Below are 144,179 nucleotides of genomic sequence, written 5' to 3' on the forward strand. Positions count from 1 at the left end.
TCCCAGCCAAAAAAAATGTTTGATTCTGGTTAGTCTGCCCCTGTTTTATTCTTACTATTCTTCTTAACTATTATGACTTTCTGAAGTCAATGCAAAACAAGGGCAATTTATGCTTTAATTTATTAAATATATCATTTTCCCAATCTGTTTTCCAAGCTATCCATTATTTCTATTCATGTCAAGTAGAAACCTACCATGTTAATAACCTAATAGAGAAAGCTGCTTCAAATTTAAGTTTATATTTTATACTAGGACACACTGAGAGAAAAACTGAAATATGCAAAATATTTACATAAGTCATTTTTAGCTTTCATATAATTACTTTTTACATTTTTTTTTACTTTGGTGTTCCAATTTCTTAAGCCTCCAACTTTTAGATGGATGATTAATAAATATATAGTACACAAATAAATTTGTCAACAGAAATTTCTTGCTTATATCTTACAAGACTATTGCTCAAAATGCAATTTCTAATGAAATTAATACAGAGGAGGCACTAATTTTCAGTGTCAAAAATGAGACAAAGGCACCGAAAAGTCAAAGAAAATGAATCTTACAGGTCTGACATCTCCTCAATAATAGCAACAAAAAATGGCTGCATTCAACTTTCCCCTCCATAAACACCAATCTCCTGTGAAGAATATGTTCCTTCAACACAGGTTCCATGAATTTGAATTTTTGCATATTTGCTTGTGTATTTTCAGTTGGATTATTACCTGCCTCTTGAAGCCCTGAGTTTATACATAAAAAATCTAAACAAAACAAGTGTGAAAATTATGAAAATGAAATCCAAGACACACATTTTCAGTGAAAATTACAACTCAAATTTCCAGCCAATCCTCTCTTCCATTTCCATAGATAATTTACACTTGACTGACATCAGATGACTCATGCTAATAGTCTCATAGAAACTTCAAATGTCATTATTTTAAACCATGCTAGTGTGAGAATGAATATTTTTACATATGAAGAGATAGCCAAAACAATAAGCAAGAGTATATTTCCTTTGAATTAAACAAAAAAGTGTACAAGAAAGAGCAGATACAACAAAGAAGCATGAGTAAGCAGAGGCGAAGTCTATAGAAAGCCAGTGCTAGGAAAAGGGAGGGGTACTGCAGAATGTGAAAGCTGATAATTCATTGAAGAGTCTCTTTGTTCTTTATCTTTCTTTCCTTTTGCTTACTATTTATTTGCTTTTTTGCTTATTTGCTTACTATTTTATTTGAATTTTTGTGATAGTATCTGAGAACTATTAAGAAAAATTTGTTAGAAGGAACTATAATGTTATAGTAGGTCAGATTGTAAATAGTTTAATAATTGCTTTTAAGAGTAAAATATAAATATCAGTTAATTAGATGAATTAATTAACTGACTTTGCCATTATATATCAAATGAAAAATGTAGATGATTAAAGAAAAATATAGCTCTTCCGGTGTCATGGTGTCAATTGCAGCTGAGTTAGTTAGAAATACAGGCAACTGACTTCCGGGAGAACATGGCGGACAGATAGCAGCAGCTACTGATCCTAAGCTGAGAGACCCAGTTTAGAATACAGAAATAGTGCGGAGTGATGAATCCTAAGCAAGAGGAGATATACCCTGCTGACCCAAGAACGAACCGGGCTGAGAGAAACCAACTGGTAATGCAACCCTGGTGGTATAACAGGAACAGATAAAGCCTCAGCATGGAAGCTGGAGACCACGCCACTAGAAGATGCAGTTTGGGTTTCCTGCTGCTGCTGCTGTGTTGGGAGCCGCAGCCCCGAGCCCGGTCGCCTCACTTGGCGGACGTGAGGCCTGTAGTAAAGAGTAAAGCCTAAGGTAGATTACCCCTCCCATCGAGCACATTAGTTTCCTGCTTACCGCGTAAGCAACCCGCTCAACAATATAGTCTGCCTGGCAACTGATGATGTTAGCCAATCAGCTTGCCTTGCTTACTTTAACATGATTGGACACTGTATCCGTATATATACTGGTGCCACCCCTGGGGGGGAAGAAGAAGCCCGGAAGTAGAAGCCCAAAAGGAGCCGCGGGGAGCGGACCAAAGGAGGCTTCGGCTGGGAGCGATCCCAGGGCAGGCTGTACGGAGAAGGAAAATAAAAGAAAAGGTTGTCCACTGCCAGACTTTGTCGTGTGTCCTTCCTGCCGGCCGGGAGCGACATCGACACTGCTGCATCTGAATCAGCTCGGCAGGGAGAGAGATGCACGAAAGCTCTGAGAACGGGAATCGGTGAACGGAGTTGAGAGTGGGATGGGTGGGGAGCTATGCATCGACCTGCGGTGAGTGAGGGAAACTGGGACTCTTCCATGGTCTAGGAGGCTCCATCAGAGGACATTCTGGGACCAGGCAGACTTGCCAGAACAGGGCGCTGTAGTGACCTCAGTCACATATCCCCCTCTCAAGCAGGATTGGTGAGCATTGCCTAGCCTACGTGACGCTGCTAGTTGAGACCCAGTAGGCTAGCATAACCCAGGTCCCAGTGCCTGGAGGTGCACCCTAGCAGTGAAGCGGGGTGGGCCCTGCATAGGCTGCCCACATCTGTGTCTCCCTGGTGTGCTATGGTGGGCAGGAACATCTAGCCGGCGCAATTCAAACAGACTGTGGCTCACAGGGAAGGAAGTGGGCCTCCTATATACGCTTGTATTTAAGGAACAAAGAATTTAAGGAACAAAGAATATGGGAAGAGGGAGCAACAAGAAAGGCTCCTTGGCCCCCAAACAGGCAATAGCAGACACAGCACCAAGAGACATAAAGCGCTATCTCCAGAGCCTCATAGATGAGTTCAGGAATGAAGTTATTAATGATCTGAAGCAAGACATAAGCAGAAGAGTTAGAGAAATGCTAAGCACAACCCAAGAAAAAACAGATGGTAGAATGGATGAACAGAAAAAAAAGGGCAGAATTGTTTGATGGAGAAAATAGAGAAAACATAGAATATGTGAAGCAGGTTCAAAGAGATTACCAGGAAACTAAAAGCTCTATCGAAAACTGGCATAACAGTTGAAAGAAAATAAGGACAGATTATCTGAACTGGAGGGCAGATTTGTAATATGAGAGCATGAAGTGAAAAAATTCTTAAAAATAACAAAGAACAAATAGCAATAATACAAAGACTAAAAGATGACAAGAGGATCTATAACTTAAGAATAAAGAACATAATAGAAGAGGTAGGGACACAAACAAATGAACTACAAAAGCTACTCGCAGAAATAATCCAGGAGAATTTTCCTAATTTAGAAAAAGGTAAAGATACTCAGATGTATGAAGCATACAGGACTCCAGCCACCTACAACCCAAACAGAGCTACACCCAGGCATATAATAATCAAAATACCAGAAATCCAATATAAGAACAGAATATTAAAAGCTGTCAAAGACAAGAAACAGATCACTTACAAGGGAACACCCATCAGAATTATAGCAGACTTCTCGGCACAAACCATCAAATCACGAAAAGCGTGGGGGGAAATAATTCAAGCTTTGAAAGATAATAACCTCCAGCCAAGACTGATATAGCCTGCACAACTATCTCTGGAAATTGATGGAAAAACAAGGTACTTCTGGGATATAGAGGAACTAGGGGAATATGCAACCACCAATTCAACCCTACAGGGAATGCTGCAGGATATTCTAAAAAAGAAAAATATGAAGAATCCAGAAATAGTGGCAGAGAGGCCACAATGAATGGAGCAGAAAACAAAATGAAGAAGACAAACTGACAACTAATGACAGAAAAAGAGCTCAACAGAAATGAGGCAGAGAAGATTGGATGATAGGAACAGCTATTTTGGAGCAAACGATGTCATAATAAGTAATGCTGATTTAATATCATCTTGTTTTAAAGTCCCATCAAACTTTTGTTCATCTGTCTCTATAGGTCTTAACATGTTGTATCTTATTGGATTGTTGTATCGTGTTGTATCTTATGTGATAGTATAAACAGAAACTTTTATAGACAAGGAGATTATACAGAAACCATTGTTCATTTTCCGTTAGTTGATTCTAAATACCCTGTAATACTGTCATTCTCTTGAATGGTTTTACATTGTTTTGATATATTTGATGCTACAGTATACAAAGTTATACTCAAAGATTTCAAGGAAAGAGACAATATGGTAACTACTTTTATGTCGGGATTATCTTGGGGTGAAACACTATTTTGCTTAAATGGTTATGTTTTGATCTGCGCTGTTTTGTTGTTATGCCCTCTTTTATCTCAATCTCCATTTTATTATTTACTTTTTTATTTTTATCCTTTTAATTAAGGGAAAAATAAATTTAAAAAATAGCAGGATATATTATAGTAACCCACTTTGATTTTCTATTAACTTGATTTGAAGCCCTGTATTGCTCTCACCATCTTGATTTGACTGATGTTCCTCTATTCTGTTTTGCTTGATAGTACCAGGTTTGAGAGTTTAGGCAACAGCTGTGAAGATAGTGGGATTCATTATGACACCCATTCTGGTTGACTATTATCTACTTTGGAGACCTGTAATGTCTCCAATGTTTTTGTTCTGTTGGTTTCATTCTTTACTGTTTTGTTCAATTTTGTCATAACTGATGATATAGGCAATTCTATTGGAGATAGTGGGAGGCATTATGGTAACCACTGTTGATCACCTTGTATTATGTTTTTACATTATCTATTATGCCCACCCTTTTGATTTGACCAACTCTGTTCTGTTATATCACATTTCATTTTACTTTCTTCCAAAAAAGTAATAAGAACTGTGGGAGTAATAAAACCCAAAAAGTGTAATAGTCATTGTACAAAAGAGAGGAAAAGAAAGTGCTCTAAATGATATAACCGCATGTATATTTAAGTGTATAAGGTAGACAATGATATTACTGAGTTTTGTTGGATTATTGCACTGAACTGTTTGCAGTCTCACTGTTTGAATGTTCACTTTATATGCTTTAATTTTGTAAATTGAACAAATATTTCTAAGATGACAATATGTAATCCATTAAATAGTGATTTCCTACTGTTTATTTTTTTTTCTGAAATTCTGTATAACTTGTATCCTTTTTTGCTTTTTTTCTTTTTTACCTTAAATAAAATAAAAAAAGAAAAATATAAAATGTTTTAAATTGATTAAAAAGACATAAGAAGGGGATGGAATATATGATTCAATTATTCTGAAAATAAAGCTGACATGACAAGAAACTGATTGAGATATATTGTTGTACCTTTCAGGAAATGACACCATATATTGAGTACAGTTAATGTGGCTTTTATGCTCTTAATAAACGGAATCTGTAAGCCTCATCCCAACTCACATGGTAGAGGTAAGTACTTTGGAGACTGGTGATCTTAGGTGATGTATCACAGCATATTTGCAGTGGTGTCAGGTAGATTTCATTATTTTTTAATTTTTGTTCTTATTTATATGAAGCAGATTATATTGTATACCGGGTAAATATTCAAGAAAAATTAAGATAACATTCAAAAAATAATTAACACAATGAAAATGTATAACTTATGAATAAACCTCTAATTGTTGCAATACGGATTCTGACAGAAAACCTGATTTCATAGCCACTCACTGTATCATGTATTCTCCCAAGGCTGCATAAATCTTTTCACATGTCTCCAATATCCCAAGATAAAAAATGGAAAATGGGGGGTACAGCCTGTTACCAAAGGCAAGAATTTGCTTAGGACTTCAAATATGGTTTGGCACACAGGTAAGTTTAGGGGTGCAGCAAACTGAATTCAAAGTGGTTTTCCACGGTCTTCAGCTGCTGGTATTCATGCCTGCGTGTAATTCCTGAAGTGTGGACAATATCTCAGATTCGCTCTGGTAAAGACCATATGGTTGAAAGAATGTGACTCCCACAGTTATGTTACACCACAGTGACTATCCTGCCTTCACTCTAGAGAGTCTCCTTGCTCCCTTGAATAAGCAGGTGGCTGTGGTAAGGAAGCACATATGGCTAGGGATAGGAGGAAGGCTCCAGAAGGTCAGAGCACTATCTAGGAGTAGAAAGCAGCCTCAGTGACAAATAGCAGAGAGTAAAATCCTCTGTATTACAGATGCAAGAAAAGGAATTCTGTCAGCATCTTATGTTAGGTGAGAAGTGCATCCCATTGTTTAGAGGACAATGCAGCCCAGCTGACTGCTTCACTGCAGCTGAGGACTCCATGCTCAGTCTCCTGACAATGGGAATGTATGAAACAGTTCTAGAGTGCTAAATGTAAGACACTGTGTTACCAGCAATAAAGAAACTACTATAGAAGGAAGTTTCATGGTATGTCCTCAAGGTTAAGTTTGTCTTTTCTTTCCAAGACAAATAAAAGTTAAGAGGTCTACTAGACTTATTATGATGTAAAATTGTAGTGGCACAGAAAAGAGAAATCTCCTCATGTTGTAAAAGAGATATAGGAATCTCACATTTGTATGGACAGCTAATTTACCCTTAGCTCTTGGAGCAAGTAGCTGAAATCCTTCACACTCATATGTATGAAATATGAACTGCAAAACTAAATAAATTTGTGATATCAATGTTCACATTGTACTAGACCTGTATTTGAAATTGACCTGTTTCAATTAATTTAATTATGAAAAACAAATTTTTTTATTACAAAGTGCTTTAGGCCTCATAAAGAGTATTAACCTTAAAAGAAGGAGCATTTTGCTTTCTCTGCTTCTCTGTTACCATAATGTTGATGCCTTTAACATAAACACAAATGAAGCAAACGAGTTTAGCTGCCATCAGGAAAAATAATTCCATGCAGAGCACGGAAAGGCATGTGGAGCAGTAGAAAAAGAGCTGCCTCATGGACTGAGAAAGCTCTAAGAGAGCATACTTTGCTGTAGATTGTCTGCTTTCATAAGTCAGGGCAGTTTTACGAGTTGTTGTAAGACTGTCTTCAAGGAAGTGGAAGGAAGGAATCAGGCTAACGCGGAAATGCATTACCCAAATAAATGTCAGAAAATTGTATCAGCCAAGAGAGCACATGTTTGGTATCTTTACAGTTTGTTCATGCAGTGCTCTTGTTTTGTCCTGTGCCTTGTGGTTATGAGGTGATCATGTCTGATACTGGTGTCCGGTGACAGCTGTTATTTTTAACTGAAAAATATTATGGCTTAACTGTTAGAGCCAGGTCAACTGCAAGCTGATTGCAGCCAATGATGAATCATTTTCTTACTCAGTAACGAATGTACATAATACTTTTTCTAGCCTTTTGTGAGAGCATCTGGAATGGAGGGTGAAAGCGATTATACAAACCCAATTTCACTAAATGCTAAATGGTTACCTTCTAAAAATGGCTCAGCTCTTTTAGAATCTCCATATGCAGTAACTGTGGCTTTCTTGCTCACATTAGGTTTTATAATTTATAGTGTTTGACAGTCCTCTTAATTTTTCTGAATAATTTCTTGGAATTAACTGAATTTGTTATTATTGTCTTTATTATCATCCATATCCTTGAGTTCTGAATTTTGAGTATCTTAGTCTATTTTAACAATATCTCAAATTTCTTTTTTTTTTTATCGTTAATACAAAGGGGAGAAAAAAGCAAACATGCTTTTAACTAAAAGAGCTGAAAGTCTTGTTTTCACATATCTCAATACAAATGAAACTGTCCCTTCTACACTTGTGTTTATCGCACTTTTCTCTTCAAAACTGTTCTCTCCTTGATAGGAAGGGGGATCAAGTCTTCCTTGTCATTCAAGCTAGAGTCCCAGCACCATGGTCCACTGGTGAAGCAGAACAAATAATATAAAAGTGATACCAGGAGGCCGCTTTATCTGTCTGGTCCAGTCATTCTGGGCCAAGCCGGCACCATCATGGGGTGACCAGGAGGTCTCATCATCACAGGCCCGGGCATCATTGGCATGTGGCCTCCCATGGGTGGCCTCATCCCAGGAGCAGGTCCCACTGGCATCATGGGTGGGGGCGATTACCAGCAACATGGGAGGGCCTCCCATAAGGGGTGCTGGCATTATACCAGGGAGGGGAGGACAGGAGACGGTGGAGCGGGGATCGTGGCCGCTACTGGGGGAGGAGCGGAGAATGGGTTTCTTCCTTTGTTGTCAGTCTGCTCCGAGCCTGCTCTTGCATCCATTCCTTACATCTTTCACGTTCTCCTTACGCCTCCTACCTCTGTGTTTCTCACAGACGGGGAGTCACAACAATCACAATGAAACAGGCCGTTGGCTGCTCCCTCCAATATTACAAATTTCTAAGGAGAAAAAAATGACGTAGAGCCATATACAGTTGACTAAGGATTTTTTGTTTTGATTTGTTTTGCGAGGGAGATGGGCACCTCAAAGCCACATGGAGCGAATTTACTAGAGTGCATTCTAAGGCCAGTGTTGCTGAACCCGCTCAGACACTATGGCTCAAAAAAGCTAAAGCTAAAACAAAACAAAACAAAGCAAATTAAACAACCTCAGTGATCCCCAGCACCACCAAAACGGTAACAAAAAAAAAAAAAAAAAAAAGGAAGAAAGAAAAGAAAGAAGAAAAAGAAAAAACAATGAAAGGTATTCAAGGCCAAGATTTAGTGTCAAAACCTGAGGAAATGAACTAGGATTATTTATTCAATTAATAAGGAATACATGAAAACTAGCTTTTTCCCTCCTATATGTGACATAAAACTATAAAAATTGTATCTCTGGGACTGCCTGGTGATTGTGTTCTCTGAAAATGCATCTGCTGAAACCTTAACTGCAAATGTGGTAATGTTTGGAGATGGAGTCCTTGCGAGGTAACTATATCATAAGTAGAGATTTCATGTAAAATTAACGCCCTAAATACTCTGAGGTAGCGTGCCTCTCTGTGTGCTCGTTCTCTTCTCCCTGTCTCCTCCTCTCCCCTTTAATTCCCCTTCTCTGTTTCCCTTCCTCATCTCCCCCACTGCTATATGACACAAGACTTTCGTGAATACCAGTACAATTTTGGACTTCTTAGCTTCAAGGATTGTGAAAAATAAATTTAAACCACCATATTATGGCAATTTGTTATAGAAACTCAAACTAAGAAGGATTTTTTTTTAGGAAAACAAAAACATGAACATTTAAATATGAACACTTTAATATTTTATTTTCCAGTTTCTAATTAAATATACATAATACAAAATGATTAAAACTTCTGATATGTTACATAAATTAAATGTTTACAATATAAAATAAAAATTACAAATAATTCATAATTACATATTTCACTTAAACTAAAAATCACCTATTTTATTTATATCATAGTGATGCATAAAAATATTTAGTACCACGTTTGTAGGTTTAGTTGCTTTTTAAAACAATAGTAAACAAAGCCATTAAATGTCATTACGTTTATTTAGAAACATTGAATCCAGCTTACATTAACATAATAAAATTAACATTATTACTGATGTATATTGTGCTATAATCGTTAGACAAGTGCTGTGTAATTTAAATTTCATAGAGCACAGGAAATCAGTAAGAGGGAAACCAATAAGTGCTGAGAAACTTAAATCCAGTATTAATTTCCTCTTGAGAATTCAAGGATTATCTTCAGACCAGATGATTTCTATTGGATCATCTAAAGTCACACCACTATCTCTCAGATCAATTGACAATATCTAAAAAGAAATTAAAATTATAGTTAATATTTTAATCGTAACAATTTTTGTTTTAATAATGATGACTTCCACTTAACTTTTCTCTAAGTAAACAGATATGTCATTTTTTTATTTTCATGAATTTTTATTATTATTTAATTCCAGAGCAAGTTACACTTTTGCAATAAGTCCACCCAACCTATCTATTTTACTGATGAGGAAAACAGATTACAGAAAGAAAAAGTGATCATCAAAGGCAAGAAAATCCAAGACCATAAGCAATTATGTATCTTGATATATATATATATATATATATTATATTAGGGTTTCCAGTACCTCTAAACTTGAAACTATTTATAACTTCACTATCAGAATCTATACTCCTTTCTTTAAATGATATTCAGTCATCCACACCCAAGGCTTTGGTTTACGTATGTTTTCTTTTATCTCTATAAGAAAGGGCATTAGCAGACTCACTGTATTGCCAATGATTTCAATTTTGTGTATGTTGCATTCTTTCACTGGACATAATCTCAATGAGACTACATATGAGATAATAATTTTAGTCAAATAAAGAGCTGTAATCTAAGAATCACCTACTTAAATAATACAGTGATTTAATGAAACTTCACTATTATTGGTGGTTTTTCTAATACACTTATATGATTATCTGTATCTTAGCTCAGAAAGTTTGGAATCAATCACCAAATATATGAGACAAGAAAAAGAATATCAATATTCTCCACAACTTCCCATGCAAACAGCACTCTCTTCAAGACTATTTTAAGTATATTCTTTACAAGACACAACAAATGTGGGTCAAATTAACATACTTCATAGTAAAATGTAAGAGATAAGTTAGTTTTCTAGATATCTGTTAGCCAAGTTTAAAAGTGATTCATTAAACACTAAAATCTAAGCTAGTTCTTTAAGCAAGAGATACACCACATCATTTTAAGTGGAGTTTTTCTTTTTAACTGGGCAGAACTTCTGGGGGGAAATTTTTATGCATATTATGTATATTTTCGTCTCTGAGAAAGGGTGTCTCTATACGGCACGTCCCGGCTTCTTTTATTTGTGTGTGTTTGTAGTACACAATGATCACATTCTTGCGGGAAGCTGGTGCATGTACATAACACTAGTTAATTTATTTTTATATCCTTCCTTTTCTCTCCCTTTCCTTTGCTCTTAGGATAGCAGTTCAGCCTTCCTTTGCAAAACAATTTTACACCTGTGCAGAAGGTTAACCCAGAAAGAAAGTAACCATCCTTTCTTTTTCCTATACAGAGATTTACAAAGCTTTAGAAAAGAGTGTTTATAATTAATTACTTAATTTAAATTTACTTAAAGAAACTACCTGTACTTGTTGGTTTTAAAATGAATACTTTTTTAAGTCTTTAAGGTAATGTTACAGTTTCAAAAAAATTCTCCTTAATATTTAAAATTTTGTGTGTATATATCTTGAAGCAGTAGAATATATTTTTCCATGGTCTGTTTTCTGCCACTTAAAATGAGCTTGAACTGACACTGACATCTTAAAATATCTTATGTGATGGTATTTGTTTTATATTAAGCACTTAATTTTATGGTAAAAGTAATGCGCTTTGTTTTTATAATAATACAATTCAAAGAAATATATAAGATGAACCAATCCTTTTGATCTGATTGGAAAAAGAATAGCATGGACAAATTCCCTTCTAAAGTGGCTAAGGACCATGGACTGTTTAACCTCGAAAATCAATGTTTGTTCTCAGGATCTCAGTTTCTTGATCCACCATGGAAGATCTTGGAGAGAAATCAGTGATTCTCTGACCTTCTAATTTTATAAACCATAAACATATTGAAAAGAAGAAAAAGTATATAAGATCCCAAGTTCTCAACTTTCATTTTACGAAGAAAGAATGCTAAGTAGTAAAGTGCATTTTCCCATTATGACATAATTTAAAGAAGTAAAGGTTATCTTAATGTCAGAGTAGTATGAAAGCCTTAATTCCGTATTGAAGGGAAATTCAACTGTTCTACAGAGCAATGAAAATCGCAGCACGGTAAGTGTTAAATTTCGAGAATAAACCACTTCTCAGGTGCCCTTTAACATGCTCTGAAATCGACACGGTCTTAAGATTCCAAGATAGAGCATTATTTTAAACGTTGAGGTCTGTCAAACAAATTGCTATGCTGTAAGTTATGTCCCTCCATAAATAGCTAGTTTTTTTTTTATTCAAATTTAAACACAATGGAGTCTATCTTCACACACTCATGCAGTTTAGAAGTGCAAATATGGTCTCAAACTTGGCAAAAACATTTATAGCAGCTGTTTCTAAAATATATGTTTGAAATCCATCTTTACAAGACCTGCATTCATAAAATTTAAGAATAGCACTACATTAAGACATTGTTTAATTGCATCATTTTATTCAGTTGGAAAGAAAAAGAAGTCTTAAAAGTGCCTGTTCAAATAAAATCTAACTACTGTGAATTAATTTAAATAAAAATAAATATTATCTATAGCAAATTTTAATAGTTAAAGCCTTACTATAATACAAGAATTGTAACTCTTCAATATTTGTATCATTTCTTAACACACTTGTGTTTTTTGGTGCTTACAAGAAGTTGTATTAATTTTGAAAAAAAATATTCGAATATATTTTACCTAAGACATACAAGGTGGTGAGTCGATCCCCGGTACCACACACACACACACACACACACACACACACACTGTGTGTGTGTGTGTGTGTGTGTGTGTGCTTTTCAAAAAAAAGCATTTCAGGTACTTTATCATCTATGAATTATAGCACTTCAACAGTTTAATGTAATTTAATACTGCTTTTCTTATGTTGAGACTGACACACAAATTGCTGAGAAAAGTAATATCAAAATAACCATGGATATTTAGGGATAATGTGTACAGATGATGAGAAAAATTATAATTAACTCACAATTAGGCTTCTGAAGACCTGAGAAGTGTAAAACATTCACATAGGTATTTTGAATAGCTCCATTATTATACAACATTTCCTTGTTTCACTTACTTTGTCATTGTTGGCGAACTTCGGCGTCACTGTGTTCTCATTGTAAGTCAGGCTAACTGAGGTGGCCGGTCCTCCCATCCCCCACACATCTACGTATCCCAGTCTCGTTTCTGTTTTATTTATGTAGCCACTTTTCAATACAGTGCTTGTCAATGTGGTCTACAAAGGAAAATATAAATTTAAACTATTCAACAACAAAAGCAACTAATTGTTTATAATCTTACATATGTGGATATATATATATATATCCATTACATATGTATAAATATACATAAAATATATTTTATAGCACAGTAAATAATGTATTTATATACTTTAGTGGATCATTTCATATAATAAACATGTAATAAAGTTACAGATTTTTAATACAATGTCATATAAGTGATCTTACATACCTGGTTTAAATTAAATTGTACCAACAAATATAGGTTTCTTTCATAGGTGTCTGTAGAAAAAAAAAGTGACATATTTTCATTTTTAAAATAATAATAGAGTAGTACATTTAATTTTTTTAGGTAAAATGTTACAAATTTTATTCATGAATTTATAATTAAAATCAAATTGATAAAATATAGTTTGTCTACGTCTTTATCTAAAGACTACTGCTATAAAAATCTTACTCCTAACATATTAAATACTTATTACTTACTAATATGCATTTAATAAATACTTATTTCTCAAATATGAATATTCCATGACAATTACTCTAGAGTATTGTACTATTATTCCTGTTGTCCAGAAGAAGAAAGTCAGTTCTAAGATAATTAAACTTTCAAAAGTGAAATAACTAATGATTTTGAAAGTGTGCAATTAAGCACAATTTTTCTTCAGTTCTAAGACTGTAATTGTGTAAAAAACAAAAACAAGCATTGAATCAATGGGAAAATGAAAGTCAAATGCATGACTGAAATGAATATTAGAGCAACATGAGAAAAGCAATATGTTTTAACGCTCTCCTTCACTTATGCATGTGAGCACTGTATTCTTTAATTCACTAAAATTAATTTGTACCTTGTATCCCCCTGTACTAAAATTGAGATTCTGTCATATTTCTCTCTATATTTATGAACATATGCATAGTTAATTTAATACATACTATGAAATACATTACTGTTAACATGACTTAAGTATTTTAATTTTAACATTTAAATACACAACTTCAGCTTAAATTTTTAACACCAATTTTTAAGCATAGAATTAGGTTTAAAATGTAATGATGGCTGGTGGTAGGAGGATATCATCAGTTTTTGTTAAGCAAGAGGAAAACAAAAATCTCAAGTAACAACAGTGAGTTCTTTACCTCAGAGTCACAAAATGTTAGGAAGAGAATTACCCCATCTTTTGTTTGCTCTCTAGCATATGATACTAACCTATCAATTTCCTAATATTTTTATTAATCTTATTTCTTATGGTTGCAAATTATTAACTTGCATGAAGAGACATTCACATTTTTTGTGAATAGTTTATGTTACAGGAAACTATCACATGACAGGTTCAGTTAATTCTTATTATTAAGGTTGGCTTCATGTTTGGATTTCCCATGGGGTGCAGCTGACACTACTAGTCTTCTCTTTTTCTTTTTCTTTTTTCCTACTCCTAATGACTCTTTAATCCCAAGCAGAATCCTGGTTTTCTTCTGAAACCAAAGGAATTCATGTGGGCTCCGGAATACACATCTAAACAAACTGACCATAGTGTGTCCAGTGCCAATAGACAGCAAAACACTTACAGCTAGAGGCTAGAAGCTGTTCAGTCCAATATTAAGAAACAGTCATATGGATGGCATAAATGTAGATATAAATTTAAAAATGTCTTAACATTTTAAAAAAGTGCTGAATATTTGAAACATAAGCAAACATATAAGCAAGCAAGAACCACAAAGCCAAAATATACTTAAATTTGTTTTTCGGCCTCTCTTCTTTGGATGCATGCTTGGGCATCAGTGTGGGCACAGAATGCAGCAGTCTGGCTAGACGATTCATAGGAACCAACTGTCTTGTTTATGTGAACAGCACCCTGTTAGCTTTTACTGCAGGTAATTCTAGCTCATGTAAATTTCTTAACTATTCAGACATTTATATCAGGGTAAGAAAGGTAAGAGGGTAATCTTTAAATATTTGGGACATTGTTTATTTAAATTCGTTCATTTAAATAGTAAGCTCTGTTAGAAACTTTGAAAAATATTGATAGCTTAGTACTCAACTTCTTAAATATAATAATGTGTAAAATAAAAGTAAAGTGCAAAAATATGTCTACCATCAATTATGTTTTTCTACGAAATGAAACACTTACCTATAGTGTCTCCATCATCCCAGAACAAAGATCCCTGTGCCATCTGATTATCATCTGGAGCAACAATGAGCTTCATATAATTTGTTCGACTATAAGAAACACATATTTTTATCTGTCTTTGTAGAATATTACATTTTATGTGATATGATGCTAATATATGTATCCAAATCAACATAAATACGAATAACATTTGTAGAATATAATTCAATTTAGACAGGGAAATTAAGAATTCTTTGTTTGATAAAGTAAGGAATGATATATCATATAAATTATATAATATGTCATGTTAAGTGCAAAAATATCACTTATTTCTTTTGATCTTATGAATTTATCTACTATAACTGACAGAAATGGCCTCATAGTAATTAAAACCATATTAACGTAATTGATATTGTTCCTGGAAAGTTAGTTCCTGAGCATTAAACTTTACTCCCTTAGTAACATTTTAATCACTTTTGACTCGTCTTCATCATAATTCTATACACAAATCACTAAATTATCATTGGAAATTACAGAAAACCAAAGTATAGCTGGCAGATTCTAAGTTCTATTTATTTAATGAACAATATCTCCAAGCTGATGCCTATGTAGACTTTTATGTGAATTAAATACTTGTCCCACGCTAGTTCTATAGTAATGTGTAAGAAGTAATTTAGTTTGACAACTTCATTGTTAAAGAAGGGTTTCTCAGACAAATTATTTTTAGCTCTCTATCTCTTCCAGTCACAAATATTGAAGGACGTACTACCAAGGAAATCTCTAGATATCCAGAATCTTAAAGCTCTACCTTCTCTGAAATGTATATACATATAATATATATTATATATAATATATATATATAAAATATAATATTATATTATATATCGTTATTGTATTATATATTAGTTAATACAATATATATCAGTTAAGAGTCACAGGGTAAAAAGTAACAATTTAGCTAGACAAAAACTTTGATTTGCCTATAATTCCCTAACAATGTATTAAAATTTGAGATTAAGAAGATTCTCATGACCTGCATTCTACCGTGTGTGTACAACTGTGCCCTGTGCTCCATATACTACCCCCCAACATACACACACACACACACACACACATATATATAGGATAAAGACAGAAAGTGACTGAAAATATCTTTAATAATGAAATAAGATTCTTTATGGCACAAATTATGGTATCTTTCTGAATCTCACCAATCAGGTGCAATCATTTTTCTCCCTTTTAATTGATATCAACATAAAATTTTGATGTAAATAAAGCTTGATAATTCCAGGAGACGAGAAAACGCCACTCATGCCAAATACATACCAGATGTTGGTATGTAAGAAAATAGTTATAACATATAAAATCAAAAAGAAACAGGGACTAAGTCCTCTAGAATGAGATTCTCTAAACCAGGAATGTAGGCAATGGAAATAAAGATTCTGTTAGTAGTGTAACAGACTCAACATTCCATCAGTCACATTATAAAAACGGGCCCATAGTCCCTGGAAGAATTAGTGAAGAGAGATACAGAATACCAGGTGATACTCAGGGGAAAAAAAAGAATCCTGGCCAGATGATCAGTAATGAATGGTGACAGATTTAACAGTTTTGTGGTAAAAGTCATGAAAAGACAGTTCTGTTTCTTTTGGAGACAGCAGGAAAATTTGTTTGAAGGTAAAGTAGAGTAATCGTAAGTGGGTATCTACATTTACATCCACTATAGTAAGTAAGGAAAAGTACCGTGGGATGACAGAGAGGCAAAGAGAGGGACAGCAAAGAGATGCAAACAAAAGAGAAGTGATACAAATGACACTGCCACACAGTACTGACTTCAAGGTTATAAGGAAGCAAATAAAATAGAATACAGAAATGAGGTCTAGAATGAAGAAATGTCATGGAGAAAAGTTAAATATATTATTAGATAAAAGAATCCAATCTGAATAGCCTATACACTGCTTCCAGCAATATGACCGTGTGAAAAAACCAAAACTATAGAGACAGTTAAAATATTAGAGTCTGTGTTGGATCAGAGAAGGATAAATTTGTAAAACACAAAAGTTTTTCAGGGAAGTGATAGCAATAGTGATGGCATACTATAAAGATTTATCCAGGTGCTTACACATTTGTTTAAACCAACAGAATGTAAAGAATGAAGATTGACTCTTAGTGTAAAGTGTGGACATTGGGTAGTAATGCATGTCTCTGTAGGTCCACCAGTTATTGCAAATGTACCATTCTGGCTGAAGATGTTGACAACAGAGAAAGCAATGGACATAGGGGTTCTTAGAAAATCTCCAGATTTTCCTTTCAATTTTTTTGAAACCCAAAGCTGTTCTTTAAAAAGCTCTTATTAAAAAAACATGGTTCAAGAAGTAGACAATACTTCTTTCCACATATTAATGGTGAAAAAATGACCTAGGTAAGGCATCCATTCAAAAGACTGTCAATACTTTTGCATATTATGTACAAAGGATATTAAATTTTAGCCTTTGTTTTGGACTGAGAAGTTTTCTTACATTAAAAAAGGAATTCGCACTGGGGAACAATTTCTCATGTATCTTTTGTATCTGTATATTGACTGACAGCTTTTTGTCTGAATTATCTTTTTATGGTTTTTAAAAAGTAAACAGAATTAGCAAGGGTAAAATTTTTTCTACTCTATCATTTATCATCCTTTGTAACAAAGACAGTGTCTCTCTTCCAAGCAAATGATGGGTAGATTTGCTTTCCACCCATTATTAAATATCTAATTCTTCTAAACTAAGAGTTGTTCATCTGAGGCATAAATCTGGTAAATGGGCAGAATCCGCCTGGGCTGCTTCCCTCACTCCACAGGACTTGAGAAACAGAGAAAACTGAAGTTCATGGAGTCTCTGTTCCTCCTTATGATACAGGCATTAATAACATAGTCCTTCAGCTCTGACTCAGTATCGGTGATACCATCACAGACCAGTTTAAAAGCTTGCGAGTCAGGTAAAAAATTTCAGGTCCTTTCTAATTATTGACATACCTAGTACTATTTATTGGAAAATTTAATCAGAATCCTGAAGATAATTAACTTACCTATAAAATGTGGTTCGATTAGGCTCTTGACACGGTAGGATATAACCTCCACGGATATGTAGGTTTATGGTATCATATGGAGCTGAAAATTCATGAGTCGTTCCTCTGACACCTATGTCTTGGCCCTGGAATGAGAGAGATGGAGAGAAGAAAAAGAGGAGAAAGAGTTGTGATCTACACAATATAGCCACTTACAGGGACATATTTTGAACTCGAATGCTATATTTTTCAATCTAATAGACAACACGAACAAAATATTTATTCAAGAACTCATGTTGTTCAATCTTAGTGAAATAAAAGTCCTTACAATAGCTCTGCAAGTAATTTAGAGCTATTTGTTTTTGTGGTGCTCTCCTGCAGAATTGTGTGGATTTTGAAAGGTCACAAAAGCAGTCCTTGTGCATTATTCTTGGAAGGACTACATTACTTTTAATGATCATTTTGCTAAACCAATGAAGGGCAATAAGTTTTTTAAATATAATGTACACTTTCCATTTCTATTTACTAAAAACAAATCAATGATGAGACAGCAAACTACAAGAAAGTAAATAAACTATGTTTCACTGTGTGTTCATTTCATTTTGCTATAACAAGCAAGAGATATTTTATTCATTTTAAATGGAAAAAAAACAGATGCATCATTGATTACAACAATGAATAACCAAACTCATCACTTTTTGTCTTTAGTCAATGTCCCAGAATTCCTTAAATACTTACTGTATGGTAGTCAAACCACCGAGCATTAGGGACATAACCACGAACAGATTGCACATACTGGAATTTAAAGACACAATCATTAAAAATATGTAAACTCAAATGTTATTTTATGAAGAAAATAAGTAGCAAAACTTACAGGTTCTAGTACAGGAGTAACCAAAAAGGCTGGACCCCACAAGAACTGCTTGTATATATCCCAAGTTGCCTTTTCATTGAAAAACCTTGACAAAATAAACACAAATAATAAATCAAAGAGCTTTCTTCTTCCTAAACACTACAAAATGTTTATTCAAATCACGTTTTGAAGTGTGGACTTTTGGAGTTTCAAATAACAACCAAATATTAAAAATATTAAAAACAATTTTATCACTTAGAATTAAATATAGATTAATACAATCTGAGTAAATCAAAGCTAAGACTAAACACAGTAACACAATGTAGAAGAGAGCGGTGGAATGTAAGACCAACTGAACCACCTTGCACACTCATTCATGGAGGCAGGTGCACACATAAGCTTGGCCTAGAATATGATAAAAAAATTAAGAAGCAAAATCTATAAACCCTGTGGAAGAGAACTCTAGAACTTGATCTATAAAGGATGTTACTTTGATAACTTTAACAAAAAATTCACTTATCCTACTTAAGTTAGAGCTCTTTAGTACAGCTTTTTAAGTCTATAGATAAATAATTTATTACTAGATTTCTGAATTTGAGATACAAATGGCCATGAAAAGCAAAATCTTTTTATACTTTAAGAGTAATCAATATTAAATGCTCTATTTTTTTCCTTTACAGTGAGTGAATTTTTAAAAAAAACTATATGATGCAGTTTGTTTTATTTTATATTTATATCTGAGACTAGTACTAAAACCAACTACAAAGTTTACTGTTCCATGAAGTTTTACTGAAACCAAGACATAGGCATTCTTATAGGATAAAATCTGCATATTAGTAATAATGTTTCTGCTTGGTGACTCAGTCCAGGCTTGATAGTTCAACAATTCTGGGACATTAATAGTGATAAGGAAAATGAAGATTAATCTGAACATGAAAAAGTAAGGAAATCAGTTGAGTGTTATCAGAACAATAGAATGGATTAGGCAACTGAAATATGTTTTAAATCAAAGTAGAGATTTTAACTAGATATTTTATTACATTATGAAAATAGAAAATGCAAGATCAGTTTAACGTTTTGATAAATTTATTTGTATACTATTACTTTAATTCGAGTAAATAGTTGCTGATCTTATTGGCTTATCAATAATAAAATTTGAAAAAAATCACCTCATTTAATTACTCTTGTAATATAGGGTTCATAAGAAGCAAAATGTTTTTGATTATTTAGAAGAGATTTTATCATTGTCACTGCAATCCTGATTTTTATGAAATTTGACTAAGAATCTGCGTCAGCTTTAAAAATAGAAAAAGCAAAAATATTTGCAATTGATGCTCCTTGAAGTAGAATTTTCAAAAGTTTTTCATACCACTTTGAGATATAAGTGATGTGTTTCAAAGAAATTTCTAAAGAAAATGTTTGAACTGGTCAGAGTGTCCTATTGACATCTCCAGGAAAGGCAAGCTTGTCTTCTTCAGTAAGGCATCTATATTTGATAGATTTATTTAATGACACTAAAATCTCAGCTAAATACAAGAGACAATATCAATTCTGCATGTCTTTTTTTTTTAATTTCAATGTAAATTCAATGTAATTTCAATGTATATAGTACCTAATACCCAGTGGTTACATTAAAGACTTATTACTTTCAAATAACTAAACAATAGGCTTCATTTGTTGATGGCTGATATTAAACTATTAACTAGTAGAAACATTTATGTAAGCACTTTTTTCACCCAAATGTATATTAAAATATTTATGAACATATTGCAATATAGGACATTATTAAATTAAATGAAATTTATTTATTTGTGGTAATAAAAAAACATATGGCCACTTACTCATGCAAAAGAGGTCGGATAACAGTACCACCATAAGCATGAATTTCATGCATTTGAGTGTAGAAATAGGGTAACAATGTGTATCTAATCTCTGTAACTTTCTTTGCCATTTCAGCAAAAGTTTCATTCCAGGAAGCAGGATCTTGTCTCTAAACAAAGCATAGTGAAACAAATTGCCTCATTTGAAATCATAATATTCAAATATTTACCCAGAGTATAAAAAAGAGAAAATATTAATTCACTAGGAAAAAAATCTATTGTTTGTATTATATATGTATTACAAAGTGAGAAGGTGCAATACTGTATTGATACTTTAATAAGAAAACTACAAATGAAGCACATGAAGTTATTTGGCATAGGTGAACATATACAAAAAGTAGCTCATATCTTAATATGTAACAAATCTACGGTCAAGTAAGGTGCTATTCAATGTTGTTAAGAGATTGATGGGAGAAACGATATGATAAGCTACACAAAGGTGGGTTAAAATAATGAAGCACATCAGACTATATCATGTCAACGCACACATTTTGTGTTCTCTTGAGTAGTGTAGCAATTATAGTACTAAATTTTCTGCAGTACACAAGGTTATACCATAGTGCACCATGTTAAATGATAGAAGATACAGCGTAGTCTGCTCTGGAAAACATACTCCAGACCAAAGCCTACCTTTGATATTAGAGGATTAGAGACTATGAAAATGACAGCAAATATATTAGTTAAAAATTGTGGAGAAAGTGAGTAGTATTTTATATTTTAATTTGTACCAAAGGCTACCTCCTAACTCCAAGAAGAAATGTTTCCAATACTTTTTATTTACACGAAGAGATCATTTTATACCTGTGTCTATTTATAAAGATCATAACTATTTTAGATTTTGAGAATAAGAAATTTAGAATGATGAGCAGGGCGTGATGGCTCATGCCTGTAATCCCAGCACTTGGGAGGCTGAGACAGGAGGACCGTTGCGAGTTCGAGACAAGCCTGGGCTACAAAGTGAGCTCAAGGCCAGCCTGAACTGCACAGCAAGTCTCTGTCTCAAAAAGACCAAAAAAAAAAAAAAAAAAAAAAAAAAAGAAATTTAGAATAATGGCTGAGTACCACCATTAGTATATGTAATGTTAAGAAACAGCAAAATTTTTTGAGATAGTAAAGAAAATTTCCTGTTGTCAAGCTATGTATGACTCTACTGCTATTATTTTCAAAATCAAGTATAAAGGAAAGAAGCAAGGGTCATATTTGCTATTTATCAATACTATTAAAAGTATTTCACATATCTGTTATGTTAACATGAAAGAATTTCACTTCAAACAAAACATTCCTAGGTTCAATTATTTTTTATATTTAAACAAATTGATCTCTCTGTTTTTCTTTCTCTCTCTCTCTCCCTCTCTCCCTCTTTGTGTACCAGGAAATAAATTTTGGACTACATGCTTGCCAGGAAGGTGCTCTGCCACTGAGCTAAATCCCCTGCCTTCAGCTCTCTCTTGTATAGATTTTTATTTAAAAATGCTTTTAGGTCTTTCCATACTCCATTTTGTCCATCTTCAAAAGCTCTAACAACATAATTACCTCAGGGAATTTCCAATATTCCCAAAATATGAAAATCTCCTTCTCCACATGTTTGTATTGATGATTCTCTCCCACTTGAAACTCTATTTAAATGTCTCTCATTCAAGATCTTTTTGAACCCACACTGAAAAGCCAATAATCCATACAATTCTTTACTACTTTATTTCACACATATTTAAAAGTGTTACATATGTGTGTATACATATAATATATATAATTGTCTTTTATCTCTAAATCTCCCTACAATCCATGAATCATTGTAAGGAAAACTTCACAATTTTTGTTGATAGACTTTCAACTAATGTGAATTAATCTCTTTTCAGACTTTGTATTGGTTCATTCCTTATTATCTCAGTACTATACTTTAAAAACTGCATTGAATCAATTTCCTACTAAAATATTCCTATTTCACCAACTCATGTCTCTACTGTTTAATTTTCAGATTCTTCGTGCACGTAGTTGCATACTACTTTACGTACTTGTGCTTGCATGTTCTGCAAAATCAATCTTTCCTTTTATTTCAACTAAATTTTTCCATGCGTGCTGCTAAGTTTTGGGAGTACTTCATGAGCTCTGTTATGGCCACATTTTGTCCTTCCAATATTTGCTGTCTCCAATCCTCTCTTCACATGAATTTTGTTACTATATCTGTATGTTGCACTCTTTCACTCAAGGCCAATGTCAAAACTTCAGCACTTAGATATTTCTTCTAACCGTTCATAATTTTCTACAAATTTTAGAACAATTTCCCATATCATTCAAAAATTTCTGAAAAATTCTTTATGCTACCTACAGAAACTGGTTAAGTCCTTTCATTTTATTGTTTCTCAGTTTCTCAAATCATTGTTTTCATTTTTTCCCTCTAACGCTTACCAATTTTGCTATAAACGACCTTTGCTTCCAAGTATTTAGTTTGAAGCTAATTTCTTTATTGTTCTGTTCCAGTTTAAAAGAAGTTTCAAAGGCAGAAAATTTCTTTCCTGTCTGCTCTAGCATTACATAAAATGGCTACATAACATTTGCCAACTAATCAACTATGTGCTTCAAAATGTGATTTTATATATTTTACATTAGAAAATCCTCAAAATAATGACTAAGACATCCTTCATAATATGAAGAGACTTAAAACATTTTTCTGAAAATCAGCTAGGTCTGATGCAGAATATACAAAAACTTCTAATGTCATTGAGGTACAGGATTAGAAGCTAATTCAGTAATTACATACTCTAGTAAAGGCAATGTTGTGATTTCTTGAGTATGGATAAAATGCACCAAGTTGTGTCCAGCGAGCACAGAGGTGATACTCTGAATCATTGAAGAAACCACAGATGTCTGCTCCAGTCTAAAAGAAAATATTATTATATTTAATTAAATTTTCATAATGTGTTCCTTAATATTTATAACTTACTGAAGATGAAGAAATCTACTTACATAAGACATTCCGAAGAGACTAAATTCCATCATACCTAAAATAATTAGGGGAAAATATTACAAAACTTCATAAATTTTAGTATTTTAACTTCTATTAGCAAAGATATTCTAATATCACCTATGGTCCAACAAAACAGCTTTAAGATTATTAATATAGGCAGATTGCAGAGAGTACCCGAGCTGGACAGGCTGTTTTCTATGACCCCTACAAGCTATAGCCTGTATAGGAAAGACCCTTGGAAACCCTCAAGCTGCACAATGAGTGAAGCCTATGAAAACGAAGAAAAAGTTGATTAGAAGACTGTTGAAATTCTCCATCAAAAATATGGTGGATAGATAACAGCAGCTATAGAGGCTCTCTGAAATAGCCAGTTTAGATTCCAGGAAGGCACGGTGTGGGGAATTCTAAGCAGGGGGAAATACACCCTGGTGACCCAGGAATGAACTAAGCTGAGAGAAACCAAGTGGAAATGCAATCCTGGTGCTACGACTAGAACAGCTAAAGTCTCAGTGCCAAAGGTGGAACCCATACCTCTGGAAACCATGGCTTGAATTTCCTGTCACCGCTGTTGTATCTGAATCAGCCCAGCAGGGATAGAGACATGAAAGCTCTGAGAGCAGGAATTGGCGAACCAAATTGAGAGCAGAGCTGGCAGGGAGCCCTGCATCGACCTGCGGTGAGTGAGAGGAACAGGGGCCCTTCCCATAGACTAGGAGGCTCCAACAGAGGACATTCAGGGACCAGGCAGACTAGCTGGAACAGGACGCTGCAGTGATTTCAGTCACATATTCCACTCTCAAGCGGGATTGGTAGGGAGCGTTTAACCTGGGTGACAGTGCGAACTAAGACCCAGTAGGCTAGCTCAAACCAGGTCCCTGCACCTGGCAGTGCAACCTAATGCAGAAAAGCCTTCAGAAGTTTGACTGACCTGGAGGGACGGGCCCAGCCTAGGCTGCTTAAGTCTGTGTCTCCCTAGTACACTGCAGTGGGTGGGAACACCTAGCCAGCGTGATTCAAACAAACTGCAACCGATAAAGAAAGAAACTGGGCCTCCTATATATGCTTGTATGGAGGGAACAAAAAGTATGGGAAGAGATAGCAACAAGAAAGGGTCTTCAATTTCCCAATCCTGAGAACACTGATCCAGGAAAAAGGTAAATACAAAGGAGAATGAGGACAGAAAATATGCAATATCAGGCACAGCACCAATAGACATGAAACGATATCTCCAGGACCTCATAGACAATTTCAAAAGTGAAGTATTTAACTAAGTAAAGGAAGATATAAATAGAATAGTTAAAGAAATGCAAAGCATCTCCCAAAGCAAAAACAGATGGTGAAATGGAAGAACACACAAAGAAGGGGGAGAAGTGTTTGATGGAGAAAATAGAGAAAACATAGAATACATGAAGCAGGTTCAAAGAGATTACCAGGAAACTAAAAACTCTATTGAAAGCTAGCATAGCAGCTTGAAAGAAACTAAGGATAGATTATCTGAACTGGAGGAAAGATTTGTAATGTGGGAGCATGAAAGGAAAAACTTCCTAAAAATAACAAGGAAACAAGCAGTAACAATACAAAGGCTATAAGATGATAAGAGGATCTATAACTTAAGAATTAAGAATGTAAAGGAAGAAGCAGGGATACAAACAAATGAACTGCAAAGGCTATTTAGAGAAATAATCAAGGAGAACTTCCCTAATATGGTAAAAGGTAAAGATACTTGGATCTATGAGGCATACAGGACCCCAACCACCTACATCCCAAACTGAACTAGACCCAGACATTTAATAATCAAAATTCCAGAAATCCAATATAAGAACAGAATATTAAAAGCTGTCAAAGATAAGAAACAGATCACTTACAAGGGAACACCCATCAGAATTACAGCAGACTTCTCAGCACAAACCATCAAATCACAAACAGTGTGGGGTGAAATTATTCAAGCTTTGATAAACAATAACCTCCAGCCAAGATTGATATATCCTGCACAACAGTCCCTAAAATTTAATGGAGAAAAAGGTGCTTCCAGGATAAAGAGGAAATAGGGGAATTTGCAACCACCAATTCAACTCTACAGAGAATACTGCAGGACATTCTAAAAGAGAAAAAAGCCAAGATTCCAGAAACAATGGCAGAGAGGCCATAATGAAAGGAGCAGAAAGCAAAATGACAAAGACAAACTGACAACTAATGACAGAAAAAGAGCTCAGCAGAAATGAGGCAGAGAAGGTTGGATGGTATGAACAGCTATTTTGGAGAAAACAAGACATCATAATAGCTAGTGCTGATTTAATATCTTGTTTTGAAGTCCCATCAAGCTTTTGTTCTTCTGTCTCCTTCGGTCTTAACAGGTTGTATCTTATTGGATTTCATTATATGTAATAATATAAACAAAAACTGTTATAGACTGATAATATAGAAACTATTGTTCATTTTCTGTTAGTTGGTTCTAAATACCCTGTAATACTGTCATTCTCTTGAATGGTTTTACATTGTCGATATGTTTGATGCTACAGTATACAAAGTTATACTCAAAGATTTCAAGGAAACAGACATTATGATAACTACTTTTATGTGGGGATATCTTGTGGTAAAACACTATTTTGCTTAAATGGTTATGTTCTGACCTGTGGTGTTTTGTTGTTATGCCCTCTTTTTTATCTCAATTTTTTTTATTTTTATCTTTTTAATTAAGGGAAAACATAAATAAAAAATAGCAGGATACTCAGTTTGATTTCCTATTAACTTGATTTGAAATGCTGTATTGCTCTCACCATCTTGTTTTGACTAATTTTACTCTATTCTGTTTTGCTTGATAATGCCAAATTTGAGCGTATAGGCAACAACTTTGAAGACAATAAGATTCACTATGTTGCCCATTCTGGTTTGACTATTATCTTCTTTTGAAGTCCTGTAATGTCTCCAATGTTTTGGTTTTATTGGTTTTGTTCTTTACTGTTTTGTTCAATTTTATTATAACTGATGATACAGGCAATTCTTTTTAAGATAGCAAGAGGCATTATGGTAACCATTGTTGATCACCTTGTATTCTGTTTTTACATTACGTACTATGTCCAACCTTTTGATTTGACTGAGTCTGTTTTGTTATGTCACATTTGGTTTTATTCTCTTCAAAAAAAAAAAAAAGTAATAACAACTGTGGGAGTAATAAAACCCAAAATATGTAATTGTCACTGTAAAAAAGAGAGGGAAAGAAAGTGCTCTAAAGGATATAACTGCATGTATATTGAAACGTATAAGATAGATAACCATATTACTGAGTTTTTGTTGTATCGTTGAACAGAACTGTTTGCAGTCTCACTGTTTGAATGTCCACTTTGTATGCTTTAATTCTTTAATTTGAACAACTATTTCTAAGATGACAATATGCAATCTATTAACTAGAGATTTCCTACTGTTTATTTTTTTGAATTTGTGTATTACTTGTACCCTTTTTCTATTTTTTTCTTTTTCTTCTTAAATAAAATTTTTTAAAAAAGATTATTGATATAGTATATCAAGGAATCACCTCTCATAATATTTATACTTTTTAATTCATAGTTTATATGCTATTTATAAAAAATCCAACAGCTCTATTAACACTAACAATGTGAAATATTTATTACACATCTATTTTGAACATCTTATAGTGAGAAGATAAAATGATAGCAATTTATTAATTTCATTTTTGAAAACAGAGGCCACTTCTGTAATTATTTAGCCCTAGCTATTACTATTTAAGCAAACTGAATTATACTTCTTAAATAAAATCCTCTAGTAAATAATCAGTTCAATCAAATAGAATGAATGATATTGTCCAGTTCTTTTTTTAAAAGAATATTTATAAATATTGCTTCCTATGATTCTATTATTTGTGAAGAATTTCAAAGACTAGACAGCAAATAGAAAAGCATTTTTTTGAGTTTAAAATAATATCTTTATTATTTACTATGTACGTTGTTAGAAAATTCAAAATGTATTTGGAAATGTTTCCTCCTTAACTTCTAATGAGAATTTTTTTTTCCCTTAAGCTAGAATTTCTATCTATTTTCTTTCATCCCTTTAGTTGTTGTCTTTCCCAGCTCCTGCCTTTTTCAGTCAGAAAACTTAGGGAAGGAAGATGAAACCGTTCCCTTAAAATAACTGGTAGTTAGATTCTACACATTACTTCTGATCCTGCTTCCAATGCTACTCACTTGTTTTCACAAGGTTCAGGGTTATAAAATATCGTGTCAAAGCAAGATGTTTAAGATGCATGAAGTTTATAAATTAGCATCAGAAAATGTGAAAACTTAACAGAAAAAAAGATACAGATGATGATTCTCACATACCAATGATTGATTTTTCCATGTTATCCCAATTTGCATAGTTGTCTCCCAGCCAGTGTCCTGCCCAACGTCCAGCAGTGGGAAACGTGGAACGAGAGATGACAATTCCTCTTTTGCCAGTTGTCTTTTGCAGTGCACTAATAGAGATGAGGTAGCATTTTGAGTTTTGACATGAGGCATTTTCTTCAAGTACACACTTTTTGACAAGGGAATAATCAGCAAATAATTAATTAACAGTTTTTTCTGTTTAACATCTGTTGTTTTAGGAAAGTGATGCTGATTGATAGTTCCCCAATATTATGTTACATTAAGGATAATGAAGGGTAAACTTGAGTCATTTGTAGTAAAATGATAGATCCTGAGCCCATAACGCTGTGAAATGCATCAGACACAGAACAATAAATATTACATGATTTCTCTTATATGAGAAATAGTAAGAAACAGGCAAATAGGTTTTTGGGGATAGGAAAGGCCTCTATGAAGACAAGGAAGATGGAAATAGCTAGCTAGATAGATAGATAGACAGGCAGACAGACAGATAGAGAAGTGTAATTTATGAGTCACAAATACATACCAACAATAAAAAAAAATAAAATTAATGTTTATCCTAATAAAAAACACTATTGAAAATCTAATTGCTCACTCTTAAAAAGATTTAGGGTCTCCATTTTGGGGCCTAATTAACAAGTCTATGGCCATCAATGAAGTAATAATTTTTTATTTAATTCATTTGTTTGAAGTTGAACAAGTTAGGTGCTAGAATTAAATGAAACATATACTATTGAGGAAAATGAAATAAAATCCTGTGACCTAGGGACCTCTACTCCCTAATAAAGTGGCCACCAACCACATTTTATTTGATATTCAACTATCTCTTAAAATTAAATACATTTTAAAATTCCAACTCATGCCGGCCACCTCTCAACAACTATGTGGGATTCTTGGGCATCACAACAGAGGTACAAAGTTATAGAACATCTGTATCACTTCGGGACATTTTATTGAACAGAGCTAATAAATACTTGATTCTTAAAGAACAGTCTGTCCATTACTATTAATCTTACAAAGTAATCTGTTTAACGTGCAGATGAGGTGAAATTAAAATTGGAAGTTCAAGAGCAATCAGACTTACTCTAGTTTGCCAGTAATAGATTTAAATAGCAAAATAAGCTATGCTTTAATATCTTGATTAGTGACATCAAATGATGATATTTGTACATTTTATTTGGCTCTATTCTGTGAGAACCTACGATTTGTTAGGCACTGTACTAAGAATATGGTGGGAAACAAAGTAAATATGGTTTGAATTCTTTTTTAAATTAAGATGAAAATTAAAAACAATAAAGCCCAGATGATAGATAGATAAATATAAACATTTTGTCTAATGGAAGTGTAGGTATAGATGGCGTATACAGGATAATGGGGATCAAAAAGGTTATGAAGACACTTAGGACACTTAGGTAAGTAGTATTAGTATTAAGATCTTAAAGACTAAAACAAGTGAGAGAATAAATACAAACATATCTTACTCATAAGTAGGTTTTGCTTGTGACCATCCATATAGATTATGAACATCATAATGTAAAACTGATGATCCATCACTAAGAATCTGTTCTGCTTCCATGCACAAAGTTCTGAAATGTAATCCTTCATATCTTTTTGTAAGTTCTACAGAAAATGCAAAGAAAAATAATATATTATAAGTGCCCTGCTTTGAAGTGTGTAGTTCATAAATACCTATCCTTTTAAATTTTTTCTTAGTATGTCTTTTTTTTTTTTTTTTTTTATCAGTACCGGAGATCGAACTCACGACCGCCTGCTTGTAAGGCAGGTGCTTATACCGCTGAGCTAAATCCCCAGCCCCCTTAGTATATCTTTTAACTGACACAAATATTTAGACATATTTGTAAGGTACAGTGTGATACTTTGTTTGATTCATGTATACACTAAGTACTAATCAACTCAAGTAGTTGGCATATCCATTAAGATTTTTTAATTTGTTTTAAGTATTTTGAGACATATAATCCATTGTTATCAGTTATATTCACCCTACTGTGCAAAAGAACATCAGAAATAATCACTTCATTCAAGGATAACCATTATATCCACTGATATATTCTTTCCACCAGGAAATTAATCACTTTTAAAATTAATCACTTCTTAAAATTTAAATATTTGTACACTTGTCTAATTATAAATAAGCAAACTAATCTCAATTCTAAGTGAAAAATCTACAAAACTGTTAGTGCATTATCTTTTAGTCTACTTTTTCTTCGTTCAAGTTGTTCTTTTCAAATCTTTGCTTTCACTTGGTAGGTTAGTAACCTAGGTCAGAGATAAGCAAAGAAGTGATAAAATCTTGCATGTAAAACAGATAAACATGTATTCAGATGATCATGTGCTTTTTATCCTTGACTCTGTTATTGCGGTGTATTATATTTTTTGATTTGCATATGTAGATCCACCCCTGAAATCCTGGGATGAATCTGACATGGTCATTATATATAATCTTTTTGATGATTGGCTTTTTTGCGAGTACCTTATTGAAAAGTTTTGCATCTGTGTTCATTAAGGAGATTGATTTATAGCTCTCTTGTTTTGGTTGAGTCCTTTTCTGGTTTTGGTAGTAACGTGAAACTTTGTTCCAGGAATAAGTTTGGGAGCACAGTTTCTCTTTCAATTTCATTTAAGAGTTTCAGGAGTAATGGCATTAGATATTCGCTAAAGTTCTTGTAGAATTCAACAATAAATCCATCAGGACCATTTCTCTGTTGGTAACGTTTTAATTCTTCAACTTTATTGACTTATATTGGGTTATTTAGAATTTTTATCTTCTTGATTCAGCTTTGGTAATTCATGTGTCTAGGAGTCTATCCATTTCTGAGCTTTCCATCTTTTTAGAGTATAGGTTTCTTAAGCAAGTATTGTTGATCTTCTGGATTTCAGTAAGATCCACTGTGAGTTCAAGTCAACCTTTTCCTTTCTAGTTGTATAGATTTGAATCTTTTTTGGTTTTTTTTTTAGAAGATGTTGGTTAACAGTTTGGTTTTTTTTGTTTAATTTTTCAAAGAATCAACTATTTGATTCATGGATTCTTTGTACTGTTTTCTTAGTCTTAATTGCATTAATTTTTGATCTAGTCTTTAAAATTTCCTTCCTTGTGAGCTCTTTGGAGTTGCCTTGCTCTTCTTTTTCTAGAAGCTTGAAGTTGAACATTAGGTTATTATTTGAGATTGCTCTGAGGTAGGAATTCTTCACTATAAAATTCTCTCACGGAAGTGCTTTCATAGCAGCCCATAAACTCCAATATGTTGCATTGGTATTATCATTCAATTGTAGAAATTGATTAATTTCTTTCTTTAATTTCATCTGTGACCCATTTGTTGTTCAAAAGGGTATTATTTAATTTCCATGTGTTTATGAAGTTCTTGTGGTTCCTTTTGCCATTGTTTCCAATTTCATTGCACTATGATCTGCTAATATATGCATGGTATAAGTTCAATTCCATTGCATTTGCTTAAGTACACTCTATGAGCTAGCACTGGGTCTATTTTGGAGAAAGTCTCATGTGCTGCTGAGAAGAATACATAGTCTACTGTTGTTGAGTGGGACACTCTATAGGTACCTACTAAGTCCATTTGTTCAGAGGTTCAGATTAACCCTGATATTTGTTGAATTTTGTGTAGTTGATCTTTGTGACAGTACGGTATTGAGGTTCCCCACTGTCTTAATGTTTACCTAATTTTTCATATGCATTAATGTTTATTTTATATATTTGTGTGCATTGGTATTATATATATATATATAATTGTTACTGCTTCTCTTGGATTGTTCTCTTAACAAGTAAGGGGTGGTCTTCTTTGTCTTTTCCAATTTATCTTGGCTTTAAATCTACTTTGCCTGCAAATAGAATAGCTACACCTGCCTTTTTCTGAGTTCCTGCTACATGGAGTATTGTTTTCTATCCTTTAATTTTCATTTTACAGATTCCTTCTTGAGTTAAATGTATTTCTTGTGTGGAGCATGTTATTGAATCATGTGTCTTGATCTATTCCTCAAATCTATTTCTTTTGATTGGAGAATTGAGACCATTCACATTGATGGCCATATCTGATATGCATTGATTTAACTTTGTCATATTATTTTCTTGTTGCCGGTTCCCTTTCTTTACCTTCTGTTTCACTGTCTGCCTTGTCTGATGGATCCATTCTATTGGGTTTATTGGAACTGGTATCTTCATTTTCTCTTTCTAGAACATCCTTCAGAATTTTTTGTAGTGCTTGTATGGTGGTCATGAATTTCTTGAGTTGTTCTTTGTTAGTGACATATTTTACTTCTCTTTAAATTTCAAAAGATAATTTGTCGGTGTCCAATGATCTGGGTTGCAGGTTGTTTTCTTTTAGAGATTGAAAGAAAGTTCTCCTTGACATAATGATTTGTGTTGAAAAGTCTGATGAGTTTTCTTTTGTAGGTGATTTGTTTCTTTCTCTCTAACAGCTTTCAAAGCTCTGTTCTTGTGTTCTATTTCTTGAATCTTGACAATTATGTGATGTGTTTTGGTAATATGTGTTTGTCTGTTTCTGATCATGACTGATAAAATTATTTTCCATGATTGGACAGTTTTCTATTACTACTATGAATAGGTATTTTTGGTGTTGTCTTTTGATTTTTCACTGATTCCAGGTAACCTGGTATTCTCTGCAACATCTCCTAGGTGTTGGGTTGATTTTTTTCAAGGTCCCTTACTATCATTAAGTAGTCTTCCATTTCATGATCACCAAAAACAGCCTTGTTTTCCAGAGGTGATGTTCTGTCTTCACACTGGTTCACTGTGCAGTGCATGCTTTCAGTGTCTGTTTCATGGCATTCAGTTCTTTCCTATTTAGGACCTTCATGGTTTCCCTATGTGCCTTTATTTCTTTTTATCTACATCTACTCTAGATTTCCTGATCATTTCCTTCAATGTGGTCACCACAGCTGTAGTTTTATGTGTGGTTAGGTCTGATTTGTTTTCATCTAGGTATTTATTTATTTCATTATTTCTGCTGTTACCCTTTCTGAAAATTCAGGTGGGAAGCTTTCAGGTCCTTCCATCTTAAATCCCGCTGGGCTTGCTTTAGGCAAATTGAGTGTTTTGGATTGCATCTTGCTTCTGTTTTTTCATTTGATACTTTTATTTTTGTTCATATGTTTTCTGCCTTTTTTAGTAAATGGTCCTTGGAAAACTAGCTTCCTACACACTGAAGAATAAACCAAGACCTGTATCTCTCATCACTCACTAAAGTATAATCATAATGGATCAAAGATCTAAATATTAAAACAGAAACACAATCTGATGTAGGATAAAAGAGATAAAACAGTTGAAGACATAAGTATCAGCAAAGACTGTATGACCAGTATGCAAGTCACACAACACATACTATAGAGAACCAGCAACTGGAATCTCATCATGTTAAAAAGCTTTTTACAGTAGAGGAAGCCACTAGTGGAGTGAAAAGACACCCAAAGTGTGGTAAATAACTTTTACTAGCTGTGAAACTGCAAAAATCAGACCCGGCCAAATTTAAAGACTCAATCCAAAAATAGGCATCTAAAATGAATAGACATTTCTGAAATAAATAAATACAGAGAGAAAAAAATACATGAAAAAATGCTCAACATCACTGGTCATTCCTGAAATGCAAATTAAAATAGCTCTGAGACTTCATCTCACTCCAGAAAGAATAGCTATCATCAAAATATTGACCATCACAAATGCTGATGGGGCTGTGAAGAAAAAGAACCCTTTCTCCATTGTAGGCCAGAGTTCAGACTGTTGCTAACTATGTGGAAATCAGTAAAGAGAGTACTCAGAAAACTAAAACTAGAGGTTCCATTAGACCCAGTATTTCCTTTCTTGCCATTTTCCCAAAATGGTTGTTAAAAGTATCATAGTGCTGGTATATATGCATATCCATGTTTATAGCAGAACAGTTTATAAGAGTCAGTCTTGGAAACAGCCCATATGTACTTTAGCAGAACAATTTATAAGAGTTAGTCTTGGAAACAGCCCATAGGTACTTTAACTGCTGAATGGATAAAGAAAATGTGCATTTTATATACATCGGAGCACTACTCTGCCACAAAGAAGGATAAACTTAAGATTTTTTAGGTAAATGGATGCACTTTGAGCCATCCATTTAAGTGCAATAAGTCAGACATGTTTAAATATTTCATTGTTTCTCCTTTGTGAAAAACAGTATAAATAAGGACAAAAATAGATGATAAATATCAGGAAGTAGGGAAAATGCTCAGGTGGGGAAGGGAACAAGGAAGGAGAAGGAAAGAAAAAGAAAACTGAAAAACAAAAATATGGAAGAAAAAATGAAAAGTAAAACTTCTGTGAATGAGGAGAAAATGAGAAGTTAAAGGATGGGAAGAGGAAAGAAGAAAAATGGAATTAAGATATATTATGTAGAGGTACAAATTTCCTTTGGTAAATGTGAACTATCAGTATGACAAAAATGTAGTAGCAAAAATAGCTTAAATATATGAAAAACGTATGGAAAAAAATTTTCCAAAAGACTATTTATTTAAAAATTATGTCTTGCAGCTTGAAAGATTTTTGTGAAAACCAAAGTAAAAATTTCCACCGAAGTTAGAATTGACTTCTCATGAATAGGAAATATTTCTTGAAAGTTTTTCCTCTGAACAATGTGAAGTAGTATTGGTAATGGATCAGTGTGTGTCCCATTATGGAGGGCTGAAATAAAAGTGAAGCCTGTGAACCCCACTATGTATTTTAAGGTGTATATTAACTGATTAATAAGTAATAAAATGATCATTATACCTGGAAAATAAGGTGGATAATTTAGCTGTGGATTTCTGCAATTGGTGGTAGATCCATTTATAAAACTTGATGGTTCATTCATATCCTTAGAGAAAAAAAAAAGATTGTAGATAATTTAGAATGTGTTCTGGAAATAACTAATTCAGAAAGCAAGTAGTTTTAAATGCTTTAAAATACATTTAATTAATGTTTTAGAAAATTAAAAATTATAATGGCATTAGGGATTTAGTTTAGCTCATTGATTCTTAATTTGTATAACCTATTTCTCTTTTGAAGAAGCACAATGTCATTTTTAAATGTTATTTTTAAACTGTGATGTACTGCCCTAAATGACTAATTTTTATATTTCCAAGGTATATGGGGCATGATAGAAAAATACAGTAAATACACTTTTGGTTAATTTTCTGATTAGTGCAACAAATTCCAGACCCCCAAAGTTAAAGGAGCCAAGATTTATTTAGTTCACAGTTCACAGAAGTGTTAGCCCATAAGTGGTTTGCTCTAGGGCAGGGGGCATGTAGAAGAGAAGAGTTCATGGTGGACCAAAGTCAGCCAAGCAAGGAAGTAACAAGCCACCAGCAACAACAGCAGCGTCTTTCTGCCCATTTTATATTGTCTAGACTACCCATTTTAGTGTAGGTGTTAAACTCATCAGTGGAGTAATTGGGTAATCACACAGTTTTAATCCCAGCATCAATGAAATGTAGAACCAGTAAGCTCTGAAAACCCCACCTATGATCACATGCCACGGTGAGGGAACTTATAGCCATGACAGCTACTACTGAGCTCATCTGACAGAAAGCCAGGTATCTTTAATATGAGAAATGTGCACCAAACTTTAGATGCAGGGTGCAACAGTTTCAACCTGTTTCATGAAGGTAGTCATTTGTGAGCTATGGTTGAAAGAAAGTGTATTAAAATGTACTATAAGTCTTAAATCACAAAGAACCCATTTTATTGGAATTGTGCAATCATAACACTTTAGATTCCAGTTTTTTAGGAAGTTTGGGTTTACATTGATGATCTTGAGATCAGGATTCAGAGCTCTTGATGGAAATGACCAGTTCTCATTTAAAAATGTGCATCTATAAGGACTCAATATTAGGGCGATGTTTTTTTTTTTTTTTTTTTATCTTGATAGAACTGGGTAAGCTGAGTTTGCAGAAGCACGACAGTGCACTCTGATTATTATAAGGCCTTATTATTTAAGAGTGTGTGCAGAAAGCAGACTAAAAATGGACAAATAGCATCATCTTCCATCATGACAAAAATCCGTATCACATGTGGATTCTGTACAGCAGTTTCTGTCACAGAAATGCACTGTGGTGTCCTCATCCATCTTAATCACTGGTTCTGGCACTTTGCAACTCCTGGCTTTTCCCAAAGTTAAAAAAGACCATGTCAGGTGAATATCTTGAATTAACTCGGTCAGAGCAACTAAAGATACCAAACAGGACTTCAAGAACTGCTTCAGAAAGTGGTAAGAATAAGAGTATTTAAATTGAGGGAGAATATTTTGAGGGGAATTAGTGGCAATGTGTCTTTTACTTTATTAAAATTATTTAAATTTAAATATTCATCATATATTGTGTATATATATATATATCACACCACTTAAATTATGGTGTTATATGTTTTAATTATTTCCTCTTAAATAGCATTGTCTCAAAATTGTATTTCTAAAAATCATAGCAATAATGTTTTAAAATGGTATTCCAAATAATGAAATTAAAATTCCATTATATTTATGAGTTTACTACTTATGCAAATAATTGATCATTGTTTGTGTAAGATTGATTTCTATATTGAGTAAAACTAAATATTTACATTTATTTCTACCAAGGAAAAGAGGCTATTTTTGTCCCTTGATAAAGTTCAAAATATCCAGCAAATAGCATGCATGTGCATTTATTAAATTGCTAAAACTATATTTTAATAAATGTTGTTCTATAAAAGAAGGATGAGCAGTTAATTTTCAAAGAAGAATGTTACTTAATTAGAATTAGACGAATGAACTTAATTAGAATGAAGCAAATTTTTTCATTATAACTTAATAAATAACTTAAAAGATAAAGTGTTCAAAGCTTACTTACAATCCACAAACCATCAAATTTCATTTGATTATTGTAGAAATCCATAATTTCCCTTGCCCACCACTCTGCTGTGGAATTCTTAAAGAAATCCGGAAAAGCTGCATGAGCTCTGGATGCCTGGAAAATCAAAATTCAGATTCACATGTAGAAAGCTCTAAAAGAAGCCGTATGTATCTAGATCAGCAACTTATGCCAGATTACAAATCTGTATGAGTGGAAATAAAAGTTACCTGATCTCAGCATTTATTACATCAATATATAAATGGATTTTCCTACCATCACCACAGCAAGCTCTGGAGGTTGAAGGGAAAGAGGGACCTATATGCAAAAGGGAATGGTCTTGGGGTCCAATGTAGAAAATAAGGAAAGAGTTGCGAACATGGAGAAATCTATTGGCAGTGCTTCTCTTGCATTTTCAGGGCCCTCCAATGCATGTTTCCCTTTCCAAAGTATTTCAGACCTTTTCTCTAATTAAAAATTGTTTTCACCTACCTTTCTGACCGCCACAAGCACCTTATTGTCCAATTATGCCAATCAACTGCTTCTCTTTCTTTGCTACATAAAACCAGTCCAATTTCAACATGAAAGGGAGGTTTTATACCCTTTCTTATCAATAAAATCTTTTTAAGTTCCAAGGCCACGTTCACTGCATTAGCAAGACTGACCTTGAGCGGCTGCATCAATTAGAAATGCCCGAGACACACATCGTCGTAAAGGAATCCTTCCTTGGAACAGACTGAAACTAGTCATTGCTAGTGTCCCCAGGAAGAGAATGTGAGAAGGAAATGTGCACAGAAAAAAAATGTAGAGTAGCAACATAGAGATTTACAAAATAGTGGATATTTTTAAGTAACTTAATTTTATCATTTTGCCCACTATTTAAATTTTACTTCTGAGGACAGGAAGCTCAATAGTGCTATATGATGAATATTTCTGTGCAAGGACTTTCTCAATCACATAATTAATAAGCAATATTGAACAGATTATTTTTAAATTTCATTTTTCTGCTTTTTTAACTCATTTGTTGGTTTATTGCTTTCCATTAGGTGACTACATTTAGAGCTTTCATACAAATCATTGTACATAGAAAGTTTGGCAAATCCTGACATACCTCTTTAAATATTCTGTAATCAAAACCATTCTGGTAAAATTGAAGCGTCTCCCCAACATCTATATAAGAAGCCAGGGCTTGCTTCTCTGGTATCACTGCTACTATGCAGGAAAAATCACTTGATCTTGAATTAGAACAAAACTCCGAATTTTTTCCTCAACAACATAGTTAAATGTGTTTAGTCTTTTTTCTCTGATTTATAAATAATTTTGATATATTTCAATTTTCCCTAATTTTTTATATTTACAAGAACTTGCATGATTTAATAATTATCAGTTGATTGACTTACAAAGATTGCAGTCTTAGTTTTGTTGATTTTTTCTATTGATTTCATATTTTCTATCTCACTCTTTTTTGCTTAAACCCTTGCTGCCTTCTCTATGATAATTTGGAGCTTAGTTTCCTAATTCCTTGAGGTATAATATTAGGTTGTTTGCGATCTTCCTTATTATTCAAAGTAGGTGTTTTGTCATAAGCTTCCCTCAGAATTACTTTTAATACATCCTGCAAATTTTGGTATCTTATATTTTCATTTTTTGTCACAAGATTTTCTAATTTTTATTTTACTTTTTCTTTGACATCCTCACTCAAAAATATGTGCTAATGTCCACATGCTTTCCTTCTACCATCGATTCCTAGACTCATCTCGCTGTGATTGGAAAAGAAACTTGTTATGATTTCAATCATCTTAAATTTGTTGAGATTTGTTTTTTTCATAAAGTTGATCAAAATGTGATCTCTTTTGGAGAATATCTCACTAGAAAAAATCTATTATGTATTCTGCTGCTCTTCGGTAGAATGTTCTACATGTGTGTTAATTCCATTTTATTTAGTATTATATATTCCTCCGTTAATTTTATCTCTTTATTTTTCTATCCATTACTGAAAAGTGCTACAAATTGAATACTCTCACCTTTAATTACTTGCTGTTTTTCTCTTTAATTCTGTCAGTGTTTTATTTCTATATTTACGAGCTCTACTTCTGCATTCACCTATATACTTATAATTGTTCTATCTCCCTAATAAATTGAACTTCTTATCATTGTACAGTAGCAACCTGTTGCTTGAAACAGTTCTTGGCTTAAAATCTATCTTCAGTGCAGTGTTAGCATATTTCTGTCTTTCTTGTTATTATTTACATGAAATATTTTCCTAATTCATTTCACTTTCATGAATGAACTTTGAATATACTATTCTGAGTGCAACAAGTCAGTATCAGACAAATACTACATGAGTCCTTCTATGATTCTGCTTACACTGGGTATCTAAAGTTCTCAAATTCATAGAAGCAGATAGTGGAATGGTGGTGGCCCAAGGTCAGTGTTCAGGAAAGTAGACAATTGCTAACTAACAGACATAAAATTTCAATTGCACAAGGTGAAGAAGTTCTGGAGATCAGCTATATAATAATTTGTGTAGAAACTTTAATACTTCATTCTTCACATAAAAATGACTTGTGAGTAGATATTATGTTAAATGTATCACTCAAACAATTCTTACTTAAAAAACAATTTCCTGAATTAAGGAAATACTTAAGTGACTGACATTTTTTGTAATAGGAAAAATTAGTTATTGTCATTTAATCTGACTTAATAAAGAGAATTTTAAAATGAGATATCTATTTTAAAGAATAATATACAAGTTAAATTATTAATTAAGTAATCACTAGGCTCATGTTCTTAATTTTTGCTAAAAAGTTAATCAATAAAAAACTTACATTAACAGCTTCATCTTCAGTGATGGTCTCATCTATTGTTACATTGGGCAAGTCTGGCCAAACCTATAGTATAAGTAAAAATCCAAAATTATTAATATGATATTATTGTGATGCAAACTAGGAGAAATGTATGTAGAGACATTATATTGTCAAGATCCCAATTTTTTAAAGTTTGTTTTCTTCTATATGTATAACCTGTGCACTATCCCTGTTTTCCGTATTAGGCTATTCTTTGACCTCAAACATGAAAAAAATTTATATTCTTTCACATCAAACATGAAAAAAAATTATCAACTCTAATGCTGTCAGCAACTCTGAGGCAATACAGTAGTCAATAGGTTAATTAAAATAATATGAAAAGTATATACTGTTTAATTTAATATGATGCATAAGAAATATTTCTACAATTGTTCCATAATTAAAGGTTACAAACAATAAATAGCCTTAATTGAAAGACCTGTAGATTTGATTAATATCATGCCAAAGGATATGAGCCTATTAATTTTTCCATGTTAAATTATCTACCTTCTCCCCATCTCTCTCTTGCTTTACTGTCTAGAAATGTTTTCCTTGACTTCACTCAGAAGTACATTAAAAACTTTCATCATAATGATCTCTAGAAATTTGAATCTATGCTGAAAAACCTAGATAACTCAAATATTCCTTAACTGATTAGGGTTGAAGAGACACAAAATATTTGAAAGGAATAATGCTTACAGTAATGACAGAGAAGACAAAACTCTGAGGAATGATGTATAGAATGAAGAGAAAGTAGGAAAAGAAAACCCTTCTGTCACAAGTACGCTATGTCTTATGACAGCAGGATTCTCAAAATGTTATTGTTTCACTAATTTTGTTACTCATTTTTATCATTTTATTTTGCAATATTTTAGAGTTACATAAAAATTGTAACTAGAGTTTGTTTCTGTCACTCAGTATCTTCCTATGTTTAACACACTGTATGACATAATGTGTAGTATAATGATTGAACAATTAATATGAGTACAATACAATTATATAATTTATAGATTCTATTTTAATATGACCTCCTCTATCATTAATGTCTTAATATCCAAAAAGATTCATATAATTTCTATTTGCCATTATAGGAGTTTCTGAGGTTATTTTTTAATTCTAGATATTACTATCAGTTGTTTTATTTTTCACTGTTTTAAAAGAAAATCAAACTATGTTCTACAATATATTTATATATTTAGTTCTGAATATTATTACTTATATATATTTAGTGAATGATATTCCTTATTCATATTATTAATATAATTCAAAAAATACTGTTGATTTTATTAAGAGATACACAAAGACTTGAATGATCTTTGCAGCATCAAATGATAGTAATTTTTATTGCTTGGACCAGGAATCGAACTCACGATCGTATGCTTGCAAGGCAGGCGCTTATGCCACGGAACTAACTCCCGGGCTATACTAGTAATTTTTATAAAGAAACAGAAAAGGTACCAAGAATTCAAATACAGGTTAGGGATAAGATAAATTTCATGTGGGTTTATGATTTGTGGGAACTTCTTATCTGCTTCTAGTAAGTCACACTGAACTGGAAAAATACAGTTTTTTAATTTATCAAATGATTATTTATTAATCTTTCCCTATGAATATATTTTTAACCTTTCAATTAAGTGGAAAGTTCCAGTGAGTTACCATTTTCACCATTATACTACTTCAAGATAGCAATTTAATACCTTTGCCCAACAAATATCATTTGTGTTAGGCCATTTCACAAAGACATCTTTCTGCATCCCTCGTTCAAATGCAGGGTAAGGCTTTGTTTCATTTCCTGAAATAGCTGGATCCTAAAATTAAAAGTTAAAGAGAATGCATATGAAATAGAAGTATATCTTCCCAGGTAGCCATTTTAAATCATCACAATTTTCCTTTATCACATTATCAAAGTTTGTGCTCTAATTTGACAAACATTATTGTTACATACATTCCTTACAAAATTCCAACAAGTTGTGGAAATGTGCTAGCTATCAATGGAAGCAAGCTTATTAGAGTTTCTTTGTTTAGTTCTTTATGACTCTTATGAGACTTCTGGTGATCTAGACTGTTTCCTACAAGTCACTGATGAGATATTCTTCTAACATGAAGATAACTAGAAAGTATCGTCATATTTATGCCCAGCTATAGGTTTATATCTCTAAATATAAAACTGAGCACAAACCTCTGAAAAATAAAATGAAGTTTTGTGGGAAGAATATTTTAGGTTTTGGAGGAGAATCCAAACTTATATACTTTCTACTTTGAAAGACTTTGCCTCCCATCATGTTAAGTTAATTTTAAAAAATATAATTACATAAAAATAGATACTGACCAGGATAATAATGTATCTCATTCCTTCTGCTCTTATTTTGTCAACAAACTTAGGAAGCTCACGAAAATTTTCACCAATTGTGAAGTCTAGTTGCCTTTCCATGTAGTTAATGTCTGTGTATTGGACATCCTGTAATACATACGTAACAATGGATAAGAAATACATGAGAATAAGTATGTCAGAGTCTGTCTTATTTATGGAGGTAACAGCAAGATGCAAGCTTCATTTCCTTTTCCCTGCATCCTAAAGAGAATTAACTAATTCTGCTGTGTTCAAGGAACACAAGGAACACATTAGAACCCACTGATGATGGTTATCAAGCATAACCATACATCATTCTGTTTTGCCTAGAATCACTTAGTAATTTCTAAATCAGTACATTGTTAAGTAATTGATAAGGGAAATAGATAAAACAATTTATGATGCCATTAAACTAAGTTGAAAAAACTGGAATCTCAGAAAGTAAATACAGAAATGAATTTTGCTATATTTCTAAGAATTATAAAGTAAATCTGGGATAATTTCAAGTTGTTTTTATATTAGGAAAAAAGAAAAGAATATTAGCAAATCTACTAAATAGTGTAAGATTTATATTTTCCATCAATATCATATTCAGAGTGACAGTTTAGCTTAGATAACCAAAATATCGTTTATCACTATATCCTTGGAAACATATTTTAACCAACAAATTTTAAATTTTATCTTAAAATCTTTTTTTTTCTTTTTTTAAAAAAATCTTTAATCTGGCCTGAAATAAATGAGTTTTTAACTATTTTCTGTTCAATTTATTCTTCTCACTGTTCCAAATGCAGCTAATATAATGGAATAAAAACAAAAATCCTCCTCTTTGTACTGAAGTTCACTTCACATTTCTGTATTATCTCTTCTTGATGGCTTTCCCATAGTAACATTTTCTTCTGTTGGATTCTGCTGTAATTACTAATGTCTTAGAATGCAATTTTAAAATGTTTCTTAGAAGAGGGTCCCATATATAGACTTGTATATTTCAACGTTTGTTCCTGGAGGATGCCTGGAATTTCCCAATCTTGATAAAAAGTAAAATTACGAGGTTTGATTATTTGTGGTGCTCAGCAACATGTAACTCTATGGTCTTGAGTAGAGAAAATATGTTGAAATGCCTCTCATTGTTTTATACATTACAAATATTAATTTTTTTCAGAACTGAAATCACCAGGTGACCCCCAAATCCTTCTCTGTAATTTATATGATCAACTAATAATGTAGGTTACTATAGACTTCCTCTATCATAAAGAGAATATGCCAAATGTCCCTATATATATATCCAAAAACCTATAAAAGTAAAACATGTGCATGAATATTTGCATACCACTACTTAGGATCATAGACCTGAGAGAAGGATGAAAACCAAATAACATTATCTTTCCTTTTTAACAATCTGATAAACATATGCAAAACCCTCATATTCAGTTCATAAAGTGTTACAAAAAACAAAGCATTATTAAATGTTTAAAACATTCTAAACTATATACATGTTTAAACATTCCTTTTGTTTTTATATTGTCCATATTTCCTAGTGTTTTAAAAAAATTAATATACGTACATAAGGGATCCCCGCAGCCACCATTTCATTATAGACCTGCTCAACCTGTGATGTATTTCTGTATCCATAACGACATAATTGGAATCCTAAAGACCAGTAAGGTGGCATCATTGGATGGCCAATGACCTTAAAAAAAAATTATTCCATGTCAAATAAGAGAATTACTTTGAAATGTAAAGCAAGTTTTATAATTTTAAAAGCAAGTATACAATCATACTTCGTGGTACTGTATTGTTGCAACTTCAGGAGTTGGGCCCAAAAACATGTAAAAATCCAGTATTCCTCCAACTGTTCGGTATGTCAGAGCAGGAGTTGGCTGGAAAGTGACATCTACAATATAAAATAAGATTCTGTTTTTATCTATGTATGAGATATTAGATTACAAAAGTGCCACATTTATATTTTATATGGGAAAGTCAACAAAAAAATTCTGTTACCCATTGCATTGCTGTTGAGTAAAAGAACTCCATGAGCATTGCCTTCATCTTCCAGAGCCATGTAATAGGGATGGAATCCATAGGAATTCATTTTATACTGAAACAAAAACAGCATGGCACATATTTAGTAACATGAATTCAGTTAACAATATTTTAAAATTCATTATACGATAAAGTTTCAGAACTTGAATGTTCTTTTTTTTTTGCATACACAAACTCTGCTTAAATTATCATAAATGTATTCCAACATCAGTGCTGTAGAGCAGAAAAATGAATATATGTAACCAAAGGGATGCTATGGTGTGCTATGGTTCATGTACCAGCTCCATGCAAGGAATGTACATGATGCATTGCAAACATGAACTAATAAAGAATAATGTACTACATCAAATGACATAGAATTCAACTTAAATTGGAGTAGCTGGGTTTTTTTTCAACTAGTTTTATGTCTTACTTGCTTTATAAATTAGCAACTCTTAAGAGTCTGAGACAAAGAACACAAGTTCACGCACTACCTGGTCACTTAGTGGCCTAACAAGACCTTGTCTCAGAATAAAAATACCAAAGGGAACCTGAGAGAGAGTAGTTCAGTGGAAAGGCCTTAGGTTGAGTGCCCAGTAAATAAAAGGAAAGAAAGAAGGAAAGAAAGCAAGAAAGAAAGAGCAATTCTTTCTCGTAATAAAATATACTAGAGGCGGAAAGTGGTGGTGCAGGCCTGTAGTTCCAGCACTGGGGGGGCTGAAACAGCAGGATGGTTGCAACGTTCAGATCAGCCGGGGTTACAAAGTGAGCTCAAAGCCAGCCTGAGCTGTTTAGTGAGACCCTGCCTCAAAAAGACAAAAATAAAATAAAATAAAATGTTAGAAAAATTGTAAGTTATAAAAGTTTCGAATATGTTTATAAAACTTACAAACTTTTAGATTCACAAAACATTAAATTCATTTCCCCACATTTGAATTTCAGTAACTTTAAGCATGTGATATAAATTTATATATTGAAGTTGAAAATTAATCAGATAATATATATACTAAAACAGAACTCAGCTTAATTTTGATAAGATATTCTTACAAGCAACTGCCAATGAAAAACATTTTTTTTAAAATACCAAAGTAAAAACAGATGTTTGGTTTATTTTGCTATTTCAACAATTTACAACAAAAATACTTTCAATAATAAAAATATGTGTAGCTTTGTATTGAATCTTTTAAGTACATGTTATATATGAAAAATGAAAGATACTTTTATTAAAATATAATTTTATGTTATACATGGACAATTATAATTAATATAAGTTATTTATAAATATGCAACTTCAGGAGTTGGGCCCAAAAACATGTAAAAATCCAGTATTCCTCCAACTGTTCGGTATGTCAGAGCAGGAGTTGGCTGGAAAGTGACATCTACAAATATGCAGATATTTATAAAATGTATTCATTTAATACTGCAAAACTCTAGAAACGTCTTTAAAGTACGTAAAACACTTTAAAATATGCAGCCAGGCCAGATGTGGTGGAACATGTCTGTAATGTCAGCGTTCAAGGTGATTGAAGCAGGAAGATCACAAATTCCATTCCAGCCTGGCAACTTAACAGCTGAATGAGACTCTACCTAAAAGAGAGAGACAGAGAGAGAAAGGGAGGGACAGAGACAGAGGCAGAGACAGAGGCAGAGATGGAGCCAGGGAGAGAGAGAGAGACAGAGAAGGCCTGAAACTCTTGGTTTCAATCCCTAGCAGTGCCAAAAAAAGAAAGGTAAATAATCTTATAACAGTAGCTCCGAATTATAAAGGGAAGAGTTTGTATAAAATCATCATCTAAGAAGTAAAATGTTTTAAAAAGTGTAATAATTAAGGAGAAGCCTAAGCAGTTGTTTTTAGTAGTAAGTACATGTCTTTTTTCTGTGCAGTTGAAAAGTCCAGAAATTGGATCAAGGCTTCTCAACTTGGTCAAGCAAGGAGCTGTCCTCTACTTCCACCTGTAACTAGGTCACTTTAATTTTTATTGTTTTTCCCCAGAAAACCGTTACAGAAGCTCTGGAGGTCTCCAGCTCTTCTCCAGGCCCCAGCTCCTGGTGGCCTGCGCCCCCAGCAGGCACCTACCCCTGGGGGCTGGTCCCGGGTGAACATGCCCCACGTGTGCCAGTTGAGGTCCCGCTTGAAGGCCGTGTGCTCCAGCTCCCCGAAGCCATAGAGGTACTCGGATGGCAGGCGCGTGGATATCTGGAGGAACTGGTCATTAAACGTAAATCCAGGCAGGGCAGAGTCCCAGCTTTAAAACAAAGAGAGGCCTGTTCTTGTAACAGTACCAAAGCGTGACACAAAAAGCAGTAATTCTTTCTCTGATGCCTGAGCACAATAGTTTTCCTCTGTTTACCTAGTTACAGCCAGGTCTGACATAGACCTAGATATTTACTCAATACTTTATACTAAATAACGTTTAAAACATATCCCATGGACTCATGGGAAACAATATGAATAACATGCTTATACATATTTATATTACGTATTTCTTCAGTGTAAGTCCTCGTAATTGTACATCATTACTCTCTCCCTTGAGATCACCACTATAAATATTTGGGCACATGGAACAAAAATAATTTAATATTGCAATGAACTAGCAGATAACGATATTTTAGTTCTTCTAAATTATTACTGGGATTTTTCTCCTTTTATTCTAGATTTATAAAAATTCATGCTCATGGTGATTTGCTAAGAAAAATGCTCTGTTATCCAAATGACCCGCAAGAAGACTCTGAAGGAGGGAAAGAAGTAAAATCAGCATGAAGATGAAACCTAAATATCACAAGTAACTTGAAAACATTCAGTTTTCTGTTAATTGCTTCAAAAAATAATTTAGCAAATATAATACCTCCCCCATCCAAAAAAATGCTGTTCAGAAATTTTGATCTGAATTCTCAACTTGACTGGAAGAATAAATCTGATACTCATGAATAAAGGTTAATCATATAAATCACATAAATAAAATCTTCTACCAGTCTTTGCTAATTGCCTTGTGGATGTAGTAATAGTTTAATATTAAAATGTTAGAACTTTCAACTAATTTAACACAACTAAGTCTTCTAACATGATTTTATTCTAGCACAGTGAAAGCTATAAGAAACATTTTACTTTTCCCTTTTTCCACTAAATTTAAAATTTCCTTCAAATCAATAGTTTACTCACTTACATAATTCTTCCACTGCTTCTCCTCCGAACCTGGATGCCAAAGGGATTTTCCTTGATTTCAACATCATAAAGCCTGTCTTCCAGGGTGCTGGTTGGAGTGGTTGGAAGGTCTAATGGAACTGGAACTTCGTATCTCTTATGTTGGGGATCATAAATCTACAGCAGAATGAAAGTGAAAGTAGACATTTTGTTATTTTTCATTGATATAACATACAAATATAATTAAATATGCTAAATCTCTGTCAAAACACTGTTAGAATTGTTGTTTATATAATACCTAATTGGCCCATAAAGCCACATAGTGTTCTAAATGCAGAAACACAGGGAGTAAAATGAGCATTTCTGAATTGATCCTCTTAAAAATGTTTTACAATTTATCTTTTATGTAGAAGAAATCACCCAAAACTTTTAGAACTAAATATTCCATTCTTTGTATAGGCCAAAGTTGTCATTTTACAGTTGGACACTGAAGTTCTTTCAAAATCTCAATAATACAATAAACATCAGTGCTGATTTTTGTTTATTTATGTCATTATTTTCTCATCATGTTTTCAAGAGGTCATAGAACATTTTAGGATCTTTGATGTTACTGGCAAGTTGCTTTCCAGTATTATTGTCCTAATTATTTTTTCACCAAAATGTGTACTTGAATACCAATCTGCATTAAATTATATGCAGTTGAAGATGTTAATTCATTATGTGCTCCATACAAGTGTTTTGATCAAATATAGAACACATGTTTGATGTTTTGAGACTGAGGCCTTCATTAACATTGTAACTCTTGTCAGTGACATTCATATAAGGATAAAATTTTCCAGTAACCTATTTCTTAGAATGTGTTCAAATTACTATGTGATAGTTGATGAAAATGTGACTTTTACTACATGATATTCAAGATTTATGTTCTATTTTCTTTGAACTTGTCATTTATTCACTTGAACTTTGACAAGTATATATATTTGGCTAATATGATTTTCAGGATTTGTTTTCTCTCTTAAATATCTGTTTGTAAGGTCTTTATATTTTTCATGGTTATATAAGTTGTGCTGGCTTTCTTAATGTATTATCTGTGCCAGACATCTGTGTCTTCTAATAATTTATTTTTTGTCATGCAGACACATTTAATTTTATACAATAAAAACTATAGATTTTTGTCTATAAAATGACTTCTGTGTTTTAATCTGTAGGCTGTAACTAGCAATAAACATTTAGGCTTATGGTTGATTTAACTTTCAGATGCAACTCAATCTAAATTTTACTTTAACATATGATTTCAGGCAAACAGATTTCTACATGAATTATTAATCTATCTCTTCATTATTAATTGCTGAAACTTGCTTTCATTAAACTTTTAAACTTTTCATGCATATTCACATATATATTGCATATGTATACATATATTAATATTTTTGAAGCTTTTGAGCCACTGTCCCTCAATAATCTGTCAGGAAATTCTAGTTCTAGCACCATCTTATTTTAATTTTATAAGTTTTTAATATTACTTTTCTTCCTAACTTTTAAATATTGTTATATATTTACTTTTCCAGACTAACTTATTTTATGAAGTCTCAATAAACTTTGCACTGTATATTTATGGAAACAATTTTAAAGTATCGATCTAAAGTTGACTAACATTACAAATGACATTTAGTCTCTAAAATGTGTTAGGATTTTTAATTGTTTAACTTTATAGACAATCTACTCATTCCTCTGATGTTTGATGTTTTGATTGTTCATTTCATTTTTGCTTCATTTTAATTGAGTACTGAAATTTGCCGCTATTTTCATTTCCAAATAGTGAAACAGCATCCAATAAAATACCTTGTGGAGATGCTATTTTATATCATGCATTATTTTGATCTCTATTACTTCCAGTAACTTTTAAATGGATTCTCTGGACTTTTTAAAACAACTAACTGTAAATATTGAAATAAATTACTTTTTGTATTTTTATTGCTTTCTATACAAAATTAAAGATTGCCTTTTAAAAATAATGAAATAGTAATTATTCTGTTGTGTTTATTTTAATGAAAATATTAACATTGTTCAATTCTAAGTGACATCTGCATGAAAGTGACTTAACAAAAATCTATTCTTTTAAACTATCACTACATGTTTAATTACTCTAAAAGTTAGCAAAAATGAGAACATTCATTTATTGAGCACCTAGCTATGAACTGTGTAAAAGCAAAGTCACTTTTATAGAATCAAAATGTTCAAACCAATTACATACAGTTAATATTACAGTCAAAATATGAGCAGCTAATCAATTAAAAAACTCAATGATCTCGAGATTGGACAACAATTGAGGTGGTTTGTATTAAACGTACCTTAAACTGCACCATTTCATTTTTGTGATATTTCACCTCCACACGGAGAGTTGAGATCGGTATTGAGGGTAGCGTTACTCTAGCTTTGGCCGGGTTCAACTGGAGATCAGCCGTTATGCCGGTTGGAAAATATTGAATTGATGTAACTGAATAAGGATCAGATTGTCTAGGTATGTAGCACTCAGGTGCTTTGGAAGCAGAACTAACCTAAAACACAACGTAGTTTCATCATCAGAAAATGTAAGCTTTATAACATTTGTTGTATGATTTGTAACAAAATGTACGTGTTCTGCACTGTGAGTCAACATATTCTAAAATACTATATAAAGTATATATATTTTGAGTACAAAGATAGAACAGTGGAAGAGAAACAGTGACTGTTATTTACATAACTCAAAAAACGCAAGTAGATTTTATTGTCTTTGCAGAATGTAAGTATATTATGCACACATTTTGATCGTGTATTTGCTCTTACTCTTCATAATGAGTATTGCTTTTTGTTAAACGTGTCTCCATTACAACTCTCAAAAATATGTGCTTTGGTTTTTTTACTTCATTATAATGGCATTATTTGAGGTCTTTTATGACCAGCATTAGCTTTCTCATACTAAGTAATAAAACTACAAACCTTGAACTATTCTATTATTTATCTCCTCTAACATTCTCAAATATGACTAGTGAAAGTCATAACTGCAGTCTTTTATGATGGTGCAGTTAGATTGGGGTGAGGAATAAAAATATGACCTGTGGTCAACAATCAGAGCTGATTGGTTTACGTACAGGGGCAAGAGGTGGGAAATGAGAGAGAAACATGACAAATTGTGGCCGTGGTACTGAAGGCCAATTGCTTTACCACAGTCCATTTATGTTACCTTTCTTATTTGTTATTGTATTATTCAGAAAAACAGAAACCTGTATTTTGATTGTATTGTATAGAAGTTGTCTAAGATACTCAAAGCTCCCCCAGAATAAGCCAATTAAATTTGGATGGGTTTCGCCCTTTCATGTCCCTTATTCTCTGTGTAATGCAAATCTGGTAGAAGGCCAGCCACAACCGGGAAGGTAAAAATCAAAAGTAAAGTCAGAAGAGCGGCAAACATTCAAGAGGTTTAAATTGCAGCATGTAGGCTTTGGATTTTTTTTTTTTTTTTTTTTTGGTAAGATACAGAAAAATTCTGTTTTACTTAATCTGTACAGATTTTAGGTGTCAGATTCGATATAAACCAATAGAAGCTGATAGAAATACTGTAGTACGCATTCCTATTGCAGTATATGCAGTGAGTGCCAAAATGATTGGGAATATTACTGACAACATATCAAGTTTGTTTGTGACTCTCACATAAATGTCTTCAGCCCAGGACCACTTTTATCATTCTACACATCATTTCACTTACTTTTCTTACTAATAGGTCATATTAGCATTATGCTTAGCATGAAAAACAAACTGGTGAACTAATGTAAGACAACTGTATACAATTTTGTAACCTAAATATTCAACCTAAAATGTTTTAAATATTTGGAATTATCCCAGGACTATCTAATTTATTAAATGTAAAAATTCTTGAGTAGCTATTTTAAATGGGCAAACGTGCTTTTATCTACACATATCTATGTATTTTAAAATTAGAGAAGTTACCATATGGAATGTATTTCTCAGGGTTTGGGATCTGAAGTTTTCAGACATGAGTTTAGTTAGCACTCTAAGCGTTCATATGACCTGATGTCAGTACTAGGTATAAGTGAGAAACTTAAATGAATACAAGGGTGCTTTGTAAGAATCTCCAAGACATTAAGCAGTTTTAATGAAGATATTTTTTCTGATGTCATCAGCAATTTAAGAAACGTTAATAATTTCTTGCTATACTGTTTAATTTGTGTCCTTCACGTTTTCCTTGCCTACCAAAGTTAACAAATTATTTAGTACAAATAGTGCCAATATCAGAATAAAATACAAACCATCTTTTGTTTATCCCTCAACATTTGATGTGTATTGCTGACAGTTTAACGAGTTTTCTCCAAAACTAAAATCATTCTTTTTCACATAGATCTGTCCCTATGCCACCCATTAGCATTCTCATGCTAAGTTATAAAACTACAAACCTTGAGCTATTCTATTATTTACCTTCTCAAAGCTGGTACTGTGCAGACCAAAGTGGCTTGGGAATCACAAGCAACCCTACTGACAGTTCTCTGTTTATGTAAGTAAGTAGGAAACATTTGGCGTGTCTTACTGATGCAACAGAAAGTGACTATCCTCTTAGTCAGTTCACCATTATGCTGCCCGGCATGGCATCTTTGTTCTCTGACTACCAACAAATACTTCCTTTTTCTCAATCCTTGTTATTTAAATATGAAAAAGGAAAGCCATGGGAACCAACAGCGGGACTGAGTCACCTTACCCTCTCACCTCTTCAACTTCTGCTCCGTGATATACACTACCCGATGTCTTCTAGGAAGACTTCTCCCTCCCTCACTCTCCCCTACATCACTGGTGCTGCACTCCTATGGACTGCTTAATTGTATTTTTCAGATCTTAAAGCGGAAATCGTCACCTTGCTGAGGTTCTCATCTGTTGTCTCATTCTTCCTGCTTCTTCACATCAAAACATAGATTGCACCATATTCGTTATCTTACTATCTTGGATATGTCCTTTCACTTTTAATTGAATTTAGTGTAACAGGTTTTTACCAACATTCTATCAACAATTTCCTGGTCAATGTTATCAAGAACTTCCATGCTCCCAAATCTGTCTGTCAGTTTTAAGTCCATAGTCTCTGCCTTAAAATGTATTCTTCACTTTGCTTCCCTTTCCTGGACATGTTCCACTTTCAACTTGATGCATTGCATGTTATGTTTTTTCTGTCTCTGTTCTCTTTCCTCCTCATTTTGCTGATGAAATGTCACAGTGACTCAGAGTTTGAACTTACCTATGCTAGATCATTCTCTTGAGGATGCTGCCCTGTCACTTGGCTTTCTGGACGACTATATAAACTGTCTCTCAATTTTATATTTAAATTATGAAAATTTTCTCAATTCTGTTGGATTAAAACTATTTCACAACTGGGAAGATGCACTTGTGATTAAAATGTGATTAAAATATATGGTTATATTAAATATAAATTGTTAAAAATGTGTTTTATAAAAGACACATTGCTATTAATCTGTCTCAAAATACTTCCCTTCAGTCAGCACATACTTATGTCTCTGCTCTTTCCACTTTCTCCAACAGTTCTGGAAGTCTTTTTTCATGTGTAACTGTAGCTGAGTACTGGCTCCCTCAGTGTCCTCAGTCAATTCAGATATTTTACTTTTTACAGTCATTTCAACTTTGGGGGACCGTCCCAAGGTAGATGGTACCCAAACCAGTGAATAAGATGGATGAGAACACAAGGTAATGTTTCCAGCAGTCTGACTTTCTGTTGTACGGGACTTACTGGAAACATTCACTGTACTTGTAATTATGCCTCATAAAGACACTGGAAAGAGGGCTTCTAGAAGTGCTTCACACAGAGGAAAAAAAATACTATAGGATTTGGTGCTATCTGCTGGTAATCCCAGTAGAGACTGAGATGAGTGTAGCTACAAGACGCCCTCAGTTACATTGTGAACTGAAGGCCAGCCTGACTTACACAGTAAGAGTATGTGTCAAAACACAGAACAAAAACAACAACAAAAAAAAGTTGTGAAAATAATACAGTAAGGTGTATTCGAGGTGAAGGGAAGTAGTTTGAAGCAGATTAATCACAATGCCTCTTACTGTAATAATCTTTTCACTTTAAACATTCATCCCTTTTTGGTCACTCCTTGTATCTAACATAATGCCTACTTTTCTGAACATTTATTTGTGTTTCCACACTGCAGCATGAGCTCCAATAAGACAGTGTTCATTTTGTTTCTTTGGGGCAGTGACTTAGAACACAGTAGGTCTTATAAGTGCTTTTCAAATAAATACATCATATTGTTTAACGAAAGAAAAGTAATTATGTCAGCACCCTAAACAACTGGATACAATGTTCTTCTTGTGTCTGATATCCTAGCACTAAAGTTTCTTTTACTGGGTATGAAAATTTTCTTGAGTTCATAAAACATTAATAGTTATGAGAAAAGTAAAATTGTCACATTTTCATGTTCTAATTCATTTGCATTTAGTAAAAATAATGTTTTCCCTAACCTTCAATTTTTGATAATGCAGTGAGGATGTTATGATTGCAAAGAGGGCTGAGTATAGATTGAATCGAACTGCAATTTAAAGAGAAATTAAAGAGTGAAATGAAAATACATTTTGACTTTAATCTTAATATCTTTTTTCCTTCTTGTTTGATTCAGTTTATTTCATAAATTTTCTAACAGTAAATATTGTGCTACTTTATTGAGCAATGGAGAAGAAACATTGTAAATATTTTTGGAATCAGTTATTCCAGTTACAGCCTCATACAAATGAAGACATTCCTGGGAAATTGCTGATTCACTTTAGGGTATAGCACGTGAATTTAGTTCCTTGATATGAAATGAACTTTTTGTTCTTGTCAAATTCCCAGAACTGGGAACAAACAAGGCAAGAATGGATATTTCTCATACTATCTAAAAACCTATATCATCCATAAGCATCACTCTCCTGTTTAAAAAATATATGGCATCTGCCCACATCATTCTTCTGGAAGAATAGTAATCGTACTCTAACTAGGAATTATCACTTTGTGTAACAAAATTAATTCAGCAGTCAACTTTATACAATTTCACAATTGAAGTAATCAAGTTGTTGGGCAGATTCTTTTAAAAATTGCCCACTACTTGTAAAATGTCTTACCCAGTTGAGCTAGTCAACCACAAACAATATTTAATAAAATCTGAAAAATGCAATACTTATCCAAAGTGCCTGGAAAGCAATTTTCACATCCACGTAGCTTGGGACTTACTAAACTTTGTTTTCAAAAAATTAATTAATGAATATGAATAAATATTACTTAACAGAGTTGCTAATTTCAAATTCCAAATATTTCTTAATATGAATTTATAGCTACAGAATTAAAGTTATAACATGTACAGTTCATATGGAAATGTTTGTATGGAAACTGTGTCATGAGTCAATTAAAATTCTTATTACCGTCTGCCACAAACAACCGCGTTGTTCGCATTGTGCTTGAGTCACAAAATCTGAATCTGGGTAACAATTAAACTTCTCATTTTCAGAGAAAACTTGATTCCATTGAACGGTAAAACTTTTTCCAAGGTTAAATGTGAGACCAGAAATTAGGAGAATCTTTGAAGACAAAAAAAAGAAAAGAAAGAAACAAAGAAAGAAAACATTATACACTGTTCGTTTAATGTGACCATCAATAATTTAAAGCTAACATTTTGTAACAGTTGGCAACTGAAGCAGTTCTTTGAAATCAATCCTTGTTTCTACATAATACTTGAACCACAGAAGAGAAAGAGGGAAAATATCATCCACTGAACTCTCTAGAACCTCCAACAGAGAAGGATTTGGCAGATTGTAGAAGTTGGATGAAAACCATTATCTGCACAATGAACAATGAGTTCTTTTCAGTTTTGCCATTTACTGTTCCCTAATCTTTGAAGAAATTGTGTATTTTGTTCTAACCCCAGATTCATCCTTTGTAAAAAGAGGATGGTGGGGCTGGGGATTTAGCTCAGCAGCATAAGCACCTGCCTTGCAAGCAGGCAGTCGTGAGTTCGATCCCTGGTACCGATAAAAAAAAAAAAAAAAAAGATAAAAAAAGAGGATGGTATTCCTAATAAAAGTAGTTGCTATGCAGAGCCAGTGAAATGTGAATTGAAAGCCTTAAAACACTACCGACAACATACAAGGTGTACAATAAATGTTTATTCTTTCAAGGAATAAACAGAAATGAAAATTATAATTACTTTGACTTGGAAGCTACTTCTGTTAGAAGGAGTAAATATACCCATTTAGTTACTGCTGTAGCTACTTGTCTTCACTGTTTCTGTGTATGAAAAATGAATTGATAGAGATAATAAACTATTTTGTAAAAAATAAAAAAAAATAGCTGAAATAGGGGAAGAGAAAGAAGAAACAAAATGTGTCAGAACAAAAGTAGAAAGAACATGTCATGAAGAAAAAGAACCTAAAAGTCAAGTACTTTAATAGTTATATAATATTAAATAAGAGTGATGACAATAAAGCATATTAAAAATTTTATATTTACCTTGTTGGACGGATCATAAGTGAAATTCAAGTGAGCAGTCATTTGTTGATTAGCTTCTCCTACTGTGACTTGAGTAACAGTGTCTGTTAAACCAAGGACTTTTATAGTTTCAAATGCTAACGTGGTTCCTTCTGCATATGATGAATGTGTACATTCAGCATTTAATTTATTCTGGTGAAACAGAGAGTATGCAGCATTACATATTAAGTTAAATAGTGACCTCCAATAATAATAGAATGCCAAAAACAAAAGTTATTTAACTTCCGTACCATCAGCTCTCTGCATGCAACTTGCTATTCTTTTTTGTATATATTACATAGATCTTTGATTTAAAAAATAATCTAAATTATGTATGATGTAACTCAAATATATGATCCTATGCAACTATATTTTAGCTTGATAGATAATGATGAATAATTTCATTTTGGCAAAAAGAATATGTAGAGTGATCCAGTGTCTGTGAGCATCGTCTCTATTAATTACGTAAAATTTAACTTGCTCTAGTTTATATCTAGATCTCCCCCAAAGCCTCATGCATTTAGAGGTGGGGCTTTGAGAAGGTGACTGCAACATGGGCATGTGATACTGGATCAGTCCACTACTGGATTTACAGCTGGGTGTGATGCTGGGAGATGAAAGCTCGTAGGAGGAAGAGGATTGCTATGGACAGGGTTCTGATATAGCCCCTCGCTGTCTCTGCCTGTCAGACAAGACTGCTCTTCCTCTGCCAGGATATTCTGCTACAATGCACTGACTTGGGTCCAGCCAGCTATGAACTGAAATCATTATAGGATGTGAACTAAAGTGAACCTTTGTTTAACTTGTGAGTGCCAGGTATTATGTCTCAGCAAGAAGAAAATAACTAAAACATTTGTGTACTATTTTTCTTTCTCATCAAAATCTAATTCTCCCTCTAAGCATATTAAAACATTTGAAACATGTTGAAGTTATGTTTGAATATTTTGCTTAAAATTAGACATTGTATTTTAAGAAGTACCGAGCATCAATTGTATGATAAAAATCATCTATTATGCCTAAATACAAAATTTTAACATGACACTTTTTCGTAACTTAAAAATTAAAATTAGGGACCTTAACAATGTCTTTCATCAAGGTTCATTGAAATCTAGAGATAAATTTAAACATCTTCCTAAAATAATACACATAACCTTGTAACTTGTTAATAATATCCATTTAAATATGCAATTAACTATAAGTCTAAAGAAAATACTTACATTAGAAACTGAAAATGTATATAATATATAGGTTCCACTTGTTATGGTATCTGAAGTGAAAAAAGTTATTAAAATATGCAATTAAATTATTTGACTTCATTTTTTAGTTAGCCATACAAATAAAGAAAAAAAAAGTTAAGAAAAGAGAAAGGAAAAGAAAAGAAAGACTATTTTCATCAGGGAAAAGATAAGTGAGGAACAGAAGAGAACAGAGCTCATTTATGATAAATGACTGAATGTTATCTAAATTACAGTTTGCATTGAGAAATAACTCGTATAGACTGGAGGTATAACGGGTACAGTATTTGTCTACAGGATTCATGGCTTTTGATTCATTTACAACATCACAAAATAAAGAAATAATTAAAAAAATTTTCTAGTAAACTATTCTATACAATAATTTTGATTTAAAATCTGTTGATAAAATCTTATAAATGCTATTTAAGCATATAATCTTTATTTTGCAAATCACGTCTTTTAAAAGAATTATTATTGTTTTTAGGTTTTAAAAATCTACATTTTCATAAATAAGACTAAAAATTCAAAAAAAATTTCAGAGGTTCTGTTTTCTGATTATCAAAAGCACACTTTTATATAGTCTTCTTATTCATTGGTATTATATTACTGATATTTACTGTTCCATACACATTTAAAGGGATATAGTACGTTCTTGCCAGAATAGTGAGCTAAAATGCAGGCTAAAAATGAATCTTTGTGCACCTATATAAAACACATACTAAAGGGCCATATTTTTTTAAAAAAAAAATAGAATGGTGAATTTAAATTTATGGGGAAAGCTATAAATTATTAATTAAATATAATCATATAAATTCATGTATTAATTAGACACATATTGGCAAAATGGGTCAATTTTAAGCTCTGCCTCTGTGATGTAATAAATTCTCCAGTCTAGTGCTGAAGAAATAAAACTCTGAATAATGGAAATAAATTATGAAATACTCTTGCCTCAAACATTTTGATACTAATTAAATAAAGCTTTATTTACCTCAGTTTTATATGTTTACAGTGATATAATTTTATCTTTAAGTAGTGGTTTCATTTGAAGTAGTTCAAAACTTGATATTATCTGGAAATTTATTAAATATTTTAATAAATGTATTCATTTGTCATAAAATATATAAACCCTTACCAAATATTTCATATTAAAAATACTGAGCAAGATATAAAATTAAATATATATGTGAAACAACTTAAAATTTCATAAAGTAATCAGAAAACTAGAACAATATTATTGATGTGATTTACATCATGAAGCCAAATCACTTCACCAGAATGAACATTTCAAGGCAGATCACTTTGAGACTTACTTGTAGTTTCCCCATCATCCCAAAAAAGTTCCCCTTTTGCTGCGTTGGCTTCATCCAATGCAATTATCAGTCCCAAAGGATTCTTACGACTATAAAATAAAATTCGGCACATGAAATAATAAAAAACAAATTTGTAACAGTAAATGTGCCCATTTCAGACTCTCAGATAAGTTCTGCATCAACATAACACTGTTATTTGTGACTTTATATGTATATGAATAATCTGTCATTGTTTTCAAGGTCATACTGAGATAATTTATTTACTTAGAAAATATAGTACATAAAATATATGTAATAAGTAAAAACTGTATTTTTGAAGGCTATAACATCTGTAAAATTGACAGTGTTTAACATTTCAATTTAAGCAAAATAAAAACATGGATATACATTTCAAACTGTATCACCCTAAATTGTAAGGTATTAGGTCTATATTTTATAAAGAAAATAATGAAATTACATAAAAATTTTAAAAATGTTTAAAGGGATGCCTGGTAATTTTATAAATGAAGTTAATTATAGCAGGAAAAACTGGATGTACATGTGTTAAAAATAGTTTCTTTAGTTGTAAATAACCATACAATACTAACCAGGATGTTCTAAGGTCTAAGACATTGCTGTATACAAAATACATTTCTTCCAAAACACATTCACCAAACTTTTTTTTCTTGCAAAATATAGTTGTACAATATAAACAATTTTTTGAGAATGTAGTGGAGAAACAGTAAACGAAAAGAAAAAATATACTAGTGACTTACGTTCATTTACCCATTATTTTTTTCCCTAAATAAACATTTACTGAAAAGAGATAACCTATTATGGATTAGGCAGTTTTATAAATTTGGAAAACAAATCTCACAATTCAGTTCCCTGTCTTCATGGAGTACATAGTTTAATTGAACACAAAAGAAAAAGCATATAAGAAAAAGTAAATAACAATTTCAGATTTTTTTATGGTTATAAAGAAAGCACAGCATGATAAGAAATACAATTACCATTTCATGGACATTTGCAAAATATGGGAAAATAGGAGAAATAAAAGATGTTTTTATGATTTTATATTCACAATAAAGTGCTGTAAACAGAGCATCACAATGTTTAAATTCATTCATTTTTTCTAAATATTGCTTAGGTTTACTCTTGCTAAACAAGTTACCCTTTTTCTTTATCTAAACTGGAATATCCACTCGCTTGCCAGTTTAAAAGTAAAACATTTTAAGAGGAAAAACGTGAAAATTACATTTTGAAAATTTAAATATTTAAAGCCCAACGTATGTATCTTTCAATTGTAAAGTAAGTGCTGCTATTTAATACTTTCTGAAAAATTAGAGATCATTTTCAGTGTTTTAGATTCTTCAGAGAATATCAATAGTTTTAAAGAATACAAGTAAAGATTCCCTAATATACTAATATTCATTTGGAATTGGGGTTAAAAAATGTATCTTGTATACTTATTTATATATAAAAATATAGTATATAAAGTATATATAATATATACTTAATAACACAGAGTTCATAGATAAGAATTATATTTGCATATTGAGTACCTTGTGGTAAAAAGTTAAAGTTAAATTTCTGATTCTTAACAAAGACATGAACTATTAATACAAATTTCAGATTTAAAGTAATAGTTTTTCACTTTACCTTGCTGTTGTTGTTACATCAGGTTGTTGGATGGGGATGATGTAACCTCCTCTAAGATGTAATCCTATTTTATCTGCTGGAAGATACATGTTCACCCGTTGTTTTCTCCATGGTCTTTTTGCACCCTAATATTTGGAAGATTATTTTTATAGCTGGTATCTTTAAATGCTATTCACAAGAACTTTAATTTATACATTAAAATGTGTTTTATACTAAGTAACTTATGTCAAAATGAATATGATATTATTTCTAAGAAGTGAAATAAATTATTTCATGTAAATCATTCTTTGAGTGTAATATATAGAGCAGAAGAAAAATAAATTTGCTTTCTTTAAAATGTAAACTAAAAACAGAAATTAATTTCCTTTCTAGCATAATCATCAGTATCTTAATTAGCACGATTTTTAACCTTTGTTTTAAAGTCAATCTTCTATTAATCACTATTCTGCATTCTCATGTACATTTTCAGCTTCAATACATGAGAAGAAATGTGCTAGTTTTGTCTGGCTTATTTCATTTGATATATGTCCTCCAATTTCATTATTTCTGTGCATCGTCAATAGTTATTGTGAATAGTGTGGCAATAAACATAAGATAGCAGGTATCTCTTTAATATATTTACAAAATTTCTTTTAGATAATTCCCTGAAAGCCTACACTTGGGTTATATTGTGCACTATTTTGTTTCATAAGAACATTCATACTGTTCTATAATAGGAGGAGGAAAAGACAGAGGTTGGATAACATGTACCCAAATACAATTACATACAATTAAAAATTTAAGTCTTCTAAAATACAGTAGTGTGACTATAGTTAACCATAAGTCATTACATATTTTAAGAATGACTGAAAAAACAGAAAGGCTACAAGCTGAAAAAAAGTGATAAACTTGAAATGTTACTTGAATTTGATCTGTACACAATGTATAGAACATGTATTAAAGTATTAAATTACCAATCCCATAAATACATAGAAATAAAACAATATATAAAGGGCAAAGAAAAGAAGGTGCACAAAAGCTAAACAGAACTACAATGTCTTTAGACATTTTTTAAAAAGTCGCAGTATGAAAATAAAGGAACTGCTTAGCAAACACAGGCAATATATGAAATAATGTTTAAGTACTTCTTAAGAGACCATGTTCGACTGAGAAAAATGGATTGCGTGCATGAATGTTTATGTTTCCTTCTCAAAGTTAAATTCAAAAGATTTTCACAAATAATTCAACATGAAATATAACACCAAATATCTAACTCAATTTCTCTGGCAATACAATACATATGTAAAATGGAGAAAATATTGAAATAAGTTGTCACTCCTTAAAATACTACTTGTGCTTCATTTTAAAGTCATTAATATGACTTTATACTAAAGAATATCACTTTATGTTAAAGTCAAACTCATGTGCGACAGACAATATATTTATACCAACTTTTACAGTTCTCCCACTGGGAAATATTCTTTTGTGTAATATATACAGGAGCCTTAAAGACAGAGTTTATTTCCATGGATAGTTGTTTGAAAATATAATATTTTTATAGCCTCATAGATATATTTAGGTTACTTACAGTTTCATAATCATACCAAGTAGCATCAGGGATGTATGCACTCACTGATTCTGCTCCCTAAATTGCAGCAAGAAAATATAGATTCTTTAAAAAGTTTCAATTGTTACCAAAATAATTCTTCTCAATTATTTTGAGAGAGAAAAATTATCAAGAGAGAGAAAAAACTTTTTTCTGTATTATTACAATGCAGTATTCACAAATGATAATAAGCAAATATATAAACATATATCATACATAATATGTATGTATGTATGTATTTCAAAAACAAAGCATCCACATATTTTTATTGTTACAAACCACAAGGTCATTGAGATTATAAACATGTGGGTTTCTGTGTACTTCCACGACACAAGGATATTTTAAAAATAAGAATGATATATTTACTGTATTGTTTTTTCAACATTTTGTTACAATCGATGGATTTTAAATTTTCTTTTATTGAAAATTTAGCAAAATTTTTATTAATATTTATGTCTACCTGAGAGGTCCTTAGTATTACTAAAAAATTTAATTTTGATTAAATAGTTAAAGCTTTTTTAGGGAAATACTAATGTTTTCAATTCCTTTAACTTATATTACATATATATGGAGGGTTTACATATATTTAATATTATTGTAAATTTTAAAATATCTTCTCCATTTCCGAACTTGATCAACTATTTATCAGTTTGAAACAGTTCATTGAGCAACGTTTATTACCTCAATGCTTTATGATTAATTTGGGCACACTTTCTTTTAAAACTAAATTTATTAATTTGCAAAACCTACCTGTTTCAAAACAGGCGTAATGAGCAGTGCAGGGCCCCACAAAAACTGGGTGTCCTCAATCCAGCTGTTTGTATCTTCATAAAACCTAAGAATAATAAAAATGAGAAATAGCAATACAAAATTAATACATCCATATTCTTTGATTTACCTTTTGAGGTTTTCCCTAAGAATCATTATTAATGTTAATTTTAATTCTTTAATATGTCATTTTGAGCAAATACTTCTCACCTTTTTATGCCCTCAAAAAGAAATGTGGGAAGGAGGAAGGAAGACAGGGAGGAAAGGGGAGAAAGAAGGAGAATTTCTGTTCTTCTACAAGCACCTACTACAGGTAGTATTATTATTATTTTTAAGATGAAGCTGTGTTATTTAATTTTAAACATTGCAATTAAATTCGTTTCATATGAGTGACATAGAAAAATGATGGGGAGCTGTGATGTAAATACTTCAGTTTTGAGGTCACACACAATGCCCAAAATCCATTGGGCAGGTGACTCTCATGAAGCGGATGTCCATCCCTCTTTGTTTCATTGTGTCTTCTATCTCTTACCCTGTAATCTCACAAGGAAATTTCTTGGGCAGTCTTGTCTAACATTTTGGAAAACAAGGTGGCTTTTCTTACAGTCCACATGAGACACAAGATATTTGTTAGCTTTCCCAGAAGAAATTTGTAACAATCTTTATATTTATTTTTCTCCTGTAATCTATGTTGGTAAACCAGAGAAATTGTTCACACTTAACTTTCTTTCATTTACAAGTTCCACTATAGTTTTGCAGTTTTGATATAGTTTTGAAAGAGCTTTTAGGTAGTTTTTGGAAAGAAGTTATGCATTTTCTTGTCATGATGGACAGGAATAAGGCACAATTAACTTTTTAAAAATTACATTAAATAATATATAGATGAATTTATAATATGCACTTAACATACTTTCAAAAATTTAGGTGTAATCTTTGTCTTAATTTCTTCAACATTATTCTCATTGTTCTTGTAATTTATATTCAATTTTCACATTTCCATATTAATTTTGTCTCTCTACCTAATGAAGTGTAGTATATTCATTATATAATTCATTACATTATTTATTCAAATGTAAAAAATGTGGTATACATATCCTATTTTGATCTATCTGTATTAGTCTTTTAAATACACATCTTAATATCCTTAAAAATATTGTTCTTATATAAAGTACTCACTCAAGAAGGAATGGCCTGGCTACTGTTTCTCCAAACCTGTGAGCTCTATAGAACAAGGTGTACAGGAAAGGTAGCAGGGTGTAGCGAATAGTTAGGTAGTGCCTTGATGTCTTGACCAAAAGTGAATCCTGTCCAAAAAATGCAGGATCTTGATGCTAAGGGATACAAAGAAATATTAAAATGAGAAAACTAAATTATGAATGAAAATTAAAATAGAAACATTTTAAGTTAATTTAAAAGCCAATTGTATAAATGTGTTTGCCTATAAAGTTAAAATCATCTCTATTTCTTTATAAATGTTTGAATATATGCAGGTTTTGTGTTTCCATTTAATCATATGTTCTTATGAACTGTTACTTAAGGAAACATTTCTCATTTCAATACATAATTAGAAGAGATTTAATAAATTAACAAAATAGAGAATTTCACCTGTCAATTGTGACAAGACGAATTATTGGCTCCACTTTTTATGTTTCCTGTACTATGTAACTTTCAAATTTCCACAGCTAAAGGAAGACCAAAACTTTGTGCTCAGCCATGTGCCAATCTTTGACTAGGGAGGTTACTACATGTGACACATTCAAGAAAACGTTTAAAATGTGATTACTAGAAAATTTGCTGTCTTGTGGTTCTCCACTGCCATTAGAACTAGTTAGTTACTGGTCCCAGGTCACAGGGAGAAGAGCTGACTAAGCAATCCCCAGATTTATCCCTGAGTACATCATTCATAACAAGCCTTGTAGCTCAACTAAGTAGCTAGAAACATTGATTTCCTCAACAAACATGCACTGCCATGAGAAATAATACATAGGTCATCTGTTATTGATAGGATGGGTCATACAAGTTACTGAGGGCATCAGCCACACTTCCCTGGGTCCACCCTTAATCTTATACTGAAATTGCATTTCCTTTTGGCTGCCATTCATTAAATGAGAATAGTGGAAATATAATGCAGAGCCTTTTCCAAAAGATGTAAGACTTGCCATACTTAACTCTTGCTAGTACTGGAAAAATGTCTCCATTTTCACATTGTGAAACCAGGCTGTACGGCAGTATGTGCATGATTCTCCCTGTCAAATCACTTTCCTGTCTCAGCTTTATAATGCAGAGACCTGAACTGGTTTAAAGTCTGGCACTGTTTTCCAATGCTCCTTCCTCTTTATCCTTTCCAAGTATTTTACCAATAAATCTCTAACATACTAGATCTGTTGAGACAGATGTTTTTGAAGAACTGAAATAAACAGGAAATGTGTAATATAATTTGTATCAGGATCTCTTATGTAGGTTCTGCTCAGAAGTGTCATTTGGGTGGATCAGGAAGTGACTAACATCCTATCATTTTGCTTCTTTTAATTTTGTTCTTCCAAGTCCCCCTACAATTGGAGCTGAGAATTTGTCCCCTTCTCAAATAGAACTAAAGCTTTTGCAGCAATTTCTAACCAAAATGTGCTTCATTGGCTTACTGATTTAATTAAATTTTATCATTATCTCTGGGGGGACAAAAAAAACTATGCGGATGGTTTGAGAGATCACAAACCCAAGTTCTGCCTTAACTAATTCTGCCTTAAAATGCTGCTGCTGATGATGATGGTGATGATGTCGGTGATGCCTGAGGATGTAGGTCAGTGGTAGAGCTCCCTGGATTATTCCCTCAAACTGCCAAAATAAGCCTATGAGAGCCCACAATCTGCTGAATTCAAGGCAGGCTGCATAGCTTTGTTCCTTATTTCCTTGTACCTGTGCTCCTACTAGTTCCGATACAAGTTTTGAAAGTATTACTTTCGTTTGATACTCACGTATTTATTTTAATTTTGTTTATTATAGAAAGATTATGGTTTCAAATTTTTTCCAAGTGTTTTTTTTTTTCTTAAAAGAAACAAAAACTGGAAATATTTGATAGTATATTATATTTTGATTAAAGAAGAGTTAATAGAAATTCACATTGTTAGAATCCGAGAAACCATCCAAAAAGGGCTTTCGCTGTAACCTAAAATAGTAGTAACAAACTTGTATATGGTTTAAATGTAATGATAACTCTGCCCCTTTTTATGTTCAAAAATATATTTAGGCATCTAGAAGGGGACTTTCAACTATTATTTATTCATTCAACTTTATTATTTATGAGCTGTGCTATAATGTTCCAAATAGTATATTTTATAGATGCAAATTCAATTACATTATTAAAATGCGGTTGTGTTTTATTAACAAGGAAAACAAAGGTTGTTTACCTGATATCCATCAGCATTATGGTTTCTAGAAAATGGATAAAATGCCCCAAGCTGCATCCATCTTCTGCAAAGCTCTTCTGTGGTGTCAGCCACAAATCCACAGATATCTGCTCCAACCTAAATAATAAATATTCTATTATCTATGCTGCTTACATTCTCAGATTTGTATGGAGCACATTTTATTATCCAACTACTTAGCATTATTTTTAACCTCATTTCATTCTTATACTTTCTAATGCAATTTCTCTTTTTTCTAGTATTACTCCATCGTTGTCTCTAACCTCATTATTTTATTTACGTCTCTTTATGGTCATTTCTTAGCCTCCTTATGTGCCAAAGACCTTTCAAGCACCATTCGATCTCCTGCATCACATGGCCCAGAAGGCAGAGCTCGAACAGCAACCTGGACCTGTGGCGGAGTGTTTTCTTGCTCTGCACCCACTCAAAACTATGCAGGCCAGAAATCACAAGAGGACAGTAAACATTATGTGTCAGTGCTCAGCGGGAGCTCAGAGCAGAATGCTTTATAGCAGACCTTGACTTAGACATTCAGCATTCAAAAATGAGAGAGAAAGAAAGAAAGAAAAAGAAAGAAAGGATAAGAAAAAGAAAAAAGAAGAAAGAAAGAAAGAAGATAACAAGCATGTTTGTTGTCTATATGTATGAAATTGCCTTACCAAAGGCATTCCAAACAAACCAAACTCCAGCATTCCACTGATAGACCATTCCATCTGTTCCCACGAAGCAGTGTTATCTCCTAACCAATGTGCAGCATGCCTGCCGCTTCCAGCAAAAGTTGACCGAGTAAGAATAAAGCTTCTCTTATTACTAAATACTTTTTGAACAGCTCTAAAATAAAACCAAATATATAATAATATTTACTTTAAAATAAATTGATAATTAAATTATTAAATAAGTTAATAATTAAAAATATTTTAATTTCAAATATATACTTAACTATTCTCAAGGCTAAATCACATTTAGAATTGCTTTATCAAAGCTTTTTATGAATTTTATACTTAACTGCTGGCAATCACTTATTTAAATGTATTCTGATTGATCACAGAGAAAGGAAATTCTTCATATATTATTAAGAATTTTTTTAATCATTTCATTTATCTTTTACCAAAAGTACATGATATCTACTCAGCATTTGAACTGAAAATGTATGGCTTAAACACCCTGAAATACTTTCATAAATATAATATTATAATCGAAATTAAACTCAATATATACCTTTCCATGCAGTCACTATTCTTTAACCTATATTTTCAAATACTACAAAGCAATGATGGAAATGTTGTGGTAGTTTCTGGGAATTTTACCAGCACACACAATTACTAGCATTATTCAGTTTACCTCTCTTGGTACCCAGCATTGGTAATTTTCCATTAATGGAAAATAATGAATAAACATTACAAAAGTGTAATTTAGTATATGATGTTATTCCAAACTATCTTCTTGAAAATACATTCTCTGCCTTTGTACTACAGAGTCTATCATAATGAACTAAAGAGTGTTTTTTTTTTCTTTTTAAAATTATTGACTTAATTGTAATATGGCATATTGTACTAGTAAAAGAAAACATAGTCTGACATGAACAAAATTTTTTCTGTGTAATTTGGGACTGGAGAAGCACTGATTTGTATTAACATTTGATCACAGTTACAGAGTTAGGAGAAAATTATAAATTTTGATGAGAACAAGTTCTCAGTTTCACTAACCAGTATGTTTGGAATCTTACTCGTGAAATAACAGATAACATATGATGATCCCATACTTTTATTTTTTGTCACATTCCTTTTTGTGTACAAGTATCATATTCACTAAAACATTACTTGCCAATCTACTAATTAGAATCTACAATTTAATTACAACACTTGTTTTTAAAATACAGTCAGAGTCCTGCACTAGGAGCATCATTTTGTTAGTCCAGCTGTGAATTTCATGACCAGAACACAGTTATATTCAGTTATAGCAAACTGAATTAAAGATGTGATGAAAATTTAAATGTATGAATTAATATACTTCTTCATAATATACATACCACTTAATTTTTGATAACTTTGAAATTTAAGAATATTAGTAACAATTCCTTAAGAGTGACATAAAATTTTTGTGTGACACCTTCTCCTTTCTTACCTTTTTTACATTTGCTTTTTCAGCCTACATATGAAAATTATGTCTGAATAAAACTGAACTTACTTCTCTGTGGCTATTGCCATGCTGTAGCCATACAGGCTGTGGACATCATAATGTTTTCCCCACTTCTGCACCGCGTCCATGCAAATTGTTTTGGAATACATAAGTTTGTCCAAAATGTCTTGAAGAAAATACATAAGAAACATTTCTTAACAAATATATTGTCCTTTTAATAAGTTTATCTCTTTTCATGATGTAGTACAAAATATATTTCAAAACCTAATGAAAGGGTAATATTACTTGAGTTCCAGTTAGGTCCCTACATGTCACTTGTGTTGCTGGAAGAAAGATTAGCTTTATACTTACATTTGTAAGCACTAATATGTTTTAACTTTAATAAGAAATAAATTCATTAAAAATAACATTTAATATACATATAAAAATATACCCGTCTGTAGTATGCATCAGGTTTGTTTATATATAGTTCTGAGTTTGGTTCATGAAATTTCTGCCTATATCATGTCTCCAAATTTTCTACCTATTTCCACTTTCAGAAGATTTAGTGTTTCTGTTTTGCTATTTAGATCTTTGGTCCATTCTGACTTCAGTGCATGATGATAGACAGGTTCTAGTTTTAAACTTCGGCATGTGGAGAGCCAGTTTCTCAGTACTATTTGCTAACGAGTCCATGCTCCTTCCAGTGTCAAAGATAAGGTGACTGAGTGTATTTGTAGCTGTGTCTGCGTCAGTGGTTCTAATCTGTTCTACTGATTCTCTGTTCTTTTTTTTTTTTTTTTTTTTTTTTTTTTTTTTTTTTGACAGTACCATGCTGAATTTGTCACAGAAGATTTGTAGTAAAATTTCACATCAAGGACTGTGATCTCTTCTTTCATGCCTTTGTTGAGCAGAATTGCTTTTGCTACTATAGATCTCTTCTGGTTGCAAATGAATTTTAGGAATGTGTTTCTCTGATAATACTAGGTCTGCCAATGGTATTTTGATTGGAATTGCTTTAAATCTATATAACAATTTTGTTAGTGTGGCCATTTTCACTATTGCTTTTCTTCTACCAAGTATGTAGTGACCTTCTTTATCTCTTTTGATCATTCTGAATGTTTTGAAGTTCACATTGTCTGCAAACAGAGTAACTATTCCACATTTTAGGTGTGACGGAGCTCTTGCTGAAAATTTTTTTTCTTTCCTTTTATTTTCGAACTATGAATTTCTTTTAGAGCTTCTTATATATCGCATATTGTTGAAATTTGTTTCTTACTACATTCTGCCTGTCTGTTTCTTTTTCTTGGTGAATTGAGGCCACTTACATTAATTGTTAGAACTAATATGTATTGACTTATCATTGTCATGTTATTTTCCTGGTATTGGTTCCCCTCTTTTCCCCTGTTTAATTGCTTGCCTGTCTACTCTTTTGTTCTTGAACTTGTGATCATTTTTATTTCTGTCTACAATATTTCAACATTTAAAAATTATTTTAAGATTGTGTTTTAGAAATGCATGCTAGAATTTAGTAGTTAACAAGACAACTATTCTTCATTAATCACAATTAGATAACAGAAAAACCTTTACCAGGCATGTAAGGTGGATAATTCCAGTTGTTTTTGTTACATCCCTCCTTTGCACCTTGAATAAAACTAGAAACTTCATTCATGTCCTGGAGAAACATAACATAAAAACAACAGATTTTAAGTATTTATAAGTCAAAGGAGCAGAAGTTTTTACCTGTTTAAAAGGCGGTTCCTTTACTTTCAAAAGACAAGTAAGCTGTAACCTAAAAACAAACATTATTTATATACCAGCTAACTTGGCTTCTGAGATGGCACTGAGAGATTTTAAACACTCAACATACATTTCAGTCACTTCACTTTAACAATAGATGCAACATTCATTTAAGTTTTAAATAGATGTCTTTCTAAATAGTTGTCTCACTGTCTATCATTATAGCACATTCAATCACCATGTTATGGTTGGGCTGTATTTACCTAGCTTCTATGATGTAGTAGGAACATTGCTACTAGCAGTATTTGCCTACCCCATGGCTTCTAAACTCTCATGAGAGAATAAAAGTGAAGATAAAGAGAGAAAAAAAAGCAAAGAGCTTTTAATATTCTGTGCAAAAACAATGTAACCTCATGGAATTCCTGAAAAATGTTCAAGAAACTATGGATTACATCCTCAAAACACTGTGAAAACTAGAAACCTAAATATCATTTTAGAGATAAAGTTGGTAGAATACTGTATGCATGGATTTGATAGCCATTTAAACATAGGCCCCAATTTTGCTGTGTCACTTGTTATATCACTAGAACGATTTAAGTAAGATTCGAAAATGGAGATTGCATACAGAATTTTATGTTACAACACACGTGCTGAAGAAATATGTATTTCTTCTTTCTTTTATGCTAAGGACATTGAAAGACTTCTATACATTTCAAGACTTATTCCTGACGTCTCTGTTATAAACTTTCTCTGCTCTCAAAAGAAAATAAGCAACCACATAAATTACGTCCTTATCTCTTCATTAAATTCCCTCAAAGAATATTTGTGTTGCTATTTTCTTCTCCCATTCAAATCACAACCGTATTTTAAACAAGTTACTCTTTGCCATGGTTCATTTCACTTTCAGAGATAGAGAAGATCTCACAGATGGAAATATGACTAGTAAATGGAAATATCGTTAGTAACAACAAAATGCTGTAAGTAGAAAGATGCCTATCATTGCCAGAACAATGGATAAATAATGAGAAAATGATATAATCTCAGATTTTCATTGGCAAATTTAGAGGATGAAATTAGGACCAAAATCTGAGAGTTGCTTTGCAGTGAACACAGCTGACACAAGTGCCACTGCAGAGTGTCCCTGGGCCACAGGATGAAGACCTCAACCTACTTCCATCAACCTTCAAGTATTTCTTATCACCTTAAAAATGTCTGTGTGAACTTTGCAATGGTTGTATATATCCTTTGTGCTTTGATGTTTTGTCTTTCATATTTTCCATATCTTCAAAAATGGTATTTATCACCAAAAATGGTATTTATCACCAAATTTGAACAGAAAAGTAAAAGTGAATCACTGACAAGGAGATTTGCATAGAATTTAATTATAGTGTGAACTACACTTAGTTTGCTGAAACCTTCCTAAATACTGCGTTTTTCTAATGCCACTTACAGATAATGTCACACAAGTTCAAGGTTACAGAAGAATCTAAAGTTACCCTCATATGCTGTTAGAGGTGGTACTCAAGACAGAAAAGACAAAGAGGTAAATGTCTTTCTTCAAATGTGTTCTAATTAGTTATGGATGAGGGAAACGAATGTAGTTATTCTAAAATATAAAAATATCTAAACTTATTCCAGGAAGAGAAAAGTAAACACCTTTCAAAAACCAGCTATACTGGGATTGGGAGGAACCAACCAAGAAACCAATTAGCCAGCCTTTCTGGTGAGCCATGCAAGCTGCACAGGGTCCAGGAAAAGTCAGACAGTGCCTCCCAAGAGCCTACCAGTGAATGGTGGAGAATCAAACTCTGCACCCTCCATCCCCCTTAAGTGACCGCTGGTTCAGAGGGCAGGCTGAGTTGGTAGCAATGGAGGTAAAAAAAAAAAAAAAAAAAAAAAGGAAGTAAATGCTTGTTGTTTGGTTGATTCTGTAGGCCTGGTGCCAGCAATCTGAGCATCTATTGGCTGGATGGCAATATCCAGAATAGCAAATATAGGGAATTTCCTTCTGTCTTGCCTTAGATATTCAATGTTGTTCTCACTGTTTTGCTTTGTTCTGATGAACTGTTTTGCTTTATTTAATATTCTGTTTTGATTGCTTTTTTCTGTTTTGTTTTGGTGTGATTTTGCTATATCTGAATAGAGGAATAGGCAAAGAAATAGACAAATATTGTGAAGATAATAAGATATACTATGGTAGCCATTGTTGTTTTGCTAATATGCTGCTTTGAAGTTCTGTACCAATTTTGCTGCTTTGTTCTGATTGGCTTTGTTCTGTTTTGTTTTGTTGGATTTTATTATTTTTAAAATTAAAAAATCCAATTTTATGTGGTGGTGTTATTTAAAATTATCTGCAATATTATAGTCAATTTTGTCTATATTCCTTAAAATTAATAAACTGTTGTACTGTCCTACAGAAAATATTTGGATATAACCTAAGTTTTCGTTTTCGTGAATTTATCAGCTAAGCTGTATATAAAAATTAGTAAATCTAAGTAACTGTAGTTTTTTAAAAATGCATAAAATAATTTAATTTTTATAAAAATTTACATGAAATATGCAGTTAGTACAACCAAAGAAGCTGCCACTTATTTGTACATACAAAGGTATATGATACAACTTTCAATGAATTGTTTCAAATTTATATATTATATTTCTTCATTTAAAACTTCTGTTAATCCATGTAGCTGAACAATAAAGTGGCTTACCCTCATGTGCAAGGTGCTGGGTTTGATCCCCAGATCTTCCCCAAAATAAATAAATTACTAATAACAATAAAAAAGCCAAGAGCATGATCACAACATATGTCTTTGTGATCAAAACAATGGAAATTGCCTTGAATTTTAAAAATATTGACTAGCAATTTTATTTTGAAATCACAGCTTCAGCCTTAATTAAACCAAGAACAGTAGGCTTATTTCTCAAGTAATAAAGTATCTGAAACAATTAAGAAAAATGATTTCAAGTGTATTACGTACTTTCTAAATATCTATTTTCAATTAGTATTATGCTCACATAATTTGTCAAAGTGATTTCAATGTTTAAATTTAAAATGCAAAACCAATGAATGGTAACTAAAATACAAATATAATACACTGAAGAGTACTTTTAAATTTGACATAAAAATAAAACCTTATCAGTTAGATAATAAAGTTTCTTTAATTTAATTGTTATTCTACCAGGAAAAATCATTGAAAGGGAAAGTATAGAGAAGCAACCTAGCAGCAGGTATTGGAATTAGTCAATAGTTAGAAGCAAAAATAACCACAATTTATTTAGAGTATATATTGATTTACTGATATTTTTGAATGTTGAAGCCATACTGATCTTACTATTGTGTATTTTAATTTTTAGAGGTAAGCTGAAATGTTTATGTATTGAGACTAGTGATACAAAAGCTGTGTCTCTCCTAATGCTGTTAACCTCCTTATCCTCTTTTGTCTCTTGAGATGAGTGGGTATTTTCAGTGATGTAGGAAATGGAGTATTCTCTCTACATACAAACAGATCCTCTCACATACTGTAGTATGATAAATCAAAAAGCTTTTACAATCAATATAAGACTGCAGAAAATTAAAACTAATGAAATAAACCATCAAAAAAGCTCAAGATTAGAGGATAATTTTTAAATTATTTATTACTATAGCTATATACAAAGAGCATACTTTCACTGACCTAATGTTTGAAAAGAAACTAAAAATCTTTTTGTTCTTTTTCTGTTGATGCCATCATAAAAATCCTAAAAATCATGTTCTTTACTAAATGCCATTTTGTAAATAGAAAACATTACTTTCTCATATTTGCATCTTGTTAACATAATATATAGGTATTAGTAGTAAACATATTTAAAAAACATATTTAAAAACATATTTAAAACATATTTTAAAAATATTGATTAAATAACTAATAATTAAACTAATAACTAAATAGTTCATAAGTACTTCAAGAAAGTACAAATAGTATGGACTAAGCAGTCACAGGAGATAAAACATCTACTTGGTCTCCTGTCAGGATATACAGTTAGAATACTTTAAAAAAAATCTTTATTGTTTATTTTGTGTTCAGGTATATGAGATGTTTTTTACAAAATGCAGATCTTGTGGGTCAGTAGGTGATTTCATTCCTCAAGTGGAGTTACAGTTATCCTAATCAAAATATCTAAATTCTTGACTATCAGCAAGCCATGAATAGATGGAGATTAAAAACAAAAATTCCTCCAAAGAAACTTTGAAAAGCTCCGACTGTTTTCTTTAAACATCTTTACAAGTTATCTAGGAATTTGTTGGTTGTTATATTTTTACTGGTTTTATAAAAAAATTGAAACAAAACAGGAAGTAACCAGTAAATCTATATACCATGTATTATTCAAATATTTTCCAAAATTACAGTTTCCATTGTTTTTTCTCACAGTAAAATAAAACCTTTTAATAGTTTTGATTTGTTCTAGTTCACTAAAATAAGAATTTCTAAATAGTGGGGGGTTATTCACATCCACATGACTATTACTGTTTTATCAACTTTCATAAATGATATTGAAATGTGATTGCTATAGGCTCACCCCCACACCTCATTATCTGGTTTTTAGATAAGTTGTTCATCATAAATACATGAAACCTTAGCTACAAAATTGAAGACTGTTTTCCTTTCAAGTTCATTACTCAAAAAGTAAAGTTCCACTGCATATATGAAATTTTATTACTAACTAAATTATGAATGTGGCAATTATGACATTTACATATTCTAGAAAAATATAAGCTTTTAATTTATATTAACCACATTTCATGAATAAGTAATTCATGAAAAATAATAAATGGCCATTGAATAAAATCACTAGTATAAATTGATACTTACAATCCAAATTCCATCATAGTTCACTTCTTGATGGAAAATGTTACATTCATTTGCCCACCACTCAATGCAGCTCGGATTAGTGAAATCAGGGAAAACTGTTAATCCTGGCCATACCTAGGTGAACAGATCACATGTACATGTGCATAAATAAAAAATTAATAAATAAAATTTCAAACTAATTAAAAAGCATACTAACATTATTAGGATTTTACTATTGTGCATTTTTAATATATAAGACTCATCCAATATCTATATTGAGAATAATCTCAGGCTAACAGACACATTTAAGGAAAGCAAGTTAAAATAAGTAGAGAAAACCTTGCTCCTAAATCATGTAAGAGACAAAAAAACCATACAAGAACAATAAAGGAAGTTATTATTTTCTATGACAACTAACTTTTTTTGGAGCAACCTCTTAGTTTAAATTGATCACCAAACAAAAATAACTATGTATCTAGTCCAATAAAAAATATATATTATTGCTAATGCATTTGTTTCTAATACAGTCAAGGGGAAAAAACCTCTTTTCATATTGATTTCTTACCAATATATTTAAACAAGACTTTTAAAAACTATGTGTTCCAGTATGATAAAGTATATTACTTCATTTCCAAAAACATTGGTTTTAAATAAATTCAAGGGAAAATATTTTTATACTATCAACCATCTTGAATTTGACACTTAATATATGCCTAGTGCTTTCCAACTAATTCATAATTATTGACATACAATTACTGGAAATTTAGGAGGTACATATTAGTTTTATCATCATTTTATAGGTCACGTAAGTACTGCATTACATCCGGCTTGAATTTGAGAAAGATAAGGCATAGAGAAGCCAAATAACTTGTTCAAAGTCACTGTGCTAATAACAGCACAGCAGGAATACCCACCAAGGTAATCTCATGCCTGAGCCCACTGCATCGCAAAAGATATACTGTGCTTTAGCTTTGCAATTTATGGTTCCTCAGATTATTTATATTATTTACTTGCTACTTTCTTTTTTTTTTTTTTTGCTACTTTCAAAAATAGCATTCAACAAGAATAATTCAATTTTAGATAAGTTGAATAAATTATGCTAGTTTGTACTGAGCATCTGATCTGTCTACAGTTAACACTATAGATCTTAAAAAATTATATTCCATGAAGTCTCATTAGGTATTATGACAACAATGTGTGCATCTAATACAGCTCACAATATTGAAGAAAGTATTCCACCAGAATCTTAAGTTTAATGAACACGATAAAAAGAGAAAATAATTTGCATTATTATAATGATACAATAGATATGATATTTAGAGTATATTATCTCTTCTTGACTTATTTTGATTAAATCACAGAAATAGAATTACCAAATCATTACATATAGATTTTTTAGACGTTTGTGTCTTAGAAAGTTATCACCAAAAGAATACTTATTCTAAGAATATACACTTGTGAATAGAGCATTCTCTGTATTCTGTTCCTGATTAGTTCTATGATCACTGTTTCACTTCTCATGAAACAATATTTTTTGATCCCGCAAAGAATTTCAGTCATAGGTTTTTCATTATTTTATTTCATTATTTTATTGTCAGAATTCAGTTTATGGTTACTCAGTTTATATTTGCCATTATTATTTGTTTTCTCTTTTACATTCTTTCCTTCTTTTTACCTTCTTTTTATCCACAAAGTTGTTAGTATTTTGTAAGAACCTACGTTATATATCATAATTTAATATCTTTAACTTTTTAGTTTTTAAAGTCATACGATGGCAATTTACTTTCTGTACAATTTAAAGATTATTGGATTATTTTGTCAAAAATTCTCTCAGCAAATAAAACGACCAATCGAAAGATGAAAGCTACAGAGCTGTGGTGATTGGTGGGAAAGCGGGTGCGTACAGGCTCCTGCTCCAACTGTTCTCTGGCTCTGCAGTGACTGGAGGGAAGTGACTGCCCTACCTATTCCTGCTCCATCCATTAACCAGCCCGAGAGACCAGAGATGTGTGAGAATGCCCCGGCACATTAAGACCCCACTTAGAGTGCACGGGATGGGCAGGCAGGACTAGCTGTGCAGAAAAAATGTGAGACAATAGCGAAATACGAGCTAGCAGGTGACAAAGTAGGTGAACCAGCCCTGTGCTTGAGAACAGGGATAAATGGACTAGAGGCAGGCAGGAAGGACCACCCCCTTTGTCTTCTCTTTTCATTCTTTTAATATTTTAAATTTTTATTTTTTTTCTTCTGTTTTAAACTAATGGGGAGAACTCCATCCACAGAAAACCAATCCCATCTTCCAAATCCAGAAAGATCAGACCTAAAACCTGCACAAAATCACCTGCAATCGTGGCTAGAATACACATTCTGGGATTAAACCTTGACCTACCACAGAATTGTATACAAAAAGGGATTCACACGACTTTTCTTTTATTCTGTCTGATGGATTTTCCTCTGGGTAGCTGGCTGGGTTGGTTTGTTTTTGTTGTTTGTTTTGGCTTTTTGTCATTTGTTGCTGTTGGTTTTATACTTTTTTCTTTTCTTGTTTTCTTTCTGTTTTGTCCTGCTTTGTGATTCTTACTGTTTATTGTTTTATTCTGTGTGTGGTTATTTTATTTTCTGTTTTACCTTCTTTGCTTTTTTCAACTTCTTTTTTTATTTCTTTCTCTTTTCCACCTTTTCACTGTTGTTCATGATTTAGATCTCTAAACTTTCCTTTTGCTTTATTTTACTGATCCTCTTCTTTCTCATCAACTGTCTTGCTTGATTTTGTGATACTTTCCTTTTTATTTTTTGGCCTTTTTCCTTTCATATAAGGAAACATTGCCTCTTCTCTCTCTGGTTGACTTCAATACTCCTGGTAATTGTCTTTCAATCCTTTCCTCTTGTGTTCTACACTTACCCCAAAGGTGGATGATTTTCCTATGCCCTTCAGCCTTGCTCCTACTATATTTAACCTCATTCTCCTCTCCATTCTATCCCCAACCTGTTCACACACACACACACACACACACACACACACACACACACACACATATACACACGGTAAAATCACTCTACTAAGTGGAATATTGTTCCACACAACCTCCTGGTCTAAGGTAGGTTATATTATATAACTGTAGAACTTGCTTCTATAGCTAAAACTATCAGGCTAATAGTTATCACAGTATGTCAGGAGCTGGACTGTTTCTGAGTCTGTTGTTATTATACCTTTACTACTTTGGCCAAGATATCATATCTGTTATAATCAGTTTTTTCTCTCCTGTATGATAACACTGCAACTGTGAGGATCATAACTATCACCATAGTCCAGTACCAATGGAATAGGCCTTGACTATAATAGTTGAAAAATCTTCATAGGAAATACATTGGGAAAGTGGTTTCTTGGGACAGACATACAGATGAAGAAAGACTTACACCTAGAACACATCTTGGGGACCAGAAACCATCTGGGGAAAAACAACCCCAGAGATATCTAATATAAAAAAATGTACAAGCGTCAACACAGAAAAAAAAGTTTAAAAATACAATCAACTATGAAGAGAAGAATAATCAAAATGCAACTACAAACACACAACCCACCCAGGACAAATCCAGAATGCAAAGAGATAAAGGAAATCAGGGGCCAACCACTGGAAATCTCTGAAAATATATCAGTGAAAATGAAAAAAACAAATGGAAAAGACCATAAAAAAAATCTAAGCAAAAAGAAATGACATTCAAAATAAAGACCTTACAGAAGACACAGATTTGAAAATAGAAGAGGATTGGAAAACCATTGGAACAATGAATGCCCAACATAAACAAGAAATGGAATCAATGATACAGATGCAAAAAGAAAGCTAGGAGATTAAAAATTCCACCATAACCAAGTAGGATTCATCTCAAGAATGCAGGATGGTCCAGCATATACAAATCAATAAATGTAATATACCATATTAACAGAAAAGAGGACAAAAATCACATAATCATCTCAATAGATGCAGAAAAAAACATTTGAAAAAGATGAACACTCATGCATGGAATAGAGAATATTGATCTTAACCTGATAAATCCATCTATATAAGCTTCAAACTAAATAGACAAACCTGGAAATTTTCACTCTAAAATCAGGAAAAGACAAGGACGCCCACACTCTCACCACTTTTGCTCAATATAGTTCCAGAAACATTAGCCAAAGCAGTTAGACAACAGATGAATAAGGGTAGAAAAGAAAACAGTCAAATTATCATTATTTGCAGACAACATGATACTCTACATAGAAGATCCCAAAGGCTCCATCAAAAAAACTAGAAAAGCTTCATCATCATCAAAGTGAAGAGACAACACACAGAGTGGAAAAATAATGACAGCCAATTGTTCTTCAGACAAGGACTTATATCCTGAGCATAGGAAGAATTGGAAAAAATCAAATTCCCCAAATTCAAAGACTCATATCAGAAATGGGCATCTGAGATGAACATGCACTTCTCAGATGAAGGAATAGAAATGGAAAATAAATATATTTTAAAATGTTCAACTTTGGAGAGATGCAAATTAAAACAATACAGATTCCATCTAATCCCAGAAAGAATGGCTATCATCAAGAAATCAGCCAATAACAAGTGCTGGCAAGACTGTGGGAAAAAATGAACCCTTCTCCACCTTTGGTAAGACTGTAGGCTGGGATGGAAATCAATGTGGAGATTCCTCAAAAAACCAGATTAGAGGTTCCATTTGTCCCAACTGTTTTTCTTCTGGTATTTTCCCAGAAGAATTAAAATCATAATATCACAGCAATATATGTGCATCCATGTTTATAGCAGCACAATTTGCAATAGCTAAATCTTGGGAACAACCCTAACATCCAAAGAATAAATAAAAATAAATAAAAACAAGAATAAATAAACAAGAATAATAAAACAAAGAATAAATAAAACAATCAAAGAATAAATAAAAAACATTTTTATATGTAATGGTAAACCATTCAGCCATAAAGAAGGATAAATTTGAGATTTTTAATAGGTAAATGGATGCAAATTTAGAGTATGCTCATAACTGAAATAAATCAGCTCCATATGTGTGGTTATCATGTTGTCTCACTAATGTAAGACACTGAATGAATAAATAGGATCCAACATATACAGTAGCTGTTAGGAATATGGAAGAAACTGTCCAAAAGAAAAGAAAAACTGTGAAGGTAGGATGGGGAAAAGAAAAAGTGAAAAGAAATGTAGACAGATAGATATAGATAATAGATGATAGATAGATAGATAGATAGATAGATAGATAGATAGATAGATATACAGACAGATGCAGAACATAGTTAACAAGCTATACAACTAGTATCTCTTAGCTCACTGAAAAGAAAGGTTTGTGTTAATATATTTCGGACAACCCTGCATGCCTATATCTTGTACTTTGAACAACGCTTATGAATATAACAATATGTAATGTATCAGTTATTTATACTCTGTTCTCCTGTTTTGAATCTCTTTTTTATTGTTTTTTAAATTTTTTAATTAATGTAAAACAAAGATGAAAGCAAAAGCATGCACACACAACACACAGTTTGAGAAACTTAGAAGTAACAGAATAGGAAATCAGAAGCAGCCGCCATCTTGGTAAGGGTTCCTGGCGCCAGCTAGGAGGAGAACCAGTCAGATGTTCATGTGAGCCTACTGGTGTGAGGGCTAAGAATCAATGTCTCTCCCAACCCCGTCAGCAACTGGGAACAAAGTTCTGAGCATCTCTTGGGAGGATGACCATATGCAATATAGCAAATATAGGGGATTTCCTTCTATGTTCTGTTTGAAGGCAAAGATTATTTTCACTGTTATGTTTTGTAATGATTGTTATGCTTTATTCAATATTCTCCTTCAATTGGTTTTACAGTGGTCTGTTATTGGTTTGTTTTCTCTATACCTAATTGACTGGGCAGCATTGTGAAGTTAATGAGATATACTATAGTACCGATTACTACTATCCCAGTGTCTCGCTTTGAAGTTCTATACCAATATCACTACATTGTCTTGATTGGCTTTGTTTTATCTTGTTCTGTATTTTTACTACACTTTAAATAAAATTTTTAAAAAAGGGAATAAGAAGCATACAAGCTTAACAGATAACGTAATTTACCTCTCCAATCAGTGGTGTAGTCTCATCTGACTGATTTATCCACACATGTTGTTCACTTCCTCTGTCATAAGCTCCATATGCTGCTCCATTGGCAAGTTTACTTATAGCAATTGCAGGGTCCTGACAATAAAAGGAGAAACTACAGAAAACTCACAAATTTATAAACATCAATATAAAAATGTTGTAATGTACAAAATTTCATTACCAAGATGATAACGTATTTCTGTCCGTGATTGTGCAAATCTTGAACAAAGTCGGGGAGCCCATTAAATGCAACTTTATCATAAGTAAAATCTTTCTTGTCTTCCATATAGTCAATGTCAGTCACTTGTGTATCCTAAAAATTAGCACAGTATGTTTCAATAAATAGTACTGGCAGAATTCTCTAATAGTATTAATTTTCACTCAAATGAACTTGTGTTATAAAATTAATAATTTAAAGGTAAGTTAATTCATATTCCTTTATGTCATGAAAGAAACAATGGAATTACTTGTAAAAATAGTTTTTCTAATACTTAAATATTAAGCATTAAATGACCACTTGTGGTTTTTGGAGATAATTATTTTAAACATTCATATGTACATACGCATAAAGATAGAATTACTGCATAGAAAATAAACTAAATATTTGAACAGTAAAACAAGGTCTACCTAAAATATTAAATGTGATTTTGTTCATGGATAAACATACTATGTTCCAAGAAAAATAATCATTGATCGGTTCTTCAAAAGTACACGTGTAACTTTTGATGGCTGTGGGCATTGATAAAATGTACTTCATTATTAAAAGTAGCATTTTAATCATATATGCACACTAAAATACCTGACAGCTACATTTATTCTTACATGTCAATATTCAACATGAGGTATGTATTGCGGCAGTTCCTTTATCCCACTTACGTATGGTATGCCAGCCTCTCTGTTTCTTCTTACCACCTCTTTCACTACGTCGAGTGACTTGTAATTCCAGCGACTCAGTTGGAATCCGAGACTCCAGTATGCCGGCATTGCTGGTAGTCCAATGAACTTGAAGCAAATAGATGTTTAATAATTTTATATGAAGAGAAATATATCTGACATTAATAAATAATATTAATGGCCTTTTTATGCTGCTGTCTCTAGTATTATTTAACTAAAAATTACAAACAAAAATTTAGCATTATCCTCATTCTGTTTTTTCTTGTATGTTTCATTAAAATTTTGTTAATAAACAATTAGAAATTTATATTGTCATCATTTTTTATTTTGTTAGAAAGTGCAGCACTCGAGAAAATAACAATTCCAGATGCTATTTTATTCATCATGGGAAGTTAAGTGAAAACATAAAAGAATAACAACAAAAAATAATAAAAAGGATACTGTACTGTCACACCCTCACTATTTTGATCAAAACTGTGTATAATCTAGACCATTACTTGATATTTTCAGTGTTGAAAATTAGATTCTTCAATTTGCTTTATTTCCTCTAAGTTGTCAATAAGCAATGATTTAATATGCACTAATACAAGGAATCTAACTTCTGAATTAAGCTGCTTTGAATTAAAATTATTTTAAAAATGCAAACATTTGAATGTAAATAATGTTGTATACAATATCTATAGAAAAGCATAATTTACTCATATCTTTAAAATGATATGTTTTATGATGGCATTTTGATGCACAACTGTAATCCTACCACCTGGGAGGCTGAGGCAGAAGGATTACACTCATGTGTTCTGCTTGGGTAATTTGCAAGGCCCTGTCTCAATATAAAAATGAAAAAAGGAATCAGGATACAGATCACTGCAAAAGCTCCTACTCCAATGTCCAGTATCCCAAAATGTAATATTTGAACTACATTTAGCTACAATTCTCCAGATACATAAAATAATATTTAAATGTATTTAATAATTAGAAGAAGAAAATATGGCCGGAGATTTAGGTCAGCGGCAAAAGCGCCTGCTTTGAAAACGCAAGGTCATGAGTTTGATTCCCAGTACCAAAAAAAAAGAATATTACATTAAGAAGAAGAAAACATAATCCAAAACAGTTTTATATAAAATTGACCTGAAACACACCTCTTGATACAGTTTAATTACTTGGTCTGGTGTATCTCCTAGAAAGATGTAAAAGTCCAAAATGCCACCAGTAACTCTGTAAGTTACTATTGGAGTCGGCTGAATAAAAACCTCTACAAAACAAAATAGGGAAAGCACATATAAATAATAAAAAGATAGCAATAAAGTAACAGTGTTATATAAAGTACTTATTGTTAACTATATTATTTCACAGTTTTAAATAATTAAGAAAAATAAGCTATTGAGTGCATGAATCAATATCTTATTGATAGGAGGCAGCCTCGTATAAAGCTCATGGCGGGAAAGCCTGGAATTTCCTCGGATAAGATTGCTAAGGGCTCCCCTGGAAACTATATAGCAGTACAGAAAGACTTGGCACAAACATGACTTTTCTAAAATCACCATTAATTATTTCAAGGTTCTCTGAAAGACTGAATTGTTATAAATTAATTTCTATGACAAAACTTAAAAGTTTTAGTTTAATTATTTTATATGCAATTGGCTAGATAACTATTCCTTCTAGAATATTAATCTTTGCAATTTTATTATCACTATTTTACTTATTAGTCTATTCACATTTTAAAAACCAAAAGAATTTACATTTCTTTGAATCATAATAAACTACAAATTGCTCTTGTTTTTATCACATAGGGACCTTTCTCTTTCTTTTTAATGGTAGTAGCCTATTAACCCATCTTGACAAAACTGGAGGTGAGAAGGGTGATCACCAATTTGTATAGTTATGCTTCTACATTGCTCCTAAGGGCAAGGCAAGTAGCTGTGTGTTATAGTGTAGAATACTTTGCCCAAAATAGAAACATGAATGGATAAAATTTTATTGTCCATTAATTTCAAATCTTCTGGCACTTACTATCTACTACTGGAATAAAGAGAACATTTAAATATGTCAAGGGGAATCACATGATCAAGTAAATTACTCTTACCCATTGCATTGCTATTCATTAAAAACACACCATATGACCTTCCCGAAGTGTCTTCAATGCCCATGAAGAATGTTTGATGGCCATATAAATTATGATTATTCTATAAGGTAAAAACATAAAAATTAAAATTTCATGTATATTTGGAATCAAATTGACTATGTTAAAAATGTTTCAATGGCCTTTGCCAAGTACTTATTTCTATATTTTACTTCATTTTTATAATAATTTCATTGCTATATAATAAACATTGTAGCACAAAGCTTTTTAATTAATAATTTTGTGTGAATATAATATACAATTTACATTATATTAATAGAGTACTTGCCATTCCTTTTGCTTTATCAGAGCTAAATTACTGTGATACACTATTTATCCTAACTAATGTGCTGTTCTCTTTTTGGATGTTATGCATTACTCACAGCACACATAGGTGGCTATCTCGAAAGACTTTGTTGAGAGTCGATGAGGAGCTGAATTAGTGGAGGCCACTTATAAAGACACTGATGAAGCGAAAGGAAAAAGAGTTCTTAATTGATTTCATACAGGATTTTATAAGAAAGAATATATGGAAAAGAAGTATGAAGTTCTCAGCCTGTTATTTAATATACAGAGCAATGATGTCAAAACAGAGTTGGGAAGAACTTAGTAGTAGTTCTGTATCGAGGAGATTTTCGTGAAGAATTTCTCACATTCATTTTTCACAATGAAATAGCCAATGATAGCATATATATACATGCATATATATGTGTGTATACATATACACATATATGAGTTTTGTTGTACTGAAATGTGAAGAATGGGTAAGAAAGCAATAGGTCAGTTCAGAAGTTCTTCAGTGATGAAAATTCAGATATGCCTTCAAGAATATATTTCATGAATGATAAGCTATCTCAAGTTTCAGGGAGAAAATCAACTCTTTGGCAAAAATTTGAGGCTACAGAAGATGATCAGATAGATCAGAAAGAAGAGCACAAAAGATGGGTGAGATGATGCTCCAAACCCAGGAATACTCTGTATCATATAAAACATGGTATTTGGAATTATTCTAGCTTAATGAGTCTAAAAATACAGGTGATTGCAAAAGGAATAACAAACTGTGAAAGTCAAAAAAGAGAAAATATTTATAAACTGGAAATACCTATTCAAAACTTCATAAAATATTAGTAACTAAGTTTAGGATTTAGCTTTGAATCTTTACCCCTCAAGTAAATCATCTTCTGCATTTGTTTCACTAAAGGTCAAAAAACTTAATTTCTAACAACTGAATGCTGTATAATGGTTTTGTTTATATGTAGCAAGAATTTCTCACATCACCAGGAAGCTCGTCTCGTGTGAATATGGGCCACGTTTTCCAATACAAATCATGGCGAAATCGCTTATGAATATGTTCCCCAAAGCCATAAATATATTCGCTGGGAAGTCTGGTTGAAATCTGTAAATACTGGTCAGAGTAGACCAAAGGACCAATGCTGGTATCAAATCTGAACCAAGAAATAGAGAAATAAATGGTATAGAAACAGACAAATTTTCCATCAAATACGTATTTAGCTTAACATCATACAGAACATTTAATTTCAATGATGTTAATCTTTGTATGTGGTCATGTTTTAGAAAAATACAAATTTTCCCATAATCAAAATTTGTTTATTAATCAATATAGTTTTTCTTCAAGATCATGAATATAATGTTTCCACTTGCATTCATTTCTTTATTCATTATGACAATCCTAACTCAGAGATAAAATTACTTACTGTTCTATGGATAATGGGTACCAAAAGAATAAAACTGGGCTTTCAAAGAACACAACTAGCAGACCAAAGAGCCAGGTTTCAGATATTGGCCTGGATCCAGGGACTCAGTTACTAATCTAGCATTCTATTTGCTTTCATACCTCTCACATATATACTACAATTGACCTCCATATCATTTTCCACAAAGGAAAACAGTCATATATTTTATGAAGTTAAAATCTTTGCTACATGAAATTTTAAACACCATTGCTTGCATTTAATAATTTTTTCATTTGTTGGCAAATTATAATTTCATATGTTTATAAAGTACAATGTGACACTTTGATATATGTTATGGAATGATTAAATCAATCTAATTAAGGTAATTATCACTCCATGTATAATTTTGTATGGTATGAACATTTAGAGTCTATTCCCTTAGCGATTTTGAAATATACATGAAATTATTGTTTCCTAAACTCATGTGCAAACAATTTTGAAAATTTATTCACCTGTCCAGCTGTTTGACCAAAATCTCACTGTGATGTACTTAGTACTAACACCATCTCCAGGTGTTAGCCCTAACCCTAACCACTGTTACACCCTCTGATTTAGATTCTTCTAGATTCTACCTGTGATATTGTATTTTTATCTGTGTATTAGCATGGAGCCAATTGCAAAAGTATTTAAATACTTTCATAAAACACAATTTGAGATTTAATTTTGACTATTGCTTAACTAACATTCTTGGGAATGCAAGAGCATTTAAAAAGCTTTCCAGGGAATTTCTTAATTCCTTCTACCTGTTACTCCATCATCCAGCCAAAAGACTAAATGATGCTGCCTGGATTTAATTTAATATGTATAAAATATTTTAATAATGTTGTACAAATTAACACATCATTGAATATCCAGCATTTAATTCTATGAGTTAGAAGCACGATGTAATAAATATCGAGGTCAACATACAGTAGCAATTCTACATTTACAAAAATATAACCAAAGCTATAATTATGTCAGTGATTCTCTTTCCTTTCATATTTAGTCCACATCAATTGGTATATTTAATTACTCATGTTTCAGTGCCTTTCATGAGCAGGAAATAGGATCCTTTTATCATCAGAATCCTTACAGAGTGTTGTACCAACTTTCTCATTAGAAAAAAAGTTGGTCTTTCTGACAATGTTGTTGAGATACTCTTATTCCATAAAAACAGAATAAAATGGACTAGTTATTTAAATTTGTATAATTGTAAAATAAAATTCCTGCTTACAGAGTTTTGCTGTTGCTTTTCCTGATAACTTTGATGCTGAAAGGATTTTCCGTAACCTGCACATCATATAATGTTTCAGAAGCTGCCGATCCGGTAAATGCCTGTACAAACTGGTGAGGAACTTCATATCTTTTTTTATTTGGATCAGTGATCTGCAAAGATTTTAATAAATTATCTTTAATAAACTATCTTATATGGCTCTTTAAATGTTTATCTTTAAATGTTTGTTCCATTTAAAATTTTTGAATTATAAAATGCAAGTTCAAATTAACAAATAATACATTTAGTAAATTTATACAAGAGCCCTTCATCTTGTCACAAACTAAATTTTAACATTAGTGAGCAGTTGTGCACAAACAAACCTTAAAAATTGCTAAGAAATAAAAATATCGGGCTGGGATTATAGCTCAGCAGCACAAGTACCAGCCTGGCAAGTGCCAGATTCTGAGTTTGATTCTTGGTACCAAAAAACAAACAAACAAAAATATATACAAGAAATAAAAATATTGGGGCTGTGAAAATAACTCAGGGGCACAGTACCTGCCTGGCAAATTCGAGGTTGTGAGTTTGATTCCCAGCACCAAAAAAAATAAAAATAAAAAAATAAAATATTGAATTAGTTTTAAGAGTTTTGTATATAAAATCAAGTAAAGAGTTTCATAAGTTGATAAAAACTGAATGATAGCAATGACTAACATTGATTATTGAATGGTAGATGCTTACAAACTTGATTACTAGTGCTTTTTAATTGTCACAGAATTTTTAATTCCTTAGTGTCGCAGAACTTTAAATTTTATTTCAGTCCTTCAAGCTTGGAAGTGTAACTGGGTTGATCACTTATCTGACAATGCCCCAACATTGCATAAATGCATAAATACATGAAATTTTAAAACCGCATAATTCCTATGAAATTGTTGGTAAAATGAAAATGTAAAAAGAATTTTTCACCTCCAAATTTATAAAAAAGAGGGAAACATATGACTAATCTACTTGCTAAAAGCAGTAAGAATTAATTTTTCAAAATCAAACAAAGAGCCAGGTATTGTGATTCACACCTGTAGTCCCACTATGTCGGTGACTGAGGCAGAAGAATCCCAAATTCAAGCCTCATCTGGGCAACTCAACAGCTTATAAAACCTTATGTCAATATAAAACATAGCAAAAAAGCTACAAATGTATTTCACTGTGAAAGTAGAGGGTTCAATAACCAGTACCCCAAAATAAAAACATAAATAAAACAATGAAGTGACAAAGAGTAAAATATACAGTGAATATAAATTACATTCTATGACACTATTAACATTTTTCTCATTAAATTTTAAATAAGTACTCCATCATAGACTACTGTTGAAATAAAAAATACTACTATACATACTAACCTCTCTTAAAATAGTTTATAAACACTTTACATGGGCTTTATATATTAAATTTTTCAAAACTCAGTAGGGGAGAAGCCGATGATATTCCTGCACTCTATTTGAGTAAACAGCTTTAAGAAGTATAATAACTTAAACAAGTAGTCTTTTGCTTTAAAATAAATATTTCTCAAGAAATAAAATATAGATAGGCCAGAGAGTATGTTCATGAGATACACTTTTTATTAAACCTTCTTTAGAAATATCAAAAACCAAACCTTGAACCGGAAACGATTGGGTGTCTGATTTTCAGTTGTGAGGAGTACATTGTTAATGTCATTTCCAAACAGAGTAGGAGAAGATATCCTATTCAGATTGACTTCAAGTCCTCCAATCAGAAAAGAGAAAGCATCCACCAGTTAACTTTTTAAATAAATATTCAAGTGTTACATATATTAATATCTATGTTTATGTATTTATCACAAATAATGAGTATCTTTTTAACTTGAAAACAACCATGTTTGTAACCCACCATGAAAAAGTTAAATACTCACTACTGTATAACCAATTTACACATTTTGATGTACATTTCATTTGATTCTATTTAAGATATTTCTCAAAGACGACTTTGATATTTGCTTTTCACTTATAGGATATTGAATCACGAGGAAGCATTTCTCACCAGTGTTTGTTGTTGTCCTTTTATCCACCCTATAGCCATGATTATCTACAAAGAAGCACCAAGGCACGACAGAGTCATTCCATGGCTTCCAGCAGCAGCCTCGCTGGGCACAGGTGGCCTGACAAAATATTTCGAGTAAAGAGTTTGATCATTGTTATCGTCAAATGTGCGAAACGCTATTTTTTCAATGAGTGAATGAATGTTTTATTTCTTCAGATAGATACAGCAAAATGTCATTTTTTATTCCTTTCACTGGGAAGATATAAACACAGTGAATGAATTGAATTATTACAGGACATCACATAGTTACACTCTGAGTTTTGATTTAACAAATGAGTGATTCCATGCATCATACGGTAAGCACATATTTTTTAGGAGTTCCTGGCCTCTGAGTAATTATAAATTACTTTCTTGACAAGGTATTGATGGAGAAATGCTATTTGAAATGCTATTTTCTATTTATATGTCAGGAATATGGTGAAGTCAGCAAGCCAAAAATGTATACCTGTATTAAATCTCACATAAATTTTTAAGTGACATGTTTTAGAGGCTTATTAGTTTAACAGTTAAATATTTTACCCCTTCCGTCTAGTTTATATGTCAAATGTCACAGCTAATTACTTCAAATGCATTCAAGAAACAAAACAAAATGCTAAATTTAGAAATTTTACTATCTGTATGGAAAGATTATGTATGAGTGAAAAACCGTTGGACAATAGGGTGCACTATGCATTAAAATGTATTATTTAACCAGGTGTGGTGATGCATGCCTTTAATTCCAGCACTGTAGAGGCTAAGGCACGAATACTGACACAAGTTCAAAACCAGCCTGAACTACATAGCAAACTCAAAAACCAAAAAATAAAACAAAATATTATTGAAAATTAACCCAATACTAAAATTTAACATTGTGCTACATTTATTTCTTGTAATGTAATAATTCTTTCTATATCTAATAAAAATACATTCAAAGAACCTTATTAAGCCAAATAAAGTAACTTTTAAAATAATTATTAGTACTTGTGAAATATATAGTTGTCACATTAGCATATATGTACAATACATCTTAATTCCTTTAATCTCTCTCTTATTTTCACTTCAAATAAAAATGACATTTGATACACACACAGCACCCATACATACATTACACATACATATACACTGAAAAGACCAGTGGAATTGGATCTAACAATTCTGGAGTGTGGATACATATGAGACTCTAATGTATGTGCTACATTTATGAGGAAAATTTTACCACTAGCTTACCTATAAAAATATTCTCACCATCACAAAGACGTTGTTATACAAAAATTGTTATTTACAGAAGCTTTCTAAACTGGATTTTTAAAAAAAATTAATGCAAGTAAAATGGTAGAATTAAATATGGATGTAATAATTTGGAAGAGTATAAAACTAGTTGTAAAACACTAGAGAAAAGAAATAATCACAGTGTAATTACAATTTGACAAAATAAAAGCCAGTAAAATACACTTAAATTAAATTTCCCAAAATATACATTATTAGTTATTTATGCCATGATTGTTATGGCAGCCCTAAAAAAGCAATGACCCTGGAAGCTAGAATTCTAACTCATGATGTTAGAAAAGTCATGTTGCTTCTGAAGGTACAGATAGACCCTAGTAGCTCCTAGCAAACCTTGGCATTCTTTGGCTTATAAGCAATCTCTACCTCCATCATATGATTTTCTTTCTAACTACCTGCATATGGCCCTCTTCTCATATACGAGCACCACTTCATAATCCAGTATGACTGCACCTGAACTAATTACATCTGCAAAAACCTGTGTCCAATAAAATCACATTCTGAGAATGCAGGTAGAACCATGGAATCTTTTTAGAAAACATAATTTAATTCACTGTATATACAATTCAAAGCATTAGTTTTAGACTACATACTCTCTGTTTTTTAATTGGTATTAATTTTAGTTGGTTTTATAGAGATTTTGTTATTTATGAAAATTTAGTTGTCTTGGTCAGTTTTTCTGCTTCTGAGACAAAATATCTTATACACATATCTAATGCAGGCAGGTTTAATTTGACTTAAGATTTCAGGGGTTCAGTTTATGGCTGGCTGGACAAAGAGACAGGCATGATGACAGAAGGATGTAGTGTAGTGAACACACTAATTTCATGATGGTCACAAAGTCAATCACAGTGAAAGAATGACAGAAAGTGACATTCCTTCCTAAGACATACACCACTAGCAATCTACCTCCAATTGAGCTGTTTCCAATGACACATATGACTGTAAAGGAATATACCTTTCCCATGATCCAGTGATTCTCCTGGGGTATCTTTTCTCTGGTCAAATTAACAATTAACAGGCGCAAGTCTACCCCTTGAACGAGCACTTAACCATATCTCCTTAAACCATCCTTAAATTCCAAATAAATACAGTAACAAGTTAATAATTCCACTTAACAAGATACAGCTATTGTGCATAAAAATGAGCCCACAAAGTCTCAAAAGTTCCAGCTTTGCTGGAATACCATGCAAAGACTCCTCTGAGACTCAAGGGTGAAGTTGTACAAAAAACCCTCCGTAAGAATAAAAATCAAGTTACATATTCTCAGGATTAAATGACACAAGGTTAACATCCTCTTCCAAAATGGAGAAATATAAAGAGTAGAAAAGAATTAGACAAAACCAAGCAAAACCTAGAAAATCAAAGAATAATTTCTTCAATTCTAGGACTGGCATCTGAGACACAGAGTTGGAATATGAGTTGTGGGAAGCTTGGGCAGGCCCACACCCATGACAACAAAAGTTGTAGCTCATGTGAATTCTTTCTTGGGCTAGCTCCCTTCGCTCCCTGCTGATTTTGACAGATGTTCTGTTTCTGGAATCTCTGGGGTCTTGTTGCAGGTTCAAATCCTTTCCCACAGCTTCAGATATCCCTTGTCATGGATGCATTGCCTGGCTTCCAAGGTCTTCTTTTGAAACCTGTGTAAAAGCCTCTAAAACCTCATAGCTGTTGTGTTCTACATGTCTGTAAAACCTGTACCTTAAGGATGAAACCCTTAAGGTCTGCCACCAGTTTGAGCAGTGGCCAACCCATCTTGGACTACTACAATGTCCTCTGAGTAACCAAATGATTGAGTACATTGAAATCAGTCTTGGGCCCAGCAACTCTCTTCTCAAAGGAAAAGTTCACACTTTTGCAACTCTGAGCCTGCAATAGGTGGAGCCTAATAGATTTCCAAAATTCCCTTAAGGTATTCTTCTGTCCAGGTGAAAAGTACTTAGCGTCTTTTTAATGACACTAATCTTTTCAACAAATAATACATTTTTTAGACCCAAGTTTGCACACGCTTCTATGTGAGCCAAATTTTTCAAATCTTTTGTCTTTCTCAATTCTTGCTCTAAATCTAGTTTAAAAAAAAAGTATTAAGTAGTACACATACCACAGATTGAAACTTCCTCCACCAGATTAGTTAGTGCACTGCCTTGAAATTCAACTCTCCACAAATTCTCAGGCTGTCAGTTCTCTCTCTCTCTCTCTCTCTCTCTCTCTCTCTCTCTCTCTCTCTCTCTCTCTTTTTCATGAGTGTAATACATATGATCTCTTATTCAATTTCTAATAGAGCTCTTGTTCCTATCTGGGACCTCATCAGCCTGGTTGTAACTGCTTGCATTTCTATCTGCATTTCTAGTGTTCTGAGCTCTGACTGCAATGACCAATCAAGCTCTGTGTACAGGCAACTTAGACTATATCTATAAACCAGTCCAAACTCTTCCTGGAAATTGGTTCCAATGGCTTCTGAAACACATAGTCAAGTGTACTCACAGCCACGGTCCCACTTCTCCTTTATCAGTTGTATTCATGTGTCTGTTTTCTCAATGCTGAATGAAATATCCAACTTCTGTAGTTTAAACAAGGAGAAGTTTAATTTAGCTTACAGTTTCATGAGTTCAGTCCATTGTTGGAAATCTCAAAGGAAAAAACTTCGTACTGGGTATATGGAGGGGCAACGCGTGGCACTTCATATCCAGTAAACAATACACAGGTGAGGAGCACAAGCTGTAATTATAGCCTCTGCAGGCGTAATCCCACTTACCCACCTCCAAATGGGCCCCGCTTCTTAAAACCACATGTAAATATGAACATCAGTGTCACCGATCACCATAGTACCAACATGATTCAATCAACTCTCCAGGACTCTCTTAATATAATCAAGTTGAGAATTAAGATTGACTAGCATAGTTATTATTATTGTCCAGGATTTTAGAAATTATCAATAATATTTGTCATTCCTTATCTAACATCATGCTTCCTTGTGCTTTATTTGAAAAGCCACAAAATTGAAATATATTAAGTGTTCATCAATAGGTTTAAACTCTAGAAAGTAAAAATGTGATCAGTATGTTATTCTTCATTATACATGTGTATGATTATTTATATATATATTACTAAAATTAAAGTTTAATACATAGACTAGTACATATTGAATTGGATAATTGTTATAAAGTGAATCATATTCCTCTCAGATTCATGTATTGAAATACAAACTACCAGTATAACTAGATTTGGAGGTAGGACTCTTAAAACAGTATTTACAGTGAATAAAGTCATAAAAACGGGCCCATAGTGCAGTAGGTACATTGTCTTTATAAAGAGAGTTAAAAATAGAAATTTCTCTCTATGTTATTTTGCAAAGAAAATACAGGATGACACAATAAGAAGCAGCACTTTACAAGCCAGGAGTAAAGACCAACTCTGATGGCATCTTTATCTTCACTCCTCACCTCCAGAACTGCAAGATAGTAACTGTAATTATTGCATCTTCTCAGTCTCTTGTACGTTTTCACAAGACCTGAGCTAAATAATGCATTTTGGATGAATAGTTACTGTTTTAGAAAGTACCATTCTGTTATGGTTTGAAAACTGGTGGACAACTTAACGCCAGCTGGATTACATCAGCATGCATTGAGAGAAGATGCTCCACCTGAGGAGGGTTGCCAGGCTAAATAGGTGGAGAAGAAAGGAGGTGTTGAGAGGGATTGAGGCGGTTAAGGAGGCATTGTGGGTTCTCCTACGAGTTGCTGTCTGAGTTGTTGGTTCTCCTAGAGAAACTTTTGTCTTCACATCGAGCATTGCTTCCTGACTCCGGAGGGGAAGACATGTGCTGCCTGGCCTCCAGGATGAACTCTTCACGCTGCTTCCTGGCACGTACCCGACTGTGCTTGCTGTCAGAGGAGCTCGGGGCCTTTGTGTTGCTGAGGACAGCTGTGGTGCTTTCAGGATAGCCCTGGTCTTTGTTGTGAGTGTGACTTCTCGGCTCCAGCGTAGAACCCTCACCCCACTAGCACAGTTCCTTCATCCTGCTGGCATGGACTTTCTGGCTTCCACCGCTGACCCTTGGGTCCTCCCAGCACTGATCCGTAAATGAGACTGGCGTGAGTCCTTCTCGTGAGCTCTGGACCTCCAGTTGGACTCGTGGGAGGCATTGTCCTGAGCTCTGGGTTTTTATCTGGACTCATGTGAGACATTGCTGTGGGGTTTAAACTCTTGACTAATTAATCTATGTCGTTGGTGTTGCAGATAGATTTCCTACATTCTCCTGTGTTAACTTCCGGTGACCATTATAAAAATATTATAAACTCCATGTCCTGATCTGAATTGTTCTCTGTGTACAACCCCTGACTACAACACATTCTAATTACGCATTCCAAATTTTCTTACTATAAATCAATTTGTGTGCATGCTTTTAATAATTAAAAAAATAAATCATATATGCAATGTTTAGTATAATCAATTTTTCTATATCTATAGCTATATCTATAGCTATAGCTACATATCTTAAAGAATTATTATACTTAAAGTTTAAGGAAAACAATCAGTTTTAAAAATTCAAATATCGACCAGTTCTTCTGAATCATAATATTTTTTAAATGCTATGATTCTCATACTTAGAATTTTAAGTGTGTATGTATCAAGATAACATATCATTTTTACCTATTCCCTTGAGATTATGGAAACACTTGAACTGTTTGAAGAAACTTTTCAAATCGTAGTCAAAAAGTATTTGTTAAGTTACATAACTATGCAGAAAAAAAATTTTTTTTGTGTCAAGATCAAACCCAGGACCTTGTAATTTCTAGGCAGGCCATGTGGCAAATGTTTAAAAACGTCAGTGAAGGTCTGGGGATTTAGCTCAGTGTCGTAAGTACCCACCTGGCAGATGTGAGGTCCTGAGTTTGAAACATGAAAAACCTCAGTGAGAACTTAAGTATAAGTTTCATTTGAAATTTGCTACATCTCCTAAAGGGATAAAACAAAAATTTACTCTGCTTCTTTCCTAAATTTCAGGCAGGTTTTATTTTTTTCATCCTTTCATCATGTGTTTTTAATTAAATTTCTATGGTAGAAAAATATTACCCCATCAAATGATTAAAATAAAATTAGAAGATGCTGATTCATGAACAGGGACTATTGCTGTTTGTAGAACATGAGCTAGCATGGAACTTTGCATATTCCATTTTTAATTCTAGCTTTCTTTCTAATCTAGGAGGAGAATGACCTTGATATATTCATTTATCACTGAAAAATTTTGTATATTTCTGTATATTTAAAGTTTAATAAATGAGAGTTTGATTAATACTAGCAACTCTTCAAAATATTTTATTAAATTCCAGTTTTCCTAGTTAAAATATCAAAACAGCACCTAAATTCATTTGAGAGCAGAGAATGTAGGTCAGGGAATGATGCTTGCCTAATATGCACAAGGCTCTAGGTGTGATTCCCAGGACTGAGCAAAAGTGATTCATTTGGATGTGTCAACTTTTAAAAGAAGTACATTTTGCTTCCTAAAATGGCCAAAGTAAATACATTTTCTAAAGCTTAATTTATTTTATGTATAGTTTTGTTTCACATGAAAGCATTGTTTAGCAACCGAACAGGATAGATTGATGTTGAAGACCAATAGTAAGCACGAGTTCGCTACACTACTGGCTTGTAAGTATTGTTTCCCTATGAGTGCCTCGGAGTGCATATTATTTTCAGTGGAATTATCCTTCCATCATTTCTGGAGGAGAATATTAACCAAAAAGAATACTCCGTCACGCCCTTATTGTATCAGTAAATATTATTATCCACATTTTTTTAAATCACAGAGTAGGGTATAAGACTTCTTATTTTGGGCCAAGGATTTAGCTCTGTGGCATAAGTGCCTGCCTAGAAAGTGAAAGGTCATGAGTTGAAGCCCAGGTTCCAAAAAAAAGACTTCTTGTTTCTGTGCTTGCTTCAGCAGCACATGTACTAACACTGGAACGATACAGAGAAGACTTGCTATTTCTTAAGTTTCCCAAAAGAACATTGCATCTATTTGGCATTTCCTTTATGAATTAATTTGAAAATTATCTCTTAACTATGATGTAATAAATTTATGCTTCAACTAATACAAATCCCCCCCCCTTTTTTCTTTTTTCCAGTACCAGGGATCAAACTCACGACCACCTGCTTGCAAGGCAGGTGCTTATGACGCTGAACTAAATCCCGAGCCCCTTACTAATACCACTCTTACAGTTCACTTTGTTATTCTGTGTGTGCTGGAGTGCCCTGAAAGAGGCAAGATGGAGACATGCACATAATAGATTTTATAAAATGTAGACACACAAGACCCATTCATATGTCGCATATAAATATTGTACACATGTATATATCACACGCACTCATTCATTGACCTTTATTCTCACACAGCTTTATGAATAACAACTCAATTTAATGATACATTAATCCAAGCAGCTACTCTTAATTTTCTCCATTGTTATTCTCTCCTACTTGTCAAAAAAATTTAAAGGAAGCATTAATTTTCATGGAATCTTTTTAATGGCATCATCACAAACATGTTAAAAAAATAGAGATACTCATATTTAAATGTTCTGTATTTCCAAAGATTATGTGTTTTTTTAAAGTAGACATGAAAGGTCAGAATAGCTTGTTCAACATGGATAAATACTAATTTATTAATCTGAATCAAACAGTGTTACAAAAAATCAAGATCACTGACTTCAATTATGTCTTTATACTAAACTGCAATAAAAAATACATTAGCCTCATTTATATCTATTTCTTTAACAACATGGAATTACCTAATACTAAGTAATCATTTTAATATCATTATTTATATATTCATAAAGTAAAAATTGTTTCTACAGACCTGTGTGGGAAATTGATCTGGAATGCAGTTTATTCTCTCATTGATGGGATCGTTTATCTCTGCTGGACATCTTTGTGAAGCAGAGGGAGTGGATGATGAAACTGAAGTAGGAGAGAAAAATTGTCCGTGAAGTAAAATATAATGTTAAATATATTTATAGTTTTCTGAGGTATTATTTAGTTTATGTGGAAAGAGTACCTGAATTTATATATAACAAAAATAAAAGTACATTCACATTTTTTAAAACCCACAAATTCAATTACTTACAAGGGAAAGATCTAAATATTAATTTGAAATACTATTGTCTTCAAGTGCTAGACATTAAGAACAGCCTTAACAATGTCAAAGGATCAGTTTTTTAAGTGGTTCTTCATTTTTTCAAAATTGTATTTCTTTCATTATTTGAATGTTACTTTAATAACTGCTTTTATCTCTTTGTGTGAAATTGAAATCTTCACCACAAAGTAAATGATGGCTAAAAGGTAAAACTTATAAAAACATTTGCTGGCACTAAAAATTAGAACATAATAGATCATAAAAGTTCAGAACCTTATATACTGTTTCTTAAAAAAATTCATAGGAGATTCTATCATAGATTAAAAATGGAACAAAATGTACATTCATGAAATATTTACAATCGGTGTTTTACAAATGAAAACAGAAGATGGAGACATGTGGATTCAGAAGAGGTACACAGATGGGGACAATAAACTAGGGAAGATGAAAACCCAAGAAAGAAGATGCTATGAAGAGAATAATTTGATAAGTAAAGGTCAGAAAGCTGGGGACAAGAAAGAAAAATTAAATTAAATTGAACTCTATATAAAGAAGGATATTTTAGCAATCATATATGTATCATCATAACTGAGTGTTTCATAGCATAGAGAATGGTCAGTTACTGGAGTAAAACAAGAAAATAGCACCAGTAGGGATTGCTAACTACACTTAGGCATGAATATAATGTGAAATATCTTTTTTAGTTCTGATTTGGTAGGGAGATGAACAAAGGAAACAGATTTGGTCAACAGTAGTAAACAGCATCACTAATTTAGACTAGAAACACTCAGAAAAATGTCATTAAACACTTCAACTCTTGATTCATCCTCCCTCTAATTCCCTCTGTCATGCAACCTCTCTCTCTTAAAAAAAATTGAACCAGGATGAAGAATTCACTTCATTAACACAACCACAGTGCAAATTTCCAAGGACCAGAGCAAAACCTAGGTTTCTACATGAAAGAATTTCATGCTAATAATGGGCAAGCATTAGTACCTTGCATCAGCACCTTCATCTTTAAGCCACTTTCTCTTTTTCCAGTCATTTAAGTGAAAAAGTCCATTAATGGCAAAACACACAAATTCTTTATTTACAATGCTTTTTCATTGTTATAACCAGAGCATAAAGTATACAAAAAGTTGTACCATTTGTGCCATTCACTGCACATCTTTCTTCACTTGTGTCATGTCTCAAAGATTATTTTAAAATCCATGAATACAATGGAATAACTCTTAACTTCATTGTAATGCACAGAAGTTATTACTGCAACTCACCATCAACAGCAGGTGTTTTCGTCGCCAAAACAACGATGAGGGCGATAGCTATTACTACAGCTATGACGAAGAGGACAATCAGGATGATCTCCAGGCCACTAAACTTCTTCTTTGCCATCTAAAGAAAGAAAAGAATTCAGTTTTTAAACACACAACATGTAACTATAACACCTCATTGTCATAAAATTATGGACAATTTTTTGCTAATCTTGATGCAGAGTTGCAACTTTATCAGTTCAAAATCCAAACTGATATACATTGAAAATGTTACAAAACATTCAACTTAATTCAAAAGAGAAAGTTAATGATGTGCATTGCATAGTACACTCAGAAACACAGGAGAATAATATGTCCAAATTGATGTGTCTTGCCCTTTTATTGCAAATCATTTCTCAGGTCAAAGAAAACTTCCACTTATACTACGTTCTTTAATTTTCAATTTGTGTGTGTGTGTGTGTGTGTGTGTGTGTGTGTGTGTGTGTGTGTGTCTGTGTGTGTGTTTCATTTGTATCGGTACCGGGGATCGAACTCATGACCGCCTGCTTGCAAGGCAGGTACTTATGCCGCTGAGCTAAACCTCCAGCCCCAATTTTCAAAATTTTTAATGCTATGAACATGTTCTTATTTATCACACTTTATCAATTAGCAACTGTAAACCCAAAGAAAATAAGCTAAATTTCAAAGTAAAATAACCCACTTCTTTTTACTTTAACTCACACTGTGTCACCTTGCATAGTTTGATATGACTACATTTTGGAAAAGAAAATATATACGTATGCTCCAACATAATTTATATATACTTTACCAAAATATTATCATATTAAACTGTTAGATGACAGAAACATAAATTAAGACACAAATGTGAGTTTGTATGAGAGTAGTTGTATTTCAAATACTTCAAACTATGTGATTAAAAAGTTTTTCATTTAAATAACAAAATACACCAAACACTCATATCAGTAAATTTTTCGTTTTTGGTACTTGGAACTAAACCCAGAGATTTCACATTGGGCTATGTCTGTAACACTTTTTTATTTTTAATTTTTAAGAAGAGCTTCATTAGGTTTCCCAGACTGAGCTCAAATCAAGATCCTCCTGCCTCAGTCTCCTTGAGTACTGGAATTAAAATGTGTGTCTCCACATTCTGCTCATATATTGATTTTTAATAACATTATCTATTTGAGATTATATATAGAAAATATTTAAATGTAGATTAATAAAGAATTCTCCAATCATTATCTGAAATCTTGTTTAATTTTAACCATATATTCTCATGGTTTTGCCGAATGTTCAAGTTGCAATAGATTTCCCATGATATACTCAGGTCAAAATTAGAATTCCTATGTTAAATTATTTCACAAATTTCTGATTTTAAAATCTGTCTCTTTTTTTTTAAATGGCAGGTGTTGGCCCATATCTGTAATTCAAATACAGTACTCATGAGGTTGAGGCAGGAGGATCACCATGAGTTCAAGGCCAGCCTGAGACACATAATAAGTTCAAGGCCAGTTTGAATCTCGTACTGAGATCCTGTCTCAAAAACACACACTGAGACAAGAAATAAAATCCTTCTTTGTTGTTTTGTTGTGGCTCATGAAGGTCCCGCCACCTATAACTACCGGTCCTTATATTTAATTATCTGAACCTGAGATAATTTTTCTGTATCCCAGATACTTCTACCACTTGTAGTCACTTAACAAGCCCAGTTAAATTTCTCCCTGTAATATTTTCAGAATCATAGCCTCATCCCAGCTCTAGAACTGCAACAGAGTTTTTGGATAATGCATCTCCTCATGCGCTGTTGAATCCTTCTTCATTTCCTGACCAACTACTTTTCTACATGAGTTCTAATCAATGGCTTGTTCAAATATCCTGGTTTCCATGAACACATTGGTGCTCTCTCGGGCAGAATTAATCTACCCTTTTCAGGTTTTGCACACAGCATATCTATTAAAATTATTTATGCCATTTTAATTTCCCCGATTAGCTTATTACATTCTTAACAGTTAAAATTATGAAAGTAGTTCAGAAACTGATACTAAGCACAGTCTTAATTTTTAAATATGCCATAGGAATGAATATTTGAAAATAAGTTTTAATTTGAACATATCATTTCCTGTGATTGATATGTAAGTTTAACTATTTATTATATCAGGATTATTTAAAGAGACTAAATTTAGGATGTTAAATTTAAACAAAGGAATAGATGATATAGGAAGTTTCTAAAATAGTAAACTACTCAGTGTTATGCCAGAAATAGCATAGTCACATTTACTGTGTAACTTTAAATAAATATAAGGTCACTTAAAGCAATAATCTACTATTTTTGTAATGAAAGCAATAGCATGACTACACATTTTATTTGCAGAAAGGGATGACAAAATACACATTATTATGACACAAAGCCTCCTTTTTTCAGAATATAAGAAACCAAATTTAATTTTAAAAATTAAATTATTAATGTAAATACCTAAAACATAAAGTATTGAAATTATTTATATTTTATAGGAGATAATTGGTGATCATATCTTAAGTAATTTAAAGCAATAAATATTGGAAATACTGCATATTGATACATTTTTCAAAATGAATAGTATTTTATTAGATAGTAGATATTTAATATGATATTTAAAAGGTGTGCTCAAAACGTCAAAAATTTTATAAGTCTGGCATTTTACTCTGCCTAAATATTTGTAAACATAATATATTTTATCATACTTAGCTAGAGTATCCCTCTACCTTTCCAAAACTTCTCGACCCTATTTTATTTCTTTCCTTTCTATTTGCTATAAAAACTATTAAAATTTACTAGGATCACATCTATGTTTGACAAAAATCATTAAAAAAAATGGGAAAAGAAAATGTTTTCATATCTCTGAGGAACTGGGATTATTTTGTGACTTCTGAAAAGAACTACATATATAAGTTGGTAATTTAAAAACGTTGGACAATTTTCAACACGTGCACACAGATAAATGTTGTAAATGTGATACCAGGAAAATCAAATTCATTTAGAATAAGAAATAACAAATAAAACTTGCGTTCTTACCTTTCTTCATAGCCTGTTCTATCTCCTGTGGTGCAGCAGTGTCAGGTGAGGCGAGGCTGCTAATGATCAGGAAGAATCGCTGGGTATAATATCCTCCTACTTGTAAAATTTTATTGCACCCTCACTAACCTATCAATATTCAGTATTATTGTGCTCAACACATAAGTGTTGAGTCTTAACCTTGAAAGCAGTTTGTAGAAATACTCCTCTCTGTGAATATAAGTTAATTAATAACTCCTCTCAGTCTCTGATTTCTAGTAACAACTATCTTAGAGAATAGGAGTTATTTCAATGATTTTTTGTCTTTTCAAAACTGGATTTCTTTTCATTACTTGGGCATTCTTTTAACAACTTATAGTTAATTTTGTGAATATATTTGAAAGAGTTAGTAAAACATTTATAGAAACTAACGATTAGAAGATTATATCTCAGTAAAAATTAATGACTAAAAAAATTAATTATGTGGCTTGTTATTAACCCTAAGAATGAAGAACTGACCAATTATTTAAGACAAAAACATGGAGGAAGAGATAAATGGATTGACAATTGCAAAATAAAATCAAATTTTATTTATTTATTAAGTTTATCAAAAACCATTTCATAACCCCTTCTGAGTTCATAAATCAAAGCTTTCAGAATGGACTATAGTAGTAGTTTCAACTTGTGTAGTCACTAAAAGCACAAGATTTGATGTCAGAGATCTGGGTAAAAATGCTTGCTGGCCTGTGAGCACCTGGGAAACTATGGGTAAACTTGTTTGCTTATTTAAGCTTCCATCTTTTTATCTAAAAAGTTTTAAAATTATCTTGGGGCTGTTGAGAGAATTACATGAGCTGCTCTAGTCTAATACAATTTTTACAGGTTTGTAAATATAGAGTCCAACTGAATCCTGAAATAATTGTTTAGTTCAATACTCAATCTGCCACTGTCTTTAATATATATATATATATATATATATATATATATATATAGTAAAATACTGAAGTCATGCAAAATAGAGGAACTCACAGTGGCGGCCACCTGAATGTGAATATAAGAGAAAGTATAAAAAGACTATATGTCTGAATTACTATTAGTCTCAGGGGAAGCATAAAGAACTTTTTGTTACATGAAAATAGATCAGAATAATGTGAGAATGGCTACAATGGGCAGAAAACTAAGTTCAATATAATGTAATATATTATCACTTCTGAGTAATTTGTAGATGATATAATTACATATGTAGAGAATTCTATTAAATCTTCTCAAATCTCCTAGAAACAAAATATGATTGTACCAAGATCACAGGCTATGAGACCAATACACAAAAGTCAATCAAGTTCTGATACAAACAATGAGCTGTAGAAAGCTAGAACTAAAATGTAGAGACAGATTAAAAACGGTTAATGTATAATCATTTAAAATAGCACCAAAATGAGCCTGGCATAAATCTTTCAAAATATATGCAGAATATCTTTTCTGAAAATTTAAAAATATGAATGAAATATGTCAATCAAGATTCAAATAAAACTCATGGATTAAAAAACTCAATATTGGCAAATTATAGATTCCTCTCAATCAAATCTAAATATTCAATATAATTTAAATCAAAATCACGACTACTAGGCATAGAGAAGCTTATTATAAATTTTGTATATCAGTTTTTTAACAACTTCATTCTTAATTTCATGAAACTAGAAAAATATCGGATTTTGAAATAAAAACTGTTATAGCTACACAATGGCAAAGTGTTCAGAAATAAAATGTAACGAAACATTGACTCATGCAATAACCATATGATTCCTAAATATTAGGTTGCTTCTCTGTAATTTTAGAGATGTGATAAGATTTAAAAACAATACTTAACTAGGATTGTGTCTCTATTTTATTTTCATCTTTTAATAGTCAAAGCAACTGAGTGTGATGTGCACACCTGTAAGCTCAGCACTTGAGAGGCTGAGGCTGGAGGATCACTGCAATTTGGAGGCCAATCTGGGCTATGTAGTGAGGTCAAGTCCAGGCTACACTACAAAGCAAGAGCCTGTCTCAAAAAATCAAAAACAAATAAACTAAAAAGCAACGACACACACTTTTTTTTCCAGCTTTCTATATCTTTAAATTGAAACTCTGACAAATTTTAATTAGCTTTTTTATATTTTAAATATATAAACATTTAAGTAGTAGCTTTTGTCCTTTCAATTAGACTTTCTATGATTTAAATTTTTATACCTTTATTTTTAGCTTGATTTTATTGTCTTATGAATTTATATTTCCCTTAAGCAATGTCTTTTTTCCCTCTTATTTCTCATTCTCTCTCTTGCTATTTTTGCTTTTATCAATGAATTTAAACCAATGGAGGATCATCGTATTCATGAGTTGCTCAGAAGAAAAAAATTCAAATAATTCATAAAAAGCATTCAATTATAAACATAATAAAATCATAAACAATAGTGTCAAGAAGGCATTTTAAGTTAAAATCTATTTTTTAAAAAGAAACACAAAGTTTTAAAATGTCAATTACAGTAATACCTCAGATCACAGACTTATCTGTTCACAAACAAATTGATCCTCAAGCAAAATATTGGGCAACATTTAACTTTACATTGGGTAATAAACTCTACATTGGGTAACAAACACAAACACGGTCATCTTTCCTAAAATTGTGAACCATGGTACCTCTGTACTCCAGTGCTACAAAAATGTTTAACTTCTATGACACAAAGTAAGCCTAAAATTGAGACGGTTATTAGATAGGCAGAAAACTCGGTAAAGGCTGAGAATGGAATCGAATGATACCAGGTGAGTGACTCCTACTGTAAGTAAAACCGATTGATGCTAAACTATTCTCTTTATAAATTATAATTCAGGGCTCATGAGTTAGCCCAGCAACATAAGCATCTGCCTCGCAAGCATCTAGTTCTATCCACAGTACCAAAAATAAAAGTAAAAAATAAATAATTGAAGAATAAATTGTAATTCGCTTGACTTTCAAATTTGCATTTCAGAATTAATAAATAGTGGTTAAGTCATGTATATTAAATATGTACTTTAATTTAAAATTACATGGTTTTGAAAGTTATGCTCTGGCTTCTAGTGTTTGCTGGCCACCAACTGGAACAGAAGACAAAAATCTGATTTTTATGATGGTGACAATGCAGAGATACTTCAAAATAAGATATCATCCAAGAGTGCCTCTATCTTCCAGGAAATTGTGGGAAAAAAGAAACCAGAAAGAGCATGATTACATGAAATGTGGATGAGTGCTGGGAGGTGGCTCTGAGAACTGCTGAATTTGAGCTTTTATTTTCTAGGAGGTAGAAAAGATGTAGACACAATTACTAAAATAAGAAGGAAAGAAAGAAAAAGAAAGAAAGAAAGAAAGAAAGAAAGAGAGAAAGAAAGAAAGAAAAGGAAGACAGAAAGAAAGAAAGAAAGAAAGAAAGAAAGAAAGAAAGAAAGAAAGAAAGAAAGAAAGAAAGAGAGAAAGGAAGAAAGAAAAGAAAGACGAAAGAAAGAAAGAAAGAAAGAAAGAAAGAAAGAAAGAAAGAAAGAAAGAAAGAAAGAAAATCTTAGGCTACTAGGACACATTTAAAAAATAATGAAAGCAAAGAAATCTGGAAGAAGACCACGACCAAAAGAAAAGGGGCCTATGGGCAGAGATGTGACAGTCAGGGACAACCTTCCAGGAAAACAGGATACGTCTGTAATTGGATATATACAAGTCCTACCTCTTACTGTCACATGAAACAGGTGATCTCTAGCTTTCACCTGTAGACCTTAGTGTTCTTTTAAGCTTCAGATACAAGTCTCCAAATCATTTTCAGTAGCTCAAAAGAGATATTTGCCATCTCTACCAAGACAGTTCCTTACCCAGCTCCCTGTCACAATCATTATCTCTACTTGTCTCTAAGTCACGTGGGCTCAGAACATCCAGTTTCTTTTGGCTTTGTATTATGTATAGATACAGTATGTCACACATGATTTCCCTCAATGCCTTTCACAGACTCTTCTGTATTCACTTTAGCTACTTCTGCTATGATTTGTAGCTCACAGACTGCAGCTTTGTGCTTGTTGTTACAGCTCTTACAAACTTCAACTATTTGAGTTATCAACTTTTCCCCTACACTGAGCAAGTCCAAAGCACATGTGTGCCCTGATGTCTAGGAACAGGGCTATGCAAGGTATAAATTTTTAACACTACTATGTGATTTTCTGCAATATTTTCAGTACTTCTGCAAAGATGACATGGAATACTGTACAGAGGAGGCTGCAGTGTAGTGTTTCGAACACCTGGGCTTGCAGTAACATTTTTTCATGAAGTATTATTTTCAAGAGTTTTCTGAAAGTAAGATTTCTGACGAGGACTATGAGAACAGTAAGAATACCAGTCTTATCCAATGAACCAGACACTTTTGTTTCACAGAACTAAGGTCATATATCCTGCTACTTTTGCATTTAGGTTACCCTAAAAACATTTTGCTAATATCATAATGTGTTTTGTTAATATTATAATACACTTATTATACATCTTGTTAATATTAAAATAAAAATTATTTTTAAACAGTTTTGATGCTTATAGATAAGCAACATTATATGTTTTATACAAGCTGAAGATAATTACCCCTTACTCAATGTGGCCTTTATAAGCCAAAAATACGGACACCAATGCTATCCAGTAGAACTACCTGTTCTTTCGCAAGCAAGTAATTCAAGCCAGGTTTGGTGGTTCATGTCTGTAATCCCAGCCCTCAAGAGGCAAAAGCAGGATAATCATTGCAAGTTTGAGAATAGCCTGGGGCAACAAAGTGAGTTGAAGGTTAACCCGAACCACATAGTGATAAGGTGTTTCAAAATGACAAAAGACAAAAAAAAAAAAAAAAAAAAAAAAAAGAAAGGAAGGAAGGAAGGAAGAAAGAAAGAAAGAAAGAAAGAAAGAAAGAAAGAAAGAAAGTTCAACTAGTAATATTTATCATATATTCAACTAATTATATAGTCATAATAACATGACCTAAAAGTATGGAACCAAACTTCTTAATCTCATAGTTAAACTGTCATGCATTTTTGTTTGCTATTTTATCTTAACTCTCATAATCAATCTTTTCTCTTGTCACACCTTCTACGAACCTTCTTCCTCTTTCTTGAGCTCCTATCTATGTTTCATTAGGTCCCAAAGATAATTGTCATTATATGTTTTTTTTGGTACTGGGAATTAAACACAGGACCTTCACACTGAGCTATGTTCTTTAGTCCCAAGTTTCTTTGTCTCTGTCTCTGTCTCTGTCTCTTTCTCTGTCTGTCTCTGTCTCTGTCTCAGTCTCTGTCTCTGTCCCTCTCTCTGATTTCTATCTCTCTTTGAGACAAAATCTTGCTAAATTGCTTAAACTGGTGTTGAACTAGAGATCCTCCTATCAGCCTCCCAAAGAGCTGCGATTACAGGCATCACCCTGCCACACTGATTAACTCTTTCTTCATGCTAATTATATCCACATTTTTCATATCCAATTGTTATCACTCATGTTTCAGAGAAAGTACTCAGATCTATACCTTTGCCCTCAAAGGTGTTAATTCTTCCCTTTCTTTCCTCATGAGAATGTATTTTTGATTTACCTCATATTAAATCTGCACGTTTGTTTCTGCATATATTTGTTACTTTACAATGCTTTATACAGTGTTTGTTGTGGGACAAGATACAGCATCAGCTATCAGGTGTACATTTACATGCATTCTTCTTGGTCAAGTCCCACTAGCAAAGACTGACAGAATTGTTGTAGGACTTGATTTTGTGCTGTGTGACCATAAGGAGAAATCCTAGAATGAGAGACTAACTTTGAATTGGATCACGTCCAGTGCAAGGTCAATCAGTAATCCAGTTGCAAGGTAGCATAATCCTTGTTCAGGAATGGGGAAGAACAAAGAACACAGAGACACACTTGTTAATAAGGCAGTAACACACTCAAAAGTCAATTTTTACTTCAACAGTATGATGTTAAAATCTTTACTGCAGGCTGAATGCCAGAGGAGCTAGATTTTCTCTGTTTTCTTACTTGTAGTGATAGAATTACCTGTATCAAAGGAGCCATGTGACCACTCAATTACATAACACCTTTTCTAGTCCTTGTGATCCTCTCTACGAGTGTGATGAAATTCTAACCCAATGTAATACAACTAAACTTCATGCATGTAACTTCTAAATCACAATGGTCAGCTTACTTTCTTATTCATTAGTCCATGTTGTAGTACATAATGTTTGCTTTCCTTGTGGGGAGTTGGTCCATGTGTATAATTCACCTTAGTTCCTCTTTTCAACCCATTCTCTCCCCGTCCTCTCTCACCTCTTGTTCCCCTTCACATTTTGGTGCACATTTGCAGTGCATTATGATTACATTCCTGATGTGGAATTGGTACAGAATACAAAACACCTTGATTCTTTTTTCATTACACTTCTGTGAAGAAACTTCCTGCCCCTTACATCCTTTGTGTAAGTCTTTCTATGAACCAAATGCACACATGTTTCTGTGAGATAGTTTTCATCAAGTACCCACTTGGAAACATGAGAGCAACCAGTTGGAAAAGTCTTAGATTGCTGAATATCTTTTTAGATCATACCTACCTATATGCCTAGAAAATTCAGATCCCACTGTTAAGGGAGAAACTATAATTTCTTTGCAGTGAACATTTGCATCTCTCAGAGTATTTTGTTCACGAATAGATTTTGGTCCTTTAACTATGAATTCTAATGATGGCATAGTAAGTATCTGTAGTATGGATTAAAAGGTTGTTTGTTGCATTACCTCTTGCCTTTTGGCCATTCTTTATGTAGCTTGCCAAGTCTTTTCACAGAACCGGAACCTGGATGTATACATACCATGCGTGAGCATATAGAAGTAACAACATACAGAACAAATTTTAAAATAACTAATATAATTAACTGTAAAATAAAATAGAGAATTAAGTATCATTCAATTGTTACTTGATGAGAAAGATTTTGTTTTTCTCGTGTTTGCCTTGTTCAGATGTAAACTGTGGATTTGATGATGACCTGCTCTGAATGCTTTTGGGATGAAAGCATGAACTTGGGTCCCTCAAGAAGAGCACTGCGTTACTTCATGAAAGACAGAGAGTTTACCTCTTTGGCATTATGAACACACCAGAAAATATTTTCTTGCCACATGCCAAATCTGCTGGCACTTTGATAATTGCTCTTCCAAAATTATGAAAAATGAATTTTGGTTGTTTTCAAAAAACTGAGTTTCATTCTTTATTAGAGCAACTCAGACAGATTGAAATAGATGGGAGCTAGTTGCTTTTAAACTCAGGTCCACGAAGAACTCCTAGTAACATTGACAAGCTGTCCTTATATCCTCACTGGAGCAAATGGAAAGAAAAGCAGTGATCTAGTAAATTTCTTTATATGATACATAAAATTTTTTTCTGTGCATTTTTAACAATGCTATGAAACTCAAAGTGGAAAAACAATTAAAAATGTATGTCTGAAAAATATTTAATTACCATGAATTTTATAAATATGATTAAAAATACATCTCATAAATAAAAGTTGTCTTAGAATTTCCAATTTATTAAAATTTATCTTTACTCTCTGCCCATATTTTAATTTTAAGAAATTTACTTTGGGAAAAAAACACTTTTGGTATATAAAATATTCATTACACATTGGAAATAGTCAATAAAAATGTCTAATAAGGAATTCAAAATAAACATCAATACTCTGAATTGATTAATGTCTTCTTGACTATTTCATTTGCTATCTTATAGAATTTCACAAAATGGTAGAAATAAACATAAATAAATAATTGGAAGCTTCTCAGAAATTGATCTGATCTCCCTAACAATGTGAAATTTACTTTTAACTATTTACTAGAAACTTAAGGCCATATTTTTTTGCAATACACTTTGAAAGCCCTGCAATCATCTTAGAAATCATCTTTTTATGAACAATTAATACCTTCAACTATTATAATTTCTAGTATCTCTGAAAGATTGTTTTGGAGGCAATAAAAAATAACTTGAAATGTTCAATCTCATTTCAAAATAAAAGCTAGTGTTATGGATTATAAACTGGTGGTCAATTTAATGCCAGCTGGATTACATGAGCAGGGCACTGAGCATAGATGTTCCACCTGAGGAAAGTTGCCAGCATAAATAGAGATGTGGAGAAGGAGAAGAATATGCATTGAGGCATTGAGGCATTGAGGCGTTGTGGGTTCTCCTATGTGTTGCTGTTTGAGCTATTGGATCTCCTGGAACAGCTCTGGTCCTCACATAGAGCATTGTTTCCTGGCTCTGGAGGGTAAGATGTGTGTTGCTTGGTCTCCAGGATGAACTTGTCATGCTGGCTTCCTGGCACGTACCTGACTGTGCTTATCGTCAGAGGAGCTCGGGGTCTCCCGGTCACTGAGGATGGCTGTGGTGCTTTTCAGAACAGCCCTGGTCTTTGTTGTGCATGTGAATTCTTGGCTCCAGAGTACAACCCTCACCCTATCAGCACAACTTCTTCACCCTGCTGGCATAGACTTTCTTCTAGCTTCCACTGCTGACCTCTGGGCCTTTCCAGCATGGATCCATAAAAGAGACTGGTGTGAGTCTTTTTTGTGGGCTCTAGACCTCCAGTTGGACCCGTGGGAGGCATTGTTATGAGCTCTAGGTCTTCATCTGGACTCATATGGGACATTGCTGTGGGATTCAGGCCATTGGCTAAATATTCTATGCCTTTAGTTTTGTGGATAGATTCCCTGCATTGTCTTGCATTAACTCTGGGTGACCATCATAAAAATATTATAAACTCTATGTCCTGATTCTAAATTCTAATTGTTCTCTGCACAACCCCAGACTACAACAGCTAGCATGTTTTAAAATCTCAGAATGCTTGCTTATGGATACAAGAAGGGAGTATTATAAGGAAATGATTCCTTTTAGAGAATTTCTTTCTCAGTTTTGGTTTTGATAATCTAAGCCTCGCCTGTAAAGAACAAAAAATGTTTCTTACGTACTATTTGTGGAATGCATTTAAAGGATTGATTGTATATTTGATGTATTTGTATATTTGATGGTATTTCTATCTTTCATTTCTTTACTGTTTTGCAGTTAATGTTCACGTTCTGCTATGCAATCACTTATATGCATGTTTCTATAAATGTGTTAGATTTTCCTCAATGTATAGTTTAAACAACAAAAAGTCTATTTAAACTATAGCAGTAGTTTGCATTTCTAGCAAAGAGGAAAATTGTGGGGTTAAACTTTGTATTTTCTTTCTTATAGAAGCTTCTAAAAAGGTATTTTTATATGTTATTTTTAACAAATATTGTTTACAACCTTTAAGGCATCAATGGTTGGATTCAAACAAGTCAGTTTATTTTCTGCTTGCTATAAATAATGCAAACATGCTATAATAAAAACAATATCAAGGAAAAGAAAAAATATCTTTTTAAATTGTCCTGCGTTTTCACACTCTTTGGTGTAAATGGCAAAAGCTACACTGGATTATATGTATATGACTGATTGCAATAAGTTTTCAATGAAACATAGATATAATGCAGTCAATGAGATGCTTATTAATTAGCTAGAGGTTATCAAAAATAAATTCTAAATCAATTTAAATATAAATTGTTTGACAGTAATGAGGAAGTTTCTGCAAGTGAGCATATCCATGGTGTGACGTACATCTTCACTCAAAGTTTTGTGAAGTATCTTCCAAGATGCAGTATAGTATCCACCCATGTCAGCAGAACTTTCAAGCCTGATTGTAGGAACAAAACACAGATTCAAAGGTTCATTTGATTCATAAGTTTTCCAAGACAATGTATAAATAATGAAGCAAAAACATTTATCTAGCTTCATTATTCACATTCACATTTTGGGATTTCTATGACTACTTTAAAATATTGATATGCTGTGAAATGTCAGCTCTACATAGGGAGCATAAGTTAAGGTATGATACTATTATCTCTGTCATGAAGTATATAAGGCTTTGAATTAAGTGCAATGGTCTAAAATTACTGAATTCTCTTTTTGGCATTTAAAAGCATTACTTTATGTCAATAATAGTTTTTGAAAAGATCAAAATTTATTCATTGTAAAAGTCTTAGAAATCTCAAGTATCAAATTTTCTAATTTATTATGAATATATTTACATGTGATTATCTAATCTACTCTGAGTTATACAAAAAACATACATGATCACAACCAGATGTGATTTCAAGTTATTGAATTCTAAACAAAAGTCAGAAAAACTGACTAAAGTAAATAAGAATATAAGCAAGTGAAAGCAATTTATTTCCTTAGTAAATTTTGCTTTTTCCACAAGAAATCTACAAAATAAATATTTCAATACTGACATTTTGATTGTTTCCCCAGTATAATCATATTAATATTCCTGGTGAATTTTAAGTGGAAACTGTATCACTCAACTACACAATAAAATGTAGTATAGCAAAAGTTCAAGAGCTATATGTTACTTTAATGTACATATATAACTTATTTCCTTATTATACAGTGAACAGAAAATACCATATTCAGCATTTTAGATACTGCCAAGAAATGTTTTGGCAGAAATAATGAAAAATCTCTTTCCATAAAGTTATTAGGAATTTTTAATTTCTGATATCTCAATTTTGGCAACATGTTTTCTTTATAAACATTAGTCTGGCTTAATACTTGAAAATGTGGAGATTCTGGTTTCTGCACACAATGAAGAAAGCTGGGAAGATTCTAATGCTACTACATCTACAACAAAACACAATTGGGATACTCTGTCATATACAACTTTTCTTTGAACTTATCAGACGACTTGGTAAATTTCTCATATTAATGAGGTCATAAATTTCCTCATAGAATGTGTCCTTTCTTCCTCTAGATTACTATATTTAAATTAAATATTCAATTCAGTAAGTGAGTAGGGAAATTTAAAAAATTATATTCCCATATTTTATATATTTAATATAGTAAGAGATTTTATCACACATATGATAATGTATACTTTCAATTCACAAAACTTTTCTGATAGAACTTTATTGCCAAAAAATAATTAAGAAGACATTTTAGTTCAATTTTCTAAAATTTATTCAGTGATTACTTAACAATTTTCCAAAATCAGATTGTTGCAGATAGACATAGAAAATAAAAACTAAAATGTCAACACTTACCTTTACACAACTGTAGGAAAATACATATATTCTAATGAAAATAATGTAGTAGGCAATTCAAGCACCTTGAATATTTAGGAGGCAAACATCAAATTCAATATTTCTCCATTTCTCCCTGCTCTATTTTGTTAGTTTTGCTTAGAACAGTAAATATGTGAAAAAGACTCTTCAACACCAATACATTTCTTATCCCCATGTAAATATTAAAAGTAACTTTTTTAGAATAAGAATCACATACAACCATTAAACATGTTTTAAATGAAGCAGTTTGTTATGTCTGTCTGCATGACATTCACTATGCAGAGACACAAACTGTCTTCAAAGTCAACTATTAGATATAAAATATAAGTATCCCTAATCATAACTTATGGCAAGCAATCTATAAGAGCATAGAATTATCTGCCTCATCTATAATTATTATCAGCTATTGGTTATACAAAATTTAATACTTCATTTCAATTATAATGGACAATCTTGGAAGGGAATGTATTTTCTTTGTTTAACGTTTATCTCTCCTCTACTGTGTTCCTAAAAATAAAGCTATAGTATTTTTCTATTTCCCTAATATTTTTATACCAAAGAGATAAAATATTTTGGAAAATGTTTTCATAAAAAATGTAACTAGCTAATACATAAATGAAGTATTTCTTTACACCAGTATAAGTTGAAATAGAATTAGATTTGTCTTTATTTTTATAAGAAATATAAAGAGGCAACATTAGCTTTCTGAAAGTAAATACTTCATGTTTTTCATGATTGTCAAGGGGATAGTGAGCTAGAGCTTAAAGATAGATCAGCCAAAAAATAGAAATATTTTACTGACTTTCAAAATTACTTCAATACTTGGTTTTTGCTCAAAATTCTGCACCTCTGGGAACTCATCCTTCAGTTATCATCATGTGGTGAAAACTACTAAATTTGTTTTTCTTTTTTTCTCACCTAATGTGTTCCTAACTTTCTACTGCACATTTTTCTATTTTCATCTTCTCACCTAAATGCGTTAGGCTCAACTGTATGTTTTTACTCAAATAGACTTTCATTCCTCAAAGTCAACACTCTGAAATCAAATTCCACATCTGTGCAATTTTCTCCTGAAACATGTCGATATCTTTTAATATCAATATTTCTATAGAAATCATTCTTGTGATCTACCAATTATATAATCATGTTTAAATTTGCCCATGATGATCTCAGAAGGCTTCCCTTTTTTAGAATTTCAATAGAATATAATGCATATCAATGAGTATAATTTAAGTAAGTTGCATATTAGTTAAAAATTAATTTTAAAATGTGTGGAACATTAAATAGTCTATTTTGTTCCCAAATTTTATCAACTACATAGAATTTAACTATGAATATTATGTGTAATTTTTCTTACCTAGTTAATCACTAATCCTTACCAAATTCCTTGAAGTAGAATGTGTAATTCCCATTTTGCACATAGCTCATTAAAACTGAGAATAATGTCTCTCCTAAAACCAAGAAGTATAATTTGAATTCAATCCTACTCTGGTTTATAATTTGAAGACCCTTCTACACAATATGGTTTCTGATAATCTGTCAGAAAAAAATTACTTTTTAAAAATGGAGGTGTTAAAGAGCAGGCTGTCAGTGCAGTTGTGTGCTGCATTGCAGAATCTACTTCCTTTATATTTCTTACAAGGACCTGACTCCCTAATCTAACCCTATGTAAGGGTCCTGACTGTCTCTACATTCTGAGTCAAATGATGGGGTTCCAAATGTCAACATGTGAAAATACATAAAATGTACTACTGCAGAGTGAGCTAAAGAACATCATTGATTAGTTTTAAAGTGTGCACAATGTCCTTTGGAAAATAACATTCTTTAATGTGATCATTGCAGTTAAACTTCAACTTTCAACAGCCCTGAAAATCTTTCAGTATATTCTTTTGCAACTTAAGTAAGACATATTCAACAAATAGAGCAGGAAAAAATACATAACAGTTTGCAGAAGATTGAGACTGGACCTATATCTCTCACCATGTTCGAGGTTAACATAGAAATTGATCAAAGATCAAAACAGAAACATGAATCTCCTGGAAGTAAAAATAAATAAAACAGTTGAAGAAATAGATGTAGAAAAGGATTTTCTACATAGAACCATTATTGGTGGAGAAATACGATCTAGAAACAAAATATGGGATTGTAGCAAATTAAACAGCTTCAATACAGCAAAAGAATCATTAGTAAAGACACAACTAAAGAATGGGAAAAATTTTGTCGGGTATTCCTGAGAGTATCAATGTCTAGAAAACATAAAGCACTCCAAAACTTAGATAACCTAAAATAAACTATTGAGTCAAGAGTTGGACAAGTGAAATGAACAGACATTTCCCAGAGGAAGGAGTACAAATGACTCACAGATATATAAACAATAGTGACCATCTCTAGCCAGTAGAAAAGGCAAATTATCAATACTAAGATTCCATTTTACTTCAGAAAAAATGACCATCATTAAGAAATTTTAAAAAACAACACATGCTGGAGAGGCCGTAGTGAAGAGAGACTTCCCTACTTAGTTGGTGAGAATGTGAACTAATACATCCATTATGGAAATCAGCATGGAGCGTTTTCAAAGAACTAAAATTAGAAACTCCACATAACCCAATGTCATAGTGTTAGACCATGGAAATATAGAGAATCAGTTATTCAGAGACAAGACTCGGTTCATTCATGGAGGGGCAGCAGTGGTTATCGCAACCAAGAATTCCAGCATTAGGGAGACTCTGAGGAGAAGCCCCATATATGACAATTCTCTAGGTTTTATTTAACTATTAGTGTAAGAGAAAAGAGCAAAAAAATTTTTGATGGGGAAGGAGCAGAGGGGAAAGCCAATGCCCAGAAACAACACACTTCCTGTTGCTTAATCATTCACCCCTCACATAGTCTGTGTGGAGTTTAATCATTGACTCCTCAGCCTAAGCCTCTAAAACTCAGCTAGGCCCTGTTTAGGTATCTTCTCCTAAGAGTTGAAGACATACTATTATAGTGATGCATGTATAGCAGTGTGTATAGCACCATAATTCATGCTAGCTGAATCTTGAAAGCAGCTTGTATGCCCACCAACAGATGATTAGACATAGAAACTGTGTTAGCTACACAAAATGGAGTACTATTCAACTATAAAGGTAAATTTGAAGAAAAGAAGACTTTGTAGGAAAACAGATACACATTTAGAAAATATATTGTTGAGTGAATTAATCAGATACAGAAGCTTAAATACTGTATTCTGTGTCTCAATTGAGTAAGCAAACTACAAACAAAAAGATTAATAAAGGATGGATAAAATCAGAGAGATGGATGGATCTTTTGCAAATGGTAAGAGGCCCATGAGACTAAGGGTAAGAAGGGAGGGGGAAAATGAGGAAAAATAAGTAAAATAAAGATTAGCTCTATACAGGAACCTAATAACTTCAATGAATACAAACATTATATGACACAAACATGAACTAAGGTTAGAATTGATAGGATTGAAAATGGGGAAAGGGGTTGGGAGAGACTGAGATTTAAAAAAAAGAAAATGATTTATACTGCACACATGTACACTCTCCCCCAGGTGACTGAAAACTGCATGGATGTAAACTGCATGGATGTGCTAATAAAAAAGAAATATATTAAACAATAGATTTGAGATCATAATTATACAATTTCAAATATTTCCTACTGAAAGATATCAAGATAGAAAATGTAACTACCGCCTCTTACGATGAAAGACTGTAGTTTATTTTTTCCTTGCTATCAACAGCTACATTTGTCATACTCTAGAAAAAATAACTTCATTATGTTTGTATTATTCCAAAATACCTGTAACATGGCCTTACTGTATATGTGTTTTCCTTCTCCCTCTGGGTGACCTAATTGATATGTTAATCAATGCTCTCCTCTGTAAAAAAAAATTCTTAGGTAAAATCTTACCTAATTGATATGTTAACCATTGTTGCCCTCTACAAATAACAGATGTGGTGCTAAAATAAGCTAACAAGGGTTTTTAATTACTGCTAGACTTCTCTATTCTCTGCTGAGAAAGACAGGATGTCTTCCTAATCTAAACTTGTTTGAGGGGTAACTTGCTTGTTTGCATGGAAAATTGCTTGTTAGCCCAACCTTTACCTGAACTTTGCCTTTCCCAAGAAATGTAATTGCCATGTTCCTGTTCTGTAGTGTGCCACACCCCCACCCCCTCTTTGCTTTGTGAGACCAGCAGCTGTTTGTGGTTTCACAAGATAAAAGCCTTGCCCTTTAGCTGTGAGGTGCGCAGTCTTCCATATTGGCTCCCGGATACTGAGTCACCAGGCCTGGCCTAAAGTAAAGCCTTTGCTCCCTAAATTTTATTTTCTTGCTTCCTTGGATTTTATTCCAGGGTCCAAGTTATCACAACACTAACTTTTATAGGTAGCTCTCTAGGAAGTGGCAGATTTGTCAGTCAAACACTAATATTAACTTTAAATAGGTCATTCTTTAGACACTTAGGATTGCTATGAAGAGAATTATTTGATTTCTGCACTTTCTGTTAATAGCAAAATCCAAAATTTGGTATCTAGAAAGAGAGCCATGTAAAAATTAAAATTATGAATTTAGCATGTACTCATACTTGCAAAATAAAAAAAAAGAAAATTAAACTATTAGTAGAATATTTCTTCAAAATATTGGAAAATAAAAAAGCATTCAGTTCATGTGATTATATACAAGATGAGCTCTAAGTTCTCAAAATGTGTTTAAAACTAGTATTAAATGACATGTGTGATCAATATTTATCAAGTATTGGTTTAGATTTATAATAATTTTAAGTTCATAAACCACATCCAGAACAAATGCTTTATCAATATTTAAAAAACACACTCTGTTCACTATTTTGCTTCACTCTTTTCACCTATTATTGCCACCCCAAGGTGTTCAGATTTGTAAGTTTCTAACATAGAATTTTTTTATTTAGGCTTGGACTATAAAGACCAAGTGTACTGCTTGAGCTGAACTGCAATTTGAGAAGAACCAGGCAAGCACTGTCTCACAAAACTACACCTCCCTCTCCAACTCTGTATTTCTAAAGTGCCTTGTAAATCATACACATTCAAGAAGTGTGCTGAAACTGCATAACTTTAAAATTAATTATATTGGTAAGAATTGTATTTTTCTTAAAATTGCAACATTAAGTTTATAAATTACAATTAAAATGTCGAATGACACCATAACACTTGTAACAAGGCAATAAAACCATCAGTTTATTTGGCTATACTCTCAGTGGTAAGCTATAAGCCTATTTACCTAACTTCTAATCAGTTAAAAAAAATATATATATATATAGTTTCATATATATGAAACTCTAGGCTATTATACCTATCTTAGTCTTTGTGGTATTCCTCACTAACTAGGCACATTAAAATATTATGAAATTAATTCAATTATTCCTATTCAACAGGACAATTGTCCCTTTATCAAATTATAAATTTTGATATGTAAAAGTGAGAAATGTAGTTCAAAATTTCCCTTTAAAGATAAATATTAAATATAAAATTGAAATGTTTTTATATTAATTTTATAGATATTTTATGAAAATACTATCTTCAGTTTTAGGTATTAGTATGAAAATAACTTTTCAAGGAGAATCATAAAAGGGAAAAAACAGTTTTTTGTATCTCATTAATTTTGAGTTCTTTTTCAATAGTTTTGCTTTCCAAATTAAAAGAAATTTGTTTCAGTCTTTCAGAACAAACAATAAGTCTGGAAAAAAAAAAAGGCAAAGGAATGGGGAGACTGAGACAACCGAGCAGTAAGCAGCAGAGAAAGACACTCTCTAAGAGTTGCTTTCCACATGCTGGAATATAACAGCATGAGAACAAGGAGGGAAATGGGTCCCCCTAGAAAGATCTGAAGTGCAGACAGACCTACTTGCATGCAAGTTCCAGTGACCAGGGACTAGTGAGCCTCACAGCACCATGCCTGCTCCTTCCTGGACAGGGTAACAGGAAAGGTGCACTTGGGCAGCTAATTGCTCCTCACCACTTATTCCAGGTCTCACAAGCCACTATGCACGTCATTCCTGCCCTTGACACTGGTGAGCTCTGTCTCCCATCAGAGGACCTGCCAGGGGCATGAAGTGTTTCCAACATAGATCTATGTTAGAGGATTTGGTGTTCTTTTTATCCAAGCTTCAGTCTTCAACTTTGATTTGGACATCATCTCCTGGCTTCCAGTGTAGACTCTTCAGCTTTCTGGCATAGACTCTTCAACCCTCCATTGTAGAGCTTTTGGCCTTCTGTCATGGACCCATCAGCCTGGTGGTGTGGACTTGCATAAGACACTAGGGTGAACTCCAGACCTGGGATTGAATCCCCAGCCTCCTGTGTGTAGACACCCTCTGCATGCTTCCTTATCTGACTTTGTGGCTGACCATCAGGTTCTGCTAAAGATGGAAGATTGATAAGAGTAGATTATAGAGGCTCCTTGAGATAGCCAACTTAGATGCTGAAATAACACAGCATGGGAAGTCCTGGACAGAGGAAGATGGATCCTCTTGATCCAGGAAGAAATTAAGGTGAGAAGAACCAGTCAAACATGCAGTCCCACTGCTACTATTGGAACAGCTAAAGGTTTGGTGCTCCTGCTGCAGTGCTCAAACTTGCGCGGCCGCAACTTATTGAGCTGCCCAAATTCCCGTTGCTTCGACTCAGTGGAACTGAGGTTGCACTGAGATTAGGGGTCAACGGGCCCAAAGAAGAGCTAAATTGGCAGGGGACCTGCATCAATCTGTGATGAATGCTAGGAATAAAACCCTTCTATGGAAAAAGGTGTCGCTGCAACAGGACATCTTAGAACCAAGCAGGACTGGCAAGAACAAGGAACAGCAAGGACTTCAGTCAGTTGCTCCCTTGCCAGACAGGATTGGTGGAGTGTGCTTGGCCTGGGTCATGCCCCTGGCTGAGACCCAATAAGTTGTCCCAAACCAAATCCTTATGCACAGTGTACACTAGCACAATGAAGGCCTCAGCAGGTTGATTGACCCAGAGGAGAGGGGCCAGCATACACAATCCCTGTTTGCACCTCAATAGCACACTGGAGTAGGCAGGATCACCTAGCCAGTGTACTTCAGAAGAACTATAAACAACAAAGAATGAGAATGGGGCCTCCTCAATACACCTGTATTGAAAGAAACAAAAAATATGAGAAGAGGAAGCAACAAGAAAAATTCCCCAGCCCCAACCCTGAGAAAATTGATCCAGGAAAGGTAAATACAAAAGACATTGAGGGCAGCAAACATGTAATATCAGACATGGCATCAGTGGACATAAAGAGATATCTTCAGGACCTCATAGATGAGTTCAAAAGTGAAATATTTAACCAAATAAAGCAAGATATAAATAGATTAATAAAAGAAATGCTAAGCACCTCTCAAGAAGACATATATGGAAGAATGGAGGAATACAAAAAATAAGAGAATCATTTGATGAAGAATATAAAGAAAGCATAAAATACATAAAGCAGGTTCAAAGAGATTACCAGGAAATTAAAAACTCCACTAAAAGCTGGCAAAACTGCTTGAAAGAAACTAAGGATAGATTATCCAAACTGGAGAACAGGTTTATAATGTGGGGTCATGAAAGGAAAAATTTCTTAAAAATAACAAAGAATAAAGCAATAACAATACAAAGGCTAGAAGATGACAAGAGAATCTATAACTTAAGAATAAAGAATGTGAATGAAGAATCAGGGATACAAACAGGAACTATAAAGGTTATTCACAGAAATAATTAAGGAAAACTTTCCAAACATTGGAAAAAGAAATCATATTCAGATGTATGAGACATACAGAACTCCAGCCACCTACAACCAAAACAGAGCTACACCCAGGTATATAATAATCAAGATCCCAGAAATTCAGTAGACGAACAGAATATTAAAAGCTGTCAGAGACAAAAAACAGATTACCTTTAGAGAAAAAACCATCAAAATTATGGCAGACTTCTCGACACAGACCATCAAACAAAGAAGAGCTTGGAGCGAAGTATTCCAGGCCCTGACAGAAAATAAACTCCAGTGCAAATTGATTTACCCTGAAAAACTGTCTCTAGAAATTAATGGAGAAACAAGATGCTTCCAACACAAATAAGAACTGGGGGAATTTTCAACCAGCAATCCAACTCTGCAGAGAATACAGAAGGACATTCTAGAGAGAGAGAAAAGTACCAGGATTCCAGGAACAGTGGCAGAGAGGCCTCAATGAATGGAGCAGGAAGCAGAATGAAGAAGACAAGCAGACAAATAATGGCAGAAAAAGAGTTCAACAGAAATGAAGCAGAGAAGGTTTGCTACAATCTCTAATATAGATGGCCTTGATACACTAAATTAAAAAAAGAGAGAGAATCACAGGCAGAGTAGTTCAGGAGATAGGGTCCACTAAAATGCACTTTGTGGGAAATATAATTAGCCTGAAAAAAGATATATGGACCAAAAATCAAATATAAGAAAACAATGCTCTATGTGACAGGGAACTAGAGAATAATAGGGACATCTAGACCAGTGTTTGTGGATAGGTTGGAAAAACAGGCTTTAATAGGTAAAGGAATACAACTCGAGATCAAGCCCAGGAGGAGAAGGTTTAGAACCACTTAGGTAAATAGCAAGTTGCCCCCAGCCCCAGTTTAAAACCAAGGGTGTTGTTGAGACCCAAAAATGCACAGTGCGCCCTGGGGGAATTAAAGGGGAAGAATAGTCTTTAAAAACAGCAGAAGAAATTATTAATAGTGTATCAGGAATTAAAACCCATATTACTCCCAATGCTCTGCTTAGATAGATTTTATTGTTTAGTTTGTCTACTTGCACTAGGTCTGAGGGCACAGTCACCTATCCCAAAAATAACAGGATACAGTACAGTAATCATTTAATTTCCTATTAACTTAATCTGGAGCTCTGTATAACTTATACTGTTTTATCATGACTGGTCTTAGTTGAATCTGGTTTGTTTGATTGCTGTTTGGTATCGACAGATATTATTCAAAACTGTTATGATTGATAGTATCAAGTATGAGAGTATAGGCAACTATACTGAAGATGACAAGATTCACTATGATACCCATTCTGATTTGATTACTACCTCTTTTGGTGGTTTTACACTATCTACAATGTTGTGTTTTTATCAATACTGTTATGTATTGATATATTCAATTATACTATGTCTGATGATATAGCCAATTCTATTGAAGATAACAAGAGAAAACACATTAATCATGGTAGACCTCTTTGTATAGTGGTTTTATATGTCTTTTTCATTTCATATGTTTATAGGAGTATGTTTTGTTCCATCTTGCTTTGTTTTGGTTCTCCTTTTAAAATAGAAAGGACAGAAATATATGTAAAGACTCAAGCATGCGTGGAAACCTATAAACAGTTTATGAGAACTGATCTTATGACACATGATGAAATGAACAAATACTTTGAAGAAAAAGAGACACTACAGCACCCAGTGCTGATGCTGGAATGTCACCATGTGAAATCCAGCAATACTATTATTCTTTGTTCAGAGTGATTTTACCCTGCATTGGTTTGTTTAATCTCAACATAAATGAAGACATGGATAATTACATATGTGTTTAAGTGTATAGGATTGATGACTATACTACTAAGATTTTGTTGGATAGTTGAACAGAATTGTTTGCAGTCTCACTGTTTGAATCCCCACTTTATATGTTCCATTTTTGTATCTTGAACAACTATTTGTAAGAGGACAATATGTAAACAAGTGATTTCTTACTGTTTATTTTTTCCTTTGAAACTAAGTATTACTTATACCTGTTTTCTGTTTTGTTTAGACTTTCTTTAAACAAAAATTAAAAAAAAAAACCTGAAATGCAAATTGAAGCTTATGGAGAGAGTAAGAAAGCAACTTCAATGAGGAGGTAGCTGGCATCCCCTTCTCCCTGAGACAGGGCTCACTGCACAAGAGGGGTGTATTCAAACCTGAGTACACATGATGATGATTGTACAGCCCAGAGGCCTCCATGGAGAGATGCACCAGGGGAGGATCTGTGGAGTAGCAGAATAGAACTGCACTACTAGCAGTGAGTACAGAGGACTTAGCACTCCCACAAAGGACAGCAATTGGCCTAGTGTCATATTGGAGTTAGATCACCTGAGATCAGAATTTAGAATGGCTGCTGGCACCATCTAGCAGTGATGCCAGCCAGGCTCAGGCCCACAGAAGGTACCTGGACTGAGACAAGCTCAATGAGCCTCATCTTGTTCAGAAAGTGTAGACTCCCTGAGATTATCCATCACCACACCAAAAAGCTACTTCTGGCTTGATGGAATGAATCAACCCATATTTGGACTCAGTTTCCAAGGATTGTCCACTAATGAAAGCAGAGACAAACCTGGAAGGGGCCGATTTTTTTCCCTCTCTCTCATTTTTTATCATTGTTATATTTTTATTGCTTTATTGTTTTTGTTTTTTGCTTTTTTTGCTTTTATTTTTTTCTTTGTTTTTTGATCTTGTTTTTATGTAAATGTGAACATGGTTTCTAGCCTCCTTGTGGTTGTGGTTCTGTTCTCTTTTTCTTTTTATCACTTCATCTCTCTTTCCTTTCAGTCTTTTATATCAGTTTCCAAAGTTAGCATGTTTAAATTTTTCTGCAAACTTACTTCAATATGTTACTCTTCTTACTTCGCTATTTTCTCCTTTGCCAATTTTAAATTTTAATCTATGAAGGCAAAATTGACATATTAAGGACCTTTATACTGCATATAATTTTCAGGCTTGTGTACTGTATATAATTTCAGTTTTAGGCTTTGTTATATAACCACAAATCTAATTCATATTGTTAAAAATGGGAAATTAATGGTTAATTTATTTTGTCATTTTCTAGACCAGGTTGATGATATTGATACCACTGAATCCAAAAGTGATGTAATCATTTAAATTGCTATTTATCCTGGTACTCTATGACTGAGACTGACTAAGGGTCAGAGAAAATACTGTGGTACAGTGCCAAAGAACCAGGAGCTGAGCCAAACAAGCCGCAACTTCTCTTTTCCAACAAATTGAACAGGTATAATCTTCCCACAAACTCAAAACACAATAACTAGCTACAACCAGAAGATACCTAAGAAAGGTAGCCATTGCCTAAGGATTACAGATAATAGTGCTAAAAATAATCCATCATAGGAAGTTTACAAGCACTACAAGAATTAAACTAAAGAAAAAAAGAAAAGAAAATAGAAATATGCTTAAACAAAATACAACCCAAGACATCCAGTACACCAGAGGGAAATCCAGGGGATAATCAAGTGGGCCAGTTTGAAATGCACCTACCTTGCTTGTCTGAAGTGGTAACAACAAAACAAATAAGGCTCTCAAAAAAAATCAAATCAAAAATAGTCTCTCAGATAACTGTAGAAATGATGTCCAAAATAATGATGATGCTTAGTGATATTAGAGAAGATAGAGACCAAAAAAAGATGAGTTTAAGAAAGCTGTGAAACTCATGAATGCTCAGCAAAGGAAAGAAATGAAATCTATAAGGCAGAGTCAAGCAGATACCCAGGAGAATAAAATTTCCATTGGAAGTACTTGCAGCTGATTAAGGTAATGTGAGGACAGGATCTCAGATCTAGAAGACAGGCTTGCAGTTAACAATCAAAAAATAGAGATTTCTCAAAAATAGCAAGGCATCATGAAAAATCAATCCAGCAAATGTTAGATCAGACCAAGAAGAATAATTAAAGATTAATTATAGTTAATGTAAAAGCAGAAGATATCGCAAATGATATTTAAAACTATTCAAAGGGGTCATGACAGAAAATTTCCCTGATAGAAAAAAATTTGGCATACAGATAAGTGAGGCATATATAACTCCATCAGCCATAATCAAAAAAACTTATGGCCAGGCATGTCATAGTCAAGATTCCAGAAATTCAACATAACAAAAGAATTTTAAAACCTGATATGGAAAAGAAATGTTACCTATAAAGGAAAGCCCATCAGAATCATAGCTGACTTCTCAGCACAAACTCTGAAGTCCAGGAGAGCTTGGAGTGAAATATTTCAAGTTCTAAAGGAAAACAATCCTCAACCCAGATTGATGTGCCTTGTAAAGGTTAAAAAAAGAGGAGGAGGCCACAACAAGAAAATGACATGACAAGGATAAGTCAATACATATCAGTTACAACCATCAGTGTCAATGGCCTCCATTAACCATTCAGAAGACACAGACTATCCAAAAGAATCAAGAAGCAAAATCCAACATTACAGTGCACATAAGAATCACATTTAATTCAAAAAAATGTATAGACTGAAAGGATGGAAAACAACACTCAATGTGATGGGAACCCAGAAAAAACCAGGATTAGCTATTCTATTTGTAGACAAAGTGAATTTCAAGCCAAGACTTATTAAAAGAGATAAAGTAGGTCACTGCATGCTTATTAAGGGAATAATCCTAGAGGAAGAGATAGTAATCATAAATTTATTTGTAACAAATACCAGTGCACCAAAACATACAAAATAAATACTAACAGGTATGAAAAATCCATTAAGATGTAATACAATTTTATTGTAAGAACTCAGTTCCACAGTGTAATAAAAATACAGACCAACTTGAAAAAAATGACAATGAAATATTAGAACTGAATCAAAGTTTTGGATAAATGGACTTGCAAAAGTCTACAAAATGTTCCACTTCACATCAGAATACACATTTTTCTCAGTTGCACATAGGATAGTCTCGAAAATAGGCCACATAATAGCTTATTGAACATGCTTAAGTAAATGCAAAGAAATTTAAATTACTCCACACATATTATCAAGACATAGTGCAATTAAATTAAAAATCCCTGGCTAAGAAATGACAGAAAATTTCCCTGATAGAAAAAAATTTGGCAGAAAATTAAATTTCCTGAATAATCAATGGGTCACAGATGAAATTAAACAAGAAATTAGACAACCTTTACAGTTGAATGATAATGACAATAAAACATACTGAAACCTGTGGAACACAATGAAAACAGTCCAAAAAGGGAAATTTATAACTGTAAATACCCAAATCAGGAAAACATGGCAAGCATATATAAATAAATTACTGGAGAACCTCAAACTTTTAGAAAAAGAAGAACAAGCCAGACCAAAATGAAAAAGGAAATTATAATAATCAGCAAAGAAATTAATGCATTAGAGATTTTTTTAAAAATACAAATTATTTTTATGTGAAAGAAAACACAGTTTAAAAAAATATGTGTCAAACAGTTGTTTGAATTAAATATGAGAAATCCTTATCTAATTTTAACAAAAAGGGAAATAAAAGACTCAAGTCCATGTAACTAGAAATGAAAAGTGTGGACTTTCCCCAGAGTCCAGCTTGTTTCTAACCACTGCACTTTCTGGATGCACTGGAACAACTAGGTGGGTCTGGGGTGCCTGCATCTGCCTCCCTTTATGCTTGGAGGACTGTGGAGTTCTAAGCAAGCAAGTGAGCGCCACTGATTCCAGAGGCCTGGCATCCTGGGGTAAGTGCCCCATGCACTTTCCCCTGGGCCCAGCTTGTTTGGGACTCTCACGCCTTCTGGGTGCACTGGAACAGCTAGGTGGGTCTGGGGCATCTGCATCCACCTCCCAGTTCCCAGCTGTGTTTGGAGGACTGTGGAGTTCTAAGCAAGCAGGCAAGTGCCACAGGTTCCAGAGGCCTGGCAGCCTGGGGGAATTGAGTGCCAGAGTCCCAGGAGCTCAGGGCATAGAAGAGGATTTCCAACAGACCCTGAGGAAGCCTTAGAATAACACTTGAAACACAGAAATATAGGAAAATGACAAAACAAAAGAACAAATTACAATCTCAAACCTCTAGCCCATCCCATGAAACCTAACGAGTGATGTATATAGAAGAAAATATATGCCAGACACCTCAAATATTTGACACAATAGCAACTGAAATAAACAAGCTTGAAAGAAATTCAAACTAGAAATAATCTCTCAGGTAAAAGAAGAAATGACAAAAGAAATGAAAGAGATTCTGAACATATCTAAAGAAAACACAGTTTAAAAATTGGAGGAACTAAACAAAAAGATAGAATCCCTAGATGAGCAATGTAAGAAACAAACAGAATACATAAAGCAGATGCACAGAGACATACAGGAAATCAGAAATTCCACTGAAAGCTGTAAAAACCACCTCAATGAAAGTGAACGTTGAATTTCAGACCTTGAAGAAAGGACTGCAGCTAGTGAAGAGGAAAGGAAAGATCTTTAAAAAATAACAAAGAATCAAGAAATAAAAATTCAACAACTGCAAGATAACACAAATAAAAACAACATAAGATTGATAAGGATTAATGAAAAAGAAGGGGACGACATAAAGGACATCCAGAGGATAATTAGAGAACTAATAGCTGAAAATTTCCCAAACATGAGATTGGAAACCGACATCAGAATCAGTGAAGCACACAGAACTCCAAATAATCATAACCAAAATAAAACTACACCCAAACATATAATAATCAACATCCCAGAAACCCAACATGAGAATAGATTATTAAATGCTGTCAGAGAGAAAAGACAGATCACTTATAATGGGAAACTTATCAGAATCACAGCAGACTTCTTAGCACAAACAATAAAGTCAAGAAGACCATGGAGTGAAGTATTCCAGATCCTAAAGGAAAATGATTTACAACCTTGACTGAGGTACCCTGAAAACTGTTCTTCAAAATCGATGATGACATATGATACTTCCATGACAAAGAACAGCTGAAGAACTTCATGATCACCAAGCCAACCCTGCAAAAAATATTGAAAGACAGTTTAGATACACTTAGTAAAAAAACCACTAAGCAAAGCAGATAATTAAACAGAACACAAAGATAAAGATGCAATAGCAGAAAGATAACATGTCAACAATAAACTAAAATATAACAGTTATAACCATTAATGTAAATGGTCTCAATGCACCAATGAAAAGAAACAGACTGGCGGAATGGATAAAAAAAAAAAATCCAACTATATGCTGTCTACAAAAAACCCACCTAACCCAAAAGGATATGAACAGACTGAAAGTAAAAGGATGGAAAACAATATTTCATGCAACAGGAACCCCCAAAAAATAAAAAAGCAGGAGTAGCCAATTTGTTTGCAAACAATGTGAACTTTAAAGCAAAAATGATCAGAAGAGACAAAAAAGGTCACTACATACTCATTAGGGAAAAACTTCAAGAGGAAGAGATAACTGTCTTAAATATATATGCAGCGAATTCCAGAGCACCCAGTTATATAAAACAAGTATTAACAGAAATGAAAAACCAAATTACTAGGAACACAATTATACAGGAGACCTTAGCACACCATTGACACAAAAGGACAGATCAATCAGCCAGAAAATCAGCAAAGAAATAATAGAACTGAATCACACCTGTGAACAAATGGACTTGATAGACATATACAGAGTGTTCCATCCAACAACATCAGAATATACATTCTTCTAAGCAGTACATGGGTTATTATCTAAAATAGACCATATACTAGCTCATAGAACATATTTAAATAAATGCAAGAGTCGAAATTATCCCTTGCATGTTATCAGACCACTGCGCTTTGAAATTAGAAACTAACGATAAAAGATATAGCAAAAATCCCACAAACACATGGAAATTGAATAACACACTCTTGATAATCAGGGGGTCACCGTGGAAATTAAAGAGGAAATTAAATAATATCTGCAAGAAAATGAAAATACAAATACAACTTACCAGAATCTGTGGGATGCACTGAAAGCCATCCTCATAGGAAAATTTATTGCACTGAGTTCCCACATCAGGAAAACAGAATGAATACAAGTAAAAAACAAATACAACAGCTATAAAAAGAAGAGCAAGTCAAGCCCAAAGCTAAAAGAAAGATAGGAAATTGCAAATATCAGAGCTGAAATCAATGCACTAGAGTCTAAGAAAACAATCCAAAGAATCAAAGAGTTGGTTCTTTGAAAGAATAAGTAAAATTGATAAGCCCCTTGACAACCTCATTATAAAAGGGAAGGAAAGCTCAAATTCATGGAATAAGAAATGAAAAAGGTAAAATTGCTATAGGCTCTGTAGAAATACAGAAGATCATCAACACCTATTTTGAAACCTCTATTCTCAAAGGTTTGATAACACAGAAGAAATAAACAGATTCATAGAAACATATGAAGTACCAAAGGTAGGTCAAAGGATTTAAAACTGATGAATAACCCAATTTTTATTAATGAAATTGAAAATGTAAGTAAGTCCTTACCTACAAAGAAGAGCCCAAGCCCAGAGGGATTCACTGCAGAATTCTATAAAAAATACAAAGAAGACCTAATGCTGACACTCCTCAAACTATTCAATGCAATTGAAAGGGAAACAATCCTTCCTAAGTCATTCCTAGAAACAAATATTACTCTAGTACCAAAACCTGAGAAGGACCCAACTGAAAAAGAGAACTACAGACCAATCTCCCAAATGAGCACAGAATGCAAAAATCCTCAATAAAATATTGGCAAATAGGATGCAGCAAATCATCAAGAAGATTATGCACCATGACCAAGTGGGATTCATCCCAGGCGGGCAGGGATGGTTCAACATATGTAAATCAATAAACATAATCCACCATATCAATAAAGCCAAAAGTAAGAATCACATGATCATTTCTACAGATGCAGAAAAAGCTTTTGATAAGGTCTAACATTCATTCATGATAAGAACTTTACAGAAAATTGGAATAGACGGTCTTTACCTCAATATAATAAAGGCCATCTATGACAAACCAAGAGCCAGTATCATAGTAAATGGGCAAAAATTGAAGTTCTTTACTTTCAAATCAAGCACAAGACAAGGATGTCCTTTATCATCACTCTGATTTAATATAGTACTGGAAATACTAGCCAGAGAAATTAGACAAGAGAGAGAAATAAAATGGGTAAAGATAGGAAAAGAAGAAGTTAAATTATCATTGTTTGCAGATGATATGATATTCTACATAGAAGACTCCCTAATCTCCATTGAAAGACTCTTAGATATAATAAATAAATTCAGTAATGTGGCTGGATACATACTGAAAAATCAATAGCATTCATATACACTAACAACAAAATCACACAGAGAGAAATAAGAGAAGCCACACCCTTTACACTAGTAACCAAAAAATTGAATATTTAAGAATTACTCTTATGAAAGAAATGAAAGACCTATACAGGGAAAATTATAATACACTGAAAAAAAGAAATTGAAGATGATCTCAGAAAATGGAAAGGTATCCCTTGCTCATGGGTAAGAAGAGTAATTATTGTGAATATGGCAATTCTCCCAAAACTGTTATACAGATTCAATGCAATCCCAATAAAAAATACCATAAACATACCTCATAGATCTAGAATCCTAAAATTCATCTGGAGTGAGAAGAGACCTGGAGACTCCTAAAATTCATCTGGAGTGAGAAGAGACCTGGAAGAGCAAGACAGTTCTAAGAAACAAAGGCAAGGTAGGAGGCATCACAATCCCTGACTTGAAGTTATAGTACAAAGCAACCATAGCAAAATCAACATGGTACTGGAATAAAAACACAGCAGAAGATCGATGGAATAGATTAGAAGATACAAATACAAACACACTCAACCACCTTATCTTTGAAAAAGGAGCCAAACAGTTTCCCTGGAAGAACGACAGTTGCTTTAATAAATGTTTTTGGAAAAACTGTCCTTCCATATGTCGAAAACTAAAACTAGACCCATGCCTATCACCATGTATTAAATTAAAATCTAAATGGATCAAAAATCTGAATATTAAAACAGAAACACTAAATCTATTGGAAGGCAAATTCGGTAGAAACCTTGAAGACATAGGGATAGATAAAGAATTCATGAACAGGACTCAAACCACATGGGAAATACTTCCCAGAATCGATAACTGGGACCAACTCTTATTAAAAAGTGTATGCATGTCAAAAGAAAGCTCCAGCATAGTGAAAAGAAAAATCTACAAACTTGGAAAAAATCTTAGTGAACTGCCCCTCAGACAAAAGACTTCTGTCTAAAACATATAAAAAATTTTAAAAAATCAGACCCCCAAAATTCAAAGATCCAATCCAAAAATGGGCATCTGAGATGAATACACAGTTCTCAGATGAAGAAATACAAGTGGCAAATAAATACGTGAAAAAATGTTCATCATCATTAGTCATTAAAGAAATGCAAATTAAAACCACACTGAGATTCCATCTCACTCCTGAAAGAATGGCCAGGATCAAGAAACCCAACAACAACAAATGCTGGAGAGGCTATGGGGGAAAAGGACCTCTCTTGCACTGTTGGTGGGATTGTAGACTGGTGCAACCATTGTGGAGGTCTGTCTGGAGATTTCTCAAAAAGCTGCGATTGGAAGTCCTATTTGTTCCAGCTATTCCACTTCTAGGCATCTTCCCAGAAGAACTGAAAGCATCACACCACAGTGATATATTTGCACCTATTTTTATAGCAGCACAACTTGTAATCACCACATCTTGGAAACAACCCAAGTGTCCATCAACTGAGGAATGGATAAAAAAAGTTGTGGTACTTTTATATAATAGAGTACTACTCAGCTATAAAGAAGGATCACAATGAGATATTTATAAATAAATGGATGCAGCTTGAGACCATACTCATAAGTGAAATAAATCAAGCTCACATGTATGAATACACCATAGTTTCTCTATTATAAGAACCGATTCAAATATATAAAAGTATGTAGTAATTGTGATTCCCCATTATGTGGCTTTGAAGCCTTATAAAGTTTTCACTCATTAATTGGAATGGCTTTATTCTGGGCTGTTTGATATTATCGCCTGTGATGATATGAACAGCTATTTTGAAAAAAACAAGACATCATAATAGGTAGTGCTGATTTAATATCATATTGTTTTGGGGACTCACCAAACTGTTGCTCTGTCTCCATTGGCTTTATCATGTTGTATCTTACTGGATTTTATTATATGTGATAGTATAAACAAAAATTTTATGGCCAAAGAGTTTATATAGAAACCATTGTTCATTTTCTGTTAGCTGGTTCTAAATACCCTGTAATACTTTCATCCTATTGAGTGGTTTCACACTGTCTTCATATGTTTGGTGCTATAGTATACAAGGCTATATTCAAATATTTAAGGAAAAAGACACTATGGTAATTACTATAAAGTCGGTTTATCTTGTGGTGAAGCACTAGGTTGCTGAAATTGTTATACTTTGACCTGTGTTGTTATATTGTTTTGTTCTCTTTTATCTCAATCTCCTCCTTTTTCATAAAAAAATTTATTTATTTATTTTAATTAAGGGAAAAAATAGCAGTATATATTATAGTAACATTTTTGATTTCCTATTAACTTGATTTGAAGCCCTGTATTATTCCCACTACTTTGTTTTGACTGATTTTACTCTGTTGTGTTCTGTTTGATAGTATCATGTTTGAGGGTATACGCAACTACTTTGAAGGCAATAAGATTCACTATGATGCCCATTCTGGTTTGACTGTTATCTTCTTTTGAAGTCCTGTAATGTTTTCAATATTTTGCTTTTCTTGGTCTTGTTCTGTACTGTTTTGTTCAATTATATTATACCTAATGATATAGGCAATTCTTTTTAAGGAAGCAAGAGGCATTATGGTAACCATTGTTGATAACCTTGGATTTTGTTTTTACATCGTGTGCTGTCTATCTTTACTTTTGACAGACTGCTTTGTTTTGTCACATTTGGTTTTATTCTCTTCCAAAAAAAGTAACAAGAACTATGGGAATAATAAAACCCAAAATATATAAATTTTGCTGTGAAAAAGAGAGGGGAAAAAAGTGCTGTAAAGGATACAACTGCAAGTGTGTTTAGGTGTTTTAAGATGGATGACCACATTACTAAGTTTTTGTGGGATCATTGAACACAACTGTTTGCAGCCTCACTGTTTGAATGTGCACTTTGTATCCTTTAATCCTGTAACTTCAACAACTATTTCTAAGATGACAATATGTAATCTATTAACTAGTGATTTCTTATGATTTTTTTTGAAATTCTATATTACTTGTACCCTTATACTGTTTTTTTCTTTAAATAAAAAATGAAAAATGTGAAATCACAATGGAAGCTGCATAAATCCAGAATATCAACTATACCTACTTTGAAAACTTATATTCTAATAAAATGGAAAATGCAGAAGAAATGAAAAGATTTCTAGATACATATGAATTATCAACACTGAATGAGGAAGGTATAAAAATCCTAAATAACCCAATAAGAATCCATGAAATCAATAGTGTAGCTAAAACTTTTCAACAAAGCAAAGCCCAGGCCCCAATGGATTTTCATGGCTGACTTTATAAGAAATATAGTGAAGACCTAACATCACTACTTTTCAAACTCTTTAATGACATTTAAAGTGAAGGAATATTCTTCAAATCACTCCTGACAGCAAGCATTATGCTGATACAAAAACCAGAGCAGCACTCAACTGAGAAAGAATTACAGGGCAATTTCCCTAATGAACATAGATGCAAAAACCCTCAATAAGATACTGGCAAGCAGAATTCAGGGAGTCCTCAAGAAGATTATACACCATGACCACTTGGGATTTATTTCAGTGATACGGGGATAGTTCAATAGACATAAATCCATAAATAGAATACACCATATTAACAGAGCCATGGACAAAAATTATATGATCACCTCAATAGATGCAGAATAAGTTTGTAGTAAAGTCTACACCCATTCATGATAAAAAAAACTTACATAATATTGGAATAAATGTTCTTTAACTAAATCAGGTAAAAGCCATTTATGACAAATCAATAGCCAACACTATCCTAGAAAAAAGAGAAAAGCAGGAAACAAATAATAGGACCAGAATAGGCAAAATCAAGCCAGCACATATCAGTAATATTCATAAATATAAATTCCATGCAACAGGAACCCAGAAAAAAGCAGGGGTAGCTATTCTGTTTGCAGACAAAGTGAACTCCAAACCTAAAGGGATTAAAAGAGATAAAGAAGGCCACTACATACTTGTAAATGAAAAACTACAAAAGGAAGAACTAACAATTATGAATATATATGCATCAAATACAGGAGTACCCAACTATATAAGACAAATACTAATGGACATGAAAACAAATACATAAGAACACAATTGTAATAGGAGACCTTAACACCCCACTGTCACAAAGAAATAGATCAACTAGACAAAGAGTCAGCAAAGAAATAACCGAACTGAATCATACCTGCAAGTGAATGGACTTAGTGGATGTTTACAGAGTGTTCCACCCAACCACATCAGAATATAATTTTTTTTCAACTGCACATGGGAAATTCTCCAAAATAGACCATATATTAACCTATACAGCATTCTTAACTGCAAAGAGAGTGAAATTATCCCATGCATCATATCTGATCATAGCACACTAAAATTAGAAATCAATGGCAAAAAACCCTACAAAACATGCATAAATACAGGGAAATTAAATAACAATATTCTGAATAACCATTGGGTTACAGATAAAATTAAAGAAGAAATAAAACTATATCTACAATACAATGAAAATGTAGATACAACATACCATAATGTATGGGACACAATGAAAGCAGTCCTAAGAGGGAAATATATAGCAGTCACATCAAGAAAATACGATGAACACAAATAAGTAACCTAATTCTAAATCTCAAGATTCTAGAAAAGGAAGAGCAGGAAAATCCAATGCTCATAGAAGAGAAGAAATTGTAAAGATTAGAGCAGAAATTAATGCAATTGAAACTAAAAAAACTATAAAGAATTAATGAATCAAAGCACTATTTTTTGAGAGAATAAGCAAAATTTTTAAAAAAAACCCTCTGGCCAACATTCTCAAAAAAAAAAAAAAGAAAGAAAAAACTCAAATTCATGCAATAAGAACTAAAAAGAGGGAAATTATTACAGATCCCATGGAAATTCAAAAGATCATGAACATATAGTTGGAAAATCTCTACTCACATAGGGTGGAAAACAGGAATTGGACAGATTTCTAGAAACATAGGAACTACCAAAGCTCAATCAAGAAGATATAACAATTCTTATTAACCCAACAACAGTTACTGAAATAAAAAATGTGTTTAAAAACTTGCCAACAAAGAAAAGTCCAGGTCCTGATGCATTCACAGTGGAATTCTATAAGAAATTTGGAGAAGATTTAACACCAATACTCCTTAAACACTTCAATGAAATTGAAAGAGAAGCAGACCTTCCTAACTCATTCTTAGAGGCAAGTATCACTCTGATACCAAAACCAGAGAAAGACCAAACCAAAAAAGGAGAACATAGTCTCACTAATGAACATTGATGCAAATACTCTCAATAAAATATTGGCAAATAGAATGGAGCAAGTCATCAAGAAGATTATGCACCACGACCAAGTGGAATTTATTCCAGGAATGCAGGGATGGTGCAACATACGCAAATCAATAAATATAACACACCGCATCAACAGAGCCAAAAATAAAAATCTCAAAAGATGCAGAAAAAGCTTTCAATAAAGTGCACCACGTTCTCATGATAAGAACCCTACAGAAATTAGGACTACATGATGCCTATCTCAATCTCATAAAGGCCATTTATGACAAACCAACAAGCCAACCTTATACTAAATGGACAAAAACTGAAAGCCTTCACTCTAAAATCAGGAACAAGACAACGATGTCCACTATCACCACTCCTATTCAATATAGTCCTGGAAATATTAGCCAGAGCAGTCAGACAAGAGGGAGAATTAAAAGGAATAACGATAGAAAAGGAAGAAGTTAAATTATCATTATTTGCAGATAACATGATACTTTACACAGAAGACCCCAAGAACTCCATTAAAAGTCTACTAGAGGTAATAAAATCAGCAAGGCAGCTGGATACAAAGTCAGCACTCAAAAATCAATAGCATTCCTGTTCACAAACAAAAAAATTCATGAGAGAGAAATTATGAAAATATTGCCTTTCACAATAGCATCTAAAAAAATGAAATACTTAGCAATCAACCAAACCAAGAATGTAAAAAACTTGTATGCTGAAAATTATACTACTATAAAAAATGAGATTGAAGAGGATATTAGAAAGTGGTAGGATATTCCTTGCTCTTGTTAGGAAGAACCGACACTGGGAAAATGACCATACTTCCCAAACTTTTATACAGATCCAGTGTAATCCCAATCAAAATACCATTAACATACCTTATAGTTCTAGAGCAAATATTCCTAAAATTCAGTTGGAAACAAGAAACCTAGAATAGCAAAGGCGATTCTGGGCGACAAAGGCAAGACAGGAGGCATCTCAATTCCTCACTTGAAACTATATTACAAAGTCACAGTAATAAGGTCACCATGGTACTGGCAAAAAAATAAACCTGAGGATCAATGGAACAGATTAGAAAATACAAACACTACCACGAAGACACTCAACCACCTTATATTTGACAAAGAGGCTAAAAATGTTCTCTGGAAAAAGCATAGCCTCTTTAATAAATAGTGTTCTAAAAATTGGCTTTCCATAAGCTGAAGACTGAAGATAGACCCATGCCTATTACCATACACAAACTAAAGTCAAAATGGATCAGGAATCTAAATATCAGTATGGAGATTTCTCAGAAGACTAGGATTGAAAGTCCCCTTCAATCCAAGTGTTCCCCTCCTGGGTTTTTTTCCCAGAAATACTGAAAAGGTCATATAACAGTAAATATGTGCACCCATGTTCATAGCACCACAATTTGTAATAGCTAAATCTTGGAAACAACTAAGATGTCCATCAACTGCAGAGTGGGTTAAAAAGATGTGATATTTGTACACAATATAATATTCCTTAGCTATAAAAAAGGATGATCTTGAGGCCTTCATAGGTAAATAGAACAACTTGAGACTATCCTCATAACTGAAATAAATAAGAATCATATTTATAAATACCACATTGTATCTCTAGTATAAAAAGAAATAAGAACTATAGGAGTAATAAAAACCAAAATGTGTAATGGCTATTGTAAAAAAGAGAGGAAAAGAGAGTGCTCAAAATATATAAGTGCACGTATGTTTAAGTGTGTAGGATTGATAATTATATTACTAAATTTTTATTAGATCATTGAACACGAGTTTGCATTGTCAGTTTTTGAATGTCTAGCCATGTTTTGTGCTTTGATTTTGTAACTTTAACAACTGTTGTTAAGATGACAATATGTAATATATCAACTAGTGATTTTACGATGTTGATTTTTTTTTAATTCTGTATTATTCTACTTTTTCTTTATTTTTTTCTATTTATATTTATTTGTGTTTTCCCTGCACTTCTCCCAGTGTTATGTCTTTCATCTCCTGAAACCTTATATCCAATAGCTCATATTAGGCGTTAGAACTTAAAGACATTAACACTGGGAGAAGTGCAGGGAAAACACAAATGTTTCACTCAGAACATTTACTAATGAGCAAAGTGACAGCATGAAAGAATTTATACATAATGTAAGAAGAGAGAAATTCAAAGAAACACTAACAATGCCCCTTAAAACAAAAATTTAAAAGCAGAGATGAAAACTGGCTCTGATGGGTTTATTAGTACCATGGGGCTGTGCAAGGAAGATGCTACAATGAAAGGATACGGAGGAATAACAAAAGTTTAAGGAAAAAAATGATGAAGAATTTCTCATTAATGTCACACAGAGAGTCACATGTCCAGAAAAGTCAGATATCATGAAGGAATATAAATGATGCTCCCCAACAAAATGTAAATTATCAAATTCACACTGCAGAAAAATGATACTTTAAAATATTGGAAGGATGAAAAGGAGAAGACTAGTTACATACAAAGGAGCAAATATAAGAATTACTTCAGGATTTTCCTCAAAAGTCATTTAACCAAGAAGAGAACAAAGTATCGAATGCATTAAGATAAAAAAAAAAGTTCTGCCAACCTAGGCTATCACACTAAGAGAAATAATCTTCAAAACTGAAAAATGTGTCGCCAATTGGCCTGGCATGTAAGAAATCTTTACTTATTCATTTATTTTTATTTCATTTAAAAAAAAACAGAAAAAGGATAGAAATGATAGAGAATTTCAAAAAGAAAAAAAGGAGGGCATTAACACATTAATGTATTTCATCTTGTTATCTCAGAACTGTTGTTCAATTAGAAAATCTTAAAAACATTATTCAGATAGAAAAAATGCTGCATATTAAAAATTCAACTGAAAGAAAAGAAAAATATTCTATAATTTTAATAAGAAAAGCATTTTGAATTTCATTATTAATTGATCTAACAGGTAAACCTTTTCAAAATAATTGTAGCAAACTCATGTCAATTTAAGAATATATATGCATATATATATATTATATATATATATAATATATATATATCATACATCCAAATCCTTATGCACAAGTAAGATGAATGGCAGCAATGACAAACAATGAACATATAAAAGAGGGTATCCAATATTATTTTGTCATTGTAAGGTACTAGAAGTTCTGATGGATTCTAGATGTATTTCAAAGGGAATTTGAATTCATTGAAAAGGTATATAAAAACTTCAGAGCAATTACTACAAAATCTTTAAAAAGAAACGTAAGTCATTTGTTCTTTCTGAAATGTTTTGGAAAAAATGAAATTGCATAAATGCTGAAATAAAACCACAAAAAGCAGAAAATGAATCAAAGGCAAAAACAAGAAAGAATTCATGAAAATCACATGTGGAGAACTATATACCAAGTTGTATTGTTTAGGAAATAATGCCAAGAAAAATATAAATCTTCAATAGAAACACTTTTTTGTTGTTGTTGTTTTTTCCTTTTTATTGGTACTGGATATCGAACTCATGACTGCCTGCTTGCAAGGCAGGTGCTTATGCCACTGAGCTAAATCCCCAGCTCCAGAAACACATTTTTGAACACACAGTCACGGAGCTCATGTGTTCAGAGAGCAAGCTGCACTAACATTTTGTTGTCTGCTTTGAATAAATATTTCACTAACAAAGATTGTAAAAATCTTATCATTGAAAGGTCTCTTTACCTCCTTATGCTTTCCTTTGCATTTGCTTCAAATATTATCTCTGTAAACATTGAAAAACTTGTAAAACAATGTTATAATGTTCCTTTAACTTATCAAATACAAAGAATTTTTAAAAAGAAAGGAATAGACAATAGCTTCCCAGCATTTGGGAAGCTGAAGCAGGGGAATCACCATAAATTAGAGGCCAGTCTGAGACACTCAGGAAAACCCTGACTAAAAAACACAAAATGAAAAAAAAAAGGTATTTCATGCATCTTTACTTACTGAAACATCATAGGTTGTAAGTATCATGTGCCAAGACACCTATTTCAAAAACCACTATCTCAAGGTTTGATAACACAGAAGAAATGGACAGATTCCTAGGAACATATGAAGTAGCAAACCTGGGTCAAGAAGATGTAAAACTGATGAATAATCCAATTTCTATTAATGAAATTGAAAGTGTAATTAAGTCCTTACCTACAAAGAAGAGCCCAGGCCCAGAAGGATTCACTGTGGAATTCTACAAAAAAATACACAGAAGACTTTATGCTTACACTTCTCAAACTGTTCAATGAAATTGAAAGAGAAACAGTCCTTCCTAAATCATTCTTGGAAGCAAACATTACTTTAGTACCAAAACCTGAGAAAGATGCAACTAAAAAAGAGAACTAAAGGCCAATCTACCTAACATACGTAAATGAATAAATGTAACCCACCATATCAATAAAGCCAAAAGTAAGAATCACATGATCATTTCTATAGATGCAGAAAAAGATTTTGATGAAGTCCAAAACTCATTCATGATAACAATCTTACAGAAAATTGGAATAGATGGTCATTACCTCAATATGATAAAGGCCATCTATGACAAACCAACAGCCAGCATCATATTTAATGGTGCAAAATTGAAAGTCCTTACCCTAAAATCAAGCACAAGCAAGGATGTCCCTTATCAACACTCCTATTCAACATAGTACTGGAAATACTAGCCAAAGCAATTAGACAAGAGAGAGAAATAAAAGGGGCAAACACAGGAAAAGAAGAAGATAAATTATCATTATTTGCAGATGACATGATACTCTACATAGAAGACCCCAAAAACTCCATTGAAAGACGCCTAGATATAATAAACAAATTCAGCAATGTGGCTGGGTAAAAAATCAATAGTCAAAATTCAATAGCGTGTCTATACACTAACAAAAAAATCACTGACAGAAAAAAAAGAGAAGCCACACACTTCTCACTAGCATCCAAAAAAATGAAATACTTAGGAATTAATATCACAAAAGAAGTTAAAGATCTATACAGGGAAAATTATAATATCCTGAAGAAAGAAATGGAAGAGGATATCAGAAAATGGAAAGACATCCCTTGCTCATGGATAGGAAGAATGAATGCTGTAAAAATTGCCATTCTCCCAAAACTGTAGTACAGATTCAATGCAATCCCAATGAAAATACCATCAACATACCTCTTAGATATAGAGAAATCATTCCTAAAATTCACCTGGAACCAGAAGAGGCCTAGAATAAAAAAGGCATTTCTAAGCAGCAAAGGCAAGGCAGGAAGCACCACAATACCTGACATAAAGTTATGCTACAAAGCTACTGTACTAACATCAACATGGCACTGATATAAAAACAGATTTGAAGATAAATGGAATTGATTAGAAAATATAACCACATCTACAAATGCACTGAACCACCTTATCTTTGAAAAAGGGGCCAAAAATGTTCACTGGAAGAATGACAGTCTATTTAATAAATGCTGTTGGAAAACAGGCTGAAAACTAAAACTAGACACATGCCTATCACCATATACTAAACTAAAGTCCAAATGGATCAAAAATCTGAATATTAAAACAGGAACATTAAATCTGTTGGAAGACAAAGTAGGTAAAAATCTTGAAAACATAGGGGTAGGTAGAGAATTCATAAACAAGAATCAAACTGCACGGGAAATACTTCCCAGAATCAGTAGCTGGGATCAAAACTTATTAAAAAGTTTATGCATGTCAAAAGAAACCTCCAGTATAGTGAAAAGAAAATCCACAAAGTTGGAAAAAAATCTTAGTGAACTGTCCCTCAGGCAAAAGACTTCTGTCTAAAACATATAAAGAATCTAAAAAATCAGAACCCTGAAATTCAAAGACCCAATCCAAAAAGCAGCATTTGAGATGAATATACAGTTCTCAGATGAAGAAATACAAATGACAAATAAATACTTATCATTAGTTATTCATCATCATTAGTTATTAGAGAAATGCAAATTAAAACAACACTGTGATTCTATCTCACTACAGAAAGAATGGCCAGGATCAAGAAAACTACCAACAACAAATGCTGGAGAGGCTGTGGGGAAAAAACAACTCTCCTGCACTGTTGATGGGAGTGTAGACAGGTGCAACCACTGTGGAGGTCAGTCTGGAGATTCTTTTAAAAGTTGGGATTGTAAGTCCCATCCAACCCAGCTATTCCACTTCTAGGTGTATTCTCAGAAGAGCTGAAAACATCATACCACAGTGGTGTATGTGCACCCATGCTTATAAGCAGAACAATTTGTAATAGCCAGATCTTGGAAAAAACCTAAGTGTCCACCAACTGAGGAATGGATAAAAATCTTGTACTATTTTTATACAATGAAGTACTACTCAGCTATAAAGAATTTTATACAATGAAGTACTACTCAGCTATAAAGGATACAACTGGAGACCATACTCATCAGCAAAAGAAATCAAACTCACATGTATAAATACCATATAGTCACCCTAGTGTAAGAAATAGTAACAGTACACATGAATTATATTAAACATGAATCCCCATTACATTGCTTTGAAGTCTTATAATGATAGTGTTGTTTAGTTGGATGGGTTTATCCTGGTTTGTTTGATTTTATTATCTGTGATGTTAGGAACAGCTATTTTGAAGAAAACAAGTCATTATAATAGCCAGTGCCAATTTAATATCATCTTACTCTGAAGTCCTACCATGCTTTTGCTCTTCTGTTTCCTTTGGTTCTATCACGTTTTATCTTATTCCTTTATATTATGTATGATAGTATAAAAAATGTTCTATGGAAAATGAGATAATATAGTAGCCATTGTTCATTTTCTGTTATTTGGTTCTGAATGCCCTGTAATACTTTCATTTTCTTTAATTGTTTTATACTATTTTGTTATGTTTGATATGATCATATTGAAATTGTGCTCAATTATTTTAAAGAAAGAGACTTTATGGTAGTCACTTAATTATGGGCTGTCTTGTGGTAAAATGCTGCGTTGCTTGCCTTGTTCTGATCCGATCTGCTTTGTTATGTCCTCTTTTGTCTTAATCTCTTTAAAATAAAAAAACTCACTGACTAAAGTAAAATCTATTACTTGAAATATTTTGACTCAGATCACTTAAAATAGCCTTCATCATTTGCAAAGTCTAGGTGTAAAAAAGAATTTCACAAAAAAAAACTCAGGAATAAAAATATTTCAAAATAATAGTGTAAGTTTAGAGATCATTATAACAAAATTTTGAAGAAAAAGAGAACAAAGAAAAGAAATTTGATTTCTCTTGTCTATGTTTTTCTGTTATACTCTGTGCTACATCATTTTCTCATTTTATTTGAGAGACAGAGAGAGAGACAGTGGGGGAGAGGAGGAACAGGTAGAGAAGAAGGACTGGGAAGAAAGGAAGGCAGGCAGGTAGGCAAAGCAAAACCTCACTGCTCTTAGCCTCACTGCATGTAGCCAGTCAGAGATGGGGAGGAAAATTGAAAGTCCACTGTCATTGGAAGAGCCATAGTTTTGTTTCTCCAAAGTTCATGAACTTTTCAACTTTCATTAGCAGCTTTGGAGTTTACCCTGCCATAAATCTTAAATAGTGAATAATAAATTCATGGGCAAGGTGGATATTAATAAGCTTCTCAGCACTTTGTAAATTACCTGCATAAAGGTCCAGAGTTCACTGAATCATTTTCATATATAAGAATAAGTGATCTTGGTTGTGATAGTGCACATGCAGAAAGCACATGCTCGGGTAGAGACTATTTTCCAGGAAGATCATTTGTAAAGTAGGAGTTATGTTACTTCTCATTTTCCATAGGGATCAGAGCAGTCAAAAGGAAGTTACAGTCCTTGAGATAAGCTACAATAGTTAGGAATGCAACTAAAAGAAAAATATCATTACGTATTTAGCTGTGTTGGCATAGCTTAAGAATATGATGACTCCAATGATTATATAGTTATAATTATGTTTGTAAAAATCCCTCCCCAAAATACCTAGCTGTGGTGTTTATTTTAGGTATTAATTCTTTCTGAAGAGATACACATGATAACAGCATTATTACGGCGTCTTTTAAGATTTTTCACTGTAAGGGATTCCTTCCCTCTTGCTGGGTAGGATGCTTAAACCTTTCACTACCCATAATTACTACTTCACTACTTGAACTTTCTTATGGGGACTGTACTAAAATCAATCTTAACACATTGAAATATGATTGGGCTAGTACGGTACTGCATTCACAGCTTGCAAAGTAATTTAATGTCTTCCTTACATAGGTGTGATCAATATGTCTAACACAGAGTGGATGATTTTTGAGCAATTTAAAAATATTGTTAATGTTTTTTCAGGGCCTTAACAGTAGCACTTCACATGTGACTGTGTAAAATAACTCAGTAAAAACTATTAGAAACACAAATAATGTAGAATCATTATGTAATAAAAAACTCCAAATAAACTAAAATACTTAACCTACATAAGAAATTGTAAAAGTATTACAAAGAAACACTAAACAGCTTTCTTTTTTTTATTTAAAAGGAAAAAGAGGAAAAAAAAAGCAGAACAAAACAAAACAGTGTAAAGGTACATGTAATTCAGAACTAAAAAACAAACAAACAAAAAAACCAGTAAGCTATCACCAGTTAATAGATTACACGCTATCATCTTAGAAATGGTGTTTCAGGTCACAGGATCAAATCATACAAAGTGAACATTCAAACAGTGAGACTGAAAATAGTTGTATTCAGTAATCCAATCAAAAATATTAATATGGTTTTCTATTTAACACACCTAAACACCTTTGTTGTTGTATCTTTTAGGGCACTTTTATTCCCTCTATTACAATAAAATTTACACATTTTGGGGTTTATTGCTCCCTTAGATCTTAGTACTTTTTTTGTAAGAGAATAAAATCAAGCATATAAAACAAAGCTGTCAGTCAAAACCAAGGATAGATGTAGCACATGATGTAAAAACAGAGTACAAGGTTATCAACAATGGTTATCATAATGCCTCTTGCTTCCTTAAGAAGAATTGTCTATCTCATTAGATATTATAAAGTTGAACAAAACAGTAGAGAACAAGACCAATAAAACCTAAACATTGTAAATCTTACAGAAACTCAAAAAAGGATAATAGTCAAACCAGAATGGGCATCACAGTGAATCTTACTGCCTTCAAAGTAGTTAACTTTACTCTTGATCCTAGCCATTCTTTCAGGAGTGAGATGGAATCTCAGTGTGGTTTTAATTTGCATTTCCCTAATAACCAATGATGATGAACATTTTTTTATGTATTTGTTTGCCATTTGTATTTCTTCCTCTGAGAAGTGTGTATTCATCTCAGATGCCCATTTTTGGACTGGGTCTTTGAATTTTGGGGGTCTGAGTTTTTAAATTCTTTATATGTTTTAGACAAAAGT

General features: G+C 32.8%; 1 protein-coding gene across 1 annotated transcript; it reads right to left on the minus strand.

Moving 5' to 3' along the window:
* Window positions 1-9,032: 9,032 nt before the first annotated feature.
* Si (sucrase-isomaltase) lies at window positions 9,033-101,500 on the minus strand. Its single transcript, XM_063249285.1, has 48 exons — window positions 101,344-101,500; window positions 98,295-98,412; window positions 96,745-96,845; window positions 88,566-88,683; window positions 88,162-88,271; window positions 86,529-86,680; window positions 84,835-85,006; window positions 83,526-83,625; window positions 82,582-82,694; window positions 81,425-81,550; window positions 80,730-80,861; window positions 80,525-80,644; window positions 74,429-74,542; window positions 69,429-69,513; window positions 67,908-68,025; window positions 66,380-66,551; window positions 65,703-65,819; window positions 63,475-63,629; window positions 62,281-62,365; window positions 61,513-61,569; window positions 59,946-60,070; window positions 58,305-58,393; window positions 56,977-57,026; window positions 55,742-55,912; window positions 54,658-54,813; window positions 49,554-49,760; window positions 47,225-47,379; window positions 46,138-46,306; window positions 44,040-44,136; window positions 43,820-43,932; window positions 43,603-43,728; window positions 42,021-42,149; window positions 41,389-41,499; window positions 39,674-39,736; window positions 36,846-36,962; window positions 34,753-34,837; window positions 29,453-29,591; window positions 27,927-28,060; window positions 23,592-23,626; window positions 23,386-23,502; window positions 20,589-20,737; window positions 18,769-18,853; window positions 18,633-18,689; window positions 17,916-18,040; window positions 14,871-14,959; window positions 12,974-13,023; window positions 12,579-12,737; window positions 9,033-9,567 (listed from the first exon to the last, which is right to left on the minus strand). Exons 2-48 carry the CDS (start codon window positions 98,410-98,412, stop codon window positions 9,487-9,489), a joined length of 5,448 nt encoding a protein of 1,815 aa, XP_063105355.1. The 5' UTR covers window positions 101,344-101,500; the 3' UTR covers window positions 9,033-9,486.
* Window positions 101,501-144,179: the final 42,679 nt, after the last annotated feature.

Source organism: Cavia porcellus, unplaced genomic scaffold, assembly GCF_034190915.1.
Source record: "Cavia porcellus strain 051 isolate PalLab524CR breed Dunkin Hartley unplaced genomic scaffold, mCavPor4.1 scaffold_5, whole genome shotgun sequence".
Lineage (NCBI taxonomy): Eukaryota > Metazoa > Chordata > Mammalia > Rodentia > Caviidae > Cavia > Cavia porcellus.

Bases quoted from the DNA above. Each gene is read 5' to 3' on its own strand.
- Si (XM_063249285.1), bottom strand. From the start codon at position 98,412: ATGGCAAAGAAGAAGTTTAGTGGCCTGGAGATCATCCTGATTGTCCTC. The intron at 88,272-88,565 runs GTGAGAAATGCT...TTCTGATTGGAG, and splicing joins AAGGACAACAACAAACACTG to GACTTGAAGTCAATCTGAAT. The intron at 9,568-12,578 runs GTAAGTGAAACA...ATTTCTTTTTAG, and splicing joins AGTTCGCCAACAATGACAAA to ATATTGTCAATTGATCTGAG.